A 144,179-nucleotide genomic window follows, 5' to 3' on the forward strand; every position below is an offset into this window, starting at 1 on the left:
TATTTGGATGCAGTACCTCTGGGTCCCCTTGCAACAAGAGCAGTTCATCTTTTGGATCCGTTGGATTTTGTGTTGTCTGTAAGAGTGCACATATCCCATATGCTGATGGTGAGTGCAGTCATCTTGGCAGAAGTTTTTGTTCATTGTTTTTTTGCTTGTTTGTTTTGATTTTTAAAAAATTTAACCAAAGAAGGTTTTTATTAGGAGTAAGAGAAAAAAAGTTTTGTTTGTTTAGTTTTTGATTACTGGGGAATCCTTGTCTGCCATGGTAAATAGGAGTTGGGGAAGCAGACAATTTTTAGGATTCCTTTTCTAGCTTTTTCTTTGTGCCAAGGGAAGAACAATTCCTTGGACACCCAGGGGGATGCCAAATCCCACTGCTGCTTCCAGTGAGAAAATAACGTTATGTTCTGGGCTGCCTGTGTGCAGGGCTATGGCTACAGCTCCCAGGGCATTTGCACCCGCTGCTCTGTCGCTTGTCTGTCACAGCAGGACTTTGATATAAGTAGAAATGGTCACATGGTATGGGGGATAATTTTTGATTTGAAGGTAAATTGAATTAAGTGAGGTATGAAGTCATCAGTCTCAGTCTCTCTTCCAGAGTTCTCACTGTCCAGTGCGGGGCTGAGTCAGGACAGCTGGTGACGACTCCGGATGCAGTGGATGACCTTGGGGGTCTAAGCAAGCTCTAACAGTGTCTGCTTCAGCCGCCTTTGTGGCTGCTGTCACTTGCCCATTCCACCAGGAGAAGTCTTAGAGCAGGTACCACATCTGATTCACTGATGGGTCCAAGGTCCTTTGGACAACCTCATCCTGGTTTAGCTTCTCTGACAAAATGGTTTGCTGGAGTGATTCCGCTGCCTGTGCTATAACTTTCTGGAGCCTCAGATGAAAATTAGGCAGATCAGGCAGTTGTAAAACAGCTCTGAAAAGGGTTTGGCGGTTCTCACAGAGTATTAATCCTCTCTGAATATACCCACACTGCAAATCACTAATAATTAAAGAAATATATATTAAAATAACTCTGAGGACCTACCTCTTTTAGCAAAAAGAAAAGGAAAATGGCCATTGTCAGAGAGGCTGTGGGAAGTCAGGCACAATAATGCATTGCTGATGGAACTGTAAATTTGTCGGATCATTCTGGAAGACAATTTGGAACCATATTTCACTAAATTGTGAATATCCTGCAATTAACCAAAGCCTCTACTAGGTCTTTATCCCAAAGAGATTAAAGAATATCCACGTATACAAGATATTTGTAGCAGAATCTTTTGCTTTAATAAAGAATTAGAAACAAAGGGGCTGCTTATTAATTGAAGAATGACTGAATAAATCATAATATGTTCATTCAACCGAATATTATTGTGCTGTTATAGGACATGAAATGATAAGAAGAATAAATTTAGAAAAACCTGGGAAAACTTGCATAAATGGATGCCAAATGAAGTGAGTGGACCCAGATGCATTTATATAATGACCACACCATTTTGAAAGAGAAAATAACTTGGAAAGACTTCCGAGCTCTGATGCATGTGATGACCAATCAAGCCTTTAAAAGACTGAGGATAAAGGGTGTCTTCTCTTGATAAAGAGATGATATACCGTAGGTACAAAATAAGACATACTTTTTGGAAAGGAGTATGACAATATAAATTTATTTTGTCAATCTCAGTGCAATTTTAAGTAGAACAAAAATAGTAAATGGTAATGATTAGGAATATGGGAGAACCAGGATATTAATGTGAACTGGAGTGAACTGGTCCAACCATTCAGGAAAGAACTGAAGAACAGAGCAGTGGGTCAGGTCACCAAGAGAGGTCACAGTGTATGTGGTGGTGGCGGGTCGAAGGGGCTATGCAGGACTCAGCCAAACCTGAGGGAAAGAACACAGGGTCTAGTTGGGCTTGTTCTGATCTCCCAGAAGTCAATTGGAGCAGAGATCAAGGTTGGCGAATTGTATGGGAAGAGGCTGAGGTGCTTTGAGATCTAGCCTTCCACAAAACCACAATCAGAGAAGTGGAAAGAGGGACTAGGGACTGGGGTAGGAATGAATTTTGATGTCTGTGTCCTGCCCTTGGGGCTGCTAATGTATCCTTCCTGCTAGTTACATGGAGGGGGGTGAGAGAAAGATGCTGAATGAGCTCAAGGTCAATAAGCATCAGTTCCTGATTTTTTTTTTTTTTTTTTTTTTTGGATTCTGGGTGTCCTAGATCCCAGCTTCTTAAACTGTGGGTCATAAGCCCATATGGGATCATGTAACTGAATATTGGCGCATTTAATCTGGCACCTGATCCTTCAAATTATGAGTAGGATCTTATAAGTAAGGCCTTGGCGGGACTGACCCCTTCACTGGGAAGAAGGTATCCCTCAGGCATTCTTGGCGCCGACTTTGGGGTCTACCCAGCTGGGATGATGTGGAGACCAAACCGAGAAAAAGTCGCCAAGAAGGCTCCTGCCCTTAAGGAGATCGCATTCTGGGAGGCAGAGAATTGGAGAAGGGCCACATGGGAGCGTGGCAGGGTAACCAGGAAAGCCTTTTGCAAAAGGTGGAGCTTTAACTGAAGCCGCAAAGCTTCCATAGCGACTCCCCCTTAGCAGGAGTGGGAATTCAAGTCAAGACCCGGTCCCTGCTATTGATGGGAAAGACTCTCACAAAGAATGAATGGCCGGCACATCTGTCCCCAGCTAAGGCGCAGACCAGACCCAAACGGGAAAAGTTAAAATATGCTGGAAAGGACACATGGAGGCACGCTCTCATTCAGCCAGAAGAGGGCACCATCTCACCAAAGAGAAAAGTTCCTACATTTCCTGAAAAATTCCTTCTCTCCAGAAAAGGCAGCTGGAAATCCAGCGCCCTGATCCTCTGGCCCCCTGATCCTCTGGCCCCCCTGATCCTCTGGCCCCCTGATCCTCTGGCTCCCTGATCCTCTGGCTCCCTGATCCTCTGGCCCCCTGATCCTCTGGCTCCCTGATCCTCTGGTTCCCTGATCCTCTGGCTCCCTCTCTGTGTCTGCGCGTCAGACCCTCTCTGTACGCCCCTCTCTCTCCATGGGTCAGCCTGAAAAGGATCTGGAACCCAGAGGGAGTCACCCACCATCCCCTCTGCCCATTAGTCTTAGGCAGAAGCTGCGGACGAACCCCTTCCATCAGGAGCGAGCCTAGGAACAGCAGGGCTGGTTTGGGATTTAAAGAGTCACTGAATGCGGAGCAAAGGGGATTCCTGGGAGTCCTAGAGCCAGATTTTCAGGTTGCATTAGGAGGCAGCAGCTGCAAGGAAGTGCAAGGAAGGGGGCAAGACAGGCCCACCGAGGTATAACGTGGAACTATAATAAGCCAGAGAGACTCATCCAGTGGTGTGAAGGGCAGCTTACAACGGCTCTGACAGATTTTCTGTGGGAGTGTTTACACCTCAGGTGTAAGAAAGTAATGGATTAAAAGTTAATAACGCAGATCCAATGTAAAAGTATGTTTTGTATTCCTTGTTCTTCAGAGACCCAGCTGTTAGTCACTGCCTTTTTCTCTCTAGGTTTTTTTTCCTAGCTGATTTTTAAAATTCTTAAACCAGGGAAGAAGAGTAGGAGGAGGACAGGTGCTGGGTCCTGGCTTCAGCCTGACTGAAATTTCCCCTGGGTCAGGAAGGACTGGAGACCGAATGGCATCCCGGGCCTTTGAGTAGGTTTCTGTTGGAATTGTAAACTGTATTGTGTGTCTCGAGCCACCGACCACACCAGTGATCCCTGCCATTTAGTTAAGGTAGAGGTGCCTGGAAAGTCCAGGGTGAATTCAGGGTCTAGCCAAACTTGGAGGAGGATGGCTTAGGAAGAGACAAGCAGAGGACCAGGCAAGGACTGCCCGTAATGGTAACAAGGGAAGCAAGATCCATCGGTTTGTATTTCCTAAAACTGTCTCCAAGGTTGGGCCATTTCACAGGAGATTGGTTCATTTCAGTGTTCCATCCCCAGGGGCTCGGCATCCCGAAAACGACCTGGGGGTGCTCTGAAGACATCTGAATCCATCTGAGTGTCGAGAAGTACGGCTGCAAGGTGGAGGGCACGAGGAGGTCTCAGGATTGAAGTGACTTCAAGGACAGGTGGGTGTCCTGGCATCACTCTGGACAAAAGCCAGCCACGGGCTCCCCAAGCTGCAGCCTATGATGCTTCGACCTGGTGCTTCTTCTCTACACTCCATTTCTCTACCAGCTGCTGAGAGACAATGTCGCCTTTGCCCATCAAGGAACTAGGCATGATGATGACCTGTACCTTCCATGGGTGAGCGGCCAGGGTATGACTGCCGGGAAGTGGGCCTCCTCAGTTAAAGCCCCTGTTTGGGAGTCTCTAGTTACACCTTTATCTGAAGGCCTCATGCAAGGAACAAAGGCAAAATTCAAAAGACAAAACAGGAAACAAGTTTGCAACTAGAATAACACCTTTATTTTTCAGTTTAATTTTAACAAAGACTCATCACACAGAGTAGTCAAACTCGGGCTGAGAAAGGAGAGACACAATCAAAACAAGACAAGGTTCCATAACCAGACTGGTTGTCTGCTCCTGACCTAGGAAAGAATTAAATGGAGGAGTTTCCCAAAGTGGCCAAACTGAGAAGTGACAACTTGATCAAATCCATTTCAGGGAATATGGCAGATGAGTCAATGAACTGATTGCCCACCCCACCCCCCAAATAATAATAATAATAATGACAGAAGCAAGGATAGGTAGGTTACTTCATTAGGAAGCAATCCTAACAACAGATAAGACTGGCTAACTATGGAGAAGAGAAGGGGGAATACCCAGTGTAAGGGTAAAGGCCGACTTGATTTTGAAACCAGATAATGCTGACTAAAAACAAAAAAAGTTACTGATGTTGACAGAATGATATCTTACTGAATTAAAAAAAAAAAAGACTTTAAGCAACTAGCACAAAACAATGAAACAAGTGACTAGTTTTAATTCCCTTTCGGAGTCCTCTCTCCTCTGGGGTCACTTTCCTTCCCCAGATACCCCCATGAACCGACCCAATGTCCTTCACCGTCCTGGCTGCCCTCTCTGAATGCTCTCCAAGCTGACCAACATCCTCTCTTACGCAGTACCAACTAGAACTGGACACGTGCCTCAGAAGAGACCTGACAGGTCTCAAACTTCCCTGATCCAGGGAGTGAAGCCTTTCCTCCCAGCACTGACTCCCACTGAGTTCACAGACCACTGAGGACCAAACAACTTTACATTTATCCTGCTGAAATTCCCCTTGTTAAGCCCAGCCCGAGTCTCTAACCCATCAGAGTCTGCTTGCTATCTCCCAGATCATCTAGCTCATTGTCTCAGCTTCTTCCTGAGAAGAGTTAAAGATACTTTGCTAAAAACCTAGGTAAATTATGTCCTCAGTATTACCTCCACTTACTAACAACCTGCCAAAAAAAGGGAAATGAGATTAGCCTGGCCCCTCTGTTGCCTCTTTATAATCACTGCTTCTCTTCTTAGATCACCAAAGACCTTTCATTAATGATCTACCTAGGATTTTCCTAGGAGTCACAATCAAATTCACTGGCCTAAGGGTGCAGATTGATCTCTTCCCTTCTGAAAACCAGGGCATTTGCCCTTCCCTAATCTTGTGCTACTGTTTCTATCTTCCATGACTGTTCAATGTTAGGGAGTCAGCAATCTGACCTGCCAAGATGAGACCCACAGATATAGGTCATCTGGGCCAGGAGGCCTGAATTACTCAAAGGCAACTAGGTGCTCCCTACTATATCTTCTTACTCATCTCAGGTACCAATGGAGAAGTCATTTCTGTCATTTCCAAAGCAAAGTTCATTCTCTTTAGATGAGACAATATAAAATGAGAACAGAGCAGCCATGATGTCCGTTGTCATATCACAAACATATCCATGCTTTTATCCTCCTTTGACTCCTAATATAATTAAAAGAATCTTTTTTGGTTGTTCTTGATTTCTATGATCATCCACAGCTCATTCAGAATTTTTAGCATTCCTGCAAATATATTTTGCAGTAGACCTAGGTTTTTGTTAATTCTCATACTGGATAATGTTACAATATTCTTTACATCTGTCTTTAAAAAAAATAAATCAACAAGTCTTTCATTTTTTTCCTCATTGAAATGTTTTTCCTTTGTATCTTTAGAAATTTGTTCTTGAACATGTCCCATCCTTTTGAAGTTGACTGCTGCTACAATTTAGTTTCCAGGACCCTATTTTCCCTTTTCCAATCTCCAGTCAAAATCTAGGATACATGTCAGACTAGACTAAATTAAGATTTCCTACAGTCTACCACAAACTCTAGGAGTGTTCATTTCCTTCTAGAAGGAGATCATTTCTACTCCAGAAACCAGTTTTTCTCTTTTAGTGAGAATAAGACCCAACATACAATAATTTATAGAGAATAAATGAAGGAAACATTTATAAGCTTCGGAGGGATTAAATCACTTTCTAAAGACCACAAACCTAGTCAATGTTATAACCAATAATTCAGGCTCTGGTCTCTTATTCCAAACCCACAGTCCACTGTAAGATAGCATACTGCTTTGTTGTCATGATCATGTTGGACTTTGAAATATGGGACACCTGAATTGCCAGAGTGGGGGCAGAATCACTCACCCACTGTGTCTCAATATGACAAGGAGGAGAAATGTTATACCCACAGAGAACAAGGGCCTGGTCCTTCTGCCCAGCCCAACTGATCAGACTGGCCCAATGCTCCATACCATATTTCTGGACTAGGACCTGGAAGAGAATGGGAGAGCCATCAATAAGCAGTTATACATCTACCACCTACCAGGCGCTGTTCTAGGCAGGAATATAGATAAATACAAAGCATGAAACAAAACCCACTCTTAAAAGGTCACATTCGAATGAGACAAGTACACAAATATATACAGAACAAATATAAAGAGAATACATATAAATAAATACAAAATGGAATGTTATGTCACATGTGAAGTACAGAGAGGCTAATTTGTCTGGATTGCAGGTAATGGGAGGAAAAACAAGGCTGGATAGACAGGTTGGGGCCAGGTTGTAAAAAGTTTTTAAAATTAGATTTATTTTATACAAGGCAAAAGGAAATCACTGGAATTTGAGAAAAATAGATTGGCATTTAAAGAAAATAATTTTGTTGACTGTGTGGAGGATGGAGTACAGTGTGGAGAGACTTCAGGTAGCAAGACTGGTAAGGACATCACTGTAATAATCTAGACAAGAGGTGACAAGAGCTTGAGCTAAATTACTGGTAGCTGTGAGAGAAGGCATGATGTCAATGATTTGTAGCAGTTGGCCCAAATTCAACTCATCGGGACAAAGGGAAAGCTTGAAACTTTTAGTGAACCTCAGTTTCCCACAAACCGTCACCCAGACACCTGAGAACATACTCTAATTTCTTTGTCCATCGACTAGAATGATGCTAATAGCACTGCCTGGAGACAGGTCCTTGCTCCTTATATTCCCCCCCCATATCGTTTTTTGGTTAACAAATGTGATTTGGAGGAATAGAGGGAAGAGTTGGAGATACAGCTTCATTAGTAGTTAGATTGAAAGGAAGTAGATTAGCTAGATTAAATAGACTAGCTAGACTAGCTGATCCTTAACCCCTTCCCCCACATTGATGACCTCAATGGGCTGCCTGGGAGACAGCCAGGTATTTTCAGTAATGTTGAGTGAACACTTTTGGGGCCGAATTGGACACATGCTGACAAACTGGGTACAGACCACTGTCCACTGTGTGAAAGGGCCTTGGTTGCCTAATCCAATGATATTCACATCATTTGGGCATTTACTCCCAAGTGGAGCTTTCTACTCCAGCCCAGGATTTACCAGTGTCCACTGGTATATATTTATGATGGAACACATAATCCTGCTTCTATGGATTGTGATGTTGAAAGGTTACTTAAGTGACATATGTAGTTAGGGTTCCCACAGCGGGATTTTCTGAGAGGATCCAAGTTGATAACTGAGTATATCAGTGCTAACTCACAGAATCAGGGTAAAAAATCAGGGTAAACCCTGATCAAAACAAAGAAGATTCTGTTACTTTAACAATGGGACCATCCAGCAGGTCAAAGTACTGACCCAGGACTCTAGAAGAAATTATACCTGAAAGAAGGCATGTTTGTATAGCATTGATCCCTGTCCCACCCAGGGCTCACCCTGGGAATGTGATACTTCGGTTTCTCTGGGTCTCATGTAGGTGAATTCAGATCTCTTATCAGTCTCATGTGGCATGAAACACAAAAACAAATTTCTTACACAAAGAACACATGCAGGAACTGCACCTGAATCTTCTCTGTCAAGTCTCACCTTTCCCAGAAATTTGGAGATTGTTTCAAGCATATCAAAAGTGAGACTGAGATGTGCACATGCAGGAAAGGAACTTGGGGTTGCTGTAGAGTCAACTGACAGCCACTCATCACCAGCCAGTCTCACCTTTGCTTACTGGAAACCTCACTTTCCCTTGCAGCAGGAGGAAGAACCAAAATACCTCTTTTTATTCTCCAAGTCCCATCCATCTTTTAAGTATTAGAGGTCGTTAAATCACGCGATCTTCAAGTTATGTCGCAGCTTTAACTTTGTATGACTGTTTTAGGCTCCTAGCCAGGACAGCAAAGTACATGTAAAGTGGACCATCTGAGCCACAAAATAATTAATTGATACATAAGACAAACATGAAGACAGGTACCTTACCATTAGGCATCCTCCTGCTCTAGACAGGAAACTCATCTTATGTTATTTCTCTCTCATGTTTTATTTCTTTGTTCTAAGCTACCCAGGTTTCTCCTTTTTGCTAATATTTTCGTGGCTTTTCTAAAATTGTGGTCTGGAACTCTTGTGGTATATGTGCAATCTAGGTGTTAGGTAATGCCGATTTAAAATGAGTATTCCAGCAGAAAGGGACATGAAAGTTATTTTTTAAATATAGTCACTTTTCTGTCTCAAATCTCCAGATATTGTACTTTGGACAAAATAGAACATTCTAACTCTTGAGGTGATAAGATTACTTACTTAATCTTATTTAAAAGACATAGTTAATTGGCATTAATTACCTGACAAATAAAATTTGAGCTAATGAAAACCTAAAGTTTGGCCCATGTTCATTATGTTCATAGGGCTTTTCTTGAGTGTGCAGTTTCTGAATTATTAGCTTTCACTGTGTTTTATGATGATTATTTATCAAATTTATTGTATTTATGGGGATTCTCACTGGTTAAAAAACAAAACAAAAAAACCTGTGTCCCTCTACCATGGTCTGCCTAGTGGAAAACTTTCCCACATTAATTATATTTAAAAGGTTTCTCTTTAGTATGAATTTTTTTATGTGCATTGTAAGTCTGCTTCTGCCTGAAGGCCCTTCCACATTCATTACATTTGAAGGGTTTCTCTCCAGTGTGAATTCTCTCATGTTCAATGAGATAGTCCCTCTGAGTAAAAGCTTTTCCACATTCATTGCATTTATAGGGCTTCTCTCCTGTATGAGTTCTCAGATGTTTACTGTAGGACGTATTGTAACTGAAAGCCTTCCCACATATGTTACATTTATAGGGCTTCTCTCCAGTGTGGACTCTCTGATGAATAATAAAGGATCCTCTTAAATTGAAGTGTTTCCCACATTCATTACAATTATAGTGTCTCTCCTGAGTATGAGTTTTCTGATGTACACGAAAATAGCCCTTATTTCTGAAGGTTTTACCACAGTCAGTACACGTATACCGTTTTTCTCCATGTTTTTCCTGATGAGCACTAAGACCTCCACTATCTCTGAAAGCTTTTCCACATTCATTACATACAAAAGGTTTCTCTCCAGTATGAATTCTTTTATGTACACTCAGGTGACCCCCGTTTCTGAAAGTTTTCCCACATTCACGACACTCAAATGGTTTCTCTCCGGTATGAATCATCTTGTGCATTTTGAGACTTCCTTTTTGGCTAAAAGTTTTCCCACACTCAATACATTTATGGAGTTTCTCTCCCGTATGAATTCTCTGATGGTAAATAAAGGATGCTTTGTCAGTGAATTCTTTCCCACAGTCATTACATTTATAGGGTATTTCTCCGGTGTGAATTCTCTTATGTTTCATAAGGTATGTCCCACGACTGAAGGCCTTCCCACATTCGTTACATGAATATGGTTTCTCTCCCGTATGAATTCTTTCATGTTGAATGAGGACATAATTGTTGCTAAAGGCCTTCCCACATTCATTACATTTATACGGTTTCTCTCCAGTGTGAATTCGCTGATGTTCACTAAGGTTTCTCAGCTGTCTAAAGAGTTTTCCACATTCATTACATTCAAAGGGTTTCTCTTTACTGTGAGTTCGTTTATGTTCACTAAGATGTCTAGACTGACCAAAGGTTTTCCCACATTCATTGCATTCATAGGGTTTCTCTCCAGTATGAATCCTCTGATGTTGATTAAGGTGACCTTTCTGGCTAAAAACTTTCCCACACTGACTACATTTATAGGGCTTCTCTCCAGTATGGATTCTCTGGTGTTTAATGAGGTATGAATCAATGCTGAAAGCTTTCCCACAGTCGTTACACTTATAGGGTTTCTCTCCGGTATGGATTCTTTGGTGCTGAGTAAGATGTGCTTTACGCCTGTAGGCTTTTCCGCATTCGGGACATTCAAAGGGTTTTTCTCCAGTATGGATTCTCTGATGTGCAATGAGACATGATCTGCTCCCAAAGGCTTTCCCACAGTGACTACATTTAAGGTGTTTTTCTCCAGGATGCATTTTCCGAAACTGAAAGAGGTCTGAATGATAATTGAGAGGCTTCTTGGATTTAAACTTACAAAGTTTCTTTCCTAAGGCAATTTTATTATGCTTAATAACATCTGAGGACTGTATGAGGATCTTGCCAATGGTATCAGACTGACTCTGCTGTTCTCCTATAGTAACATTCTGTTTAGGAACAAGAATTGACCCTACCTTGAAGCTTCTGGCAGAATTATTATATTCAGTAACATTCAACTTATTAGAAATTATTCTGTGATTGAATGAAACTTGTGGGGACCATCTCTCCTGATTCTGTCTTTCCAAAGTGACCCCAGAATCCCAATTGTTTGGTAACCTGGAATCCCAGATGGCACTCTTTGAACATCTCTCCTTGGATGATCCTCCCATAGAAATGCCCTCCTTCGAAGCTGTCTCTTTTTTTTCAAATCTGGTTTTCCAAATAACAGAATCTGAAATAAACAAGTGAGAGTTAATATCTCTCTATTTTTTGGTGCGGGAAGAAGAAAGGAAATTGTTTCACAGTTAAGTTCTAGGCTATTGGCTTAATCAAGAACACCAGCTCTGGAATCAGATGACCTACATTCAAATCCCATTAGCTATGATGCTTCTTCCCTATGGAACCTTGAGCAAGCTTTCTCAGGCCTTCATTTTCTTTTAGCTATAAATGAGAAAGCTGGACTACATGGTTTCTGAGGCTTATTCTGATTCTGAGTCTATGATCAGCTGGTTAAAGGGTAAAATGGACACTGTCAAGAAGCCAGGTGGTGCAGTGCTAGAACACGGGGCTTGGAGTCAGGAAGATCCAAGTTCAAATTTGGCTTCGCACACTTACAAGATGGGTGACCTTGAACAAGTCACTAAACCTTAGTTTCCTTATCCATAAAATCGCAATAAATAACAGCACTTCCCTCCTAGGATCTAATGAGATACTGTAAAGTATTTTTAAGTATAGTGCATGTTTTGTACCTCCCTTCTTCATTCTTAACAAGAGTGAGCTTTCTTGCAAAGTACCTCGCTGCCTGAGATTAAATGTTTATTTTGCAGGTTAAAGGAAAAATTTAACTCATTTATTTTATCTCATCTATCTTAAGAGTGATATCATCTGGCAATGTCTAATTGCTAAAATAGGACCTGAAATCAGACACAAGCAAACCTTAAGAACACATTATTATTATTATTATTATTGCTGAGGCAATTGGCCAGAGTCACAAAGCTAGGAAGTGTTAAGTGTCTGAGATAAAATTTGAACTCAGGTCCTCCTGACTTCAGGGCTGGTACTCTATCCACTGTGCCACCTAGCTGCCCCAAGAACACATTATTATTGAATTGATGACCTGTGAACATTTAGAAAAGCTGCTGGTCCTTAAACCCTGCATAGAATTCACTAAGAGAATATCATGAAAGTAACTTCATTTCTTTCAGTAATGATATTTTTGGATTTCTGGATGAGGAGATATATAGATATCAGCAAACCATATGAAAAAGTCTCTGAATATATCTTTGTAGAATATAAATCTACTAGCAGGACTGTCGAGTGTGAATAACGCTGGGTATGAATAATCCTCTTTCTTATATAATTTCACATTTTCCAAAATAGTCCCACAAGCATGTTCCACCAACAGTGAATTTTTTCATCTTTGCCAACCTGACACACATAAAATGACACCTTCAGTCGTTAGTGTTTAGTTCTTCTCTTTATTTGCTATTCTAAAGTTCCGTCTTTGAAAATTTCTCTAGCATGTCCTTTGATCATTACATTACTAGAAAATGGCTCTTAATCTCAGATTTGACATTAGATCTGTTAGGCTTTTAATATGAAAATTTAATGCAAACATCTCGCCTTCATATTTATTTATCTTTTCTAATGTAGTTGAATTGCATTCATTTATGTAAAAGTTTACTTTTATATAAACTTAATCATCTACTCTGTCTTTGCAATTTACTCAGTATCATGTCTAGTTAAGGATTTAAGCCCTATCTGTAACGATGAAAGTGACAAACTTCCATTCTTCTGTGTTTTTTTTAAAGATAGGATTTTAGTGTTTATATTGTGTATGAAACCGAAAATTACTGTGGCATAAATCCATTTTAGTTTTCCAAATTTTCCTAGAAGAAATGTCTAATTGTTAAGGGGTTAATTGTGGAAGCTACAGCCAAATGACACACTGGTTTTATGCATGGCCCCTCTATCAAAAACATTTATCAATTTAAAAAAGCTTCCTCCATGACCAAGCTGAAGAAATATTATTTGGACAATAGGTGGGCAGCTAAGTATGTCTGTCCTGTTACAGACAGGCTGAATTGTATAATTCTCAAAGGCCAGCAAATAAGTCATTCATCCTGCTTGCCTCAGTTCCCTCATCTATAAATTGGGCAGGAGAAGGAAATGGCAGACCCTCCAGTATCTCTGCCAAGAAGACCCCAAATGAGGTCACACACAATTAGACCCAACTGAAAGAGTGAACAGCAAGCTGCAGTGTCTTACATGGTTCTCAGCACACAGCATTTCTTTAATACTTCCTGACTGAGCAGGAGAAAACAAAGCTGGAGGGGTAAGGAGGGGAGGAAGGCTGAGCCCCAGAGTCCAGAGGGGTGACTTGGAGCTGTGCTCTTTGGCTCTCTACTTTTGCCTTTAATCTTCAACATTTTGTATCGACAAATTAGCACCCGGGTCAATTTTGTATTCTAAAATTATTTTATTTTAAAAATTCTATTGCTAAATTTTATTTTGACATGTGGAAATTCCACTATTTACTGATCCTTAGAACTCATCATCCATACATCTGAATACTGTAATCAGAAGCCTTGTGCAGAAGGTAAGAAGGTAGATCTGGCCTATACCTTCCTCTGTAGCTCCAGGGCCCAGGAGGGCGAGAAGCAGGGAGGAGGGATCCAGGAAATGCTGATGCTCCATCTGGCCAGGAAAGCCAGGACATCAGCAAGGAAGGCCTGAGCCCCAGGTGACATGGAGGCTTTGGACCTCATGCTGAAGGAGAGAGGTGAGGAAGATGGAAAGTCGGGGCTGGGAGCTGCCCAGGGGAGCAGACCCCTGCAGGACTATGGCCTGGCAGGTCAGCAGTCCCTTTCAACTCTGACTTCCTCTGTGCCTTCCTTCCTTTCCCAGACCCCATCATGTACACGGTCTCTAGGGGTCATGGAGGGAAGCAAAGCCAGGGTGGCAGGCAGATGGGGAGCCCAGGAATGGGTCCACAGCTTCAAAGTCCAAATGAGGGCCCAGAGTGGGCTGAGGGTGTGTGCAGACATGTCTGTGGCTGGATTCTGGGGTGATGGTGAGGGAGGCTGAGAGAACGAGGGCACAGACTGCCGAGAAGGCATCTGCACAAGGACGGGAAGACCACAAGCCTGGCCCTGAGCCCTTGAGACAAGGATAGGAGTGGGGCCCACACCTGCAGGGCTGTGCCCCTGACGACCAGCAGAAGGGGCTGAGGGTGGTAGCGGAGAGCCAGTCTTGTGGGTCAGGTCAGGTCCAAGAGCTGCAGCCCCCCCATAGAGTGAATGTTGGGGCACCCTGTGGTCATGACAGGGCCTGTTTCCTTTAGGTAAGGAGGCATAAAATCTGAGCACGGCAAAAGTGAAGAGATGGCTGAGTTGGAGTGCACGGGGATGCTCCAAAGCACACAGGGGCAAGGAGTGAGAGTGGTGTGGAAACACTTCAATGGGTAAGTAGTGGGTAAATGGTACAAAAGTTCCAGAAAGGAAAATGCTGCTTTGTTCGTGTCGATGCCATTTGGAAAGGATATCGAGGGGCTGTCAAACATCCAGGGGAGGAACCAGAATGAAAAAGGGCCCGAAGATCACGCAGTGTAAAAGAGAGAGAAAGCTGAGTCGAGAAGATTCCAGGGGCCGTGACAACTGTTACCATGAGGAAGAGACTCATTTCATTTGGCCACAGAGAAAGCTGGCAAGGTTGCAAATAAGCTAATTCAGGTTCAGGGGAGGAGGGGGGTCCCCAACACATGGAGCTGCCTCAGAGATGAATGGGCAACCTTGGAATGCCAGGCCAACTCTCCCTGGGGCTTCTCCAACCAAATGCTGGTTAAGTAATGACCAAATATGTCACAGAGGGAAGCTTCCTTTCAATGGAAATCGCAGATCCTTGAGGTGCTGAGGGAAGTGGGAGCCTAAGAGTGAGTGTGAGTGTTGGGGGCAAAGGAGGCGAAAGGTAAACCTGGAACTGTAAAAAGGGCAAGAAAAACTTCTGTTTGTTCACAATACTGGCCAGCCCAGGCGGCAAATGAGGATGGAAGGAACGGACACATGACGGAGGAGGCCATGTTCGCTTCTTCTGGGTAGGAAAGCTTTCATTTAGGGTGCTGAGCTCTAGTGGGCATCTAGGTGGGACTTGTGTATGGATATGGTGCCAGACAAAGGAAGACTTGGATTATCCAGCCTCAGACACTCCTCACTTTTGTGATCTTGGACAAGTCATTCATCCTGCTTGCCTCAGTTCTCTCATCTGTAAATTGGGCAGGAGAAGGAAATGGCAGATCCTCCAGTATCTCTGCCAAGAAGACCCCAAATAAGATCACACAGAATTAGACCCGACTGAAAGAGTAAACAGCAAGCTCCAGTGTCAGCACACAGCATTTCTTTAATACTTCCTGAGTGAAGAGGAGGAAACAAAGCTGGAGGGATGAGAAAGGGAGGAAGGCTGAGCCCCAGAATCCAGAGGGGTGAGCCTCCGACAAAAGGAAGAGAAGGGCGACGGGGCTGTCCAAGCTCAGGAAGGCCTCGAGGAAGTCCCTCAGACAACGGACCTCAACAGACCAGCCTCCACCACCTCTCCAAGCCTGGGCCTCCGAGGAAGGTTCCCCACCCACCGTTCAGGGGAATCCCAATCTGACTGAGCCCCTCAGCTCTCGTTGGCCAGGACTTCCCTCACTCACCTTGACAAAGGCCTCGCAGGGCTTCTCTCTCGGCTATCCATGGCGCTTCTCCTCTCTCCAACTGGGAGATCACATGAGGCTTGGGGGCTGGCAGACCTCCTGGCAGGGAGAGCAAGGGTAAAGTGTTAAGACAGGAATCACCCACCCCAGATTCCTTACAGCCCCTTTCTCTCTGACACACAAAAAGGGCCAGAAGGACGCCCTATCCCAGCACTTAGATTTTTTTCCACGAGAAATTTTTATGTGACCCTGAGTAAAAAGGCACAGAAAATAGGCACACAGATCAAACATTTCCTGATAATCTATCATAATTTTGTGACCCCTCACATTCAGGTATGAGACCCTACATGGGGCTGTGAGCCACAGTTTTAAGAAGCTGGGCTCCATTGTGCTGCTCCCAGGAAATATGGAACTAAGATCACAGAGTCCATGAGACCAGAGATTCGGAGCTGGAAGGGCCTGCAGGGGCCAGCTGGTCTTACCCCTTTATTTCACAGATGAGGAAAATGAGCTGATGTGGAATCAAAGAAAATCAGTGGGTTTTGATTCTACCTAGAGGAAGTAAATCTCTGGTGCCTTCAGAGGTCTGCAATGGGATTTCAGGGGACTACCTGAAGTAGAAGGACTACCACAAAGCGGATTTCCAGTTACATAAATCAAAGACTTTTTCCTTGGGGCTAGGAAGGAGCCACACTGAGCTCCTCCCATCCAGAGGGACAGAGACAGGCAGCACACACCATGGCCATCATGCTGCTCCTGGAGTGTAAGCTCTTCAAAGGCAGGATATTGCTCCTCCCTGGGGCTGTCCCCCCAGCATCACATGTCAGAGGTGCTTAATCCATGCTGGGGAGTCACTGCTCAGATACTCCTAAAGCATGGGGCCAAAGGAAGGGCACCTAGTGTCTGCCTCTATTTCTAATGCTGGGCACATGGAAGCCCCTTTATAAAGGCTTGTTGATCTGCAGACTCTGGAACTGAGATTCCCTTCTCAGTAAAATGGGGATTATGGCAGTACTGACTTCACAAGTTTGGGATGGGATCAAATGAGGGAACACGTAGTTCAGCCATGGTTCCCATCCCCACCACCATTCAGGTCTGCCCCTACACACTAAGGCAAGACCCACAGCACTTCAGCCAGGTCACAGCCTTCACAAGTAAGAACCCCCGGCCGGCCCAACGGACAGACACACCAGCTCACGGGGCCAAGGTATCCTTACCAAGGGAGACAAAGTTCTGATAGTTCTCCAGCATCACGTCTCTGTACAGGTCCTTCTGGGCCGGCTCCAGGTGCCCCCACTCCTCCTGGGTGAAGTCCACGGCCACATCCTGGAACGTCATCAGTTCCTGAAAGAGCAAACGTTTGTGCTTCCTCAGGAACCATCCATCGTGTGACCCACAAGGGCGACAGGAAACCAGCTGGTTCTAGGAGCTGTCTGTGTCCCACCTCAAATGCTTCTAGGGGCCTCACCTGGTACAAAATTCGACTGTCACAGAGTCCGCACTAAGAGCAGCAACCACGGCATAAAAACTCCTTTGTAAACAGACGTACTGCCTTAAGCAAAGTCCAAACTCATATATTTTAGGCAGAATAAAGAGGATGGCCACAAAGACAGTTAATAAGATGATATATACTATAAGGTGCCACTGGCTCTAATTAACATCATCTTGTTCTCTGTTCCTAAAACTACTTCTGTTATTATAGGTATCCAGAAAACAAATTTATTGTGTTTGTTACAGATGGATGTAGGGGGCCCAGATGGGAGGGAACTCTGGGTGAGGTATAAGACCCTTCAGCCCAGAGAGAACGTGCTGACAGTGCCTGGTTCAGCTCCCCATCTTCCCTAAGGGCTCTCGGCCTTTCTGAGGAGTCAGGGGGCAGTGATAACCTGTGTTGTGATAGAGGCAGAGTGATAGCAGGTGGCAGAGTCATCTGCACACAATAGCAAGTTGTTTATGGGGCCCCACAAACGCAGTATATAATTTATGCAAATGCAGTGCATGTAAGGGTATTATATAAGGATATTAGGGTCTATAAGACTGAGAGAATTTGGAATAAACAGACTCCATGTCTGACCATCCACATGAGTCTCGCCTCATCACTCTTCCTCTAAGACCTAGGACTCGGGCTGGTACCAAGATCCTCCAGACACAACAGATGGAGGAGAAAAAAGTCCAGCCATGAAAAATGGGTGAATCAGGAGAGTGGTGAACGTGAATAAGTTTTCATGGGGACTACATGTTACCGGGCCTTAAGAACAGGGGAAATTTCAAGAGCCAAAAATGAGAGCAGGAAGGGTATTAGAGAACTGGAAAATAGGAAAGGTTAAGCCAGGTAGGAAGCAGGGGAATACTATGGGGAAATGGCACAGGGTCTAGTTTGCAAATGAGAAAAGTGATAAGGTTGGAAGATTAGAGAATACCAGCTTCTGGTCTGAATGATCAAGCAAAGGAAGAGTGGAGAGAAAGCTGAAGTAGGGTATGGAGCATGGGGTTGGGGTGGGGGCATGGGCAGCTCTGGCAGCGCCATGATGGATGGGCTGCCTGGGAAGAAAAGGAGACAGGCTGCCCCTCAATCTCCAGCCTCCACTGAGTCTTGACTCCTCTTCCATTTGATATTCCGACGAGAACCTGAAGATAAGCATCATATCTGCCCTTCGTCTTGTCTCCTGAGGGATACATGTCTCTCTAGTCACTTGAGCCAATCACAGGCTGATCTGAGGCAGGGCGCTGAGGTCTTTCCCTCTCCTGTGAAGATCCCCGTGGAATCCTCTCTGGGCTCCTTACACCCATCTGAGAGTAACGTCCTGGTGAGAGATGCCATTCTGCCATTTCTTGGGTCCCTTCTGTCCACTAGCCCTAGAAGGGTTCCTGCCCACAGTACAGACCGGGATGGCTTAAATCATGGTGTCATTGCCTTATTGTATTCTAGAGCATGCTTCTCATACTCCACTCTGGGTGAGCTCCCTGTTCCATCTTCAAGTGCCTGGGCCAGATCAGCATTTAATAAGCCACGATGAGGTGCCAGGCCATGAGCAAAAATGAGATCATATTTGCAGAGCACTCTGTTAAGCTTCCAGTGCTACTCAAATGTCAATGGTGGTCACCAGCAGGGTTTGTGCTCCGAGAAGAGCCCACGGCAGGGCCATGCTCCCTTCTGAGCACCCAGAAAGCTTCCCGAGGAGGCTCCTTTGGAGCATCTGAGATACAGCAGCCAGCCCACATCTGAGCAAGAGAGGTGAGATGGGGTCCCTCTGGCAGCAGAGGACGGGAGGAGAGAGGAGGAAAAACCTGACAAATGTATCTGTCCAAAAGCCTAAAGAGCTGCCTCAGAAAGTGAAGTTCTGAGGGGGAAGCAGGGGCCGGAAGGCTGCTTGTCAGGTCTGAAACAAGGGGATTCCTCTTGGAGTTGGGAAGGGTTAAATCGGCTCAAATGTCTCTTCCAAATGAAATCTCAACAACTAAGCTAATGTTTAAAGACCATAAATATGAGATTCTTAGCCTTGTGCCATAGGAAAAGTCTTAAGGGACATTAATTTCTGGGTGATTAATCCTTTTTATTGATTATGGCTTGCAGACAATTAATAAAATAATGGTCATTTGTCTCTCAACACTTATATACCCTTGGAAGGACGGATGTTCCTGACAGGTGGTAATCAACTCTGATGGGTTCACGATGAATGAGAAAATGAATATTATAATAAGAGATGAGCTTATTCAAATGAGGGGCTGGGGAAGCGATTGGTAATGTCACTCACGAAGAGAGACTCACATCAATGAACCCAGTCAATGAACAAGGAACAATGGTGAGGTAAGAACTCCACCTAGGTAAGATGGTCCAGGTGGGGCAGGGTGAAAAATGGCCCTGAGAGGCTGGACACTGAGGAAATAGGAAGGGAAAAACCTGGATCTCCACCCCTCAAATAGTTATCAATATGAGAGAGAAACAGTCATTTCTCTCAGCCCATTCTCTGGCCATCTGCCATCACAGGTAGGCTAAGAACCAGTTTATTTTCGTCTTGTTACATCGGTGGCAGCTAAAGCCTGTACGTCCAGGAGGCCAGCCCCTTCTCCGTGCTGAGCCAGGCTGGGCCTGGGAAAGTAGCCCCCATCTGTTGCAGGGCCTAACCCCAAAGAGCCTAGACTGATTGGAGAATTTAAAAATCCACTCCATGCTATAAACAGGTCTCAGAGAAGGACTGGGCACTGTTCTAGGTGCCAGGGATACAAATGCCAGGAGACAATCCTTGTAAGAAGCTTATGGTCAAGTGGGGGAGACAATGAGTAAATAGAGAGACAACAGCCTCTGTCCTCAAGGAGCCTGCTGGGCTAATGGGGAGACAAGAGGCAAACGATCACTGAAGAGCCAAGGACACAGATTGGGGACGTCCTCATGGGCAGGAGGAGGACCAATGGGGACCTGTGGTCAGAAGTGGGCTGTCCCTGAGGCTGGGAGGAAGCCAGGAGGCGGAGAGGAGCACGGACATGCCTGGAGGTCTGGTGTGGGGAGCAGCAGGAGGCCACCATCGCTGGATCAGATATTGGAGGAGAGGGGCAGGCATAGGAAGAGGGAAAGGTTAATGAGCCGGCCAGAGAATCTCTTATCCGATCCTGGGGACTAACCCATAGGCAGGGAAGGGTCAAGCCCTAGTTTTAGGACAGCTAAGTGGAGGACGGATGGAGTGAGGAGCGACCTGGAGCAAGATGACCCTGCCATGGTCCGGCAGGGAGGTGACGAGGGGTCAGGAAGTGTCAGAGGGAAGAAGAGGTTGCGTCTCAGAGATAGTACAAAGGAGGACTTAGGAGGACTCGATGGGAGGCGAGGGAGGATCCCGGAATGACGCTGAGGAGTTGAGCCCGGGGCCCGGCCTGTAACAGGGAAGCCTGGAGTGGTTTTGGGAGAAAAACACCATGAGCTGGTTTTGGCCACGCCAAGTTTAAGAGGCCTCTGGGACATACAGACAAGGTATAAGCTTTGTCTGAGCCTGGAGGCCAGAGATATTCTGGCTGATCCAGGAGGAAAACTCCCAGTGAAGGAGAACGGAAGAAGAGGGCCCCCCACTGTGTGACTGAGAGCCAGCAAGGGAGATGGGGGAGTGGAGCAGCAGGAAGGACTCGGGGAGAAGGGGGATCACCAGCAAGGAAGAGACCCCTGGGAGCTCTGCAGGGAGAAGGCGGAGGCTCTTAGCCAACCTGCGGAGAGACAGGAACCGAGGAAGAGGGAAGGCAGGGGAGGCCCCTGCTGTCGGCGGCCACCTCCTGTTGCTGAGCCACAAACGTGGGGGGGTGTCAGCTAGCAGGGCGACAGAGGAACCAAGACGGGGACTCCTAGGGAGAAGGCGAGGGCCAATAGAGAGAGAGGGCTGACGGAGATCTGGTGGCGATGATGGGATGGGAGGGGATCTTGTCCTGTGGAGGGGCTGTCTTGACAAATACAAGGACGTCTGGGAGGGAGGGCACTAGAGGCACAGGGGGAATCACATAGAAGATGGTGCCTCTCAGAGGAAGAGGACTCTGATCTCTTCAGTAGAGTCTGGGGAAGGAGGAAAGAATAGCAGATTATGCTGAGGGATTCTGAGACAAAGAATACAAAGGGGGTGAGGGAGGGGAGTGTGTGTGGGGGGAATGAAAGCTTCCCTCCTCCATCATCAAAGGGTCTCAGAGATAAGATAACAGATAGTCATCAACTAAAGGAAGGGCAGGAGTAAGGCAGGGATTCACTTCTTCCCAGGTGCAGCGTTGGCCAGGTTGAGGAACATAAACATGTCATGTTCCCCATCAGAACAGCAGGGGGCAAATTCCTTCCATTGAGTCCAATGGCTCCTGATTAGGAATAGAGGAAGTGGTGCTGGAAGAGGACGGGGAGAAGGAGGAGAAAGAGGAGGGTAATCCAGGGCTGAGGTTTGGTAGGAGAAGAAAGATGAGAGGGTAAGAGATTGCCGAGGAGAGAAGAGTGTGGAGGCGAGAGGCTTAGCTATGGGCTGGGGCTACTATTAAATAGGCTAGAACAGCCATGCAGAGAATTAAATGGGGGAATCAAGGCTCACATCACTTTAAAGTGCACAAAATCCTCTCTCAAAAAACAGATCACAAGAGTGGTCAGAGAGATGCTGCTGGTAAATGGAAAATGGCAGAAAATATGGAGGTTGTTTTATCAGCTCCAAGGCAAGAATCTAGAGATAAACAATCTGCCCAGCAAACAGCCTGATTCTTCCCCTCCCTGAACCCGTCATGATGTCTACTGTCTATACCCCAGAGACAGGCAATGGGACACTTGGACCCTGTTGGGTTTGGGGACACAGGGGACCTCTGGCACATCCCAGCAATGAGACCACTCTCGGTATAAATGGGGCTCTACACAGACAGAAAATCCTCATTGGCACCCAGGTCACACATCCTTGACATACTGTCCCTTCCATGGGGACATTTAATCATTTCTAGTCTTGGGGAATCTGACTTTCCATTTGGAATAAGTATCTAACAATTACTTTTTTCTGGTATGTGTCTTTCTTTCCTAACAAGATAAAGGAGGTGGTTTGTTTCACAGCATTTGGCTCCTGCAGCACACAGTTGGTTCAAAGAAAAAATGAACATTTCCCAGGAGAGAGAAGGGCACTAAGTAAAGGGGAACATTTCTGACACACTGAAGCCTAATGGAAAAAATCCAGGGCAAAGAATACAATGCCCTCAGTTCTTAATACAGTCTCTAAAATAGGTGATTCTGAATGAAACACCTACCTTCCCTGGACCTTACCGTTACACTGAATAAGAGAATTGGGCTCTATGACCCCTTCTGGCCCTAATATCCACAAACTCTAGGAAGTCCATGTTGCCAGAGTCCTTAAAGGGAGACTGTTCCAGGGTTTGGTTGGTCATCCGTGGACGAGACTTGACAAGGAAAGGAGAAACAAGTAGCATGTCAGGAGAGAGAAGAAACTGTAACTCACCAGGGACCTGGCCGTCAGGAGCCCAGAAGTCATTCCCTCCTCCTCCACTTTCCTTTCTTGGGAGAAGGCAAAATGTGGAGAAACCAGCACTGAAGGAAAAGAAAGAATTCATGAAGGAGGCCAATCCTCACCTGGTAGAGTCAAAGTCGTCAGGGTGAACCTTCTAACACTCTGGCCAAGATGGGAGACATCCAGCATCCCTAGAGAGTAAGAGACCAAAAGGCAGCCTAGGATCAGGGACCATGTTCTCAGGGCTCCGAACCTGCCCCTTTGATCATGTAATAGGATCATGTAAATGGTAATAGGGATCATGAGACAGAACTATGAAAGCAGAACTGGAACATGTCGGTGCAACGAAAGTGCTTCACCCTAAATTCTGTGTGATGCTGAGTGTACAAATCAATCTCTTTGTGTCTCAACTGCCTACTGATGGAACAAAATTTTTGGTGCCTTCATCAGCTACCATGATGTGTGAAAAAATGAGTCTGCTGAATTCTTTGCAAAAAAACTGTTTTGTGTGGACCCCAGAATAGGAAGGTCAGCTGAGGGAAAAGAGCCTGCTGAGGCCACTGCTGGTCAGACAGGACATAAGGAAAGCTCCAGCCAATGTGGGCAGGAGACTGGACTAGGTCACAACTAGATCAAATGATAATGGTCTCAGCTCTGAGGTATTCCCGCACAGGCTGAAAATAAACAAAAATGACAAAAGTTGGAAAGGATCCATGTAGAAAGCTCAGAAAGACAGACAAACTAATACATTGCAGAGGTGAGGGGCAATCATGAATCACTCCAACATTTCTGGAAAGCAATAGTCCATAAATTTCATCCAGAAATCCTATTGTTGAGCACATGCCCCAAGGAGGTCAGAGACAGAGGCAGTTTCATGTACATTAGAATACTCGTAGCAGCATCTTCTGAGGTAGCAAAGAACTGGAAACAAAGTAGATGTTCATTGCCTGGAGAATGGCTGAACAAATTATACTACAAAAATGTGATGGAATATTAGTGTTGTAAGAAAAAAATGAACATGAAAAATCTGAAGAAACATGAAGAGACTTTATGATGGAAGTCAAGAAAGAATCGAGAAAACAAAATACACAATGACTACATAAAGGACAGGAGTTTTGACCTTAGAACATTTGACAAACAACAGCATGTAAGTCTGGTCTTGGCTTGGCTACCTGGGAGAGGGAAAAGGTAATGTTACATGAAAAACATGAAGTAGGAAGAAAATGGGAATAAGATAACTGAGGTGAAAGGCACAGTTAATAATGGAGGTTTGGGAACAGAGAAACACAGAAATGTAATGTTGGGGTAGTTGTAAATTGTTACAACCATTAGCAGAGCAATTTGGAGTTATGCAAATAAAGTGATAAAAAGGTCCATATCACAGAGATTCCACTGCTGGGTATATAGCCCAAGGAAGCCTTGTATACACTGAAATATTCCTCACAGCACTTTTTATGGTAATCAAGAATCGAAAAACAAAGCAGAAAACCCACGGACTGGGCAAAATTCAACCAACGGCAGGACATGAAAGTAACTGAACATGTCTAGGTTGTCAGAAATGATGACTTCAATGAATTCAGATAAAGCTGGACAGATGTACATGGAGATACAGACACAATGAGATAGAGACATAAGAACCTCCACAATGGAAATGTAATGTTGACATAAAATGTTCAATTTTGGGCCCAAAGCAGAGTTGGGAGGGATACCTCCCCTGCAGCTCTACAGAAGCTGGAGACTTTTGAGTGTAGAATGTTGCATCCATTGGCAGAGTGGTTTTGACATGTTGGCTAATATTGCCAAATTATTTTTTCTCTTTTTTTCTTAAAAAACAAAACAAAACAAAAAAAACTCATCATGGATGGCTTTCTGGGAGAAGAAAGAAAAATGAACAAAGAGATAAATCTTGGCAATTTGAAAACAAAGAAAATTCATAAAAAAAATCTAATGCAAGAAATCTCCTTATGTGGTTAATAGAATGTGGAAACATCTGGTTTTAAATAAAAAAAAAAAGCCTTATTAACAGAGCTGCAGTGAAACATTACAGAAAAAAAGGCAAAAATCTGGGAGGAAGGAAAGCCAGGAAGACCTGTACTCACACTGCATCTCTTACTAGCTGAATGAAACTGGGAATGCCACAAACTGTCAGCCTCCATTTCCTCATCTGATAAATAGGGATATATTTGCTTCATTATATGAAATATGCTTCATTACACTGTTGTGAGGATTAAGTGAGATAAATATTTGTAAAATGCTTTTCAATCTTGAAGTGTAGACCAATGCTGGCCTGGATTCTAGTCCTAGCTTTGGCCACAGGTGCTACACAGATCACTGGGATTCTTTTTGCAAAGAGAAAATGATGAGGATACAACCATGGCCGTCCTTGTATAATGGTTCTCATAAGGACAAAATGAGATAAATGACATGAATGTATTTTGATAGGAGAAAATTAGCTGCAAAGTTCAGGAGGGCAGAAATGAGGCAGGGTAGAGCTTATGGGAGAGGCTAAATGTGGGCTTCTCCACTTCTCAAAGCAGAAACAGCAAATCAGACTCATCTTCTGCTCAAACCAGCTTAGAAAGTAGATTCTGCACACAGTAGATTAGGAGGCAAAAGAGGAAAGAAGGAGAAAGGAGAGAGAGAGAGAGAGAGAGAGAGAGAGAGAGAGAGAGAGAGATGGGGGAAAGATCAAAGGGAAGAAGAGACAGACAGACGACTACTCCTTATTTCACTTGTTTATTGGAGCAGAGTGGGCCCACTCTGAGCCCATGACTTGGTCCTTCTTGTAGAGTGTAGAAGATTTTTTGGGAGTATAGCTTTCTATGCCTGAGAGCTATGAGAAACAAACTTGAGGAGGCCAAATACACTTGAACTTTCCCACAGAGAATAAATCCAAGCACAGAGGAGAAAACGTGGGGGTAAGTCACAGATCAGATCAGCCAGAAGATCTAAGAGCAGAGCTGGTGGAAGAGAGCCTAAGGGAAAATCCGATTACATTGTATATGGAAAGGGCTAAGACTAGAAAAAGAAAAAGAATAACCCAGATAAGAAGAAATCGTATACCAATCTGAAACTAATCAATGTGGAGAGGCACATGAACTCACAGACCTGGCAAAAAGGCTTGAGAGATAATAATGATGGGAGATTTCAATTATCTAGATACCTGTTGAGGATCTCTGCTAAAAGCAGAATGGTTAATAATTTGGTAACTGATGATTTTATCCTTTGAAAGGTGAAAAAATAAGTAAGATTCATTTCTGGTCATGACTTTCACAAATGTAAAGAAATGTGTTGCTTAAGTGGAAATGATGGAAATCTTGGAGGAAAATTACCAGTTAATCTTAGAATTTGTGAAACAGGAAAGGCAGGATTTCACAGACTAAAATTCTGCAGAGGAAGTCAAGCTAGGAAGAATGAGGGATAGGAAAGAATAAAGTCCTGAAAATACAAAGGGAGAAAATTCTGATGGAGAAGAAAAGGGGAAGTTGGCTAAAAAGGCCAATGTGGATGTAGGAGACAGAAGAACAATAAGAACTAACAAATGATAGTTACATAAATGAATAATATTTGAAGTACAAAAATTCAGGGCAAAGTGAAGTTATTGAGGTTCACAAAGGATTTTGCCAAGGAGCGTTTTAGATGTAGTGGGGGTAAAAGGCACATCATAGCAGTCTGATGTCACTTTGGAAGGTTTCCAGTGGAGTAGCTCAGACTTCTGTACTTAACATTGATAATGTCAAATGTTGGAGTATGAAATTTAATAGGAATAAAGTCTTACTCGGGTTCAAAGAAATCAACTTCTAAAAAAATGGCAAGGCATGGTGAGACAGAAAGCGATTTGTCTCAAATTTAACAGGGGACCTTGTGCCCTATAAAGCCACCACTGAAATATGGCCACATCACTATCAAGGCGGGATGAGATCTCATACTTCACTGGGAGAGACGGGACTTCCCGAGAAAGGAGGGGAGAGCCAGCCCTGCTGTCCTCGGATTCTATCGGAAGAGAACCACAAGGATGAGCATCAGGGGACAGACTTGGGGATGCTAAGCTTGCACAAAAAAGAGGCAGGATTCCTGCCTGGCCAAAGAAAGGAGAAGGAGGCCGCCTTCCCCTGTAAGGGACATTTTCAGGTGGAGGATGATGTCAATCACTAGTCAGAGGCGTATGGAAGGGCTGCACTGGGAACTAGAGGTGGTCTCAGAGCTCTCTTCCATCTTGGAGAGTCTGTGATGTCAGAATATTTCTATTCGGACAAGGTCACTCATTTGATAGCTAGAGGCAGCAAGGCATGAAGTAGCTCGGAGGCCACAAAGCGAAGAGGACGCTGGTCTTGGGAGCCTGGAAGCCCTGAGTTTGAATCCTGCGGGGGGTCACTTACTAGCTGTGGGATCCGGGCAAGTTCCTCCAACTTGCCTCTCTCGGAGAATTGTTGTGACTCAGTGACTCAGCACTTTACAAAGCTTCAAGCACTCTATAAACACTTGCTAATGGCATTTTAAAAGCTTCTCCTGACAGAGCCAGATGCATCATGGGCTATTTGGAGGCATGCCGGGAGAAGAACCTAATTACGGAAATGGTCAGGACAGTTGTGTGAAGTAGCCGCCGAGCTTCCTCAAGCGTGGCTTACAGCCCACGCCACCACTGCGAGGGCAGTTTTAAACCCTCGGGCTCCGGGGTAGCCACCCTCGCGGGGTGGGGGGGTGGGGGGTGGGGGGGGGCTGTGGGGACGGACTTCCGGGAGGTTTAACCAGAGGCTGGGGGATGGGGAGAGGGGGGATGGCCGCAGGGACGGACTGACCCAGGAGGTCCCGTGGTAACCAGAGGCTGGGGCCTCCGCCTGCTCATTCACTCAGTGCCCTCAGAGAAGGGTCCCAAAGCCCGCGCTTCCCAGGGAGCCTGGGGCGGCACCACACTTGAAATCCGCCGGGTTGGCAAGGCGGCTGTCCCGGGGGGGGGGGGGGGGGGGGCTCCAATCGGACCCACGCGGGAGGCGGCCTCGCTTGCCACACCGTCCAGCCGTTGGCACGCGCAGTCCGCTAAACCTCCTTGTGAGTCACACGCGTGGCAGCTCACGCGGCCACGGCCGGACTCGCATCCCTCCCGGGAGGTGCTGCCCACACTATCATAAGCATCGCTTGTGTTTTGTTTTTGCGACCACAGGAAAGGGCCCCCCACACTGGCCAGCTCGAGCTTCCGCCTCCTACAGTCACGTGCAATCTCCGCACGGTCACGTGCAGCTTCCCTCAGGGTCACGTGACCCCTTCCCCCGCCCCGCCCCCGTCTCTTGGGGCTCACCGCTCTCCTCGTGCCTCAGGCTCGGCTTCTTTGCAATCCCGGGCCACGCCCGCTCCTCCGCACCTGCCCCAACCCCCACGAAACCTGAGCTGTCTCCGGACACGCCCGACTTCAAAGAGTCCGACGCCGGCCGCCAGGGCCGCGCACGCACGCGGGCACGCACTCACGCAGTGGCAAGCGGGCACGCGCACACAGCTGGAGCGGAGGAGCGGGAGTCGCGTCCCTGCCTTCCGGTCTCCTCCCCTTTTCTTACTCGCATTCACTTTCGCCACAAGCTCGGCCTCACTTCCGGGATCACGAGCTCCAGCCCCCCCCCCCCCCCCCCCCCCGGCCCTTTGCTGTGGGAAGATCAGCCACAAACGGCTTCGCTCGACGCGGGGTCGTAAACCCGGCGTGTCCTCCCAAATGCATCCTGGGAAACGTAGTCTGAATTCCCCAATGTTAATTTTCTCCGTCAGTTTCTTAAATCTAGAAATCACTAAAACAAGCTCTGATTTGTAGGGTGGGCCCATTTGCAAGGTGTTAATGCTTACGCTGGACATTTAACAATCAGCCTAGCAGGAGCCTGGGTCCCCTCCCAGCGCGGCCTGTCGGCCAAACTGCAGTCCTAGACGGCCCCTCCTCCCTTCCCAGGAGCCTCCTGCGGAGAGGAGCTGCACGAAGTCCTCGGAGGGTTGCGGCCGGGGCCACCACGTGTTCTTTCTACTCCAGTCCCCGAAAATGACCCTTCTCACTAAGGCCGATCCTCCTGCTTGTCGCCTTCATCCCCGCCCCTCCCAGTTTCTCCAGTAGATTCTCCTCTGCACCATCTCTCACCAGCTGCTCTTTCGCTTCGGTTCAGTAAACGTTTATGAAGCAGGTGGCAGACCCTGTGCTGGCTACGTGCTAAGTGCTGGGAAGACATTAAGAGGCACCAAGATACTGTCAGCGGGCAAATCACAGCATCCACAGACTTGGGAAAAACGGACTCCCGAGAAAACCTTGTTTATTGCAGGAGAATCCCAAAGGACTCCCAGTCCTTAACAGAAGTTTACATTTTTATAACAGCGCAACAAAGGGAGGAGGGAAACCAAGAAGGGAGAGGGACTGGTGCAGCAAAGACTGGGAAAAAACCGAGAGCACTCCCCGATGGGAGGAGTGAGGTGATGGCAAAAGTCTCCCGCTTTTCCTTGGGAAATTGCTAGACTCCCGGGAAAAGGATACACTGTATCCCACCCTGCTACTTTATCTCTAGCAGGTAGCCACCGGACTTTGAGGTGGGCAAAATAATAACATAGTAACTTATATCACGGAATAATAATAATAAAATGTTGAAATGGTACCGGTGAGGTCTTTTGATGTCTGTAAATTGGATTTAAGTGAGGCAGATTTGCACAAAGTCATCAACGTCCTTCTCTCCTCCAGAATATTCAAAGTCCAGGGGGCGAAACAAAAGTCAAAATGACTGGCAAGGGTTTGAAATGCGGGGGATGACCTTGGAGTCTTTGCTGTCTGGCTGAACTGGGAGATCTTTACATAGCCTGCTTCTGGGCCTAAAATAAAACTATTTTATTTATCCATAATAGGAGTTTAATAAGTTTTTGTTAATTGATTAATCCTTTGGAATTAGAGAAGAAAACTAGGGGCAATGAGTAAAGTTACGAAGAGGGAAGTTCAGGATGATATCAGGAAGAACTCACTAACAATAGAGCTATACAAATGTGGAAAGAACTGCCTCAAGAGGGAAAGTGGTGGTTGTCTAAAGGGGCAGGATAGTCGACTATTCCTCCAGTCTGATACTGTTGGGATTCTTTTCATGTGTAGATTGAACTTGATGGCTACCATCTTTCTAATCCACACATTCTGTGATCGGGGCTGATGGAGAAAAGGTCATTGCCCACAGGAGAGGTGGGAGCATAGAGATGATCAGGAAAAACTTCCTAGAAGAAGCGGTATTTTAGGAATATTTAAAACCATGGGGCAAAAAGAAAAGGGAAGGGCATTCCAGGTATGGGCAATGTAGTGAATAGAAAATGCAGGATGTGTTCAAAGGGTGAGAGCTTGGGGATGGGGAGCAGCTAGAATTCAAGGGTCCTCAAACTACGGCCCGCGAGCCAGATGCAGCAGCTATGGACATTTATCCCCCTTACCCAGGGTTATGAAGTTTCTTTATTTAAAGGCCCACAAAACAAAGTTTTTGTTTTGACTATAGTCCGGCCCTCCAACAGTCTGAGGGACAGTGAACTGGGCCCCTATTTTAAAAGTTTGAGGACCCCTGCAAATTGTATGATCTGAAACCTGACACTAATATAACCTCACTTAATGTAATTAGGATTATGAATTTATGAAAAAATATATATTTGGCTTATAGTAGATTGAGGGGATTGTCAGGAAGTGATTAATAGTAGAAATTCAGCAAATCACAATGATTCCGTCTTGTGATTTAATCCTGAAACTAGCTTAGTGCCTATTCAATGATGGGTCTAATCTAATGTCTGTCTTTCTAGAAAATCATATTCAATTGCGAGAATTAGTAGAAAACCTTACTGCATTGGAACCTAGCTCTGTGTGGCTAGAAAATGGTGCTATTTAGAGATCTTTAACGAAGGACCTATGTAATGCTGACCAGAAACTCAGATCCAAAGATTGATGCAAGGTTTTTCTGACAACTGTGTCTCTCCTGTAACCCATATGCCTTATCTGAAAATTAGTTTCATATTAATCAATCACTCACTATTTCTAAGGGCCTCTGCCAGGTCCCTTTGGCTACTCTTATAGGTGTCAAACCTGTAGGTTTATACTCTGGATCATCTGAAGTAAGTGGATGGACTCCTGAGTGGATGACAGAACCCTCTGGTGACCTCAAGGTTTGTCTAGTATGGACCCAGAAGCCTCTGATACCCAGATAAAACAACTGACCTAAGATTCCAGATGAGAGCTGAGTGCCCAGTCTAGTTTTTTTCCTCTTTCTTTTTATGTGCTTAATCACCAAGGCCCTGATTCAAGAATGTGTTGGCATTTTTTCCTTCTATATATTTTGGCCTCTTCTCTTTTGTGTCTGTAACAAACAGTGGCTAGACCAGACCTATTATTGTATTTATTTATGCTATATACCCTGTTGTGAGTTTAGCAATGATACCTGGGGCAGATTACTACCAGGTACCTTTAAGGAATTGATCTCCTGGGTTAGAAATGTACCAACCTAAGCCCACAAACTTGACATCTTTTTCTGGCCCAACTGGCCTCTCATGGCATTTTAAAAAAAATTTAATAGCCTTTTATTTACAGGTTATACGCATGGGTAACTTTACAGCATTAACAATTGCCAAACCTCTTGTTCCAATTTTTCACCTCTTACTCCCCCACCCCCTCCCCCAGATGGCAGGATGACCAGTAGATGTTAAATATATTAAAATATAAATTAGATACACAATAAGCATACATGACCAAACCGTTATTTTGCTGTACAAAAAGAATCAGACTCTGAAATATTGTACAATTAGCCTATGAAGGAAATAAAAAATGCAGGTGGGCATGAATATAGGGATTGGGAATTCAATGTAATGGTTTTTAGTCATCTCCCAGAGTTCTTTTTCTGGGCATAGCTGGTTCAGTTCATTACTGCTCCATTGGAAATGATTTGGTTGATCTCGTTGCTGAGGATGGCCAGGTCCATCAGAACTGGTCATCATATAGTATTGTTGTTGAAGTATATAATGATCTCTTGGCCCTGCTCATTTCACTCAGCATCAGTTCGTGTAAGTCTCTCCAGGCTCTCATGGCATTTTGGCTCATGACTGCCTTTCCTTTAGCGGCCAGAAGGGAAAGGGTTACCTTGGCCAAAGGGGGAAATACCAGAATACTTTTAGGAGACATACTGTTTCCCAGAGCTATGCCCCAGCAAGCAAACTGTGCCCCGAGCTTGGCATATCAACAGTCCTTTGCAAGGTGAACTCAGTCACAGCAAAATTCTAAACTTATTTCACACCAGCACTAGGTAGTCCCTGAGCTCAGACAAATACCTGCAGGAACTGTTTCAGTCATGAAACTTTACTCTGAACTAAGTTTGTCTTACAGTTTCTATTACTCCTCATTTATCAGAGCTACAGCTTAGTCATTGGTATAATTATTGAGATTTTCCCATTGTCTAGTTTCCTTCCTTGCTTGCAAGCTGTTACCCTCACTGTGGGAAATAAACTTCTGTCTTGGTCTCTGCACAATTGTTTTTGTTCGCTCTGACTAGTTGCCTTTGGCTTCTGCAGGCCAAGAGGTTCCAATTGACAATAGCTTTGATTAGTTCATCTGAAAATTATTTTTATAACTTTAAGCCAGCTCCCTATATATTTGAGAAATGAGGCCTTTACTAGAGAAACTTGCTGTAAATTCTTTTCCAATTACCATTAGTAATTGTGTTTTTCTTTATTTATTTCCTCCTGTTTACTCTACTCTCTCTCCTTTCACCCTGTCTATCCTTAAAAATGTTTTGCTCCTGACTATTGTCTTTTCTAATCCCTCCCTTCCCAACCTTGTCTTACTCCCTTCCCCTCTTACTTTTCTGTAGGGTAATATAGATTTCTATACTCCAGTTGTGTATGTTATTCCCTCTTTGAGTCAATTCTAATGAGAGCAAGGTTCAAGTGTTCCTTCCCACCTCCCCTACCACTACAAAAGCTCTTTCATACTTTTATGTAAGATAATTTACTTTTTCTTCCTTTCCCTCTCTTACAGTGCTCTTTCTCAGGCCTTCCTTTTATTTTTATTTTCTTTTAAATAGCCTATAGATGTTTAGATAGCATATTCAACTCATACCTCTGAACTCTGTCCGTATAAGTTCCTTCTAACTGCCTTATTAACAAAGTTTTTATGAGTTATAAGTATCATCTTCCCATGTAGGAATGTAAACACTTTAACCTTATGGATTCCTTTATGATTTTTCTTTCTTGTTTTATCTTTTTATGCTTCTCTTGAGTTTTGTGTTTGAAAGTCAAATTTTCTACTCAGCTCTGGTATTTTTTTTATCAGAGCTGCTTGACAGTCCTTTATTTCAATGAATCTACATTTTTTTACCCTTGAAGGATTATACTTAATTTTGCCAGGAAGGTATTTCTTGGTTGTAATCCTAGTTCCTTTGACTTCCAGAAGATCACAATCCAAGCTCTCTGCTTCCTTAATGTAGAAGCATACTTTATCAAGCGGTTGACTCTTTTTTCATTATTTTCTTGAATCATGGTAATTTACTTTCCCAATTTTCCCTCTACTCTTATTTGATTTTGAAAATCCTTTTTGAGCTTTTCCATGATCCGAGACCAATTCATATTTTTCCTTGAGACTTTGGATGTATCAGTTTTAACTTTTGATCTTCTAAATTTGTATTTTGATCATCTGTCACCATGGTAACTTTCTATGATCAGTACCTTTTTTTTGGTGGTTGTTGTTTATTTATTTTTCCAGTCTCTTTGAGTGAGATCTGGGACATCTTTTTCTTACTGTTATTGAGAGAAGTCCTTCACCCTTATTGTCTAGTATATGGATATATATCTATATAGATATAGATATGTATGTATGTGTATGTGTCTTATTTATCTGCATACTTATATATGATGTACGTGTATGTATGTACTTTCTCTGTTTTGCTGTGGACTTGGATAAATGGTTTTCTTTGCTACTTTCTATGTGCATATCAATTGTGAAACTGAATTTTTATGGGAAGGGAGTCAAGCCTTGAATATAAAGCTTGGAGTCATATTTCCCTCCATTAATGAAATAGCAATCAAATCTTTGGCTTGATTAAAAACCACATCTCCTGGATATATAAGAAATCAACATGTTTCTTGCTTGGTATGTCCATTCTTTGAGAAGAGCAGGGTGGATAAGCTTCTGATCTAAATGTTCTGCTTCCTCCTCCCTCACTCCACCTCTCTTAAAATGATGGAGAAAGACTTCATGTAGAAGGTGCTGCTTTAGCAGAAATCTGAAGGAAACAAAAGCTCTGAGAGGCGATGGTGAGGAGGGGTGCACTCCAGACATCAAGGACAACCAAACGCAAAGGCAAGAGGTGGGAGATGTAACACAATAGGGGCTTGATGAATACTTGTTGAATGAAGCTAACTGCCTGAGTAGGAGAGGTGAGGAAGAGAGAAAGTTAAGGAGGACTCTCAGATTGGCACTCCAAGAGACTCTTTGACTCTTTTCTTTACTTCATTTCACATTTCAAATTTCTCAACAAATTCAACCTTGTCCATCCTTCTCTGTGATTGTAATTCTCCTATTAATATCTGTAGCCTCTATCAATTGCTACTCCCATCATGTAGTTCAGGACTTCATGACCATCTTCTGGAGGCTATTACAATCTCTTTATTCTTTCCCTCTCTTTTTTAGTCCATTAGTCATGGCATTATCAGATCATAATGATCTTTATGCAGGAATGCAAAATTAGATTTGGAAGAGACTAAATGTCGTGTGGTTCAACTTCTCCATTTTTACAAGTGAGGAAATTGAGACCCGGGAATTTTAAGTGGATTTGCCCAAGGGAATCGTGGCCGTAGCTGGGATTCAAGTTTGAACTTTATGACTCCAAGTTCAGAGCTCTTTGTTGCAGCATGCTGCCTCCCAACTCTTTTTCAAAAAAAAAAAAAAAAAAAATATAGTGGCTTCTTTTTGCTCACTGAGTAAAGTTTAAACCCCCCCCCTTTTTTTTTTTAATTTAAAGTCTCTCATTTTTGTTTTTCTTCCCCGGTTATTTCTACCTTCTGAATCCAATTCTCCCTGTGCAACAAGAAAACTGTTTGGATCTGCACACATACATTGTATCTAGGATATACTAGGACATACTCAACATATATAGGACTGCTTGCCATCTAGGGGAGGGGGTGGAGGGTGGGAGGGAAAAATCGGAACAGAAGTGAGTGCAAGGGATAATGTTGTAAAAAAAAAATTACCCTGGCATGGATTCTGTCAATAAAAAGTTACTATAATAAAAAAAAAAAATTTAAAGTCTCTTTGCCCTCCTCTTCAAGCTTTTTTTTTTTTTTTAATATAATATTTTTTTTCATCTTCCTTTCCACTAAGATAACGGGTCCTTCCTTGTTGATTCCCTTTGGCTTGGCCTCCTTAAGCTCTTTGTTGGCTTTGTATGCATTCTTTAATGTCCATTTTAAAAGCTAATTTCCGCTAATGCCCCAAATCTGCAATTACTTCTTTCCCTTTCAGACCTGACAAAGCACTCTCCTCCTCCTCCCCGTGTCCCTCCTTCTCTTTCTCCTCACCCCCTTCTCCTCCCCATTTCCCTTCTCCTCTCCCTCCTTCTCCTCTTCCTCCCCCCTCCCCCTTGCAATTGGGGTTAAGTGACTTGCCCAGGGTCACACAACTAGGAAGTATTAAGTGTCTAAGGCAGGATTTGAACTGAGGTCCTCCTGACTTCGGGCGGCGTGTTATACAAAGCACTTTTCTGGTGCCCCTCGAATTCACTAATTACATATCTAATAGGGCCGAATCTCCCAACTAGGTTCTAAGCTACATGAGGGGTACAGAGACCGTTCCCATTTTCCTCACTCTCTAGTACAGGACCCTCCACACGATGGAAACTTAACAAATATTTCAGGAATTAAATTAAACCTCCCTCCCGAATATATTCCTGGTTTCCCCAGTTCTTCTTAATACACATTTAATTGGACCATGTACTTTTCTCGGGACTACATTTCCCAGAATTCTTTGGGGCGTATTCTCTAATACGCCTCCATTTCCCCAAATCCCTGCAGAGCAAGTGACCGGCCCAGGGATCCCCTAAACTAGTGCTGAGGGAGCCCCTGAACGTCGTCCTGAGCGTTGTCCCGAGGACCGGGCTCAGGTGCGCAGGCGCAGCCCCCCACGGCTGGCAGGAGCAGAATGGAGGGGGGAAGGTGCATTGTTCCTGTGACAGCTGAGAGGGTTGTGTTGGCGTGGGTGTGTCACGCGCGTGTGAGAGTGGGCGGGGCTGGGAACTGCGCCCAGGTAATGCGGTTATGCGCCCCCGGCCCCTGCTCAGTGCCCCGACCTCTGCCAGGAGAAACCGAACCTAACAGAGCCACAGATCTCTGGGAAACTGGAAATGACTGAAAATATTTAACTTGGTGTGGAGAGGCAGCTGGGAACGGCTGGAGCTGGCCTTGGTACCAGAAAGGTCTGGGCCAGCCCATCTCTGAGGCTCCCTACCTGTGTGATCTTGGACAAGTCACTTCCATTGTCTAAGATTGACGTGATTCTTAACCCGTCTTCTCGGGACTATTTCAGAATAACTGGTTTTCTTGGTAACCCTATGCATTCGGTGCATAGAAACCTGGTCGTGAGGAGACCGTAAGAGGCTGTCAGGGGGCCCGGGCTAGAGGTAGGGTCTCCCTCCTCCCCGGGTCTCTGGCCAATGATCTTGCGTTTGTGGGCTGCCTTAACCTCCCAGTGCCCTGCGCGGTCTCTCAGGACTAGAAGCTGGATGTTGTAGCTACTGACATGAGGGAAATCACTGATTCGGATCGACCTCCCTCCTCCCTTCATAAAGGGAAGCAGCTGAAGGATGGAGACCTTGAGTATCATACCCAGAATCGCCTGCGACAGTGTGGGAGATTCTGTGAATGATCCTCTGAGCAGAGCTCCCTCCGTCCCTGGGAAGCTGCCCCACGACTGTGATCTAAGGAGATCTGGCGAGGCTGTCTCTGGGCTCTGGGGCCAGCTAGCGTGAGGGATCGTTTCCTGGAGGCTCTGGGAGCTGCCCTCTACAACTGGCATATGACCTCTGTCCTTCCCTCCCCCCCCAACTCTGGTTCTTCAGGATTTTGTCCTTCCCCCGATGAGAAGAGTGAAGGAGGAAGTAGAAGGAGGGACTTCTGGGCACCTGATGGTCAAGTCCCAGGTGAGTTAGGCTTTCCTGCCTCTTCTGAAACACCACCTTATTTCTCAGACCTCTTTCCCTCGTCCTTGGCTGGTGCCTTGCGTCTAAGTCCAATCCAAGGTCCTGCCACTTGATTATTCTCTGCCAAACAATTAGGCGATGGGTAGATTTAGGAGGGGATTAGAGCTGGAACGGGTTTAGAAATCACATCGCCTCTCCTCACCATTTCACACACAGGGAAAACTGAGGTTCAGAGATGCGTTATACCTACTCAAACTCTCCCATTGTATCCTAGTCCAGTGAATGCTGCCCGAAAGCCTCTTGCGTGCTGCAGAAGTCTCCTCTTTGAGTATTCATTTGTCTTCTTTTTGGGGTGTGTGTGTATGTTTTCCTTTAAAAAGAAATCTGTTGTTATTAGATCACATTTATTGATTTGTTTTTTGGTGCTGCAGTCGATAGAGCATTCATTGCACCTGGCATCCAGAATACCCAAGTTCAAATACAGCCTTAATCACTGACTAATTGTAAATGGGCAAGTCATTTAATCTTTGTCTGCCTCAGTTTCCTCAATTCTAAGATGGGGATAATAATAGCCCTCCCCTCACAGGGCTGTTGTGAAGATTCAGTGAGAAAATGTGTATATACAGTGGTTTGTAAACCTGAAAGCACAAAATAAATGCTAGAGATTGTTATTGGTAATGCACTAATAATAATGAATGTATTTCTCTCCCTTCCTATACCCAGTGATTTTCCCCTTTCCCCTTGGCAAATCTCATCAATGTGTCAGACACTGGCAGTAATATCTATCACTAAGCACTTGAGAAATATGATCCTATTTGATCCTCACAACAATCAAAATTTTGACTTCCTAATTCTCCCCTCTCTTTCCCAGCCTCCTTGAGAAGATAAGCAATTCGATGTAGATTATACATGTACAATTGTGGGAAACATTTCCATGAACCATACCGTTAACTTCTTAAGCTATTTTTTTTTTGTTGTTGTCTCTCTTTTGTTTTAATTTTACTGTTAGGATTTTCTCCTAATTCCAGGATTAGGTAGATTTTTTTCCCTTTCAATATCACGCCCTGCTAAGTTTCCCCCGAGTTTGTATATTTGTATATTTTCTTTTTTTGGAGAAAAAAATTCTTTTATATCTTTTTTTATATTATTATATCTTTTATATATTATCTTCCTTAATAGAATGTATGTTGACATTGAGTTCAGGGACTGCCTTCTGCTTGTGTTTCTGTTCTCAGTGCTTAGCATTGTGTCTGGCACATAATAAGTTTAGATTTGGGGTACCCAAATGAAATTAGGGTTTCTGGTGGTCAGGGAGTTAAATGAGATCTACTGGCAGCTTTGGGATACAGAGAGTCAAATAGAGCTCCCCTGCAATTCCTCAGATTTCAGCACAAGGTTAGGGAGTTTTGGGGACTCCCTTTCTGGCGGCGCAGAGTCCCCTGTAAAGGAATTTACAGACCCAAAAACCTAGATTGATAAAAGAGGTTTATTATGGGGGGTTGGAAGTAAGGTTAAAGTCTGGTTAAAGTCTAGTTAAGGAAATAGGTGAAGATAAAGAGAGGAGGGCACCAGAAACAGTATTTCAGTGGGCAGAGGCCCTTGGGATGCCAGGCATGGCATAGCTAGTGTGTTTGGAACCTCTGCAAAGAGAAGGTTTTAGTTTGGGTCTTTTATAATGAGAGATTTAGATAAAGGGGCCCATGGATGGAGTCCCAAGTTGGCTCAGATCTGATGGGGACTGAGTCAAGCCCAGATCTCCTATTGGAATTCAAAGGGATGCTTTTGACCAGGATGTGTGAATCAAAGGTCTTAGCTTCCTGAATTGATAATGCATCAGCTAGGAGGGATTGGGAATCAGAAAGGAATAAATCAATTTGAAAGGACTAGTTTCTTAAAGGGACCACAACCGCTTCAATAAGTGCTTAATAAATGCTTGTTGACTGCTTGATTGGGGGGAAGAGTAGGGGAAAATGAAGTCTTCTAGAGGGTATGGAAAAGGTAAAGAAAAGGAAGTGGAGAAATAGGTTACTAAGATATAGTGGAAGTGATGGAAATACAGGGATAGGAAATTAGGGAATGAGGGATTTATTAGACTAAGGGGAGTTTGGAAGTGCCAGAAATATTCAAAGATACTAAAATGTATAAGTCTGCCTGTTTCCTCCCAGCGCCCCTAACTTTAGGTATGATCATTTCGGTTAGCTTTTTGTTACTTTTGTCAGCTGGTGTAAGGCAGTTCCTTGTGTGCTCATTTTTTATTTCTTTAGTAATTGGTGATGTTGGACATTTTTTCAAAGTATTTTGTAGCTAGTGGATAGGGTAGTGGACCTGGAGCCAGGAAGACCAGAGTCCAAATGCAGCCTCACACACTCTCTAGTCGGTGACCCTGTGCATGTCATTTAATTTGTCTAGCTGAGCTTTCTCAATTATAAAATGAAGAAATCAAGGGCTATTGTGAGTCTCAAGTGAGATAGTGTTTGTAACCCTTAAAGCATTATGTAAATGCTAGTTATGATCATTTTTGCTATGAGGCATATTTCCTAATTTGTGAACTAACTACCCTTTCTCCATTTGAGATTAGATTTATATAATTGTAATTATATTGTATATTGTAAATATACAATTATATTGTATGTTGTAATTATATTGTAATCACTTATATCAATTGCCTAGAAATTCTATAAATGAAGCTTGTAAGATTTATACATAGGAGGAATCATGGGAGTAGCTAATTGGGGGTCCTCAAACTACAGCCTGCGGCCAGATGCAGCAGCTGAGGACGTTTAAACCCCTCACCCAGGGCTATGAAGTTTCTTTATTTAAAGGCCCACAAAACGAAGTTTTTGTTTTTACTATAGTCCGGCCCTCCAACAGTCTGAGGGACAGTGAACTGGCCCCCTGTTTAAAAAGTTTGAGGACCCCTGCAGTAAATAGTGCAGTGAATAGAATACCAGCCCTGGAGTCAGGAGGATCTGAGTTCAAATCCACCCTCAGACACATAATACTAGCTGTGTGACCCCGGGCAAATCTTATAACCCCAATTGCCTCAAAAAACAAAACAACAAAAGGTGAAAGAATCAGGTTTTTTATTCCATTCATTTTATTTTTAAATTTTTCTCACATTTCATCAGGCAGATATTATATAATTGAGTCTATTTACTTTGTACCCCTAAATTATTTTATTTACTTGTATTAACATTTATTGATGTGCTTTGTTTTGACACATATATTGCTTCCAAATAAACAATTCCTCTGAATCCATAATACTCTCTGATTAAAAAAAAAAACTTCAGAAAAATAGTTTCATGTAACTGATAGTATAGATAACTTTGGAGTCTTTTTGAGTCCCATTTCTTAATGGAAAGGATATATATTTCAGACTCAGGATCAAAAACTGTATTTGGGTTTGACTTGAATTCACTTGTTTTTAGTATTTTCTATTGTAATAAGTATGTAAAAATAATATCTCTTTTAAACTTCACAACAACCCTGTAAGGTAAGTGTATTATATTTCCCACTTTACAAATGGGGAAACTGAGTCAGATAGAGTTTTTTTGTTTGTTTGTTTTTTAAGTTCATTGCTCAGGGATACTTAGTTAATATCTGAGATAGGATTCAAACTCATGTTTTCTTGACTCTGAGGCACAATATTCTATTTACTGTGACATTTAGCTATCTGATTAAACAAGCAAACAAACCAAATCCCCAATATATTTCTTTTGACTGTTGAGCCTCTTGACAATATCAAGGGTTTTGATGAGGAGAAATGACCAAGAATCCACTCATGGCCATCTGGATTTTGCTGGAAGACCTCTGGTGAGGGGGACCTCACTACCTCCAGAGAAAGCTTGCTTGCCTTTTGGATCACTCTTCGAGGACTAGAGAGCTTTTCTCGCCTCAAATCTAAATGGACCTCTTTGCAAGTTGGGCCCATTACTCCTTGATCTGCCCTTCTGATTCAAGCAGAATAAGTCTCCATCAAATGGTCTTTTGAGATCTCCTTTGAGTCTTTTCTTCTCTGGATACAGAGATTCAGTTCCCATTTGTCCCTTCAGCATCCTTGTGGCCTGTCCCACTTTGGCCTTTTTAATAATGATGATAGTGATAATAATTATAGCAGCTAACATTTCTATAATGCTTCCTTTTGTGCCAGGCACTATGCTAAGTGCTTTTACAAGTAATATTCTTTGATCCTCACAACCCAGGGAGGTTGGTTGCTATTGTTATCCCAATTTTATTGGTGAGGAAACTGAGGCAAACAGAATTTGAGGGATTTGCTCAGGGTGATATAGCTAGTAAGTGTCTAAGTGTCCCCTTCTTCTGGAAGAAAGGGAGATGGGGCCCCGTGTTCACCTAGTATAGAGGGAGGAGTGTAGAGGTGAGATAAAGCTCACATAAAATCTGTGATTTACACAATGCCTCATATACAGTAAGTACTTAATACATGCTGTTTGATTATTCCCCAAATGTTGTGGTCAGTAATGGAGAGCGATTTATCTAATTAGAAAATAGCATCAGTCAGTCAACATTTATTAAGCTCTGATTATATACTAAGTGCTGGAGATGCAAAGGGAAGTAAGAACGTTGCTCCTTCTTTTCTAGGCTGAGTCCGAATTGGGTTAATTCTTGGTAGAATATAATACAGAATGCGATGCCGTATATAGAAATGAAATGAAACGTTGGAGGTTATCTGGCTGTTCACAAAAGGAGAAGGATGTTTCAGCATCGAGAACATCCCTGTGTGATATGGCGGCTAAGTTGCACATAGCGGTCTTCCAGCCGAGCATCAGGGCTGCTGCTGGGAGATGAAATCCCAAGGGAAGAGCCATGAGTTGAGTCTTGGGAGAAGCCAGAAAGGTAGAGATGAGGAGGGAGTGCACTCCAGGTGTGAGGTACATCCAGTGCAAAGGCCTGGAGAGGAGAGATGAGATATAGCGAGGAATTCAAGTAGAGCTGGATTGGAGAGTGTGAGGAAAGGAGAAGGCTAGAAAGGTGGGAAGGGACTGAGTTATGACACGCTTTAAATGCCCACCATTTAATCCTGAAGGTAAGTAGGGGTCACTGGAGGCTGAGTAAGACAATGTGGGTGACATGGTTAAATCTGTACGAAAATGTATTGGAACTCAATTCTTGGCCACCCCAGACCCAGTGTGCCATCCACTGCATCACCCAAAAGTTTGCTCTTTCAGGAGCTGATGACGTTCCAGGATGTGGCCGTGGACTTCACCCAGGAGGAGTGGGGGCGCCTGGAGCCGGCCCAGAAGGACCTATACAGAGACGCGATGCTGGAGAACTACCGGAACTTTGTTTCCCTTGGTAAGGATGCCTTGGCCCTGGAAGCTGCCATCTGACCACAGGAGGGTCAGCAAGGCAGTTCTGAAGCATTTATGAGGCATCTACTAAGTGCTGGGGGAGGGAAACAGAAATAAAACTCTGTGTTCAAGGAGTCTTAGTTAGTGGTGGGGGATATGACATGTGTGAAGATAAGAAAATATAACAAAAATAATAAAAATTAGAGAGAATCGGGCACTGAAATGGGAGAGATCTGATGAGGCTGCTGGGCGTCAGTTAAATCTGAGCCATGCTTTTCAGGAAGTTTGAGGCTCTGAGAGGTGGAGGGGTGAAGAGAGAGTATCTTGAGACAAGGGAGACGTGAAAGGAGGTGCAATGGTATGTCCAGGCAGAACTAGCCCGCTTTGCTGGGCATGGAAAATCCTTGAAGAGGGGAGTATCATGAAATAAATCTGGAAAAAAGTCTCGCGGGAGCCATATTGAGTAGGGCTGGCTTTAAAGGCTGAGCTGGGAATTTTGTTAGAGTAGAGGCAATAAGATTTTTGTAAAACTGAGTCATATTCTACGTGTCTGAGGGGAGACAAGAAGGTGCTTCTGAACATCTCTGAGAAAGGGAGCGCTGTATCAGACATGTGCTTCTGGTATCTCAGCTTGATAGCTCTGCGTCTTTCTAATTATATGACTATGGTCAAATCATCTCACTTCTCTGGCACCTCAGGTGTCTTATCTAACATAAAAATGGTGGATTAGCTTGTCTCCAAGGTCATTTTCAGTTCCTGGTTCACTCATTCTGAACTTGATCTTTATTTTATTTTTAGGAATATTTAGGAACTAGTATTATACATAATAAATATATATTATGTCTATATATAATAAAATATTTAAAAACTACAAGTCAAGTCAAGAAGCATTTATTAAGTGCCCGCTGTGTACTAGGCAGTGTGCTGATACTGTGGATAGAGAGAAGGACAAAAACAGTTCCCGCTCTTAAGGAGCTCACAGCTTGATGAGGAAGACCATATGCCAGCAACTGTATGAACAAGGTTTGTTCAGAAAGAAGGCCCTAAGAATAAGGAGGATGGGGAAGGCTCCCCTTTCAGTTGTTTTTAAAAATAATTATCTGTAAATATTTATTTTAAAGCACAGAGACCTTATCATTGTCATTATTATGATGATGATCTTCAGTTTCAAATTCTCTAGTCCTCTTATCCTCTCCCTTACCCAGGGAGAAGGCAAATTAAACTAAAGGGGTGTGTGTGTGTGTGTGTGTGTGTGTGTGTGTGTGTGTGTGTGTGTGTGTGTGATGCACATTTCTGGATTTGACTGAGACTTGAAGGATGCATGGAAACCAGAGGCAGACATGGGGGCGGGGAGGTAGGTGGGGAGAGACAGAGACAGACAGACAGAGACACAGAGAGGCAGAGAGACAGAGACACACACACACAGAGAAAGAGACAGAGAGACAGTGAGAGACAGAGAAAGAGAGACTAAGAGACAGAGAGAGAAAGATGGATGGTCACAAAAAGACAGAGAAAAGACAGAGTGAGTCATGGGTGAGGACCTGCTGGGAGGCAACATAGTAATTGTAATTTTCAGGACCTGCTGTTAGTGGATCAGTGATTCTGCATTTTTATGGAATCTCTCCCAAAATGTATGGAACCTCTATAGGATGTCTGGAATACTTCCGTCTGCTTTGATTTTTTTTTGGTACAGGAATATTTTAAAAATGGACAAGTCCCTTTATTTCTTAGTGCCAGGGATCCTGGACAGAGGCTCCATTTCCATTTTGCCTTTTTATTTCCAGAGCCTGGTATAGTAGCTGGCACATACAAGGTAGACACTTAAGGAATGATGGTTGGATTGAATTTCTAAGTGAGACATTCTCCGCCAAAGCCTCAGTACCTGCTTCATGCATTTTGTGCATCAGCCAGATTTAGCCTCCTGGATGTTCCCCATGCACAATCACTCGTGTTCCATCTCCATGCCTTTGTACTGTCTGTCCCCAGTGCCTGGAACGCCCTTTCCCCTCACCTCTGTCTATTAGAATCTCTTGATTATTCCCTTCAAATCCTTTTTCTGGTCATCACCAGCTACTAGTTTCTCTTCCTCTAAATTATCTTGTATTATATAAATCCAATGTTATCTCCTCCTATAGAAAGTAAGCTCCCTGATGGCCGGAATTGTCAGTACAGTGCCTCACTCACAATGGATTTTGAATGGGGGCTGTCAGTTGATCAATTGATCATTCAAATATGGATCCTAGAGACATGAAAGGGTCATATTCCCTTAGCTGAGGTGGGACCGAAATTTTAGTTTTTCCTGTGATTCATTCCCCGTCCTTCCTGAGAACCCAATATAGGGTGTTCTTCAGAAGCCCTTTGTTACCACTTGCTGGGGCTTTTTAGCTTGCTGCCTTTGCCCCAAGTGAAAGAATATGATTTAATTCGAATCATTAAATATTTGTTAAGCAATGTTTAAGTTTAATGTTTAAGCAATTTGTTAAGCAACTCCGTGCTGGGCCCCTTGCTAAGCACTGGGGATACAAAAAGAGGCAACAGAGAGTCCCGGTCCTCCAGGAGCTCGTAGTTTCATAGTGTAGACAATGTGCAAACAAATATATGTGAATGCAAACGATTACAGGAAAAACAGGAAATAATTAAGAGAGGCACTGGAATGGCGCTCTGTCTTCAGTAGTCCCTGTTTCTTTCTCATGAGCAGGGCTTCCCGTTTCCAAACCAGATGTGGTTTCCCAGTTGGAGAGAAGGGAAGTCCTGTGGTTCCCAGACAGAGACATCCCAAGATGCCCTTTTCTAGGTAAGTGATGGAAGACTGGAAGAAGGGAGTCCTGGAAAGCAGCATATTCTTCAGTCAATCATGCTTCAGCCAAGGATGTTCCTGCTCTCTCTCCTAGTAGTTTCCTCCAGTTTCAGAGAAAAGTCACTCCTTTTCTCCCTGACTTTAGTCCTATCACCTGAACAGATTTACAAGTCAGAGTTGGAAGGGGCAATCAGAAGCCATTTGATCCAACTCACCCTGGAGCAAGAACTCCCTCTACATTACCCCTCAGAAGTGGCTTCTTCTTCCCTCTTTTCTATCTTTATCTTTTCTATGCCATGGATGCCTTTGGCTTTCCCATGATCCCATGGATCAGCCTCTCAGGATATCAGAAAACACATGATTACAGAGGACACCAATTACATGGAAAGCCAGTTCTCAAACTTTCTATTTTTTCAAAACCAAGCTTACCAACTTCACCGTGTATACAATATAAACTTCTTTTTGGCTTTTAAAGTCCTTCAGCATCTGGCTTCAACCTCAATTTCTATCCCCATTATTCATTACTTTCCCTTCGGACCACTGGGGTCTCCCTTCTTCACTCCTGAAGCTCGATCACTTTCCTTTACACCTTTGCCTTGTCCCCCTCCCTAACATGTAATACACTTTCTACTCCCCTCTAACTCACAGAATCCCTTTTCCTTCAGGTATCTATTCAGATCCGTTCTGTAGACTGATCCTTTTGGTAAGTATGGAGAAGTAGATGGGAGAAGGTAGAGATTTGAGACTGGGAGCGCCATTTGGAGGTTTTTGCAGTAATCCAGGTGAAAAGGAATGGGGGTGTTCTACATCAGGCAGAGAAAAAGGGACATAGAGGAGAGATACCATGAAGGTGGATAAGACTTGGCAACTGATTGAATGTGATCATAAGGGAGAGTAAAAAATTAGGGATAATTTCAAGGTTAACTGATGTTTTGAACCTGGGCAATTGATTATGTCTTGGAAAGAGATCAGGAAGTTCAGAAGAGGGTTAGATTTAATAGGGGAAACAACATATTCCAAAGAGAAATCCTTACCTCCCCCTAAATTCCCACCTCTCACCCTTTTCTGGTACTTCCAGTACTTCCCCATCTCTGTCCAGGGTGCCACCATTGTTCCAGTCTCCCAGTTCGCAATTTCAGCATTATCCCTGACTTCTCACTCTTTTATCCATGTATCTGATAAATTGTCAAGTTTTTTCCATCTGTTCCCTTCTCACATGACTAGCACCCCCAGCTCAGGGCCTTACTCCTGACTTCTTGTCTAGATTATTTCAATCACGCCATAGTTGATTTTCATTTCTGCGCTCTCTCCCCATTCCCCACGGATTTTCCTTAAGATTTGTCTGACTGTCACTTCCCCTCTCCATCAGTCCTAATGACTATCACTTCTCAAATAAAAGATAGACTCTTCTTAGAGGTCTTGTAAAGCCCTTTACAATCTGGCCCCAGCCTGCCTTTCCAAACTCTTATCTTCCGCCCTTTCTCACACTCTCTACTGTTTAACCAAAATGGCCTTTTCCTGTTCCTCCCACATGGCACTCCATTTCCTATCAAGAGATAATATTTGTAAAGCATTAACACAGAGCCTGATACACAGCAGGTGCTTAATAAGTGCTTGTTTCCTTTCCTTCTGTGCCCTTTCACTGGCCATCCAGCATATCTTATTCCTTTTTTTTTTTTAAATTTATTTAATAGCCTTTTATTTACAGGATATATACATGGGTAACTTTACAGCATTAACAATTGCCAAACCTCTTGTTCCAATTTTTCACCTCTTACCCCCCCCCCACCCCCTCTCCTAGATGGCAGGATGACCAGTAGATGTTATATATATTAAAATATAAATTAGATACACAATAAGTATACATGACCAAAACGTTATTTTGCTGTACAAAAAGAATCAGACTCTGAAATATTGTACAATTAGCTTGTGAAGGAAATCAAAAATGCAGGTGGGCATAAATATAGGGATTGGGAATTCAATGTAATGGTTTTTAGTCATCTCCCAGAGTTCTTTTTCTGGGCGTAGCTAGTTCAGTTCATTACTGCTCCATTAGAAATGATTTGGTTGATCTCGTTGCTGAGGATGGCCTGATCCATCAGAACTGGTCATCATCTAGTATTGTTGTTGAAGTATATAATGATCTCCTGGTCCTGCTCATTTCACTCAGCATCAGTTCGTGTAAGTCTCTCCAGGCCTTTCTGAAATCATCCTGTTGGTCATTTCTTACAGAACAGTAATATTCCATAATTTTCATATACCACAATTTATTCAGCCATTCTCCAACTGATGGACATCCATTCAGTTTCCAGTTTCTAGCCACTACAAAAAGGGCTGCCACAAACATTCGTGCACATACAGGTCCCTTTCCCTTCTTTATAATCTCTTTGGGATATAATCCCAGTAGTAACACTGCTGGATCAAAGGGTATGCACAGTTTGATAACTTTTTGAGCATAGTTCCAAACTACTCTCCAAAATGGTTGGATTCGTTCACAACTCCACCCACAATGCATCAATGTCCCAGTTTTCCCGCATCCCCTCCAACAATCATCATTATTTTTTCCTGTCATCTTAGCCAATCTGACAGGTGTGTAGTGGTATCTTAGAGTTGTCTTAATTTGCATTTCTCTGATTAATAATGACTTGGAGCATCTTTTCATATGACTAGAAATAGTTTCAATTTCTTCATCTGAGAATTGTCTGTTCATATCCTTTGACCATTTTTCAATTGGAGAATGGCTTGATTTTTTATAAATTAGAGTTAATTCTCTATATATTTTGGAAATGAGGCCTTTATCAGAACCTTTGACTGTAAAAATATTTTCCCAGTTTATTGCTTCCCTTCTAATCTTGTCTGCATTAGTTTTGTTTGTACAAAAACTTTTCAGTTTGGTATAATCGAAATTTTCTATTTTGTGATCAGTAATGATCTCTAGTTCTGCTTTGGTCATAAAGACCTTCCCCTTCCACAGGTCTGAGAGGTAAACTATCCTATGTTCCTCTAATTTATTAATAATTTCATTCTTTATGCCTAGGTCATGAACCCATTTTGACCTTATCTTGGTGTACGGCGTTAAGTATGGATCAATGCCTAGTTTCTGCCATATTAGTTTCCAATTTTCCCAGCAATTTTTATCAAACAGTAAGTTCTTATCCCAAAAGCTGGGATCTTTGGGTTTGTCAAAGACTAGGTTGCTATATTTGTTGACTGTTTTATCCCTTGAACCTAATCTATTCCACTGATCAACTAATCTATTCCTTAGCCAATACCAAATAGTTTTGGTAACTGCTGCTCTATAATATAATTTTAGATCTGGTACAGCTAAGCCACCATCATTTGATTTTTTTTTCATTAATTCCCTTGATTCTTGACCTTTTGTTTTTCCATATGAACTTTGTTGTTATTTTTTCTAGGTCATTAAAATAGTTTTTTGGGAGTCTGATTGGTATAGCGCTAAATAAATAGATTAGTTTAGGTAATAATGTCATCTTTATTATATTTGCTCGCTCTATCCAAGAGCATTTAATATTTTTCCAATTGGTTAGATCAGCATATCTTATTCCAAAGAACTCCTTACTTTCTTCATGTCTCAGTTGAAGTATTACCTTGCAGTTAAGCCTTTCTAACTAAAAGTTGCCATATCCCTTTTAAAATATAGTGTCTAGAATTGAATGAGGTGCCTCAATGGATAGAGCTCTGGGACTGAAGGGAAGAAGGCCTGAGTTCAGATATGGCTTCAGACACTTATTAGGTGTGTGACTGGCAAATCGCTTAACCCTGTTTGCCTCAGTTTCCTCATCTACAAAAATGAGCTGGAAAAGAAAATGGCCAACCACTTTAGTATTTTTGCCAAAGAAACCCTCAATGGAGTCATGAAGAGTTAGACGTGACTAAAATTATGACAGCAACAGGAACTGAGCTAACTCTAAATGTGGGCCTAGTAGAACAGACTAGAGTAAGACAAGGATTTCTATGACCTTGACAGTAATGGATGTTAAAAGGCTTCTCTAGGGGCAGCTGGGTGGTACAGTGGATAGAGCACCAGCCCTGAAGTCAGGAGGAGGGTTCAAATCTGGCCTCAGACACTTAACACTTCCTGGCTGTGTGACCCTGGGCAAGTCACTTAACTCTGATTGCCTCAGGGAAAAAAAAAAGCTTTTTTATTCATGGAACCCAAGATGGTGTTCACTTTTATAGTGGCTATAAGAAACTGATTTGTAGTGAGTTCATGACAACCAGAATTTTCAGGCCTTTTGAATGACTCCTGACAAACTATTTGTGGAAATGAGTTTTCAACCACAATGCAGGGCTTTACCTTTATCTTAAAATTTCATATCAAGTTAAGTCAGCAAACATTTATTCAGCACTTACTATGTGCCGGGCACTGTGCCCAGTGTCGGAGATATAAAAAAACCCAAAATAGTCCCTGCATTTAGGAATCTCATAGTCTAATGTGGAAGACAACGTATAGTTAACTATGTACATTAACGTATTAAAGAATATTAATTGGGGATAGTCAATAGAGGGAAGGCAGTACAATTAGGAAGAGCTGAGAAAGGCTTTTTCCCAAATGTGAGACTTCAGCTGAGACTGGAAGGAAGTCACAGAAACTAAGAGATGAAGATGAGAAAGAAGTTTCAGGTTTGGAGGACAGCAAGTAAAAATGCTTAAAAGTATAGAGATAGAGTATCTTACTCAAGGATCAATGAAGATTCAAGTATCACTGGATCACAAAGTACACTCATTGTTTCAGCCTGTTGAGTTTTAAAAAATTAAAATTAATTATTTATTAATATGTCAATATAAATTATATTGTTTATATCAAATTATTAATTAAAATTAATTAACATTAAATTTTTAAAAAATAATTTAAAAATTGTTTCTGATTCAGCTATCTAGTATGTTAACTATTTCCTATGTATTTGTTTCTACCAGCTATTTACAATTTCATCTAATGTCTTGATAAAAACATAGACCACGAGAGAACCAACTATGATATCTAAGACATGCTACTAGAGCACTCCCTATGGGTTGAGGACATCTCTTTATTTGTTATTCTTCCTGGATAGTAATTCAGCCTGTTGTCCATGTAGGCTTCTTGTAGGAGGTAGTGCTTGAGTGGTGCTTGCAGGAAGAAGAAGATTTTGAGGTACAGGTGAGAGAGGAGAGCATTCTGGTCCAAAACCAAAGGCATTAAAAAAGGAGATTGAGTGCCATCTTTGAAGAAGAGCTACGATACTTTTATCCACACCACATTTTATTATCTTGACCACAAAGATTTCTTGAAAGACTTTGTTAGATGGTCTGCCAAATTCTAGATATCGGTTGCCTTTGGCATCCCTTCATCTCTTAGTTCAGAAATAAAGATCAGCTGTGCCATTGTGTATTGAATCCATGATTTTTCTTCTTCTAAAGCCTCATAAAACATCTCTTTTACAATAATTTCCTGAATTTTGTCATAGATAGCTTCAAACTTGCTGATCTGTAGTTTTTATAACTTGTTTCCTATTTCTCCACTATGCAAATATTTTATAAAAGATTGCCTATGGTGGTTCTCCAATGAAAGAATAAATTCTTTCCATATTCTATCTTTTCAAAAGTGACCTTTTTATGTATGTTTTAAAAATTAATCAAAAACATTTATCATATAATAAATATGGGCTGAATATTATTCCAGATTCTGAGATTACAAAGACAAAAGCCCTTGAAGAACTTACATTTTGATGGAGACAGCATTCACATAAACTGACATATCCTATACAAAAAAGGCACAAGGTACAAACAAAACCAATGTAGCCCATGTTAAAAGAAAAGCAGAAATCTGGGAAAAATTTTTGAGGTAATTTTCTCTGATAAAGGCCTCATTTCTCAAATATATAAAGAACTGACTCAAATTTAAAAGACTATAGGTCATTCCTTAATTGATCAATGATCAAAGGATATGAATAGGCAATATTCAGACAAGGAAATCAAAGTTATCTGTAGTCATATGAAAAAAGATCAATCACTACTGAAAAGAGAAATGCAAAGTAAAATAATTAGGATATACCATCTCATACCCATTAGATTAGCTGATATGACAGAAAAAGAAAATGACAAATGTTGGAAGGGATATGGAAAAATTGAGACACTAATTCTCTGTTGCTAGAGTTATGAACTGATTCAATCATTGTATAGAGCAATTTGGAACTATGTCCATAAAACTATATAAGTGGACATACTTTTTGATCCAGCAGTATTGATGCTAGGTCTTTTTCCAAAGAGCTACAAAAAGGAAAAGGATACACACACATACACACACACACACACACACACACACACATACATATTTATAGTTCTTTTGTGGTGACACAAATTGAAAATTGAAAGGATGCCCATCAACTAGGGAGTAGCTGTTCAAGTTGTGGTGTATAATTTTGATGGAATCCTACTATGCTATAGAAAATGATGAATAGGACGCTCTCAGAACACCTAGAAAAGCTTATATCAATTGATGCAAAGGGAAGTGAGAAGAACCAAGTGAACATTGTATACAATAATAGCAATGTGATGATCAACTGTGAATGACTTAGCTATTCTCAGCAATACAGTGGTCCGAGACAATTCCAGAGGTCTTGGGTGGAAAAATGCTATCCATCTCCAAAGAACGAACTGATGGAATCTGATTGCAGATCAAAGCATACTATTTTTCATTCTATTTTTTCATGTTTGTTTCAGTATGTGTTTTCTTTCACAACATGACTGACATGGAAACATGTTTTGTATGACTTTGCATATATAAGCCATATTAGATTATATGCCTCTTCAATGAAGGGAAAAGGAAGGAAAGGAGAAAGAGAATTTGGAAGTCAAACTTTTAAAAAGTGAATGTTAAAAATAATTTTTGCCTGTAATTGGAAAAAATAAGATATTTAGTTGAAAAAAAGGCTTAAGATAATATTAGTGAGGAAGGCATTAGCTGAGAGCACCCAGAAAGAGCTCATACAGAAGTTGACGCTTGAGCAAACAATATTCTCTTTTGAAAATGGAACTTATAAAATAACTTCTTTTTTTTCTGAGTATGAAGATCAGTGAATTTTAACATTTTTTCCTTCTTTCAGCTTCCTTTACTCAGAAGACAAGATATAAAACCAAGAAGTCAATTTCAAAGGAAGGAAATTCTATGAGAGAGTCGTCCAAGAAGAGATTCACAAAAGATGGTCTCTGGCATACAAAGTTTGAAGAAACTTTGTGATATAGGGTTAGCCAAACAGAAAGGCAGTACAGAGAGACAGTATTGGGAGAGACAGTATTGGCAATCAACAGTCACTCATAGAAAACCTTTTAATGAGTTGAATGTTCATGACTTTGGAAGGAAGTTCAATCTTGTGTCAGGTCTTCCACAGCAGACAGTTCCAATGAGAAAAAGTTTCCATAAATCTACAGGTGAAAAAAGTTTTGAGCATTTTTCAGGACTAAGTAAGTATAGTAAACATTCCTTAGGAAAAGCACTTTCTAAGTATATAGTAAGTGCAGAAAGCCCTTCAGTTATCATTCAGACCTCATTCAATACCATAGAATACATTTTGGAGAGAAACGCTGTAAATGTAATGAATGTGGGGAAACCTTTAGCAACAACTCATGCTTAACTGTACATCAAAGAATTCATACTGGAGAGAAACCTTATAAGTGTAATAAATGTGGAAAAGCTTTTAGCCAGAAAGGGAACCTTAATACACATAGGATAATTCGTACTGGACTGAAACTTTTTAAGTGTAATCAGTGTCAGAAAGCCTTTGGCAATAAGTCATCCCTTATTGTTCATCAAAGGATTCATACTGGTGAGAAGCCCTTTGAATGTAATGTATGTGGAAAAGCTTTTAGCCAGCGAGGATATCTTAAGCAACATGTTCGAGTCCACACTGGAGAGAAGCCCTTTGAATGTAATGAATGTAGAAAAGCTTTCAGCAATAATTACCACCTGACTCGACACCAAAGCATCCATACTCGAGAGAAGCCTTGCGTATGTAATGAATGTGGCAATGCCTTCAGCCAGCAAGAGTACCTTAAGAAACATAAGAGAATCCACACTGGGGAGAAGCCCTTTGAATGTAACAAATGTGGTAAAGCCTTCTGTGACAATCACCAACTAACTCGACACCAAAGCATTCATATTCAAGAGCGGCCTTATATGTGTAAGAAATGTGGACAAGCTTTCAGAAACCGTTCCCCTTAGCTCACCTTAGCTCATCAGAGAAATCATGCTCAAGGGAAACCCTATAAATGTAATGAATGTGGCAAAGACTTCAGGCACAGCTCATCTCTTGTACAACACCAGAGGATTCACACTGGAGAGAAACCATTTCAGTGTAATGAGTGTGAGAAAGCTTTCAGCCAGAGGGGAGATCTTAATAAACACAGGAAAATCCATACAGGAGAGAAACCTTTTCAGTGTCACGAATGTGGGAAAGCTTTTAGTCAGATCAAGTATCTGACTGAACATCAGGAAATTCATTCCCAAGAGAAACCCTGTAAATGTAATGACTGCAGAAAAGCCTTCAGCAACAATTACTGCCTTAATCAACATCAAAGAATTCATACTGGAGAGAAATCTTATATATGTAATGAATGTGGGAAGGCTTTCATTCAGAGAGGAGACCTGACTAAACATCAGAGAATTCATACTGGAGAGAAACCTTTTCAGTGTAGTGAATGTGGGAATGTTTTCAACCGCAATGGAAACTTTAAGCAACATCAGAGAATTCATACTGGAGAGAAACCTTTTGAATGTGATGAATGTGGAAAGACCTTCAGGCAGAGGCAAAACTTAACTACACACAAAAAAAACTCATACTGGTGAAAAACTTAGTGAGATATAATTATCTGGGGAAAGTTCTTAGCTTAGAGGAACATCCAAAGAATATCAGAGAATTCATGCCAGAAATTTCTAGAAATGTAATGAATTTGAAAGCCTTCAACATGTGCTCATTCTTAGTAAGTAGGAAAGAATTAATATTGAAGCAAGACTATAAGTATAACTGACCATGAAAAAATTTGTGGATGGGAATTCATGTTCCATCAGAGACTTGATCCTAGAATCAGAGATATAATAATACAGAAGAAACTACATAAAGACTTGTAAATTGTGAAATTCTAGAGTCAAGATCTCAAATTTTTTATTAAACTGTACAATTGTTTTGGTATTTTTAAGAGAGAAAAATAACTATATTTGTCTTTATATCTCCTTTCTCTTGATGTACATATTAGTTTCTGTTTGGTGATAATGGGGTGGCAAGAGTTTAGGATCTGAAGTAGCACCTAAATCACAAGATCTCAAAATTGATTTATTAAACATTTAGGCATTTGATATGAATATCATTTATTTTAATGACTTTTCAGAGCCAAGGAATAAAAAGATAGACAGTAGTGAGTTAAAATGACTTTCTTGCCTATGGCTGGGTAATTCTCCATTTGGAGATTACTTAAGTATCTCTTGAGATGTAAATTAATTACCTCTGGATAGGGTAGTTCCAGGTTATGTTTGTTAATTGTATTGTCTTGGGATAGAATCATAGCATCAACTAATTTATCTGAGCTAGTGAAAATCACTTAGCTAACTTCAATCTCAGAGTTCAAAGGGACCTTAGTCACTAATTGTCTAAGTCATATTTAGACATGAGTTTTCATATATCACACTATCACACAATAAAAATATTTTTAGAAATAATTTTATTTTTACTTTTTTAATTTCTAAGTTATCCCTCTCCTCTTTCCACTAACTAGTGAGAAGGCAAGAAAACCAAAATCTTTTATAAATATGAATATTATACAAAATAAAAATTTACATTAGCTGTGTTTTTAAAAAATCCCAAAACCAGAAAAAGAAAAAAAAAAGCTTCAATCTGCACTCTTAGTGCATCAGTTCACTATCTGGATTTGGAGATCATGTTTTATCATGAATCTTGGAATTTTGGTGGGTCATTGTGTACAGCATAGATTTTTTTAAAATAACTTTTTATTGACAGAACCCATGCCAGGGTAATTTTTTTACAACATTATCTCCTGCACTCACTTCTGTTCTGATTTTTCCCTCCCTCCCTCCACCCCTTCCCCCAGATGGCAAGCAGTCCTATACATGTTAAATAGGTTACAGTAGATCTTGGATACAATATATGTGTGCAGAACCGAACAGTTCTCTTGTTGCATAGGGAGAATTGGATTCGGAAGGTAAAAATAACCCGGGAAGAAAAACAAAAATGCAAGCAGTTTACATTCATTTCCTAGTGTTCTTTCTTTGGGTGTAGCTGCTTCTGTCCATTCTTAACCAACTGAAACAGATCTAGATCTTCTCTTTGTCGAAGAAATCCACTTCCATCAGAATACATCCTCATACGGTATCGTTGTTGAGGTATATAGTGATTTCCTGGTTCTGCTCATTTCACTCAGCATCAGTTCATGTACAGCATAGATTTTTAAAAAAGTTTTTATTAAGTGATCATCCAGCTTTTGCTTGTATATATCCTGTAAGTATAAACCTATTAGTTCCTGAGGCAATGACTCCCATTTTTTAATAGTTCTAATTGTTAGAAAGTTTTCCTTTTTTTCAAGTCTAAATTTCCCTCTTGGCAATTTCCATGCAGTATTCCTAATTCTGCCCTCAATGTCCAAGAAGTCTTTCCTCTTCTGAATACCAGGCCTTTGAATACTTGAAGAGTCTTGATCTCACTAAATCTTTTTCTTCTTACTAATCATTCACAGTTCCTTTAGGAGATCTTCACATGATATGATCTTAAAACCCTTCACGGTCTTGGATGCCTTTTCTGGACACTCTCCAATTGATCAACCTCTTTGTTTAAATGTGGCACCCAGAACTGAACTTAAAACTCTAGGTATGGTTTGATCAGGGTAGAATATAATGGAATCATCACCTCTGTAGACTTCCATTCTAGAAGTATCTTTACATTTGTTTAGTTCCTGCTTTCATAGTCAATGAGTTTTTAAAAGATGGGTGTACAACAGGATGATTTCAGAAAGGCCTGGAGAGACTTACACGAACTGATGCTGAGTGAAATGAGCAGGACCAGGAGATCATTATATACTTCAACAACAATACTAGATGACGACCAGTTCTGATGGACCTGGCCATCCTCAGCAAGGAGATCAACCAAATCATTTCCAATGGAGCAGTAATGAACTGAACCAGCTATGCCCAGAAAAAGAACTCTGGGAGATGACTAAAAACCATTACATTGAATTCCCAATCCCTATATTTATGCCCACCTGCATTTTTTATTTCCTTCACAAGCTAATTGTACAATATTTCAAAGTCCGATTCTTTTTGTACAGCAAAATAACGGTTTGGTCATGTATACTTATTGTGTATCTAATTTATATTTTAATATATTTAACATCTACTGGTCATCCTGCCATCTGGGGGAGGGGGTGGGGGGTAAGAGGTGAAAAATTGGAACAAGAGGTTTGGCAATTGTTAATGCTGTAAAGTTACCCATGCATATATCCTGTAAATAAAAGGCTATTAAATTAAAAGAAAAAAAGATGTGTGTAGTTGGTAGTATAATAAATGTACACAGCTTTTATTTTCTAGATTAAAAACTGGAAGAGGAACTATTTTACTGAACATTAAGAAATTCATTCTAACTCTATAAACATAATCAATAGAGGAGAAACCAGACTTAGGGGTCTTCATTAGTCATTAGAGAATTCTTCAAGAAAATCCCTAAAGATGTAATGATTGAAGAGAAACCTTTGTCAACACACCCTCAATTTAGTTTTTTTTCCCTTTAAATTTCATTTTTCAAATATCAAACATTTCTCTCTCTCTCTCTCTCTCTCTCTCTCTCTCTCTCTCTCTCTCTCCCTTTCTCCCTCTCCCTCGCTTTCCCTCTCCCTTTTTCCCTCTTACTTCCTCCTTTCGTGGGAAAGCAAAAGAAAAATAAAATCCTTGTGATAAATAAGCATAACAGAGCAAGCAAATTCCCCCATTGTCCAGCTCCACAACTATGTCTCATCTTGCATATTAAATCATCATCTCTCATTTCTAATTATCAGTCCTTTGGAATCATGAATGAGCAATAGGTGGATCAAAACTTTCAGTTCCAGATTCCTTCTATTCATTGAAAAGGCAAGAAAAGCAAAACTCATTAAAATGTGTATAATAATGCAAAACAAATTACCACATTTTTAGTCATATCATTTATTCATATCCAAAAAAAAGAAGAAAAATATGCTTCAATCGTCAAGCTGAGGCCATTATTTCTCCATCTGGAAGTACATAGAATTTTTCTTTTTTTTTCTTAAGAAAATAACTTTTAGAAAAAATTACAACAAAATTCATATGGAAAAACAAAAGGTCAAGAATTTCAAGGGAATTAATGAAAAAAAAATCAAATGATGGTGGCTTAGCTGTACCAGATCTAAAACTATATTATAGAGCAGCAGTTACCAAAACTATTTGGTATTGGCTAAGGAATAGATTAGTTGATCAGTGGAATAGATTAGGTTCAAGGGATAAAACAGTCAACAAATATAGCAACCTAGTCTTTGACAAACCCAAAGATCCCAGCTTTTGGGATAAGAACTTACTGTTTGATAAAAATTGCTGGGAAAATTGGAAACTAATATGGCAGAAACTAGGCATTGATCCATACTTAACGCCGTACACCAAGATAAGGTCAAAATGGGTTCATGACCTAGGCATAAAGAATGAAATTATTAATAAATTAGAGGAACATAGGATAGTTTACCTCTCAGACCTGTGGAAGGGGAAGGTCTTTATGACCAAAGCAGAACTAGAGATCATTACTGATCACAAAATAGAAAATTTCGATTATACCAAACTGAAAAGTTTTTGTACAAACAAAACTAATGCAGACAAGATTAGAAGGGAAGCAATAAACTGGGAAAATATTTTTACAGTCAAAGGTTCTGATAAAGGCCTCATTTCCAAAATATATAGAGAATTAACTCTAATTTATAAAAAATCAAGCCATTCTCCAATTGAAAAATGGTCAAAGGATATGAACAGACAATTCTCAGATGAAGAAATTGAAACTATTTCTAGTCATATGAAAAGATGCTCCAAGTCATTATTAATCAGAGAAATGCAAATTAAGACAACTCTAAGATACCACTACACACCTGTCAGATTGGCTAAGATGACAGGAAAAAATAATGATGATTGTTGGAGGGGATGTGGGAAAACTGGGACATTGATTCATTGTTGGTGGAGTTGTGAACGAATCCAACCATTTTGGAGAGTAGTTTGGAACTATGCTCAAAAAGTTATCAAACTGTGCATACCCTTTGATCCAGCAGTGTTACTACTGGGATTATATCCCAAAGAGATTATAAAGAAGGGAAAGGGACCTGTATGTGCACGAATGTTTGTGGCAGCCCTTTTTGTAGTGGCTAGAAACTGGAAACTGAATGGATATCCATCAGTTGGAGAATGGCTGAATAAATTGTGGTATATGAATATTATGGAATATTACTGTTCTGTAAGAAATGACCAACAGGATGATTTCAAAAAGGCCTGGAGAGACTTACACGAACTGATCCTGAATGAAATGAGTAGGACCAGGAGATCATTATATACTTCAACAACAATACTAGATGATGACCAGTTCTGATGGATCAGGCCATCCTCAGCAACGAGATCAACCAAATCATTTCTAATGGAGCAGTAATGAACTGAACTAGCTATGCCCAGAAAAAGAACTCTGGGAGATGACTAAAAACCATTACATTGAATTCCCAATCCCTATATTTATGCACACCTGCATTTTTGATTTCCTTCACAAGCTAATTGTACAATAATTCAGAGTCTGATTCTTTTTGTACAGCAAAATAATGTTTTGGTCATGTATACTTATTGTGTATCTAAGTTATATTTTAATATATTTAACATCTACTGGTCATCCTGCCATTTAGGGGAGGGGGTAGGGGGTAAGAGGTGAAAAATTGGAACAAGAGGTTTGGCAATTGTTAATGCTGTAAAGTTACCCATGCATATAACCTGTAAATAAAAGGCTATTAAATAAATAAATAAATTAAAAAAAAAGAAAGAAAAAAAGAAAATAACTTTTTATTTTATTTTATTTTTTATTTACAAAACATATGCATTGGTAATTTTTCAACCTTGACCGTGGCAAAACCTTCTGTTCCAACTTTTCCCCTCCTTCCTCCCACCCCCTCCCCTAGATAGCAGGTAGTCCAATACATGTTAAATAAGTTAAAATATATATTAAATCCAATATATGTATACATATTTAGGCAGTTATCATGCTGCACAAGAAAAATTGGATCGAGAAAGAAAGGAAAAAACCTGAGAAGGAAAACAAAATGCAAGCAAACAGTGACAGAGTGGAAATGCTATGTTATGGCCCACACTCACTTCCCATAGTTCTCTCTCTGAGTGTAGCTGATTCTCTTCCTTACTGAACAATTGGAACTGGTTTGAATCATCTCATTGTTGAAGAGGCCCACATCTATCAGAGTTGATCATCGTATAATCTTGTTGTTGCTGTGTATAATGATCTCCTGGTTCTACTCATTTCACTCAGCATCAGTTCATATAAGTCTCTCCAGGCCTTTCTGAAATCATCCTGAGGATTGTTTCTTCCAAAACAATAGTATTTCATAGCATTCATAGACCACAATTTATTCAGCCATTCTCCAACTGATGGGCATCCACTCAGTTTCCAGTTTCTGGCCACTACAAAGAGGGCTGCCACAAACATTTTGGCACATACAGGCCCCTTTCCCTTCTTTAAGATATCTTTGGGATATAAGTCCAGTAGTAACACTGCTGGATCAAAGGGTATGCATAGTTTGATAACTTTTTGAGCATAGTTCCAGATTGCTCTCCAGAATGGTTGGATTTGTTCACAACTCCACCAACAATGTATCAATGTCCCAGTTTTCCCACATCCCCTCCAATATTTGTCATTATCTTCTCCTACCATTTTAACCAATCTGACAGGTGTGTAGTGGCATCTCAAAGTTATTTTAATTTGCATTTCTCTGATCAATAATGATTTGGAGCATATTTTCTTTTTTTTTTCTTTCCTTCTTTCTTTCTTTTTTTTTTTTTTATTTAATAGCCTTTTATTTACAGGTTATATGTATGGGTAACTTTACAGCATTAACAATTGCCAAACCTCTTGTTCCAATTTTTCACCTCTTACCCCCCCCCTCCCCTAGATGGCAGGATGACCAGTAGATGTTAAATACAATAAGTATACATGACCAAACCGTTATTTTGTTGTACAAAAAGAATCAGACTTTGAAATATTGTACAATTAGCTTGTGAAGGAAATCAAAGATGCAGGTGTGCATAAATATAGGGATTGGGAATTCAATGTAATGGTTTTTAGTCATCTCCCAGAGTTCTTTCTCTGGGCGTAGCTGGTTCAGTTCATTACTGCTCCATTGGAAATGATTTGGTTGATCTGGTTGTGGAGCATATTTTCAAATGACTAGAAATAGTTTCAATTTCTTCATCTGAAAATTGTCTGTTCATATCTTTTGACCATTTATCAATTGGAGAATGGCTTGATTTCTTATAAATTTGAGTTAATTCTCTATATATTTTGGAAATGAGGCCTAAAATGTTTTCCCAGTTTACTGCTTCCCTTCTAATCTTGTATGCATTAGTTTTGTTTGTATAAAAACTTTTTAACTTGATATAATCACAATTATCTATTTTGTGATCAGTAATGATCTCTAGTTCTTTTTTGGTCACAAATTCCTTCCTCTTCCACAAATCTGAGAGGTAAATTATCCTATGTTCTTCTAATTTATTCATAATTTCATTCTTTATGTTTAAATCATGAACCCATTTTGACCTTATCTTGGTATATAGTGTTAAGTGTGGGTCATTGCCTAGTTTCTGTCATACTAGTTTCCAATTTTCCCAGCAATTTTTGTCAAACAGTGAATTTTTATCCCAAAAGCTGGGGTCTTTGGGTTTGTCAAACACTAGATTGCTATAGTTATTGCCTATTTTGTCCTGTGAACCTAACCTTTTCCACTGACCAACTAGTCTATTTCTTAGCCAGTACCAAATGGTTTTGGTGACTGCTGTTTTATAATATAGTTTTAGATCAGGTACAGCTAGGCCACCTTCATTTGATTTTTTTTTTTCAGTAGTTCCCTTGCAATTCTTGACCTTTTGTTCTTCCATATGAATTTTGTCGTTATTTTTTCTAGGTCAGTAAAATAGTTTCTTAGGAGTTTGGTATAGCACTAAATAAATAGATTAGTTTAGGTAGTATTGTCATCTTTATTATATTTGCTCAGCCTATCGAAGAACACTTAGTATGAATGTCCATAACTTAGTGTCCTCATCTTTTTCATTTTCTGCTTCTCTGCCAGCTGTTCCTTCCACTGTCAGAGCTGTCAGCAAGAGAATCAAGGTCTTTGCTGGATGATGGCTATCACTCTGTGGTCGCTTCTTTTGGGTCCTCTTTTCCTAATACAGGTCCATGTCTTGTACTTTTTTTTTTTTTTTTTTTGCTCAGGCCCTTGTACCACACAGAAGTTCCTCTCTGGGACTCAAATAAGTTCCTTCTCCTTCAGTCCTTCTGCATCTGGGAGTATACAAGCAAAACCTTGACCTCATGTTAGCAATCTATGTGGCCCATTCCATTGCTCAGTTTTGGAATCCTTCCACATGACTCTTCCTAAAAAGTCCCAACAAGAATAGACTGTTTCGTGTTTAGCAAAGAAACTTTCCACTTGCAGAGGGGCCTTGATGATTAAGTGTCAAAAAATTAAGAATATATATAACTTTGGTCAGCGTCATACACAGCTTATCTCCATATCCCCTTTCTTTTTGTTTTTGCAGCAATGTCTTAATGTAACAGTTTTTTTCACTTCACAATTGCCTGCCCCTGTGGATTATATGGCAGATCAAGCTTATGTTCAATATCATAATACAGACAAACTGTTTAAATTTAGATGATGTATAAGCAGGACTATTATGTTTTTTAAAGAATGAGGTACACATATAAACAAAAATAGAAAGCATGTGTTCAATAACATGAGTTGCAGACTCTCCTGTCTGGAGACTAGCCACTATAAAAGAAGAAAAAGTGTCTATGAGGACATGTATAAAGAATAAATGTCCAAAAGATGGATAATGAGTGAAATCCATTTCTCATAATTGCAAGGAATGAAGATCTCTTGGATAGTGGATTACTGATTTGGTGATCTATCAAACAATCATAACTGAATGCAAAACTACAAACAATATTCTATATTAAGTTTATATTATATTAAGTTATAATCTTAAGAAATTTCATTTTAAATAGCAAGTTTCACTAATGAAAGGGTCAAGTGGATTTAGCTCTCAAGGATAACACATTTTAAATAAGTATTGACTAATTTTACATTGGTAACAGTAAGAGATTCATAACTGCTTATCTTGATATCTGAGTAGATGGTTTTAAGTTCAACATTACACAAATAATTGTACTTTAAGATATTCAATAATCAATAACCAAAGACTCAAGTTTTAGAAATATATTAAAAATTCCAAATTGTATATTGTCCTAAAAACATGTTCAGTGATTAGCCACATTCAAAGGGACAAAGACATAGACTACTATTCTCAGAATCACTTTAAATAATGGGAACAGACACACACATAGTACACGTATTGTCTGAAAGAATGTTGAGGGATTCTGTAACATCTTTAAGAAGGAGGATTATTACTAAGATTTCAGAAGCCTTTTGTGCTGAACTGTAATGAATTTGTATGATATTATATTTCTTATCTTTATTATTTTTATGAATATCCATTCATATTTTTCACAAAAGGTGAGTTATTTTATAGAGGGTTTATGATTATCTATCTTAACACACTCTAAATAGAAAAAAACCTTGCCACTCTTCATTCTGAAATATTAAAGAAATTATTTGAGATAATGTATATGGTTGATGTATGATTAACAAGGAAGGGCTGGTGAATTGGAGATGTTTAATTCATTCATTAGACATGCTGCCATTGTGGCATATGGCATAAGAATGACAGGAAATTGGTGAGAAGAATCCATTCAAGTATTCTCTGTGATTGATATAGGGCTGCAGTAGGGGGTATAAGAGTAGCATATGTTACTCCTTGTACCTTTCCATTAGGAAGGATTCTTATTAATTAGGCTTCGGATAATTTTTTTCTATAGTTCATGTTTTGTCTCTGAAGATGGAGTTCTAGGAGAGTGATGGCTCTCATAAAGTGGAGAATAAAAGGGAAAGTTGATGTATGAGTATCTGTAGCATGGCTCAAAGTCAATTAATATCACCTAATGTTTCTGGAAATCATTAAGATTTTGTAATGAATCTGTATTTGAATCAAGTTTCTGAGGTCAGATTATTTGAGAATCCATCAGATGGCCAAGATATAAAAAAGAGGCTTATCTTTGAATTTTTTCTACAAGTAATTACCAAGCCTCATGAATGTAGGGCTTGCTTTATATCATGATAAGAAACTGAAAATGTTTATATCTTTACTACTATATAAAATATCATCTGTATAATGAATTATTTTTCAATCTGGATATTTCAGTCTCAGTGATGAAATAGCATGGCTAACAAAATTTTTGGCACATTATAGGACTATTTTTCATACTCTGATGTAACACCTTCCATTGAAATCTTTGTGTAAGTGTCTCTACATTTATACTAGAAATAGTAAAGGCAAATTTAGGTTTATCCTTCTTGGAAGAAGAATAGTAAAGAAGCAGTCTTTTAAATCAATAACTACCAGGGGCCATTCAACAGGTGCCATAGTAGGGGATGAAAGGCCAGGCTGAAGGGGATCCATAGTGATCATAATATCATTTATTGTCTGAAGGACAGGTAACATTCACCATTTCCCTGATTATTTCTTTATTACAAATACTGGAGAATTCCAAGGATTAGTAGAAAATTCCTTATGTCCTAATTTGGGCTGCTCAGAGACTAGCTGATGTAGAGCAGTTAGCTTCTCCTTTTGATAGAAAACATTGTTCTACCCACACCAGAATGTGACAAAGATTGTTCATAATGACTTTTAAAAAGGATGCAATACATGACTACAAGGGCTAAATATGCATAATTTCTTCTGTTCAAGAATGTTTCTGCCCAATAGATTTATAGGAATTTTTTTTTCTAAAACATAAGGTTGAAAATAATTATTATTCCCTTCAGGATCTTTCCTATTTCAATATTTTAGCATTTTGTTTTCAATGCTACTGTGTCTATCTCTCTCTCTCTTGTTTAACATGCACAATAATTACCAAGAGTCCTTTTAATTCACAAGCAAAAGTGGAAATACCTAATCTTCTAAATAACATTTACTGAATTAGCAAGACTTATATAACAACAGATTTTAAAACACATTTTCCACCTTTTGTTGATTTTTCTGTTTATATTCCAATAACATATCAGGGTACTAGATAACAAGCCAAATCTGGGTTCTACAATCCCAGAAGGAACCCATCATTAAATCAATTTATGTTGAACCAATCTATCATAACCAATTAAATTTCCATTTTTAACACACATATCAATTGTTAAGGTTATCTAAAAATTCAACCAGTATTTGAATTTGTGAAATTCCCTAAAATCTACCTAGATATTCCATTCAAGTCTCTTCTCTTTAGTAAACCAGGAAAGAGTTAAGTACCAATTCTTGCTTCGTTTGGATTTTTACCTTGAGATTCTTCCTGGCATAATTCCACAAGCCTGAGTTCTGATAACAAAGTTCCAGGCTCCTTCCTTGCAGGAGTTTTTAAAGTGGTAGTATACTGCTTTTTCATTTTTCTATAAATTCCCAAACCTTCTAATCCCTTTCAGTCTATGCTCTTTTGATTACTATATGCTTAAACTTTCTCACTATTTCACTATATTAAATATATTTTTTCTTTTTCTCTCCCCCCTCTCATGCAAAGCTGCTCCAGAGATGGAGAGAAAGTGAAAACGATTTTCTCTCCTTGTGCTATCCTAATCTTAAGGAGCCCAAAATTAGATCCCAAATTACCTTTACCAAGATCAAAGACCAATACACTCTGAGCCACTCTGAAAGAATTATTACTCTGAATGAATTTCAATTCCAGCAATTCAGTCTGATATTTTTCCAAGCCTGAAACACGGAGGCTGAAGCAGACATTCACACCCAGACACAGATACTAGAAATAGTAAAGGCAAATTTACTATTTTCCTATTTTCAGCCTATTTTCAGCTTTTACATACAGATTTAAGGCTGATATATTCATTTAATACTGGGTGCTTCCTCCCAATTTTCTTCCTTTATATTATGTTGTTTCATTACCAATATACCAATATGAGAAAGAGGAAAAGGGGGGATGTTTCCATTTTACTACCCCAAGGTCTCTTTGGATTCCTCTCTCCCTCAAGGGAAAGTCTCAAATCCAGAGCCAAACACAAAAGCCACCAGAAGTTCTGATGTGGCACCTGCTTTCAAGTTTGGGTTTGGGGGCCCCCAAGAAAGGAGCTGAAAATCCCAGATGAGTCCCATCTGTTTTCTTATTATTTCCCATTTTTCCAAATCAAAAGTTCCCTGAGGTGGGAAGCATTTTTTTAAAAATACATATCAAAAATTCCTTTAATTGATCAGTAGTTATAAGCAATCCTCTTTTACAATCTTTTTTTTTTAAAGCATTTTAAGATATACCTGTTTCTGTCTTTCTCCTGATTGAGATGGTCCCATTTTGCTAAACTAAACAAAATAAAACTAAAATTAGCCTAAAACTTTAAATGAGACGTCAGCTCCTCTTCTAATACCTGCTGTACCTCTTGATTTCTATGCTTTCTTGTTACCCTTCTTACCTTTTGTTGCTTCAGAATCTTGAATGATTAGGAGTACTTCTCTGTTTCTATGTTTATGTCCATGTTTATGTCCTGGTTTGGGTGCCACTTGAGACCAGCTCCAGGGCCTCGTTGAGGAGAAAGTATGATGCTGGACAAGAAAGAGCTTCGTCAGTGAAGCCCATTTCTTGATCTGAGAGCCATATACTCTTTAAACTAAGGTAGTAATAGTGTCAGATGTTTCTAAGTTAATTAATTTACATTCTAGCTAGACATTAACATTAAGCAAAAAGTAACAGTATCAAGCCATTAATAGCAATTAAATTATATTTAAAATAAATTAAAATTATCTACTTTGTGATGTATGGTTCCTGATACACGTATTCCTTGCCAAGGCCATCTTATGTTTATATTAGACATGCCTTCCTGTGGCCTACAAGTCCACATAGAAGACTCCCTGATTGATTGCATCCTTGTACTCTGGCACTTCTTGGGACCAAGGTCAGCTTGTCTCATTCTCCCCCTTGGTCACAAAGGAGTCGTGAGCCTGCTGCAAACCAATCCACACCTGCACAGAACGTTAGAAGGAGCTTTTTAGGAGATCTGTTTGTTGCTTACCCTTTACAATTATGTTCAGCCATTCCCCAATCGATGGTCAACCATTCCCCAATCTTAGTTTCTATTGTTTTATTACTCCAAAAAAAAAGAGTTTATAAATAATTATGTAACATATAGAATCTTTTCTACTTTCTTTGCTCTTCTTGGGATATAGGGGAGTGACATAGCACAGCCTTAAATAATTATAAGATGTAATTCATATCATTCTCTGCTCCCCTCCCTCAGATGCTTTCCCTCCAAAGACTTGCCCTATAGCAATTTCTACAACTGATGTCTACACCTGTTCTACTATGAGTCAATTCTCTATTTTATCATCAGCCTGGAGCTGCTGAGAGTGATTCCCCAGCCTCTTCGTCCTCTCCTCTCCTTAGGGAACTGAAGGGTGAGGAGTCCTATTTCCAGTTCTTATCCCCAACGCACTCTTTTTTTCTTCCTTCCTTCCTTCCTTCCTTCCTTCCTTCCTTCCTTCCTTCCTTCCTTCCTTCCTTCCTTCCTTCCTTCCTTCCTTCCTTCCTTCCTTCCTTCCTTCCTTTTTTTCGCTGAGGCAAATGGAGTTAAACGACTTGCCTAGGGTCACACAGCCAGGAGTATTAAGTGTCTGAGACAGGATTTGAACTTAGGTCCTCCTGATGTCAGGGCTGGTACTCTACCTGCCACTTAGCTGCCCCCCCACCCCAACTCTTTCTTAATGCACTACAATGATGTTCCAATCCTCCATTAGCATATTCCATATGCAGAGAATCTTTTGACCATGCATTCTCCCTGCCTTCTTAGCACAAGGCAAACAAACAAACAAAAACAAGCAGTGACCATGAGAGTACCAGGTATCTATGGACCAAGATGCCCTTGTCCAGTGCTTGAGAGGGGCCGGATGCTATCACTCTTTATCATCATAAGGCTGCTAAGTGCAGTACCCTCAGCCAAATGGAACTGTTTCCTTGTCTTTGGCTAGCAAACTCCGGTATCTTCCCCTCCCTAGCCTGATAATTTAGGCATCTGCTGCCTAGACAAAAATCCTCGCAGCCTGCTGCTGTTTCCTGCTTTTTCATTCTTATCCATCTCAGCCCAAGAATTTAGGCTCATTATACTCTTCCTTTCCCTTTGGTTCTCTTGAACTCTTTTATTATTAACAGACTTCCCTTTCTTATTACATATTCTTTCTTGTTACGTATTCTTTCCCTCATACTGCATTCACTGAAATCGTACTCATTTAGAAGACAATACATTCCTGGCCAGCTTTTCTACAATTGGTTTTATCTTTCATGATTCTGATGTGGAGCCAGGAAGTGAAGGCACAGGGATAAACATAATCTTTCCTCCACTTTTACCATTATCACTTAACAATTTCTTCCACTCTGAAGTTGATCTCCTTTATATCATCATATTCAGTCTCCTATCATTCTCTCATCTCAGGCTTTTTTAATTGTTATATTTTGCTGGAGGACCAATGAGCTTTATGTTTTCCTCTGCATCCTGTCTTCCATCCAAATGGACCCAAAACAAGACCCGAGGAGACCAAAAACAAGCCCTGGATAGGATCTAAATCTTCATTTCAACCATCTAGTTTGCCTGGAACATCACTGAGGTCAGCCTGACTTTTCCAGTAAACTTTTTGATTTAGATAGCTTTTTTTATAGTCACATAAAGCTAAATTCAAACAATACTAATGAATATTCTAGGATTTTTGTCCTTTGGGAATAGCATCCTGCAGGTTTCTGATGTTCTTAGGATATCTCTAGACAAAGGACCAGCAGACTTCTGAGTCCTTTACCTATTTTTCTTTCCTTTTTTTTTTAAAAAAAACAATTAATTTTATTGCTATGAACATTCATTTTTATAAGATTTTGAATTCCAGTTTTTTTTCTCTGTCCCTTCTTCCCCCTCTCCCAGAAGACAAGCAATCTGATATATTTATCCACACTTCTGTAAGCTTCTTTGGAGGAAGAGTCTTTTAGGTTTCTGGGTATGTTTTCTTCCCCATAGTCTTGAGCTGGATAAAGAAGCTGACTCTTGTTTCTCTTTGTTCTCATGGTCACACATATGACTGCTCTACCTCCATGACTCAGGTCATTACTTGCTATCATTCTGCTTCACTTTTTACCTGAAAGTTTGGGCATTGTTCCAGACTAGTCATGGGATGCTTGGGAGTCGAGTAAGACGAGAAAAAGGACTGGAGACAAAGTCAATCTCCCTCCTCCAATTTGCAAAGGAATAGTTGCTTCAAAGGGCATAATAATAAACATAAAAATGCACTCCTCCAAAATGTGGGAAGGATAATAGTTCTCTAAGCATGTATTGTATCAGTCTCTGAAAAGGGGAAGGGAATAAGGGCTTTGCTAAATTCCTATAGAGCCCAGGTTTTTCTGTGGTTTGTGACCAGAGATGGGGTCTCATAACTAAATGTAGGGGTTGTGAAATTAGGATTATCAGTAAATGTTTTGCACAACTATTTTATATGCTTATATACTCAGAGTCATGAAAAAATTTTCAGGGAAAAAGGGGTTGCAAGTGAAAAAAAGTTGAAGCCCTGTTATGGAGCATTCTGTCCCAGTTTCAAGGACAAAACCCCCTGGTGTGGGAGGAGAGTTGCCATGGTTTTTTCTAGCCTGGCTGCCCTACTAGGCTGGCTGGCTGCAGCATCCTTCCAGATATCCTGGCTCCAAGGTTGCCATGGCTACAACTCTCGATGTAGTGGGAATCACCATGGCACCTGAAACGGAGAACAAAGGTCTGTTTTGGGGGGGTTAGCGTAAATAATGGGAGATCAGGGGGAGGATGTCTTTTCCTTCTCACTGGTTTAGTTCATGGGATCTTTATTCTCTGGACCCAGCAAGAAGGTGCATGCAGATGAAAATGACAGAAAGACAGATGAAGACATCTTAATTGGCCAAGTCTCCTTAAAAATCCAAAAGGGTCCCCTGAAGGGCTGGGGAAACAGCTAGTGCTGCTGTCTTTTCAAAGCAAAGGCCTTAGAAGTCATGCTTTACTGAAACAGCTTGTCCTGTAATGTCATTACTCCTATGTTGCCTTCTTCCTATTTAACTACACTGTGCAGAACACAGATTTAATATCACATCATAGTATAATTTACTATAAGTTTCCAATCTTTTGTGTATCTATAAATTTGATGAAGAGACCCATGTTTTTTGGCCTGGTTTCTAGCAGACATCCCTAGCTGCCTGTCCTAGACTGGAAAATTTAGAAAATAACATCAGTCTGATAGAACTCTTCCTCTATCCCTTCAATCCTAGCTCCTCCAATCTCCATATGCCCACTGTTAATGAGGGCTCCCCTCTCATTACTCCTTATGCTTTGGAAAAGGAAAAGCCAATTTACTTCTTGACCCCCAACAATTCTTTTTTTTTCCCCCGGATTCCCTTGGGCTGCTGGTAATTCCCTGTCCATGGTGTTTTGTTTGTTTGTATGCATTTTGAATACAGTTCAAAAGAGGTACAATTGATAAAAAGCACTTAGCCCAAGGCTGGCACACAACGGGCACTAGACAAGTTAGTTCCATCTTATTCTCACTTAGACATGTTCCCATTGTTTTCTCCATGGAATACTGGCAAACTTCTTGGGGACTGGGATAGTTTTCTTTTATCTTTGTGTAGCCAGAGCCAGCAGTGTGTCTGTCACGACAAATGCTTGTTGGTTAATAGTTCTAACCCACGTCTTTCTTCTGAGAACAACTGTTACACTCCTGCCCCATCTTATTTTGGCATTAATAGAGCAGGAAAATGATTAGTACAGAGCCCAGGGGTCTCCTAGCCTTGGGACCCCAGAGAGGCGGAAGGATTTCTGAAAGAGCTGCAGTGATAGCTTCTTTGTCTCTCTCCCACCACTTAGTCAAATCGACAAGCATTTATCAATCCTCCTCTGTGCCTGGCATTGTGCTAAGTGCTGGGGACACGGGGACAGGTGCCAGGAGCTCAGTCCAATGGAGGCTAAAACTCACAACTGTGTAAACAAGATATCGGCAGCATCCACGGGAGGTGATGGTGAGCAAAACGCTTTCCGTAAATTATGTAGTTCTTAATGTTGCCAAGGTTACCGTGCCCTTGAATCTGACATCCAGTCACTTTTGAAGTCAGGTGGTTTTACTACCATCTATTCCATGTCTTTTTAGAATAGCATGAACTATGTAGTGAGTGATTTGCTAAGATCTCGAGAGCTCCCTCACCAGTGTTCCCCAAATCCATTTTGCTCCTTTTGTCAGCAAAAAGGAAAGTGAATTCTGACAACCTATTTCTTTGATTTTAATTTTTGATGTATTTTATTTTTCCATCACTTTTATTTCCGAACTTCTCTGCCCCCTCTTTCCATTACACTGTAATTCTTGTGTATATTATTTTCCTAATTCTGGATTAGCTCATATAAAGCTTGTCATGTTTTGTAGAATTCTTCATGGCCATAATTTTTAATGGTCCAGGGGGAATTATATTAAGTTATATTATCCCTACAACTAATGTTCCTTCTATCTTGCATTAAGATGCCCAAGATTATTTTCAGATCACTATTATCAGCAGGTAATCTCATAGCAAAGTAGAATTCTAGCTTCAAGAGGCTAGATAAAATATTCAGGGCAGGCACAGGCACAGGCACAGGGCAGAATGGGAGGTAGAGCTCTTACTTTGGCTGAAATAGATTTCCTTCAATTAAATCTTTGTTCCCCTATAGATGACTTTTCTTGAGGTCATTGGACCCCAATTCTGAAATAAAAATTCAGGTATTCTACTCTTTTAAAAACTGTTATTTCCTGTTTTTAGGAAAGATTTATGTTCTTGAAGGTATAAGTTGGAAAGTGTCTTTTTAGGATACTCTTTGGGGCATAATGGGGAAGTGTCTATTTTATCATTTTAACAATAATGAAAAAAATCATTACATTGGGTTACCACTTTAGCTATTTCTTTATCAATGAGCCCCAACTTTGTTCTCTGAGATTAAATTGATTGATCTTATTTATAATTCATTAATATTGTCTTGGAACTGCCTATATTGTGGTTCCTTGTCTCTGAATTTAGGGCAGAAATTCAGCTGACCTGTCATAGCTTACCTTTAAAAATCTGGTTCTCCTCTTAATCACTTTTATTTTTGACATAGGGAATTCTACCTTTGGGGGACTAGGAAGTCTGGTCCAGTATCTTTATGCCATCAACCTACCCTTTAAAGGATGTGTAATTCACTGAACAAGGAAGTCTGGATCACTATCTCTGCAGGTAGATTCAAACCATTTCTTAATTATGTTGTTCCCCATGCTTCAGCTATGTAACCAGTCATAATGTCTTATCAAACCTATATCACCTACTTTTTTTTTTTCAGAGTTAACCTTATAAAAATGAATTATCTTCATTTTGGGATTATCTTTAGCAGAAATTGAGGCAATCCATTTCCCCCCTTATTAATAGGTTTATGCCCTGTTAATAAACTGTTATCTTGCTCAGAGATAACACACTTCAATCTTTGCCGAAATTTTCCTGTTACATTTCAACGATTTGCAAAAGATGCTGCTGCATTTATTTTAATTATGGGGGAACCTTTATTTCTGTCTTTAAAAATTCGGGGTGTATGTTTAAAATGGAACAAGATCAGTCATACATATAGAGAGGTTGACCTTGGCAAGGAGAAGGGCCACATCATGTGATATGGTGAAAAGTGGTAGAATATGCGGCATGTCAGTTGAGATGAGGATATTCAGGCGTTCTTGGCAACTGTCTTCATTTTTTTTTTCAGTGAAATATGGAGCAAGATTCTCAACTTAAAAGGTTGACCAACATGAATACTTATTGTGTATCTAATTTATATTTTAATATATTTAACATCTACTGGTCATCCTGCCATCTAGGGGGGGGGGGGGGGGGGGGGTAAGAGGTGAAAAATTGGAACAAGAGTTTTGGCAATTGTCAGTGCTGTAAAGTTACCCATACATATAACCTGTAAATAAAAGGCTATTAAATTAAAAAAAAAAAGTTGACCAAGAGGTCAAGATTGGGAAGAAATTAAGAGTATAGCCAATACAAGGGGAATATCTGGGAAGGCAATTGAGAACCTAAGGGTTTAAAGGTTGTGGTGAGGTTGAAAATCAGGATGAAGCAGAGGGAAAGATAAAATAATAAAGACTGTGATCAGCTAAGGGAATTTTAGAATCAATGCATATAAAAATAAAACACTTGTGAGTAATGGCAAAATCAGGGCTATGATTATATGTAGTTAAGGTAGGGTGGGTTATGAGAAATGAATAGAGTAGTTGGGAAGTTAGGGTACTTGAGGGAATATCTATCTCCATCTGTCAATCGATCTATTTAGTGAAGTCTTGTAGTATGAGGACAGGAGTTGAGGAAATCCACTCGGGTACTGAATTCTCTGAAGAAAGGAGAGTGTCCTGGAGGTTGGCAGTCACAGGTACCAGAATCTTAGTAAGTGGCAAAAATTTAGTGAACCTCAAAGGTGGAAAAGTTACTGAGTGATGAAAGCAGAGAACCTAGAAATGGCAACAGGGGGCAAGAACTATTCTTTTTTTCTATGACTTTCTATTTTTTTTTTAATTAAAGCTTTTTATTTTCAAAACATATACATGGATAATTCTTCAACATTAACTCTTGCAAAACCTTGTGTTCCAATTTTTCTCCTCCTTCTTCCATTCCCTCCCCTAGATGGCTAGTTAAATCCCATATATGCATAGACATTTATACAATTAGAGCAAGAACTATTCTAATTATCCATCATGGACCAGTAAGGTGTTGAGGGAGATTTGGGAGAGGAAGATAGCATGTATGCATGAATGTGCATGAAAGTGCAACCAGAGCTGGAAAGGGTGGTTGGGGAAGCTGTGTGAACAGAAGGAAGCCAGATTTTAGTGAACACAAGGTGACGAAAGGCCCAGAAAAGGAACACTTAAAAGCAAATTTTAGTTTTTTAGTTTAGTTAGAGTAGTTTTAGAATGCATTGTTGAGCGGGATGGGCAATATTGAGTTGAGAGGGATATAAATAAGAGAGCAGGAAATAGTAGATTGGAAATAAAGTTTGAATAAGGATGGCTTGGGGGTTGAGTTAATGGGATGGGGAGGATATGATGAATGAGAATTGGTTTTGTGAATTCAGAAAGATGATCACTTTCAGGGGTTTGACCTTAGGGTGGAAATTTCTCATTTCTTTAGGCAGCAGTATATAGCTGATAGGTTGTGGTGGGGAAGTATTTTCTAGAAAGAGCGTACCAGTGGACCACCCTGTTATTTTGCTTACTACTTTCCTAACATTCCACATAATTCCATTCCCTGGCCGTCATTTATATATGTTGTCTTCCCCACCCCCCCTAGCATTTTGTTTATATCTTTTTCATATCCCAACCTATTCTTGATGAAATTCCATTATCTTTATGATGTTCATCATCCCCTTTTCTCTAGATGTTTAGCATTTTTGGTTCAAACTTGTTATTTCCCTGGTGAGAGAATTGCCAGCAAGGAAACCCCCTTGACCAATGCAAATAAGCAATTTATTGTCTCAGAGTTTTGGCAAACCAAACCAATCTAAATTTATCTCCTACTGTGTCTCAGTCACTGGGTCAAGCACTGTGCCTGTCCTGAAGGAACTTATAACGTAATGGGTGGGGGAGTAACACGAGTAATTTGGAAAGGAGAGAATGAGGAGGGAGACCAGGCAGGGCAGCAGTCAGAGTGGAGTGAGCCCCCAGATCCAGCTCTTGTCTCTATAAAGAAAATCATTGGAAGGGTTTGGTTCTCCATCTTCCAGAGAGGAGAAGAGGCTGAGGGAAGTGAAGGCTGGAGTTTGCAGCAAGGTACTAAGATCAGAGATGATGAGAGCTTACCCTGGGAGGGGTGTCCAGTTCCATGGGCAGCAGATGCAGAATGGACTTGGTCATGATCACTCAGCCAGGAACATGTCAGAAGGGGAGCTCAAGGTCGGGCTGGCTCTCTATCCATTATTAGCCTCTCAGAGGCTCACTAATCCCCTTTTGAATTCTTTTCTAAAATTTTCTTGGGAATTGAAGTCAAACCCTTATTGTTTGCTGACTCTATTCTCTGTGACACACAGCTGCTATTCCTCATGCTTTTCCCCTACCAAGTGACAATGACAATCAGTACTCTAGAATGTAGAGCACCTGGGCTAGGTAGGTGGCTTGCAACTCATTAAAGGAAGGTCTTGCCTTTTCATTATAATAATCGCAGCCCTTATAACTCATTTTTTTTTCTCTTTTCTTGCAGATCATGCTCTTTGGCAGAAAAGTCATAAAATGAATATTTGGCAGATCTTTATTCTTTGTTGTCATTTTATTCCACACAAGCAGTGGGCTTAGAGCTTCAGTGCCTCTTTTTCCAATAAAGCTTAAAAAGCCAATTCTTCTTTTCTGTCTTTAAGGTTCTTAAGTTTAGCTTAACCAGTTTAGCTCATTCTTGGTTTTAATTTTTCTTTCAGCCTTTATTATACTTCTTGTATTCATCTGTTATTTGACCTTGTATCAATCTCTCTTAAAAAAAAAACCAAACCCAAAGTTGGTTCCTTTGTTCTGCATCTATATCAATCTCTTCAAAGAATTGACCTTTTTTCTCATTAGAACTGTCTTCCTGGGCCTCCTAAGAATCTCCTCGTTGAGTTTCTTTTGGTTTCTACCTATCCAAATGAAAGTTAGGGCTAGTAACAAAAGCTCAAAGTTATATTCTGTTTTAAGGTTTACAAGGCACTTTACAAATCTCATTTGATCCTGCTATTTTAGGGCTTTTGGTATCAATCCATTTTGCAGATGAGAAAACTAAGGCCGAGGAGGATAGTGGCTTGGCCTAGATAGAAGTCTCTGACACTGAGTGTAAGTTTGAGTCTCTCTGATTCCAGATCTAGCGCACTGGACCACCTGGCTGCCTTTCTCTGAACCCAGGTGAAATCTGGGTCCCACAGTCCAGAGGATTACAGTAGTACATACTGGGCTTTCTTTGACTTCTCACAAACTCTAGGAAGTTACTTTGTCTTGGAACTGCCATCACGCCCATCCTAATAAACAACTGTTCCATTAGTGAGAACCAGAACCTCTTCCCTGCCTTCTTTGGCTTCCACTCCACTATTCTTCTTCCTGCCTCTCCTCCCTTCTATGGCACTACTATGCCCCCTACTCCCAGCCCATTTTGATAGATGACTGGTCAATGATGGAGCCACGATTTAAATTCTGGACCATGTTTTTTTTTTTTTTTCAAACAAAATGCATCTAAAAACAGGAGAACAAATAAACTACTCACAACAAATCTGAAGCAAATTGTACAATGAACAGATTTTTAAAGAAATCTGCTAAAACAAGGTTTAACAAGTAAAAACAGAAAAGCATAGCATCTCATCTGATACAAAACATGGTACACATCACCCACTGTATAATCATGCGGCTTAGGTTCATATTGTTGATTGTCCATAGTGGTAACAACTCCATATTTCAACATACTCAAATATCCTAAATAAAACTATTTTGAGCACAGTGCTTCTTGACTACTATGTTAAAAAATAAATAAAGGTATAATTCAGATGTTCCTTCATTTGACTGACTCTGTCTAAGTATGGATGTACAGAAGAGCTTTAATAGAGACAGAGAAAGCCAAAGGCAACACTTACTTTATCAGTTTTCCAAAATAAGATATTGGGACAACAACAGTAACAAGAGATCACAAAGTCTTATTTACTACATATGCACATAATTTTGAATTTAGGTGGAGGGGTGACTTTTTATAGATAACTCACAGAAAAAACACAATTCTATACAAGAAACTGAACACATTTTCTACAATGTCTTAATTTTGCAGCCATTGTCTGTAGAAATTCTTCATGGTTTACTTGACCAACGTGATCCAGATTGATTCCCTTACCCTTTCATCACACTATTAACTACTTTCCCAGATTTGGTATCACAAGGTAAAGTTTTACTGTACCAGTCAGACTTTTTTCTTCATCAAACATTTGAATGTTTCCCTAATTTTTTTTCCATTTTTTTCCTTCCATCATTATCAGAAATTCTACAGAACCAATGGTAAACAAAGAATATATATTAGGAACTCAGTTTAATACACAAAGTTTCTTCTTTTTTGCTACGAAATATTTTACTTAAATTTATAAGAAAATATAAAAACATAAACCAGTTGTAATTATATCAACATCCACCTCATTAATCATATCCTATAATACAGCTGCTGTGAATTCTGCCCAAGTGATCCCCTTATACCCAATCATCCATGTCAATTTCTACAACTTGCTCTTGTGACTGTTGAGCTAGAAGCATCAATTATTCAGATTCTGTGGTAATCATTTCCTAACCGGTTGTCCTAATTCTTGCCTATCTCCTCTCCAAATAATCTTCTGTCTTGCTGCACAAATCATGAACAGAGTATACCTATCTTCTACTCAAATGCATTCAGTGAATGCTCACTATTTGCTGAATCACTGATTCTGACATTTGAGATCACTTACAATCGAATTCCAACCTGCTTTATCCAATCTAATTTTATCTTGCCTCCGTTTTTGCATCCCACAATCCCACCAAACTGAATTAAATTCCAGGATTTTTTTGTATTTTTGTACCTGCATAACTGGGACCCCCACCATTCTCAACCATGGAATGAAATTTCTCCTTGTTCCCCTCTATGTCCACCTGTTTAAGTACTCCTTTCCTTCAAGGCTCAATTCAGACAAAAGCTTCTCTATGAAGCTTAATAATAGTTAGCGTTTATATGTTAGACAGTTTGCAAAGCACTTTACAAGTATAATCTCATTTGATCCTCACAATAACCCTGTGAGGTAGGCCCTATTATGATCCCCATTTTACAGTTGAGGAAACTGAGGCAGACAAGTTGGGTGACTTGTCCACTTAGTATTTAAGGAAAGATTTGAATTTAGGTTGTCCTGACTTCAGCCTCAGCACCTTATCCACTGCCCTACCTACTTGTCCCTGTAGAAAGTCATCTCTGATTCTCTCTCTTAATCCAGTGAAAATGGATTCCAAGCTCTTTTAGCATTTTGCCTCTCATTTGTATAAGCAATTTGTCCTTTTAATCACAGTTACACCTGTTATTTTCCTAGCAGTCTCTCTGAATCCAGGACCTATGTCATATATTTCTCTTTGTATCATTAGCCCCTAAAATAATGCCTTGACTCTTGTAGGCCCTTAATAAATATACGGTGAATTTAATTATTTGTTGGACCATATTAAAGTTGTTTCACTACTTCCAAATGAATACTGCAATGATAGAGAAAGGAGAATATAGACAATGATTAGCTGACTAACATGGCATCAGGCAATGGAGTTTGACTTTTGGTATGATGATGGCAGGAAGGATGGATGGAGTGCACCTAGCAAGAACTAATACCAGGATCATAGAGAACGTATTTTGGGGGAAATCTTCATTTGCTACCAAGGAATCTGGTCAAAAAATGGAGAAAGGGAGAGGGTAAGCAAAGTCCCTACAAACAATTTTTAAACTAGAAACTATAAAAAAGCAATAGCTAAGTGTGATGAAGTAAATGAAAAAACAAAATAGTAGTAGTAGAGATGTTCAGTAATGCTAAAAAGCAAATATTTGGGCAAAGATGAAGAAATGACAGAGCTATCTAGAGGAAGGCAACAAGTATGGTGAATGGCATTAATTTTATGCTATTGAGAATCCACTGAAGTAATTAGAGATGTCAAGGTAGCTAAAGTTAAAAGGCTAGACTTTACGACAAGAAGACCTGGGTTCAAATCTTGCCTCTGACACATATTAGTTTTTATCACCAAGGACAAGTCACTTACCCCTCTCCAAGGACCCAAGCCACCCTAGGACTGTAATCCATAGCTCATTTGCTAATGCGCACTGGTAGAAAGAATTTTCAGTTCAGGAGTTTTCCACACTAATGAAATCAGAGGTCAGGACAACTATTAGTGGTTAAGCCATCAGCTAAATTGATAGAAACACAGAAACACACATACAGATATAGACAGATAGATATAAACACAGTCTCTATATCTGTATAGAGACCCAGACAGAAATGGAGATAGAGACAGAGATATAGAGAGACTGAGACAGAGAAGCAAAGGCAGACAGAGAGATCAAATAGCCACAATGAAACTAGTCAATGTAAATTCATAATGAATGGACAAAATATTAACAGAAACTGTTACACACAATGAAGATGCCAGAAAGACTAAAAATTTAAAGAAAATGAATCATCTCCAAAAATATAAATTAATCTTATTGCCCCCCCTCCAAATAATAGAGGTGCCAGATAACCCACTCTCATATACTGAAGTTAAATGAGCCAGAAATGAGCTATGAAACAAAAACTCCTGGTCTGAATGGATAACAAGTGAATTCTAAAAAAAATATTTAAAGAGTTAATTTTAAAACTTTTCTGAATAATAAAGAAGGCACTCTAACAATCTCATTTTATTAGACAAAAATGATCCTGCTACCCAAACCAAGAAGGGATAAAGCAGAGAAAACAAAACACCTAAATATATTGATGTGAAATGTTTAAATAACATTGAACAGACACTGCAATTATATATCCCCAAACTACTCATTATATTCTAGTTGGATTTATATCAGGGACACAATGAAGCATTAGGAAACCATCATATCTATAGAATGTTTTTAGCATGAATTTTCGGATATATAATAAGTCATCTTATCTATTTGAAGGCCTTCGCATATTTATCACACCCATCTTTTGTATGAATGTTTAAGTTCACAGATGATTTATAGCATTCAAGTTGTTGCTACTGCTTTCCTTCACTGCAGTTATAGATTTCTTTTCACTAAGGTGAGATTTTTTGATTAAGGTTTGAGTTATTATTGAATGCTTAAAATCACATTTACTGTATTCATATGGTTTCTCTTTAGTGTGAATAATTTGATAATAAAATTATATTTCATGTGCTTTCATTTACAGATTCTCTTTGATATAAATTATTTTATACTTTTTAGGATTTTAGCTATTGATGTAGGATTTCCCATATTCAATATACTCAGTTTCTTTCTAATAACATTTCTCTGATGACATGGGATATCCTACACCAAACGTTCTCCCACATTCATTACATTCATAAGGTTTTTATATCGTATGAGTCTTCTGATGATAAAAAAAGGATGTCCTACGACTGAAGGTTTTTCCACATTCATTACATTCAAAGGGTTTTGCTCCAGTATGAATTCTCTGATGTTCGCTAAGTCTTTCTTTCCGTGTAAAGGCTTTCCCACATTCATTACATTCATAGGGTATCACTCCAGTATGAATTCTCTGATGTTCACTAAGTCTTTCCTTCCGTGTAAAGGCCTTCCCACACTGCTTGCATTCAAATGGTTTTTCTCCAGTATGAATTTTCATGTGTTCATTAAGCTGTCCACTTTGGGTGAAGGCTTTGCCACACTGACTACACTCAAAGGGTTTCTCTCCAGTGTGAATTTTCTGATGTTCACCAAGTCGTCCCTTATGTGTGAAGGCCTTCCCACAATGACTACATTTGAAAGGTTTTAAGCCAGAATGAATTCTCATATGTTCAGTAAGCTGTCCACTTTGCGTGAAGGATTTTCCACACTCTGCACATTTGTGAGGTTTCTCGCCAGTATGGATCTTCAGATGCTCAGTAAGTCGTGCCTTCACTATGAAACCTTTCCCACACTGAACACACTCATAGGGTCTCTCTCCAGTATGGATTTTCAGATGCTCATTAAGGCGTCCTTTCAGCGTGAAGGCTTTTCCACAGTGATCACATTCGTAGGGTTTTACTCCAGTATGGATTTTCTGATGCCCATTAAGTAGTGCCTTCTTTATAAAAGCTTTCCCACACTGATTACATTTATAAGGTTTCTCTCCTGTATGAACTTTTAGATGGTCAATAAGGTGTGACTTTTGGATGAAACCTTTCCCACATTCACTACATTTGTGGGGTTTATCTGCTGAATGAATTTTCTTATGATCAGTAAGTCGCCCTTTTCCTGAGAAAGCTTTTCCACATTCATGACACTTGTAAGGTTTTTCTCCCGTATGGATTTTTTGATGTTCACGAAGCTGTCCCCTCTGTCTGAAGGCTTTTCCACACTGTTTACATTCATAGGGCTTCTCTCCAGTGTGAACATTCTGATGTTCCAGCAGCGTGCCCTTCTGTATGAAGGCCTTCCCACATTCATTACACTCATAGGGCTTGTCTCCTGTATGAACTTTCTGGTGTTCATTAAGCCGTCCTCTCCCGGTAAAGGCTTTGCCACATTCATGACATTTATAAGGCTTCTTTCCTGTATGAACTTTCTGATGTTCATTAAGTCTTCCCTTTGCCGTGAAGGTCCTCCCACATTCATCACACTCAAAGGGTTTCTCTCCCTTATGGATTTTCTTATGTTCAGAAAGTCCTGTGCTTCGTGTGAAGGTTTTTCCACATTCATTACATCGGTTGCGTTTGTCTTTAATATAGCTTCTCTGGAGTTCAGTCTGGGGTTTCCTGGGCACGTTGTCATCCTTCCCACATTTGTTATCTTTACCAAGTTTTTCTTCATTACGCCTTTCATGGTTTTGAGTAGAATCTGTGTGGTTACTCAAAGTTTGCTTATCATTATTATACTTGTTAATATTCTTCCCAAAGGAGATTTTGCTATGTTTAATTAGTTCTGAAAGCTGTTTGAAGAAGCTTTCTCTAGATATATCACATTTATGGACACTTTTCCTCACTGGAACTGTATTGGACTGTCGTGAAGTAGATACTGACACCGGGGTGCATTTTTTCTCCGATGTATTGTTGCTATGGGCCTTTGGCTCATTGAAATTGTTGTCGTGATCAAGCACTTCCTTCTTGATTTGTTTTTCCAGCTTTTCCTTCTTTATCTCTGGCTTGCTATTATTGCCTCCAGAAATTTTTCTAAGCTTTGAATCCGGTGAATCATGAACTTTTCTAAGCTTTGAATCCGGTGAATCATGAACTTTTCTAAGCTTTGAATCCGGTGAATCATAAACTTTTCTAAGTTTTGGATCCGGTGAATCATGAACTTTTCTAAGCTTTGGATCCGGTGAATCATGAACTTTTCTAAGCTTTGGATCCGGTGAATCATGAACTTTTCTAAGCTTTGGATCCGGTGAATCATGAACTTTTCTAATCTTTGAATCCGGTGAATCATGAACTTTTCTAAGCTTTGAATCTGGTGAATCATGAACTTTTCTATGCTTTGAATCCTGCGAATCATAAACTTTTCTAAGCTTTGAATCCTGTGAATCATAAACTTTTCTATGCTTTGAATCCTGCGAATCACAAACTTTTCTAAGCTTTGAATCCGGTGAATCATAAACTTTTTTAAGCTTTGAATCCTGTGAATCATAAACTTTTTTAAGCTTTGAATCCTGTGAATCACAAACTTTTCTATGCTTTGAATCCTGTGAATCACAAACTTTTCTATGCTTTGAATCCTGTGAATCATAAACTTTTCTATGCTTTGAATCCTGTGAATCATAAACTTTTCTAAGCTTTGAATCCTGTGGATCACAAACTTTTCTAAGCTTTGAATCCTGTGAATCACAAACTTTTCTATGCTTTGAATCCTGTGAATCATAAGCTTTTCTAATTTTTGAATCCTGTGAATCATCAACTTTTCTAAGTTTTGAATCCTGTGAATCATCAAGTTTTCTAAGCTTTGAATCCTTTGAATTATAAACTTTTCTAAGCTTTGAATCCTGTGAATCATCAACTTTTCTAAGCTTTGAATCCTGTGAATCATCTTTTGCAAATTTTATCTTAGAGGACACTCTCACACAGATATCCTGCTTTGGAGTTGACACCTTGGTCCCATGGTCAGTCTTATGATGAAAGGAATCTGAAAAAAAAATCCCCCCCCAAACATGATTATTTATTGTTTGCTATAGAAGGAGAAAGGGAAATGCTTTACAGTATGTTATACAATCTGTCTCTTTTATCAATGATAATGATGCACAATCTCGATGTTGCTTATATTAAAAGGACTTCTTAAAAGAGAATGAGACAGTAGAGGAAGAGATTAAAAATAAGTAAAAGAATAGGGATAACCAGATTGCCTGGCAGCAGCAAGGACCCAGTTGAGACTGCATAATATAAATCTGTAGGGCCTTGCCCAGTGTAAAATGTAAAGCTGTCTGGAAAGAGAGTGGATTTCCTTTCCCTGGAGTATCTGAGCCAATGATGGATGACTTAGAAAACTCCACAGTACCTTTCTAACCCAAATTCTGAGATGAGAATTGAGGAATCAAGGAAAGAAAGGAAAAAGGGCAGTGAGATGGTGTAGTAGCCAGAGCCAGGGCAGGAGTCAGGGATACCTGAGTTTGAATCCAGCCTCAGACATTAGCTATGACACCCTGGGCAAGTCACTTAACCTAGTTTTCTTCAATTTCCTCATCTATAAAAAGAATTGTAGAAGGAAATGGCCAACTACTCCAATAGCTTTGCCAAGAAAACTTCAAATGGGGTCACAAAGGGTCAGATATGACTGAACAAAAAGGAAAAAAGACAAGGAAAATGAATGAAACAAATCATTCTATAGCACCTACTATGTGCCAGGAACTGTGCTAAGTGTTTTTTATAAATATCATCTCATTTAATTCTCACAACCCTGGGAGGTACGTGCTATTACTACCCCCATTTTACAGTTGAGGACACTGAGGCAAAATGGCTCAATGACTTGGCTAGGGTAATCTGGCTTGTGAGTGTCTGAGGCTGGATTTGAATTCAGGTTTTCTAACTCCAGGCCCAGAGCTGCGGAACGATTGCTGAAATCTCTATGAGGGCCCTCATGCTAGACTGTCTTGGATTTTCTCCAGCACTCTTGTAGTCTTTGAAGAGCACTAAATGACTGATTATCTCCATATGCTGGCACCTGGCTGGACTGCTGCCTACAAGAACTTGTATTTGTCAAGTCCTCTCCTTCCCATTTTGTTATTTGTTTTCAAGATTCCTTTTAAAAAAAACATTTTGAGTTCCTTCCTTCTTACAGTCCCTCACCAATCCAATGAGAAGCCAACAGTGTAATATATATTTCCATAGTAGCTATGTCACAAAAAAGCAAGAGAAATAAAGAAAATGAGAATATTATACTTATTTGCAGTGAGAATTAATCAGTTCTCTCTCTGAAGGTGGATGGCATCCACCATGAGTCCTTTAGAATTATCTTGGACCATTGTACTAGTAGTTAAGCTTTCCACAGTTGGTTATCATTTCAATGTTGCTATTATTGTGCACAATGTTCTCCTGCTTCCACTCATTTCCCCCTGCTTCAGCTCATATAAGTTTCCCCAGGTTTTTCTGAAACCATCCACTCGGTTATTTCTTGTGCTATTCCATTAAACCACAGCTTGCTCAGCCATTCCCCCAGTGAGGGGCAGTCCCTCAACTTCCAGTTCTTTGCCACCACTAAAAGAACTGCTCTGAATGTTGTACATGTAGATCCTGTCTCTTCCTCTCTGATTTCTGGGTACAGACCCAGGAGTGGTCCTGCTGGGGCAGGGTGTGCACAGTGCTTGCCCAGCCGTGGCTCGCTCACTCACCCACCTTTTGGGTTGTGGTCTGTTGGTGTCCATGGTACTTCCCCTTGCTCTAGCCGGGTGATCACATCTGGTTTAAAGGACTGAAGTCCTGTTTGTAGAGAAAAAAAATGGAAAGGTAACGGAGAAAGACAGCCATCTCAGCCTGCAAACTTGCCTGATTTAAAATGACAGCATGCTAGGAAGACCAAGGGGTGACATAAAGGACCTGGCCTGGAGAATACTCCAGTTCATATTCCCAGGAAGTATCACGGGGAAAGAAGGGGATGGGCCGCAGACCTGATTGGGTTGAAAGAAAAGGAGTTCATTTTAACTCACTTCTTCTTGGTGGGGAGGAAGGGTTCTGTTAATGTTTTGAGGGAGCTGCCCTGAAACTTCAAGGGAGATATTTTGAGCTGAAGGTATAGCCCCAGCACAGCAAAGATGCTGGTTTTCCACTGGGCAAGGCAGAGATGTTTCTCCTATGAACAGGGGTCAGACACCTTGGGTTTGGGCTCTGAAGCACGCAGACACCTTCCTCCATTATTGACTCATCCTGAACTTCAAGCCAAGACTCAGACCTTTCCCTCTTCCCTCAGCCCCAACCGGAGCCCTTAGAAAGTGAGAAGATAAAGACTTTCATCCCAACAGGCAAATAGAATGAGGCCCTTACCCAGGGAGACCAGGTTCTTATAATTCTCCAGCATCACATCTCTGTACAGTTCCTTTTGAGCAGGTTTCAGCTGCTTCCACTCAGACCGGGAGAAGTCCACAGACACATCTTTGAAGGTCACCAATCCCTGAAACATCCACATATTCCCGATGGCTTTGGAGCCATTCCCTAACGGGCGCCATAAAGGCGGCCCAAGTTGGCGGGAGGGAGAAGTTCTCCCACCGAGGAGGGTTTCTGAGTTATCAATGTCAAGTGGCCGCTGAAAATCTAAGGATAAGGGGCCCCAGTTCAACAAGTACATCCAGAGCTGTTTTACCAAGTAAGTTCAACCTGACAATTTCCCCAAAACACGGCCAAGGAGCCACGTGCTCTCCCGAAACCTCCCAAGGAGAGTTAATATCGACAAGTTACTATTTATAATAAAAGCAAGATTAACAACAATATTCAATTCCAAATATTGACTGTCCAACAGCTTTAATTAAAATGACAGTCATTATTCTTGCCAAAGGTGTTATAAAGCTCGAATGAGATAATGTATATGAATCCTTAGGGTAAACCTTAAGGGTGCTAGATAACTTCCAATTACCATCATTATTATCATTATCATACAGTCAGCAGGCCTTACTCCCTTCTACTGCATTCATTGAGCTTAAACAGGGTTTATGGAGCAAAATGGGAGTACAGTGGGCAAAATTTAACAACCAGGTAAATCATTTAGTTCTCCAAGGGAAAAAATTTTCAATTTAATCTGCATTATTAATACTTTTTCAAGTCTAACCAATCAACCAAACAAAAATCACATCCCGACTTGTGGTGAGTACAGATTTCTGAGGCTCATGCTGAAAATGTAACAATCTGTGGCAAACTTGTTAAGCCTTGTGCCAGTCTTGTTTGGGGCATAGTTACTCCAAAGCAGATAAGGCCCTAAACAAGTTGTGAAAGAAAGTAATAATTCTGGAGTGGCAGAGTCCCACACTGATCTTTCAGTCATTCACTAGGGGGTGCTCCCAGCACAGAGGAAAGGAGAATGGAAACTCTAATGCCAGCCAGCATGGAGAGCAGGGAGAACACAACAGCAATGGGCATGGCACCCTGTGCGCCTCCTGGTAGTCTGGAGCATCAGAGAAGATCAAGTCTTCTTTTGCACAATGGGAAGTGGGTCTCAAAGGACAAAGAAGGGACACCAATAAGGCGGAGGGAACCCTCACACAGGTAGGAGATGGCCTGTGGCCAATGGGCAGAACCTCGGAGAGTTCTCCAAGAGGACATCCGGGGCTCTCCAGACCCCCGCCATAAGAAGCTGCTCCTCTGCCAAAGGGGAGCAGCCAACAAGCCTTTTACCTGCTTTCAGCATAACTCCATCCTTCAAAAGGGGAGGGACCATGAGGAAGGCAACTGCTCTCAGGGCTGTGGTTCTCCCCAGCAGCCCACCCAGCAAACAGCTACGAAGCCCCTGAGAGGCCGGTCACTGAGGATACCCAACAAACTGAGGCAACTCCTGCCCTCCCGGCACTGACCTCCTAGAAGGGCCATGAGAATCGACCGTATTCCCTGATAAGTAAATATTAGAGAGATAATCAACCCAGAATTACAGGCTTAGAAGACGTTCAATGCTCTATCTCGCTCTGTTTACCAGAACAAGCCAAGTTCCCTGGGAGAAAACAAGGGAGCTTGGAGTTCTGGATGGAACTTGCTCAGACCCGGAGCCAAGATAAAGGAATGTGAGAAGGACGTTCTCTCAGCGATACCATAGAATTCATTAGAAAATGAACCCCACTTACCTGAAATTTGGCCAAATGGACTGCAATGGATGCTCTCTTCTTATGACTTCTTCTCTTATGATCTTCCTTCATGGTCTGGTCTTGAGAAGGTGGAACTGGCAACAGAGAAAGGAATCATGAGGGAACAATCCTTTACCGCATCCAGCGGACTCCCCAGGTTATAGATCTTTACCCACCAGCTAGCTCTGATTCCCCTAGAGAATCTCTAAGGAATAGAAATTGGACCTGAGATTTCACTGGCATTGGGAGCTCTATATCTACCAGTATCTTCTTTTCCTCTTAGTCTTATTTATTTGTTACATTTTGAGTTCTGAGCTGTCTCCCTCCCTCCCAATTTTTCATTAGAGATGGTAAACACTTGACACTGGTGTGTATCTATCTATCTATATGTATGTATATATGAGGAACCATAACAGTATATACTTCCATCATCAGTACTTTCTCAGGAAATAGAGAACATCTTCCTTCCTAAGTCCCTCATAGTGGATTCGGATATTCCCATCTCTCAGAATACCTTAGTCACTGACAGTTACTCTTCAAACAGTAAGGCTATTGCAGTATCCAGTGTTTTCTTGGTTTTGCTCGTTTTGCTCTGCATTACTTCATATAAGTCTTTCCATGGTTTTCGAAAACCAACCTGCTCATCATTTGTTACAGTCCAGTAGTATGTCATCACAACCACACACCATGACTTTTTCAACCATTCCCCAATTAATGGGCATCCCCCAATTTCAATCACTCTAGTCATTTACTATAGCTAATCTATTCCATTGATCTACCATTCTATTTCTTAACCACTAGTAGATAGTTTTGAGAATTATCAACTTACAAAACACCATTCTCAACAAGTGAAAAGCCAAGTGATATCAGGACAAGATAGCAGAAAACTTTTGGAGACAAGGATTCTAAGAACAGGCCTGATAATAGTACTATGCTCCTTCCTCTCCTCCTGGGAACAGATAGCATGTTTTTATGTGGAGCAGAGTTGGGAGAAAAGTAGTCTGGGATGGGATATATAGAAACACTATCAAAGGCACTCAACATTCACATTCATTGAATTAGAGAGATTATCCATCTCCTACTGTATATACACAGAGTAGAAGCAATAGGGTGGTTCTGGGATAATAATGGCATTTTATTGAAATATTCCCCTGAGACTCTCCTGATTGTGGGCTGGATTTAAGGGAGACCCTCCAGAATTGAAGGGAGACTCAGGCTGTGGAAATGGAGCTCATGTATCCATCAGAAAGTCCAGAAAAGACCAGGCTGCTGCCATAAGCTGATATTAGAACTCTAACATGACAAAATATAGCTGATGACATATTCTACACATCTTCCCCTCTCCTCAACCACGTGTGATCCATTAACAACTTTCCTTTTGCAGAAAAGATCAAGGATAGAAAGAAAGGACACACACATATTCAAAAAATATTTAAAGCAGATATTTTGTAGTGGCAAGGAACTAAAAACTGAGGGAGTCCCCATCAATTTGGGTATGGTTGAATGCGTTATGGCATATAAATGTCATGGGATAGCATTTGCACTGTAAGAAATGAGCGAGAGAGTGACTGCAGAGAAACCTACAAAGACACGTGTGAGCTGTCCAGAGGGCAGGAAGCAGAAACATCTCTACACCATGAGGACCACAAGATAAAGACAAACAGTTGTGAAAGATCTGGGAACATGGATCAAGGTAATGACCACCCATGACTCTGAAGGCGGTTTGGGCCTTCCATGTAGTATCATAAGTTCTTGATATCTACATTTTTATTACGGGCACAGATGAAAACACAAATGGCCAAATGATTATGTCCAATTTCTAAAACTCAAGATCTTCAAAAATAAAGATAGTTAACATGTATTAGCACTTATTGGTGTGCAAAACACTTTTCACACATCACCTCATTTGATTTTTAACAACTCTAGGAGGGAGGTATCTTAAGGATTAAGTTTTGGGATGGAAACTGAGGGTAGAGAAATTACATGTCTTGCCCAAGGTCATGTAGCCAACTGTCAAAAGCAGAATTTGAATCTAGATCTCTTCTGATTTAAATCCAGCAAATCTGTCACTGTATTGTCTTGTTTTTCATAACATTAGAGTAATGGACTGACTATTCTAAAATGCAATTTAATAAGGATGATCAACCTTCATTAAATACTGCATGTGAAGGCAATCTGGTGGTTTTAAGAAGTGATTTAGTTATCATTATTATTATAATTGTTATTTATAATATTGATTTAATACATTAAGGTTTGCAAAACACTTTACAATATTATCTCATCTTAACTTCACAATAGTAATTAGTGGCTGTCATTATTCCCATTTTACATATGGCAAAACTGAGACAGGTTAAGTGACTTCATAAGTCTCTGAGGATGGATTTGAACTCAGTACTCTAGCTTTTTAGTAGGCAGTTAGTTCAATAGGAACAGACAATAAGCTCCTCACAGGAAGGCCCTGAAGGGAGTCATCTGCCCGGCTTCATTGTGGTCCCGCTTTTCAGGAAGACCACGGGTCAGTCCCAAGAGCATGACCACGCTGGGGAAGGAAAGGAGACCTCAATGAGATGTACTTGCTCCTCCTGAGCAGCCTCCCACCTTGTGCAGATGGAGGGGGACCTTCTACTTCTCACCTTTCTCCGTGTGTGTCTTTGCCCTCTTTGCGCCCTTACTGGACATCTTCCCCCAGCACCCACTTTCCTCCGCTGGGAGAATCTGAGACCACTCCCACGGAGGGACTCCTCCTCAGCTCTGAGGATTGTCTCACAACAAGGGCTGCAGGTCTTCTCCCCGAATTTTCTCTATACTTTCCTGCAGAACTGGAACCTGGGGGCCAAAGCCAAATCATGATTCAGTAACCATCCATCAAGCCATGTACAAAAACATTTCTTGTCCTCAGTGGGCTGACATTCTGCCACATCAACATAATTATTTAAATTAATTCATTTACTCAATGCCATACCAATTAAACTACTGAAGGTTTACTTTACAAAGTGAAAAAAAAAAACTATTAAAAAGTTCATCTTGATGAAGAATCTCAAGAACATGACTGACAACTGAAGAACAAATTAAACACCAAAACAACGTACTGAAAATCAAAGGAGAGATGAACAAAATTAGTAAAAACAACAACACACAAACCCATTGAAATCATGAATAAAACTAATGGGTGTGTTCTAAAAAAAAACTAATGAAATAGATAAACCATTTAATTGGATTAAAAAAGAAAGAAAACCAAATTACACTTTCAAAAATGAAGAGTGAATGCATCACCAACAAAGAAGAACAGCAATTAACTGGAGGCTATTTTGCCCAATTACATGCTGATAAAACTGACAATCTAAGGAAAATCAATGAATATTTACAAAAATATAAATTTCTCCAATTAACAGAAAAGGAAATAGAATATTTAAACAAACCTAACTTGGAAAAAAGAAATTGAACAAGTCATAAATGAGCTTTCTAAGGAAAAATCCCTGGGATCAAATGAATCCAATTACAACATTATGAATCCATGAACAACCAAACTTTTAAGGAACAATTAATTTCAATACTACATGAACTATGTCAAAAAAATAGGAAAGAAGTCCTAACAAATTCCTTTTATAATATAAATACAAGTGATACTTAAACTAGGGAGAGAAAAAACAAAAAGAAAACTAGAGACCAATTTCCTTAATGAATATTGATGGGTTTAAATTAAAGATTTAAATTAAATAGTAGCAAAGAGAGTATAGCAATGTGTAACAAAGATCATACACGTAACCAGTTGAAATTTATATGAAGAATGGAGGCTTGATTTGGCATTAGAAAAACTATAAGCAAAATTGATTATTTCAATAAGAAAACCAACAAATCATATGATCCTATCAGTAAATGCAGAAAAACTTTTAACAAAATACAAGTTTCATTTCAATTAAAAACACTAGAAAACACAAAAATGAATGAAGCTTTTCTTAAAATTATAAGTAGTATTCTCCAGAGCAACTGTTATTTGTAATTGGAATAAATTAGAAGCCTTCCCTATAAGATCAGAGGTGAAGCAAACATACTCACTAGCATCATTTTTCAGTATTATACCAGAAATGCTAGCTATAGCAATAAAACAAAGAGAAATTGAAGGAATAAGAATAGGCAACAAAGAAGTAATACTATGGTTCTTTGCAGATAATAAGATGGTCTACTTTGAGAACCTTAAAGAATCATCTAAAAATTAGTTGAAACAATTAACAACATTAACAAAATTGTAAGGTACAAAATAACAGCACATGAATCATCAGCATTTCCATATTTTACCAATGAAATCCAGCAGGAAGAAATAAAAAGAGAAATTCCATTAAGATAACTGCATACAGTATAAAATATTTAGGAGACTGCCTTCTGACTCATACACAGGAAATATATGAACACAATTACAATACACTTTTCACACAAATACATATCTAAAAAATTTGGAAAAATAATAATGGTGAGGTGAGCTAATTTAATAAAAAATGATGATTCTATCTAAATTAATTTGTTTATTAAGCATAATGCCACTCAAATTACCAAAGAATTATTTTGTAGAGCTAGAAAAAAAAAAAACAGGATCTGAGAAGATATTTGGAGTAGGTTGGTAAATTTCAAGCTCTCCTGATTCTCCTCCCCCCCCCCAAAAAAAAAAATAAAACAAATTTGTGCCTCAGGGCCAACACAGACTGGTGAGAAATCAAGAAGACTTGAACTGCACAGGGTCCTCCAGGACAAGCCATCAAGGGCTAACTAAAGAAAGCCCTTAGGCTGTGAATTAAGTGAATGAAATGAAGTGCAAACAGTGCTGGGCTAGTAGCAAAGAAACAGCAAATGGGGAGCCCTAGGGCTAGCCAGGTGTGGCTGGAGCCCCAGCAGGAAACACAAAAACTTTCACTTCCTAGACAGTTTGTGGAATGGGGGTCTGAGTCTGGGAAGACAGAGGGAACCTCCACTGATTGGGAACACCATGGATACATACTCTCGGAACAGGAAAGACCGGGGTTCATCTTCAGAGGAAGACACTGAAATAAAAAAAAATTTCTACCCCCAAAAGTAATGTGAAATGACTCACTGCTCAGAAAAATTTGTAGAAGAACTGAAAAAAGAATTCGGAAACCAAATGAGAGACATTCAGGAAAAATTAAACTAAACTAAGTAAATAAAAACCATCCAAGAAAACCTAGATTATTTTTAAAAAGCTAACCAACTAGAAAAGCAGATACAGTCTTTGAAAATTAGAATTGGGCAAGGGGAAGCCAGTGAAGTTATGAGAGACTAAGAAATAACAAAACAGATGATAAAGAATGAAAAAAAAAACCAGAATGTCAAATATCTTATTTAAAATGTCTTATTTAGATAGATCTAGAGAACAGATCAAGAAGAGAAAATATAAAAATAATTGGATTGCTTGAAAGTTGTGACCAAAAAAAAAAAAAAAAAGGACACTGACAAAATAATGCAAGAAATAATACAAGAAAATTTTCCTGGAGTGGAAATGAGGGGAAAATAGAAATAGAAAAAATCCACCAATTACTACCTCAACAAGAGGAAAACACATAGGAATATTATTGCCAAATTTTGAAATCCCCAGGTCAAAGAGAAAAATTTGCAAGAAACAAGGCAAAAAAGAAAACAAACAATTCAAATACACTGGAACTCCAATTAGAATTATACAGGATTTATCAGCAGCCACAATGAAAGACTGCAGAATCCTGGAATCATATCTACTGACAATCAAAAGAACTAAGCTTGCAGCCAAAAATATCATATCCAGAAAAATTATCTATGATAATGGACTAGAGAAAATGGGCATTTAATGAATTTGCAGATTTTCAGGACTTTCTGTCAACCAAACCCGAACTTAATAGAAAATTAACATATAAGAGCCAATATCAAAGATGAATTTCAAGGAACTCAACATCGACAAATGGTTTATGGGTTTGTTTTTTTTTCATTTGTATAGCATAGTTTAAAATTGACATCAACAATAGGCAGCAAGAGTTAAGGTAAAAATAGTAATTGTCATATAAATGAGGTACAGAGGAAGAAAAGACACAGAGGCATTAAAGGGAGAAGGAGGGCTCCTAGTTCTGAAAACCTACTCACAGGGGAATAAGTAACACTACATATATATTATGAAGGGTATAGCACCCTCCAGAATCTATAAAGAAATAAGGGGGGAAGGATGGGCAGAGAGGGAAGCAAAGGATGGGGGAAGAAGACAAGGGAGGATCCACGGGTGGGGGAAGTTAAGTAATAACTAGACAAGTTAGGAGCAGAATTAAAGCAGTCAGCGGAAATAGGAAAGATGTGTATATGTGTATGTATGTGCATGTATATATCTACATATGTATACATAAATACATCCTTTCTTAACTATCGCCTGCTTGGGGATGGGGATTTTGGGGAATAACAATAACAATAAAGTCAAAAAGGTATACAACAGAGAACAGTTTACAAGGAGGTAAAGAAAAATGGACACTCGTGAATATAATTTCTTCTACTAATATATATATATATACTTTCTTGAACTAGTATTTGCTATTACATATTTTGAATCCTCCCTAATGTTATGCTGGGTACCAGACAGTGTTCTCTATTGTTTTGTTTCATTTTGTTTTGTATTCCTTTTGTTTTTTTTTCTTATTCTGTTTCTCTAAATTTGAAATATCTCAAAAGAAAAATATAATAAAACTTCATCTGGAAGAAAAAAAAGACAAAAATATGAAGGGAATCACTGAAAAAAAAAGTTAAAGAAGGTAGCCTAGCAATCAGATTTCAAATGACATTTCTAAGCAATAATGATCAGAACAATATAATACTGGATAAGAAGCAGAGTTGTTGATCAGTGGAATATATTAAGTACATAAAGACGATTGTATCTATTGTTCTAATGGGGGGGCAAGAATTCATGATTTTATAAAAACTGTAAGGCACTCTGGTGGAAGTCAGGCATAGACAAACATCACAACCCACCACAATAAAGTCAAAATTATCACATGATTTAGATATAAAAGGTGATATAATAATTAAATCAGGAAGAACAGAAAAATTAGCTACTAGATCTATGGATAATGGAAGAGTTTATAACCAAACAAGAGAAGAGAAGATCTACTTGTCCTCTTTATAGAGGAAGTTAAATGAATTAATTTTGATTCTATGAAATTAAAAATATTCTCACACAAGCAAAACTAATGCAGCCAAAAGTAGAAGGCAAACAGAAAACTGGGAAATAAAATTTATAGCAAGTTTATCTGATAAAGGCCTCATTCTTCAAATATATATAAAACTGATTCAAATTTATAAAAATAACAGTCATTTTCAATTGATAAATGGACAAAGGATATGAACAAGAGAAAATCAAAGCTATCAACAGTCATACTAAAAATGCTCAAAATCACTGACTAGAGAAATGCACATTAAAACAATTCTGAGGTACCAGCTCATACCTATCAGACTGCTAAAATGACAGCAAAGGAAAATGACAAATGCTGAGGGAGATGTGTAAAAATAGGGACAGTAATGTACTCTTGGTGGAGTTGTGACCTGCTTCAACCATTCTAGAGAGCACTTTGAAAGCCGTGCTCGAAAGGCAATACAACTGAACATACCTTTTAATCCAGCAATATCATTATTAGGCTTATAACCCTCAGAAATCAAAGAAAAAGGAAAAGGACTTATCTATGCAAAAATACTTATCACAGCTCTTTGTGTGATGGGAAAGAATTTGAAATTGAGAGGATGTCTACCAGTTAGGGAATGGTTGAACATTATTGTGCTGAAATACTATTATTTGAAATGAGAAGGGATGGTTTTAGAAAACCTGGCAAGACTTACATGAACTGAGGCAAGTGTGAAGGGAGTAGAACTAGGAAAGCATGGTATATACAGTAATAACAATCTTACAACGAGTATCAACTGTTAAACTCGGCTACTCTTCTCAACACAATGATCCAAGACCATTCCAACCAAGTCTGGGTGACAAATACTATGCACATTCAGAGAGAGAATGAGCACAGTGCAGATTGAAGCATATTTTTTTCCTTGCCTTTTTTGTTTTTAAACATGGCTAATATGAAAAGGGGTTTTACCTGACTTCACCTGTATCACATCGCTCACATCTCAGTGAGTGGAAGAGAGATTGGAAGGAGGGAGAGAATTTGGAACTCAAAAATCTACAAAATAAATATGAAAAAACAAACAACAACATAATGGACTATTTACTGTCCTGTAAAAAGCAATGGATATGGTGAATATAGAGAAATATGGAAAGCTCTACATGGACTGATGAAGTAATTAGATTCAAGATAATATTCACAGTGATTACCAGAATGTCTGTGGAAGAATCTGTACCTCAAAATGAAGAATGAAGGTTGAAGACTTTCAAAGAACAAATATGATCCTCAGGGAAAGGATAAGAGAAGGTACCTCCCTTGACTTCTCTGCAGTGGTCTAATCAAGCCCTAAGTGCTCCACAATACCTGTTTTACCTGCCTGCATGGCTGTTGGAACAAATTGTTCTCATCCGCCCATTTCACCAAGGGAAGTCTTCTCCCCTTCCTCCCCCCCCCCCCCCACCAGGCAACTGGAGTTAAGTGACTTCCTTAGGGTCATACAGCTAGGAATTGTTAAGTGTCTAAGGTCACATTTGGACTCAGGTCCTCCTGACTTCAGGGCTGGTGCTCTATTCATTGTGCCATCTAGCCGCCCTTAGAAGAAGTCTTTATATACTTGGGGTATACACCCTTCTATCTCACCACAGACCCCTTAGTTACCCTCAGGTATAGCCCTTCTGCTGAAATGGTTTACAGGGGTATGGCCCCTGTGCATGCATGCTACAGCTTCTTGGAAACACAAGTGAGAGTCAGGTGGATCAGGTGGACAACCAAAGTGGAAAGCAGCCCTCTCTAGGACTCAGTGGCCTTCATACCAGAGGGACTAGTGTACAGCACTAGTCCTGAAGTCAGGAGGACCTGAGTTCAAATACGACCTCAAACACCTAACAAGTCACTTAATCCCAAATGCCTCACAAAAAAACAAAACCAAAAAATTCAAGGACAACCCCAGATACCTAACAAACAAGTCACTTAATCCCAATGCCTCACAAAAAAAAACAAAAAAAAAAAAACCCAAAAAATTCAAGTACAACTCCAGATACTAACAAGTCACTTAACCCCACATGTCTTGCAAAAAACCAAAAAAATTGCACACACATAAAAACATATATACACATATGTATGTATATATGTTTATATATGTATATGCATATAATATATGCTTTGGGGGATGTTTTTAAGTTCAGAATAAAGAAATACATTGCTTTTAGACAACTAAAGATCATCTTGATGGATTGTAAATTCTAAGTCCGTGGTTATGTGACAGCCCCAAAAGGCAGTGCTGCCTTGGGGTGCATGCATGTAGGGGGGCACCCATTCCAGAAATAAGCCGGCGATGAGTCTCTGTGTACTCTGTTCTCCTCAGACCTCCTCTGGAGCAGTGTTTTAGGTCTAGCTACCATGGTTGGAACGGACAAAATTAGTTCACACTTGGATTATTTCCGCAGCTGCTGAGGCGTCTGCCTGCTCTTTCCATCTATCCTCCTTTGAGCCTCTAAGGTGATCTTCCTGAAGTGTAGGTCTGACTCCATCACCGCTCTGGTCAATAGAGACTCCCTACTACCTCTGGGACCAAATAGAAATTTTTCTGTTGGGCGTCCAAAGCTCTGCATGACCTGTCCCTCTCCTGCCCTTCCAGTCTCTCTGTCTAGTGCGTCTGGCTGTTCCCTGAGCAAGACCCTCCATCTCGGCTCCCGGCATTTTGACTGGCTGTCTCTCCAGCTTGGGACACTCCTCCTCCTCCTCCTCCTCCACTCTGACTGGCTTCCGTTGGTCCTGACTAAAAATCCCATCCTCTACGGGAAGCCTTCCCCAAGCTCCTTAACTCCAGTGCCTTCCTTCCGATCCTTAGCGCTTATTTATCCCGCACATCCCTCAATAGGCGCATCCGTCTCTCCAGTGAGCATGTGAGCTCCTTGGGGTTGGGGTTTTTACCTTTCTTTGTGCTCAGCTCAGTTCTCAGCACAGTAAATACTTGCTGCAAAACGCTTATCGACTGAAAAAAGACAAACGCAATCTTAGGCGTCTACGTAAAAACGACAAAATTTAGCTTAGCTTGGTGCCAACGACATGAACGGAGAGAAATAGAAGCAGGAGGCGATAGCCAGGAAAGAGACCGGATATAAACGGAACCCAGGAAAGATCCTGGAAATAGCTGGGGAGAGAGGCTGGATCCGAGATTTCATCGGCGCAGGGCGAGGAATCTCCCTCTATTTGACCGTTTACTCTAGGTATAACTAGCGCAACCAGAGGGTTTGGGTTAAGTGACTTGCTTAGGGTGATACGCATGTTCCCGGCATTCTAGCCACTTCGGGAGAACAGAAACGTTAGCCAGAGAGCACTCCCTCCCTGGTCTGAGAGATGAGGTAATGGACCCGGCGATGACCAGACCTGCCACTCATCGCACGCCACTGGTGGGGACCAATGAAGAGACAAGACGGATCGGAGGCGCCGCGCCGCCGAGGGTAGCTTCGGATTCATGAAGTACTACCCACCTGCCCCTCCCATCGCCTTACCCATCAGACGCCCCTTCCCTCTCCGAGAACACCCGCCCTCCCCGGGCACACCCGCCTTCTCCGCATCCCCCTGTTAGGCGCCATCATGCTTACAGTCACCAACGACACAAGAGTCAGCCGCAGGGAGAGGGTTCGCTATGCACGAGGGGTCAGCCGCCCCCCCCTCCCGGGGGACTCTTCAGCCCTCTCCGGGCCCCTCTTGGCAGGCGATCACATACCCACCCACCTCCCCTGGCACACTCCCCCCCCCTGCTCTCCTTGTCTCATGCAGACAAGTCGGGGTTCACGGCAATCCTGCCATTGGTTGAACCCCCAAGCTCTCCCGCAACATGGGTTACTCATCAGTCCTTCTTGCTCATAAATCGTCCCTCACCTGTTGCCCTTGGTTACGTAGCTGCTCTCCCTCCCACTACTCCCCCCCCCCGAAAATCAGCCCCCACTTGTTGCCCTTGGTTACAAGCTTCCATCCCCGGTTGCCCTTGGTTACATACCCTCTCTCCCCCTCCTTATTGCACACCAGCCTTCACCTGTTGCCCTTGGTTACACAGCTTTTCTCCCCCGCTTCTGGCGAACCAGTCTCTTCTGTTGCCCTTGGTTACGACCCCGCTGCCCACAGTTAGGTCAGTCAGACCTCTCTCGGCGTGGAACACGCCCTCCCCTGTTGCCCTGGGTTACGCCCCCTGCGGCTCTCCTGACCCCCACCCAGGACATATCAGCTCTCCCAGCTGACCGCTCCCCCTCCCCCCATCGCGCACCAGTCCATCCCACACGTTCTCGCCCCTCTCTCCCGGTCCTTGGCCTTGCCCCCCCCTCCCCCCCCCCCCCCCCCCCCCCGCTTTACCTCTGGCTGGCTTCTTCCCCCAGCACTGCCCCTCCCCCCACATCCCCCTCCACGCCATACCTGGGCATACCCTTGACCAAGCAGCGAAGGAGCCCGAGCTCCACGCCCGCCCGCCTTCCGCGTCTCTGGGATCGGGGGCTGCGGTGCTGAGCGCGCAGACTCACTTTCTCTCCTCCCTCCTCCCCCGTGGGGACAAAGCGGCCAGAGCAAAGCTAGGGGAGAGTAACTGCTTCCCCCCGCGCCTGCGCTCTGCGGACCCTCTCCAACCCTCACCCCACCCCCACCGCTGGGCTCCAGGAAAGGGGCGGGGCTGTGCCAAGTGGATGACGTCACCAGCCCCCCCTCCCTCACCTCGCTCCTGTATGTAGCCCGTGCAGAGATTGAGCAAGTATTGAGCACCTGTTGGGAGCGCATTGCAGAGGTTCTCCAGGAGAGAAGAAGCAAAGGAGAAATGAGGGGCCCGGCAGAGGCTCCCGGTCTAATGGGGCTCCCGTGACACACTGCACAGCCGCCGCAGGATCTTCCCTCCCTTCCCACCCCCACCAGGCCTCAGTTTCCCTCCGCTGCCAAACAAGGGGGGTGCCCCTCAAGGGTCTCCAGAACCCCTGTCAGCTTCCATTCAATGATTACGGATCCTTCCTAATGCTGGGAACTAAAGAAATGGACTCAGGTTTATGAGGGAAGGAACCTGAAAAAAAGAAGCTTGTATTAGGCGCCAGCTGTATGCCAAGCCCGGTGCTTGGCTCTGCCCCAGAAAGCTTCCAGGCTAGCCGAGGAGGACAATATAGGGGTAGATAGGTACAAGGGTGAGGCTTTGGTGTGTCAATCATGGAATCGCCTCCCATCCCCCCACCTCCCAGCACCAAATTTAAGAAGCCCGAATTTCCCCACCGCTTTAAGGCTTGCAAATAGTCCTTATTTGATCCTCACAACAATCCTGGGATTGTTTTTGTGCTATTGTTAGCCCTCTTTTACAGATGAGAAAACTGAGGCAAACTAAGGTTATGTGACTTGCTCAGGGTAATTCACCTAAGTGAAACATGCGTCTGAAATCAGGTTTGAACTCATGTCTCCCTGATACCAGGTGCAGTCTAATGTCCCTTGCACCACTGAACCACCACCTAGCCCTGATACTTGCGTTACGGACTAAGCAAAAGACTCATGTCTTTTATTTATTTTATTATTTTTATTTTATTTATTTACAGAAGCCCATTCCACCCTTTGTGTTTCCTATTGCAAAGGGAGGGGGCTTATATAATCCCCTGATGGAAGAAGTGAGGGCCCTGCCCAACAAAGGCAGGATGGTGTGCGGGCATGAGGGGGTGCAAAATGTTATTGAGGTTGAAAGAGCAAGATTTGGGCAACTGAAGGGATAGATGGGGGAGGGGAAAAAGGAGGAGGAGGATGTTTAGGGATTCTGCGAATGTCCAGATCTTTCACGGAGTTGTGTCTCCCAGAGTGGGGTGACACGTATGGATTCTGGTGATGTTCTTATTCCACACTAAGTCCCTTCTCCAAGAGAAGCGCTAGCTACAATTCTCTCCCAGATTTTTAGTGGGGGGAGGCTTGAGGAGCTCATGGTGTCTTGTCTCTGTACCTCCACCAGTGTGTTCCCCTCTGTGACAGTAGTTGATATGTCAGAGTCAGAGAGACTTTAGCTTTTGCTGTGTTCATTACATTTATAAGATTTCTTTCCATTAAGAATTCTTTCATGTGAAATAAGGGAAGAACATGGCTTCCCATATTTCTTGTACTTATATGGTTTCTGTCTAGTGTGAATTCTCTGATAGTCTCCAAGCACTGACTTCCAAGTGGAACCCTCCCCATGTTCCTAAGATTTATCTTCATTTTGAATTCTTTCATGAATCATAAGAGGGAAAAGATAGGTGAAGGCCCTCCAATATTCATTATATTTATGGGACTCTTCTCTGTGAAATACTTCTGCCATTTCTTACATTCAAAGTCTCCTAACTCTGAATTCTTTCAAGGATAACATGGGAGGAAAAGTAGGTAAAGACCCTCCTATATTCCTTCCACTGTTATGTTTTCTCTCTAATGTGAGTTCTCTGGAGTGGAGTGAGGGCTGAGCTCCGCGTGGAACTCTTCCCCTATTTTTTTTTATAACTTTTTATTGACAGAACCCATGCCAGGGTAATTTTTACATTATCCCTTGCACTCACTTCTGTTCCGATTTTTCTCTCCCATCCTCCACTCCCTCCCCTAGATGGCAACTATGTATGTTGAATATGTCGTAGTATATCCTAGATACAATATAAGTATACATGTCCAAACCGTTATTTTGCTGTACAAAAAGAATCGGACTCTGACATAGTGTACAATTAGCCTGTGAAGGAAATCCAAAATGCAGGTGGGCAAAAATATAGGGATTGGGAATTCTATGTAGTGGTTCATAGTCATCTCCCAGAGTTCTTTCCCTGGGTGTAGCTGGTTCAGTTCATTACTTCTCCATTGGAACTGATTTGGTTCATCTCATTGTTGAAGAGAGCCATGTCCACCAGAATTGATCTTCATCTAGTATTGTTGTTGAAGTAAATAATCTCCTGGTTCTGCTCATTTCACTTAGCATCAGTTCATGTAAGTCTCTCCAGGCCTCTCTGGACTCATCCTGCTGGTCATTTCTTACCAAACAATAATATTCCATAACATTCATATACCACAATTTACCCAACCATTCTCCAATTGATGGGCATCCATTCATTTTCCAGTTTCTGGCCACTACAAACAGGGCTGCCACAGACATTTTGGCACATACAGGTCCCTTTCCCTTCTTTAGTATCTTCTTGGGATATAAGCCCAGTAGAAACACTGCTGGGTCAAAGGGGATGCACAGTTTGATAACTTTTTGGGCATAATTCCAGATTGCATTCCTGAATGGTTGGATTCATTCTTCCCCTATTTTGTACATTATGAATATTTTCATGTGAGAGAGACACTGGGTGAAGCCTTCTTATGTATCTTACATTGATAGGGTATATGATTAATTTAGGTTTGGAATTCACATTTCAACAGGCATGTATCTTAAAGAAGGTGGGTACAAGTTTATTACTTCTCAAAACCTTGATTTAAATAAGGGAAGAGGAAACTCAAAGCATAAAAGTAATACACAATTAAACACAATAGCCACTATAACAAACAACATACAATGTACATCATCACCACTGTAAGGAATCACCAATATCTGAATTCCTTGACTGGGTGGACTCATGGCCACAGCTATTCAGTCTCAAATGGAAGCCAATGCTAGGCAAGCTGTACAAAACCACCTGTCCTGAATCCTCAAAGTCCTTTTCCACTAAGGGGTTTTTATAGGCTAAGAACAAAGAAGGCACTACGATAAGTACTCTCATTTAATATGTGATTCTTGGGATGTGGCAGTCTCTCAGGTACAGGATGCTCCATCTTAAGAGGCCCACCAAGGAGACTATTTATTTATTTATTTATTTAGGAGGACTATGTTTACTTGAGGAACTGAGCAGGTTTTTGGGTTAAACACAGGCCTGCAATAAAGAAGTTACTGATTAATACATAAGAAAGGATGGCCTTCTAACTTCTTTGTGCTTTCCTGGTAGTGCATCAGATAACTGCAAGCACGTTCTTATTTTCTCAGCAAAAAGTTACACAAAAGACATGACTGAGACATTTCAGATTCCTTGCTCACTAGGATTCCTTGCACAGTGTTTCTGTTATGAATTCTTTTATGTGAAATAAGTGAGGAAAAGTGGGTAAAAGCCCTTACATACTCCTTACACTGATAAGATTTCTCTCCAGTGTAAATTCTCTGGTATGTTAAGCAAGGGCTATGCTCCAAGGTTTCCCACACTGCATCCAAGGTCATGTCTGGCTGTCCTCATTAATATCTGGTCACTGAACCTAAGACAGTTTTGAGAGAGAAAGTGAGACTGGTGATTTTGCTCAGCCCTCCTTCACTTAAATTCAATTAATTTCTTCACAAATCATAGTATACATAGCACAAAGGAAAAAAAAAACCACATCTAATGTCCTATGTAAAACCCTTCCTACACTATATTCTCTCCAGTATTACATTATTACATTTTATATATTATATCCAGTATTACATTTGCCTCCAGTATAAATACTTTCATGTGAAATAAGGGATGAAAAATAGGTAAAAGCTGCCTTATGTTCCTTAAACTTTTTTACATTCATGGGTTTTCTCTCTAATATGAATTCTTTCATGTGAAGTAAGGGATGAACACTGGGCGAAGGCCTTCCCAAATCTTAAGTTCATAGAATTTTTCATCATTTTGAGTGAAATAAGAATATTGGGCAAAAGCCTTCCCACATTTTTTACATTTATATAATTTCCCTCTAGAATGAATATTAGGAATTCCAATATGGTATCTATGCCTACTAAAGATCTTTTTTTCAAATTCTTCATAGTCACAAGATTTCTCTTCTGTCCATAATATTTTCTGTAAGGGATATGGGAAACTGTAAAGATTTCTATATTATTATTTGGTGCTCTTATGTGCCTGAAGATGCTTTGAATGAAACTTCTCCCAAGACAATGACTTTCCTTTTTTTTTTTTTTTTTTTTTTTTTTTAAATTTAATAGCCTTTTATTTACAGGATATATACATGGGTAACTTTACAGCATTAACAATTGCCAAACCTCTTGTTCCAATTTTTCACCTCTTACCCCCCCCCACCCCCTCCCCTAGATGGCAGGATGACCAGTAGATGTTAAATATATTAAAATATAAATTAGATACACAATAAGTATACCTGACCAAAACGTTATTTTGCTGTAGAAAAAGAATCAGACTCTGAAATATTGTACAATTAGCTTATGAAGGAAATAAAAAATGCAGGTGTGCATAAATATAGGGATTGGGAATTCAATGTAATGGTTTTTAGTTATCTCCCAGAGTTCTTTTTCTGGGCATAGCTAGCTCAGTTCATTACTGCTCCATTAGAAATGATTTGGTTGATCTTGTTGCTGAGGAGGGCCTGATCCATCAGAACTGGTCATCATATAGTATTGTTGTTGAGGTATATAATGATCTTCTGGTCCTGCTCATTTCACTCAGCATCAGTTCATGTAAGTCTCTCCAGGCCTTTCTGAAATTATCCTGTTGGTCATTTCTTACAGAACAGTAATATTCCATAATTTTCATATACCACAATTTATTCAACCATTCTCCAACTGATGGACATCCATTCAGTTTCCAGTTTTTAGCCACTACAAAAAGGGCTGCCACAAACATTCGTGCACATACAGGTCCCTTTCCCTTCTTTATAATCTCTTTGGGATATAATCCCAGTAGTAACACTGCTGGATCAAAGGGTATGCACAGTTTGATAAGACAATGACTTTCCTAATGAAAGAGGGCTGTCTTAAGGATGATGGTCAATTGTTTGTTTGGAAATCCTTTCCTTGAATCTTCCTCTGTAAGCTTTCCAATATGTTTTTATAACTCCATCTTTTGGACCAGATATGTCCCAAATGTGTGCCTTTGGAACACAACTCCATGAAGTCTCTCACTCATGTCTCAGGTGATTTTCTTCCTTCTTGCTTAGGAGATGAATCTTGTTTCTCAAGTCTAGTAGTATCCCAGTCTGAAAGAAAGGGAGAAAGAAAGTCATTTGATTACAATTGTTTAGGAATTTTCTAAATATTCCTAATTCCTAATTCCTAAGAATTGTGCTAACTCTTAATAGAATCATGAATTTCCTTTAGTCCATACATAATTGACAGCCAAGAATCCTAATTTCGTTTTAGGTTGCACTGTAAGGGAGAGTGTTTAGGATCAAGCCCATTATATATTGTCCTAGTCAGATGGTCTTTGTAGTATGACATGCAGTTCTGGGGATGGTATTTTAGGAAGGACTTCACAGCTTTCAGAGAGCTGTGAAGAAAGGGGGTGCAGCTGGGAGGTTAAAGACTTTAAGTTCAATAGTTGAAGAAGCTTATGTAGTTAACCTAGAGAAAACTTCAAAGGGAAGAAAAGAGGAGACTTTGTGTTCAGAAGAGTTAGCTAATGGAAAAGGGATTATATGGGTCCTGTCACCCACCAGATGAAACAGGAGCAAGATATGGAACTTTAAAAGAGGCACAGTTAGGATTTGGGTAAAGACAAATGACTTACTATTCAGATCTGTGCCAGAGTGGAATGGGCTGCCTTGGGATGTCCTGTCACCTCTCAATGGAAGTCCTACTTTGAAGAATGGCCACTTTTCCAAGTATAATATGGAGAGCAATCTTGTTCAGGTAGGAGTTGACCAAAATGGTCTCTAAGGTTCCTGTTAAGTCTGAAATCCCGTGAACTCATAGCCATTCCAGAATCTTAAAACTGGAAGTAAACTTGGCTATCATACTGTGGGAGCCTTACTTTTTACATATCAGGAACCCGAGACCCAGCAGTCCCAAAGTGATTTTGTAGTTGAGCTGAGACTACAGCCCTGGTCTCCTGATTCAAATTCCCATGTCAAAGAAGGTGCAGAGTAAAGAACTGCTATAACTCAAAAGAAATGTGAGATGCACAATTAACGCACTCCAAATGTTCATAGAGACCATTTTGGGTCTGCCTTGTGGTAGAGCATTCCCATCTTGTTTTGGTCTAATTAGCCACGGTCAAACACACTCTACCTTGACTCTGACATAGCAATGCCATTTTGATCTTCCAAGTGTGAAGGACAACCAACACCCATCAATTCAAACTTCCAGAACCTTTCCCACAATGCCATATGCCTGGATATCTCCTGATCTCTGTGATAAAAGCAGTTTGTGATGGACAATACATTTTTTGATGTGTGTCTAGATCTGTGAGTTCATCTGCACAGGGTATTCCTGGGAAGGAAATCTCTACATTACATATACAGCACTTGCTACTTCTGAGGATGTAGATAATAGACCTAAAAATAAGAAGTGACCCCATTGTTCGGGAGTGAATTGAAAGGGGAAGTAGGAGGAGGGATGAGAAGGAGTGAGTGGCAGTGCCAAGTTGGAAAGGGGAACAAATAGATTGCAGAGATCACACTTAAAAGAATGGCTTAAGAATACATTGCTGAGGACAGAAGTCCTGTCACACACATATTATAATGCAATTTTGGGCCACTAGGACTTGAGATAGTAAGGTACCATAGATATTATTTTCTTTTAAAAAAAACTATTTTTAATACACATTGCTTAATGAATTGTGTTGGAAGAGAAAGATCAGAGTAAAAGTAAAAAAAAAAAAACCATGGGAGAGAAAAAAAGAAGTGAACATAGCTTGTGTTGTTTTACATTCAGTCTCCTTAGATCTTTTTCTGGATTCAGATGGCATTTTTTGTCCAAAGTCTATTGGGATTGCTTTGGAAATATTTTCTTCACAGAATCACAAGCAATTTGAGAATCTCAGAAGCCACTTGGTTCAACTCCTTCCTTTTATACATGAAGAGAGTAAGTGCAAGATGTGACTTGGGTCATGCTATGCTTTGAATCAGTGATGGACCAGAGACTATGATCATTGGATTCTCTGAAATAGAATGAGATCTTAGAGCTCATTTAGATACTTTGGACAAATGGGGAAAAGGACATCGAAAGAGCCTGTGATCAGTTGTTCAAGGGCAAAGAAAGAAATGTATGAGGAATTTGAGAAACAGGTCAAAAGGGCAATACGGAGATATGGTAACCATGGGGAACTTCCATTCTCTGGATATCTACTGAAGCAGATCAGGTAAAATCAGAACAACTAATAATTTTATGACTTCCTTTCATGATAATTTCATCCCTCAACAACCAACATTTGTTGTTCCCTTAACATAATTCTCACCAATAAAAAACTGGTTGTTGGGGTAGAGGTGATGGAAATCTTGAGGGGAAATCGGCATTCCTTCCAAAGTACTTCTGATAAAGTAGTAGAGGAATGTTGGAGTCCAGCTCAGTAATGATAAAAGTGTGAATCAAAGGCCAGGCTGAGAGAATTTGTTATTAACTCTTCAAATTTATTGATTAGAGAGATAAGTATATATATGCACATATAAATAAATACACTCTTGGATATTCCCTGTATCCTTTCTAACAAGTTCAATCAATTGAAATGCAAATGACTAAGACTGGATTTTGACTCCAACAAAAATGTAAATAGTTGTGATACATTAGAGTAAAATTATACCAATGTCCTCAAGTACTATTTCCCCAAATACTTTTAGCCTCCATTGTGGGCTGCTTTTCTATCCTAAGTTCAAAGGTATGACTTTGATCCATTACAAAGCTGAGTTTGCATTTTGCTTCAGTCAACAGGTTTCTTATCAATCTATTAATAAGTATGTCTCTACTATTATATATAGAAAAGGGAAGTTGGTGAGCCAAGTTACTTTAAGTATCAAAATCTGAAATGGATCCTTACCTCCTGACCCTCTATGGAGGAAAGCTCAGATTATGGAAAAATGGATTTTATATGTTTAAAATTATATATCCAGTTTATTAGTCTTCTGCTTTAAATTTTGTTAATATGTTTTGGGGAATGTAATATTTCCTTGAGAATCATTTCAGTTATATCCCAGAAATTTTGATATATTTTCTTCACTGGTATTTTTTTTCCTTTTAATTCATTGCTTTTATTGTTTATAGTTCATTGCTTTTTTTCTTATAGCTTTTTATTTACAAGTTATATGCATAGGTAACTTTATAGCATTGACAATCACCAAATCTTTTGTTACAATTTTCCCCCTCCTTCCCCCCATCCCCTCATGTATTGACCAATACATGTTAAATATGTTAAAGTATAAATTAAATACAATATAAAGTCACATGTCCTAACAGTTATTTTGCTGTACAAAAAGAATCGGACTTTGAAATAGTATACAATTAGCCTGTGAAGGAAATCAAAAATGCAGGCAGGCAAAAATATAGGAATTGGGAATTCTATGTAATGGTTCATAGTCATCTCCCAGAGTTCTTTTCACTGGGTATAGCTGGTTCAATTCATTACTGCTCTATTGGAACTGATTTTGTTCATCTCATTGCTGAGGATGGCCAGGTCCATCAGAATTGATCATCATGTAGTATTCTTGTTGAAGTATATAATGATCTCCTGGTCCTGCTCATTTCACTCAGCATCAGTTCATGTAAGTCTCTCCAGGCCTTTCTGAAATTATCCTACTGGTAATTTCTTACTGAACATAATATTCTTATACCACAATTTATTCAGCCATTCTCCAATTGATGGGCATCCACTCCGTTTCCAGTTTCTGGCCACTACAAAGAGACCTGCCACAAATATTTGTGCACATATAGGTGGTCCCTTTCCCTTCTTTAAGATTTCTTTGGGATATAAACCCAGTAGAGACACTGCTGGGTCAAAGGCTATGCACAGTTGGATAACTTTTTGAGCATAGTTCCAAATTGCTCTCCAGAATGGCTGGATGTATTCACAATTCTACCAACAATGTATCAGTGTCCCAGTTTTCCCACATCCCCTCCAACATTCCGCATTATCTTCCCCTGTCATTCTAGCCAATCTGACAGGCATGTAGTGGTAGGTTTCCTTTGCTTCATCGTGGGATGTAGTTTACCTCTTTTTATCTCCCCTTTTCCCTTTTTCTGACACGATCCCCTTTCCATTTCTACTTCCCTTTTTTATGTTATATCAATAAAATCAAATTATACATGTGGTTTTTATGTGTATGTGTGTATATAGATACATATAAGGACATATAAAAAATAATACACATACATACTTATTTGTGTCTAATGGTAGCTATTCCTCAGAGGAGAGGGGGAGGAAAAAGGAGAAAAAAAAGAAAAGAAGGCAGGCTCTGAATGCTGAGATGGCTCTCTCCATTTGTTGTTCTTGTGATGCTCTTTGGCATTTTCTTGTAAAAGCTACTGGAATGGTTTGCCATTTCCTGCTCAAGCTCATTTTACAGAGGAGGAAGCTAAGAAAGAGTTAAGTGACTTGCCCAGGGTTACACAACTAGTAAGTGTCTGAGGCCAGATTTGAACTTGGGAGATGAGTTTTCCTGACTCCAGGACTTCTACTGTACTGCCTCACTGCCCTTTCTTTCTCTTTAGCTTTTTCATTTTTCTTCTTTCAAACAAGGTATCAATTTTTTTAAAACCAGATGTGACCTCTTACTAATTAGGGAAATATTATGGATTCTAGCAGGCCATGTCCCAAAAAATGAGTGAGACAGTGAGTGAAATGAATTAATAAATAAGTTAGTCATGGAAATCTGAGCAGACACAAGTTATTGCAAGCAAAAGCTTGGAACAAAATGTGCTTCCCATCCAGCAAATTAAAAAATCAGGTATTGCCTTCATATTAGATGAAGCAAAATTACAAATTCACAACTGTGATTAACAACAAAATTGCATTATACTTAAAGTAACAAAAGACAATGAACTACTATCAATATAAAACATATCCTCTAAAAGGCAAAGCATTGATTGGAATTCATAAAGGAAAATTAAATTGAATTTCAAAAAAATGATCACAATAACCCAAAAACATTGGAAATAAATCCATAAGTACTTAAATCTTTTGTATATAACACAGTAAAAAGAACAATTAATTCAGGAAGTTGCAGGAGAGACACAAACCTAAATAGAGAACTCACAATGAAATCTTAAATAATAAAAATAGCTGTGAAAAAAATACCAGTGGAAGGATAGGGACGGAGCCAAAATGGCTGAGAAGGCACATGTGACTTTCTAAGCTCCTCTCATGCCCTCACAACCAACTATTAAATTTAGCCTCAAAAATAGCACTTGACTGGTAAAACCCATGAAGTTTAGAAGCATAACAACTTACCAGTCACCAGGAAGATCGCCAGGAAAGGTTTGTCCTGAGGGGCCAGGAACAGACCAGTGCAGGCAGAGAGAGACTAGCCTCGGGAGCAGACTAGGGGTGGGGGTGACCTCTGCAGCTCTCCCATAGGCTAACTGTTCTGCCTTAATTGAAACTAAGGCTGCTTCCAGAAGCTACCCAAGAAATCTGCTCCCAGGGAACGATTATATTTTTGAGAGAGAAGAACACTACAGCTGACATATAATGTAGATTTCTCTTACAGTTGAATTTTTTAAAACTTTAACTTTGAGATTATTACTACTAGTTTTTTTCTCTAACAAATTCTAGTTCTGATCATTGTTATTGTGTTTGTGTAAATCTCTTGTTTCTTATCCTTACTTACTCTTCTTAATTTCTATTTGGTAGCTTGATTTCTTAACCTCCCACTACCCCAAGTATTCTTCCCTTGGAGCTCATCATTTCTTATAGCACAATAATATTCCATCACAATCATATGCCACAACTTGTTCAACCATTCTCCAATTGATTATTGCCTTATAATTCAGTTTAAGATCTAGTATTTGCTAAGCCTCTTTATGTTTTTTCATTATTTCTTTAATCTTCTAGATTTTGTTTTTCCAAATGAATTCTGTTATTTTTTCTAATTCACAAAATTATAATTACTATTGTGAATTTTCCACCATCTTACTTTTATTCACTATTTTCCTTCCTAGTTACTCTTTTCACCCTATCTCTCTTTACCTAATCTTTTTTTCCCTATGCTCTTATTCCTTATTCTAGCTGTCCTTCTAAAAATCCCTCCCTCACCTTATCCCTTAGTTCTCTAGAAGATCAGGAGACTTCTAAAACTCTTCAGATTTATATGTTGTTTCCTCTTCAACCCAGATGAAAGTTAGGTTCCAATATTATTACCTCCACAGACTTCCTCTATATTAGTTTTTTCTTTAATAACTTGTTTTCTTGAAATCATTTCCCTTTTAACCTTTTCCTACCCAATTTTGTTTTGTAGAATCACCTCATCATAAACAATTCAGCCCCAATTTTTCTTTCAAACTACCTTAGTAATAACAGTTTCAAAAATACCATTACTACTAATAATAATTAATATTAGTAACATTTTAATATATCATAAGTAAACGATTTGACATTAATCATTGCTTTATGATTAGTCTTAAATGATTTCCTTATATTGCTTCTGGATCTTTTATGTTGAATTTCTCATTGACTTCTAATTTTTTTATTATAAATGTATGAAAGTCTTTCAGTCCATCAAATATCTTTTTTTTTCATTCAGATTTATACTCAATTTTGCTAGATAAGTTATTCTTGCATGCAATCATAGCTTCTTTGCTTTTTGAAATTTAATGTTCCAAGAAATATAAAAAAAAATCTACCACCTGAAAGAGATCTTAGGAAGAAAACTTATAGGAATGCCATAGCCAACTAGAGCTCTTTCTTTTTGGTGAGGCAATTGGGGTTAAGTGACTTACCCAAGTTCACACAGCTGGGAAATATTAAGTATCTGAGCTCACATTTGAACTCAGAGTCTCCTGACTCTGGAGCAGATGCTCTATCCATTGTACCATCTAGCTCCCCCTAGTAGTCAAGTTTCAGAATTCCTAGATTAAAAAGTAAATTGGGGCTGAAGCAAAAATAATTCATTTAAAAACACTCCCTCCTGAGTAGGTAAGAGACTTTTCATGTTTCCTTACTCCAGACCTGGTACTTTATCTACTGAATCACCTATCTGTCCCAGGTTCCTCACTAGGAGAGTAATAAAAGTTTAAAACCTGTGGGAGAACTGAGCTCCAAAGCAAGTTCATGTTATGCTGATACATTAGTTGTAAATAAAAAGTATCAAGAGGGATATGTGATAGGCAACTAAAATGATCTAAGAAAAGAGTTACCATTATATGACATTGGTAATAGAATAACCAGCAATTGGGGACAGGAGTGCAATAGAAAGTAAGAAGTGTTCTATTTCTATAGCATCTGGGAGCGCACTGTGGAATCAGGGAGTCGAGTTAAAATCGTAGATTCTTGCCAATGGTGTGATCCTGTGTATGTACATGTACATGTACATGTACAGATATTTGTATGTATACATGGCATATATGTAATGTGTATATATATGTGAATACATCTATCTATAGTTCACGCAACATATGCATATTTATCTATCATATAGAGAGATATTTCTACATCTCTATATATTCAAACATACACACACACACACACACACATACACACACGTACAAACACATCTCCTGAGTTTCAAGCCAAGTTTGGGATATTTTACTTAACTGTGAATCTATGGCTCTGGATGAATCTGCATAATGAGACATGCATAATGTACAAAACTCAAGAGAATATCCATGACAAACTATATAAAGCAAGACTTTTAGAAAATTGGCTTTCCAAATTTATTTTTCTACTCAAGATACATTTTTGGGTTTAATCTGCATTATTAAGATTCTCTCCATCACTTTCTTAAGGCAACCATTAAAACAATAGATCACTCCCTGCTTTGTAGTGTCCTCCAATTTCTGAGGTACAAATACAAATACTGAAAATTTCAAGATCTCTTGAGAGCTAAAACTTGGAGATAGAGTATCCAATAAAAAGACCTATTTGCTACACTCAAATAAATATACAATATTTACATATTGTATTTACATACAAATATACAATACAAATAAATATAAATATACATATCAAATATTTGACTTTTTTTGGTATACACCTTTCTTTTCTTATTGAGGTTAAATGACTTGTTGGGGGATCCTACAGCTCAGTCTATGAGCCAGGTCATCATAGTTTTCAGGCTGGCCTTTTTTTTTTCTTTTTTACATGTAAATGCATTTTTTTGGGGGGGTGAGGCAATTGGGGTTAAGTGACTTGCCTAGGGTCACACAGGTAAGGATCATTAAGTGTCTGAGGCCAGATTTGAACTCAGGTCCTCCAGACTTCAGGGCTGGGGCTGGTACTCCACCCACTACACCATCTAGCTGCCCTCAATTTCATTTAAATTTTTTTCTTATGAATCATGTTGGAAGAGAAAAAATAGAAGAAAAGGGAAAAACCACAAGAGAGAAATAAAATCAGGCTGTCTTTCTGTTCACTTTAGGGCCACAGATTGAGTACAAGAAGCAGCTTGAGAGAGCAACAGTACTAACACTCTCATTTTAGAAAAAGATGAAACTGAAATCCAGGGAAGCAAAATAACTTGCCTAAGATCCCACCTCTACTAAGAATCCAGAGTGAAGATTAAAACCAAGGGGTTTGTGCCGAAGGAGGCAACAAGATGGAGAAGCAGAGAAGACAACCGGAGGTGAGAAAGGATGCTTATGAAAGATACCCTTCGCTTGACTCCCTGATCCCAGAGTTGCCCAATATGGATAATCACAAAGCAGAGTCACAGCTCTGGTCCAAAGGGTGGTAGGAGCTGGTCTGGACTGTCGGCCTCCAGTCGCGCTCTATCTTCCATAGAGACTGGGGACCCTGGCTCCCCAGTAAGAACAGGAGGGATTGAGATCAGGTGCAACTCTAAAGAGCGATGGAGGAGCCCCGGTCTCTTCACCATGTCCGCAGAACCGCAGAGCATGCATGCGCAGTCTCTCACAATCATCCGTGCGTCCTTCCCAGGGCACACCTGCCCCTTTCGGCTGGCTTCCCCCCCCCCCCAACACTGCAAAATGGAGCTGGCCGTGGCTCCCCTCCCGCACCGTGAGCTCGCCTCCTCCCTCTGCCTCCCTCCATTGCACTCTGACACTCTCCATTGCACTCTGACACTCTCCTGCTGCGCTGCATCCCGCCTCCCTCCGCAGCTGGGCCGTCCCTCAATGCGCCGCTCAGGAGCTGCGTCTTATCCAGCTGTGTGTGCCTCTGGGGAACAGGGGCTGCACAAATGGAAAGACGCTGGCCAAGCTCCCTTCTCCTCCATCCTCTTCCCTATCGGGCTGTGGGAGAACTAGGGATGTGCTGGAAACTAGGAGCATGCACCATTCTCTCCCTCAGCCAGAGGTGTGAGCTGGCGTCCTATCCCTCGCCTTTCCATCCCTCGCCTTCCCTCCTCGCCATCCTGTCTTCCAAGTCCAGCCAGGGAAGAGGCCAGGTTAGCCAGCCACACCTCTTCTTCCCCCCTCACATCCTGATGCAGCTCTTCGGTGCTAGTCTACATTTGGCTATAGAAAAGAAAAGGAAGAGCTGGCTCTTGCCTTTCTGTAGTTTCAGTAGAAGCAGGTAGCCCCAGAGAGCCCAGGAGAGCCAGTGCAGCCCTCCTTCTCTTCACAACTCCCACACCTCCTTCCCTGAGAACTGGGCACTCTTGATTTCAAATCCCTGGTCATCTGGCCTCAGTTTGCTTTCTGTCAAAGGAGAGAGTTTCTCATGGAGTCCTCTAGAGCTCCTGCTAGCTTTCACTAGGTGATTGTGGGACTGGTCTTCTGTAGAAAGCTAAAGAAATGGATCCAATGCTATAGAAGAAGCCATTTTAGGGAGCTTTTATTAGGTACTTGGCTGTGAGCCAGGGAAGACAGTATGTTCCACTAATTTGTTCATGATGTGACCATGTCATGATATATCTTTATTTGAAACTTATCTTGGTAGATGCTGTGACATGTTGGTTTGAATCAAATTTAAGCCAGATTTCCCCCCCCCCCCCCGCTCCTTTTTTTTTTTTAACAAGCAAGAAACATTTTTTATTGTACATATATTCAACCCCCCCCCCCAACACAAAATCCACAAATAGGAGCAAGGAGGGAAAGTTTATCTAGTCTCCCCAAGTTAGGCAGGGCACAGCATCTTGCAGAAACATAGCTACTAAGAAACTAAAATACACTATCCAACACTCCCCCATTTGAAAAAGACCCTACAAGATAAAAACCACTTAAAATTATCTCCTAAATAAGAATTTCTTACACAATTAAATTAGTATTTTATAATAAACTGCAGAAAATACAATAAGCTATTCAATAATCTGCTTGCATTTAACAGCAAAGCAATAGATATTTGAATACATACACTACACATTACTCATTGTTAAACCTTTTATACCAGATTTCTGTCCAGTTTTCCAACAGTTTTTATCAAATAGTGAATTATAACCCCAGCGGCTGCGATCATTGCCTTCAGTGAACACTGAAAAAATACAAGATTGTATATCATTTGTGGCAATTACTTGATATTTTACATTCCATAATAAATTGAAAAATGCTTAATCCTGTTTCCTTTGTGGGGTAGGATTCCTTTTCTGGAACTATGTACTTGAGATAAAGTGCATGTACCTTCTCCAACATCTAGGTGATGTAAAAATTGACCTTTCCAATGATTGGTTTAAACAATTCTTCCTAACTTTGCAGAATGCTGCTTAAAAGCAGTGTATAAAAGAATGTTTTTGTTTGTTTATTAAAACCCTATGCTCATAGTAGGGACTTCTATATGTTTCTACTTGACTAAATAAGCTGAATAAAGACGTTTTTGCTTTATCTCTCAACTCCTATTTGACCCCTGAAAGTCAATCTCAAATTTAACTCCATCATAACACTATTCTTACAATGTTTATTTGCTTTATGTATTATATAACTAATCTGTTCTACAAATCAACTTCTTAAAAAAACCCAGTACCATATCATTTTGTTGATTAGTGCTTTGTAGTGTATTTTGAAATTTAGTACAACCTGGGCTTCTTCCTACTTTTTTCATTATTTTCCTTGAGTTCCTTGACTTTGAACCTCCCTTTCCAGCTATACAAGCTTTCTGATGTGCTGGGGCAACTGTACTAGAAAGCAACCCCCCATGGAGAAGGTTAACCTCAAATTTTGTCAAAAGCTTTTTCTGTATCCAGATAATCATGTAATTTCTGTGATTTTGTTATTGATGTGGTAGATTAGATTGATCATTTTCCTATTATTGAACCAGTCCTGAATTCCTGGTATAAATTCTACCTGGTCATAAATTGCACTGATGCTTGTGATATATTGCAGTAATCTCCTTGCTAGTATTTTATTTAAAATTTTTACATCAACATTCACTAGGTAAATTGGCCCACAGTTTTTTTCTCTGTTTTAGTTCTTTTTGGTTTAGGTATCAATACCACATTTGTGTCAGAAACGAATTTGGTAGGGCATCTTCTTTGCCCAATTTTCCAAATAGTTTATATCATATTATAATTGATTTATTATAATTGATTGCTCTTTAAAAGTTTCATAGAATTCACTTGTGAATCCATCTGACCCTGGGGATTTTTTCTTAGAGAGTTCATTAATGTCTTAGTTGGATTTCTTTTTCTAAGATGTTTATTTATTATTTTCTTTCCTCTTCTGTTAATCTGTGTAATTTATATTTTTTTTACAAATATTCTTTGATTTTGCTTAGATTATCAGATTTATTGGCAAATAATTGGACAAAATAACTAAAAGTTTAATTTACTCTTCAATCCAGAAAAAATTTCCATTTTTGATATTGGTAATTTGATTTTCTTTCTTTTTAAAAAAATCAAATGAACCAAGATTTATGTATGCTGTTCCCACCTCCCTCTCTCCCAAACCAGCTCCTACTTCTATTTATTAGCTCAGTACTTACATTTTCAATTTTATTACTCTCAACTTTGGTTTTCAGGATGTCCAATTTGGTGGTTAATTAGAGATTTTTAATTTTTTTTTCTAGTTTTTTTTTTAATTGTGTGCCCAATTCACTGATCTGTTTTTTTCTCTCTTACATGTGACAATTAAGAGATATAAAATTTCCCCTAATTACTTCTTTGGCTACTTCCCATAAATTTTGGCGTGTTGTCTTATTGTTGTCATTCTCTTTGATGAAATTATTGAGTCTTTCTATGATTTGTTCTTTGACCCACCCACATATTTATATTGCCCCTCCTCCCTTGCCCTGGGTTCTCCTGCTTGTGGCACAATAGATTTTAAAATCCAACTAATGGTGTATGTTATTCAATTTTTAAGTCAATTCTAAGACTAAGGCTCAAATGATATCCACCACATTCAATCCCATCTCCCCCTCCACTATAATAGGTCTTCTGCATCTCTTCAAGTGAATTTACCTTATTCTACCCATATCTTCCTTCTGCCACCAGTTTAATTCTCTTTCTCACCCTTTATTATTTTTAAAAATATCATCCCAAAGTAACCATATTCCCTCACTCTCTGTCTATGTATATTTCTCTAACTGCACTAATAGTGATACAGTTGTTAAGAGTTCTCAGTATCCTCTTCCTGTGTAGGGATACAAACAATTTAGCCTTATTGGATCTCTTATGTTTTATTTTTCTTTTTTATCTTTTTATGCTTTTCCTAAATCTTGTATTTGAAAATCAATTTTTTTGTATTGCTCTATTCTTTTCAATAGGAAATCTTGAAAGTCCTCTATTTCATTGAATATCCATTTCCCCCCCACTTTTTTGTTCAATAGCCCATGCCCCCCCCCCCCCCCCAAGGATTATACTCAGTTTTTCTGGGTAGGTATTTCTTGGTTATAATCCTAGCTCTTTTGAATTACAGTATATCATAGAACATGCTCTCCAATTCTTTAATATGAATGATACTAACTCTGGTGCAATCTTGATTATTGTTCCATACTATTTGAATTATTTCTTTCTGGCTGCTTGCAAGATTTTTTCCTTGATCTAAAAGTTCTGAAATTTGGCTATAATGTTCCTGGAAGTTTTCCTTTTGAGAAAATTTCCAGTAGGTGATTGGTAGATTCTTTTAGTGTCTAATTTATCTTCTGGATCTCTAGGATATCAAGACAGTTTTCTTTGATTTCTTGAAATATAATGTCCAGGTCCTCTTTTTTGGTCATGACTTTCAGGTGGTTCAATAATTGTGCTTACCTTTCCTCTATCTATTTTCAAGGTCAATTGTGTTTCCAATGAGATAATTCACATTTTCTTCTATTTTTTTCATTCTTTCGATCTTGTTTGAAAGATTCTTCATGTCTCAAGGAGTCATTAGTTTCTAACTGTCAGGTCTGATTTTTAAGATTGATTATTTTAATAGATTTTTAAATCTCTTTTTTCATTTGTCCAATTCTACTTCCCCCCTCCCCCCCCGAGGCAATTGGGGTTAAGTGACTTGCCCAGGGTCACACAGATAGGAAGTGTTAAGTGTCTGAGACCAGATTTTTAACTCAGGTTCTCCTGACCTCAGGGCTGGTCCTCTATCCACTGTGTCACTTAGCTGCCCCCACCTCAATTCTACTTTTTTAAGGAGTTGTTTTCTTCAGTAAATATTCATACATCTTTTCCCAATTTTTGTGTTTTCTTTATCAAATTGACTATTTTTTCTTTATTCTTTTGCATCACTCATTTCTTTTTCCCATTTCCTTTTACCTCTTTTATTTGATTTTTTAAAATTATTTTTGAGCTCTTCCAAGAGTTCTTTTTCAGCCTGAGAACAATTCACATTTTATTTTGAGATTTTGCATTTTTGTGCTCGTCTGAGTTTGTATTTTGATTTCTCTTGTCACCGTAATGTCTTCCTATGGTCAAGTTATTATTTTTGGAAGGGGCGTTGCTCACTTTTCTCATCTTTTTGTTGGTTCTGCCATTCCAGAATTCATTTTTTTATTATAGCTTTTTATTTACAAGTTAGAAGCATGGGTAATTTTACAGCATTGACAATTGCCAAACCTTTTGTTCCAATTTTTCCCCTCCTTCCCCCTACCCCCTCCCTCAGGTGGCAGGTTGACCAATACATGTTAAATATGTTAAAGTATAAATTAAATACAATATAAGTATACATGCCCAAACAGTTATTTTGCTGTACAAAAAGAATCAAACTTTGAAATAGTGTACAATTAGCCTGTGAAGGAAAACAAAAATGCAGGTGGGTAAAAATAGAGGGATTGGGAATTCTATGTAGTGGTTCATAGTCATCTCCCAGAGTTCTTTCCCTGGGTGTAGCCAGTTCAATTCATTACTGCTCCATTGGAACTCATTTGGTTCATCTCATTGCTGAAGATGGCATATAGTATTATTGTTGAAGTATATAAAGATCTCCTGGTCCTGCTCATGTCACTCAGCATCAGTTCATGTAAGTCTCTCCAGGCCTCTCTGAAATCTTCCTGCTGGTCATTTCTTACAGAACAATAATATTCCATAACATTCATATACCACAATTTATTCAGCCATTCTCCAATTGATGGGCATCCACTCAGTTTCCAGTTTCTGGCCAGAATTCATTTAAAGTACTATTTTATACTTATTTAGAGGTGAATTTGGGAGAGTTCAGGTGATTTCTAGCTTATTCTGCCATCTTGGCTCCTAGAAGTTGACACTAGTACACTGTTGGTAGAACTGTGAACTGGTCCAACTATTTTGGAAAACAATCTGGAATTATTCCCAAAGAGCCATGAAACTGTGTATACCTTTGAACCAGCTGTACCAATTTTAGGTCTATTTCCTAGGGTGATCAGGTTAAAAAAGAGAATCTATATATCTTTTAAAATATTTATAGTAGCTCTCTTTGTGGTGACAGAACTGGAATTTGAGAAAATGTCTACGACTTGAAGAATGGCTAGGCAAATTGTAGTAAATAATCTACTGTGTATAAGAAGTGATAAACTAGTTAATTTTATTTTATTTTTAAACCTTATTTTCCCTCCCAATTAATAATATTTACATGTATTCATCTTTGTAGTCATCCTAAATTTTTCTCTCTCCCTCCTTATCCTTCTCCCACCTCAAAATAACAAGCAATTTGATATAGGTTAGACTCGTACAGTCATGTTGAACATATTTCCATGTTAACCATATTATAAAAGAAGAATCAGGAAAAAAGAAAAAACACAAAAAAGAAAAAACAAAAAAAATTTTTTAAGTGAAAATAACATCTTTCATCACTGTCAGGGAAGACAGGAAGCCAATGTTTTGAATTGAGCGCCTTTGCAGAGAGCAGGTCTCAAGTAATATCTGGACAGACTCTTCTTGTACATGGACTTTATTCAATACTGGCCCTCTACAATCCATATCCAGAGAAAGAACTATGGAGATTGAATGCAGGACAAAGCATGGTATTTTCATATACCTATATATATACATATGCATAAATTTAAAGTATCTTGATGGACAATACATGTAATGGAACAAGACATCACAAATTATGCAATTTATGACTTTGTTAGATAAGTAGTTTGTCACTGCTAATTGCTCCAGTTTATGACTTTGTTAAGTAAGTAGATTATTACTACTAATTGCTGCAATTTACTGTTAATAAGTAGATTATTACTGCTAATTACTATTTAATGTTAACATCAATGTTGGAAATGATATATACCTGTAATCTTGGAATATATACTAAATAATCTGAAAAAGTTTAGTATTATTGCAATATTAGTTTACAAAGTATACAAACCCTGGCTCTCAAATCAATAAATGAACTGGTTGACAGATTCCCATCTGGCTTGTAAAAAATTAATAACCACACTCTCACCATTCACTGAAGCTGGATGCCAACAGTGGATGGCATTTTCCATGACAAGTCTTTTGGAATTCTGTTGGGTCACTATTGCTGAGAAGAGCTAAGTCTATCATAGCTGATCATCATCCATGTTACTGTTGCTGTGTACAATGTGCTCCTGGTTCTGCTCACTTCACTCAACATCGGTTCACCTAAGTCTTTTCAGGTTTTTCTGAAATTTGCCTGCTCATCATTTTTTATAGAATTACCTTCCATTATATTCATATACCACAGATTCTTCAGCCATTCCCTAACTGATGAGCATATCCTCACTTTCCAATTCCTTGCCACTACAAAAAGAGCTGCTATAAATATTTTGTACATAATGGGTCCTTTTCCTTTTTTATGATCTCTTTGGGATATAGACCTAGTAATAGTCTTGCTGGATCAAAGGGTATACATAATTTTATAGTCCTTTGGTTATAATTCTAAATTGCTCTAGTTGGAGCAGTTCACAACTTCACCAGCCGTGCATTAATGTCCCACTTTCCCCACATCTCCTCCAACATTTGTCATTTTCTTTTTCTGTCATATTAGCCAATCTAGTAAGTGTGAGGTGGTACCCAAGAATTGTTTTAAATTGCATTTCTCTAATCAATAATGATTTAGAGCATTTTTTTCATGTGCATAGATAGCTTTAATTTCTTGATCTGAAAATTGCCTCTTCATATCCTTTGATCCTTTGATTATCAATTGGGGGAGCTGGTAGATTTTAGAAAAAACATGGAGAGACTGGCATGAAATAATGAAGAGTGAAAAATTAATGCAGTAATACCAATATTGTTCAAAGAACAACTGTGAATGACAAAATTATTTTGAATATTATGAACACTTAAATCAAGTACAAAGGAAGATGCTATTTGCCTCCAAAGAAAGAACTGATAGAAGTCTGCTTAGTATGGTTTCCCATAGATGGAAAGATAGATATAGATATCAATATATATCAGTATCTCACTGTTTATATATGAGGATATATCTCTCTACCTATATACCTATCTATCAAGTTTGTGTTAATGGTTGCCTTCACCAATGTGGCATGGGGAGGGAGGGAGGGAGACAGTTTGAAATATAAAATGTAACAAAAAATAAAATAAAAATATATATGATATGTTATGATGTTATGAGTAAAAATTACATTAAAGATAATATATTACCACACTTTAAGGATCATAGGACTATTCTTTCTGGCCTAATAGTTGCTAAATCAGCATTTTGTGTTCCCATTAGAAGATAAACTCATGGAAAGGAAGGTCTGGAATGCTTTTTTTTTTAATTGAACTCTTAACAATATGGATTTTATAGAGCAATTTACTGCTCCCTGGAGCCTCTGTTGTAGCAAGGTTAATAAATGTCTTTGCATTTATTTCTTTATTCATTCAAAATTATTCCATTTACACTTGGGAACTCTACTGTTACCTCAGTGTGGGAGCCCTATCTGATGGTTTGAACGTAGTCCATCTATATCTTCCTGTCCTCTGTTTCTTTTGTCTAAATTTGTAAATACCCTTCATACGATGCAATGCCCGGATCTGAACACAGTAGGTATGGTCATAAGGATCCCAGAACAGTGGTTCTGTCAGCTTCATGAGAACACTATGCTTCCATCCATGCAGCCCATGTTATCAACATCAGCTTTTTTGATGACCGCGTCTCACTTTATTTCTGCATCAACAGTTAGGGGACTCCCTGCATCAGACATCTTCAGAAAAAGCTCTTTAATCAATATTGAGAGATGTGGCAAAAAATTCTTATCCAGATGGGAGACTAGATAATTTTTGAGGGCACTTCTCAAGAAATGATTGAGGAAAAGATGGGGCCCTTATAAGGACAGAAAATTTTACCTCAAATAAAAAAGATTAAGGAGTGGGGCAACAAGACTGAAGCCTTTTTCTTTTTCTTTCTTTCTTTCTTTTTTTTTTTTTTTCCGGAAGCCTTTTTCTACAAAAATATATGATGACCTCAGGGTAGAGAAAGCCTAAAACTTTTGCCTTTATTCCATCTCACCAGATGATTTGAGGGAAGGAATCAGTCCAAGGTGAACAGTCAAAAAGGAAATGGTCAATCTCTGGTCATTTCTTTTATATGAAATCCTCAGTTCTGACTATGCAGTCACTTGGAAAAACTTCCCAGATCCAAGTGGTTCAGATTGGAGCCCAGTTAGCTAATGTAGAAGCATGTAAGTCTCTCCCAAGCATTCTATCATAGATCTTCATGATTCCCCCAATTAGTCTTCCCAGGTTTCTTCATCAAAGATACTCTGTGCATATTCTAGATCCTTAAAGGGAGGCAGGAGTCCAAAGCAATTGTGTCTAGCTGTAGCCCTAGGAAAAGCTGCCATGCAGTGACTTTGGAGATGGATAAAGATCTGTTTTTTCCTCACTTTTTTTTTTTTTTCTGAGGCAATTGGGGATAAGTGACTTGCCCGGGGTCACACAGCCAGGAAGTGTTAAGTGTCTAAGGTCACATTTGAACTCAGGTCCTCTGTCTTCATGGCTGGTGCTTTCTCCATGGCACCACTTAGCTGCCCCTCTCTCCTCACTCTTAATGGAAGTTAACATACTCTCCCATGGAGAATCTCGGCACAAGAGCTTGTGACAGCCAGAAGCTATCTCCTGTTAACTTCCTTACTGTCTTATTCCATTGCTGTTCTCGTGGCCTAGGGGATGATAAAGAGACCAGGGAGGGTTGCCATCTCATAGAAAAATGCCAAGCTCTTTCAGCATTAAACTGCTACCCAGCTTGAAACAACCAGTTTGTTATCTCTAAGGCAGCCAGATTCACATATGGACCAAAGCAGGCTTCTTCTGTGTTTGTCTCTGTGTCTGCTTTTGGGGGAAGGCAGACTCCCTGTTGCTCTGATTCAGGAGAATTCTCCATAACTAGCCAAGCCTATCCTCCAATTGTTAGTGCCCATTTTAATGCCATACTAAGCCCTATCCCTCTCCACTCCTGGATCTCTGAACTCTAATTCCACCCACAGTGTTATTCTTGGAGGGGGTTTTGGAGTGAATTATTGTGGGGCTTCACTGTGATTTCCCAATCTTAAGATCCCTCTTTTTTTGACAACTTTACAAGTATTTTCTCTAATTAGAAGGAAATTTGATGAGGACAGAGACCATCTTTTCTTGTGCATTTGTATCCTCAGCATTTAGCACAATGATCTTGGAAGGGCTGAATAAGAAGAGGCCTGGATTCATTCTTAAGAGAAGGGGCCTTGGGAAGGCTGGCTACCAAGGCTAGAGGAAATAGGGTTTTTATTATGTGCTTTAAGACCTTCCATAGGATCAAGGTGTCCTCCAGGGACAGTGAACAGCAAGGAAAAGTAAGCTGTCTTTGCAGTGGGGAAGAAAGGCCTCTTAGGATCCAGGACTTGCAAATTTGGAATGAAGACAGGGAAAAGGGCCAAGGGATTCTTAAGTGGAGGAGAGTGTAGATTTGGGGAGTGCACACTAGGGTTCCTCCCAGCAGGAAGGGCAAGGCGGATGACTGGGGGGACATGAGGGAAGGTGAGGTTGTGGAGGGCACTGGGCACAGGAGGTTTGGAAGGAGTGGGGCAGGGGGAGTTCCTGTAGGTCAGGAGATTGTGAGCAGAGGCAGGGAGGTCTGACTTTCAGAGCAGGGAGGAGGGGGGACTTGGCAGCATTAGGGGGACCCGGGTAGAGTGGAGACAGAACTCCTGGGACTGGGGTGACAGTGGCCATTTCTCGAATTCTAGGAGCCTGAGGGCAAAGCGTGGGGCTGAGGGAAAGCCGAGCCCTGAGGTTGGATCCCCGAGACCAGGGTGAGGCGCCAGGGGGTGTCCACCTGGCAGCGAGGGCTTGGATTTGGGGTCCCCCACGTTAGTATTAAGAGAATAGGACTGGAGGAAAGCGCGACGTCCAGAACCTCAAGGGCGGGACCGCTAGAGTGGGGCTCATTAGGGGCGCCGAGGCAGGGGAGGATCTCCCCCAGTTTCCCCCCCTCCTCCCCCGCAGCGTGACCAACTAGTGAGGCCCCGCCTTTGCAAGCGCAGCCCTGGCCACCTCCTGGAAGAATCCTTTGTGGCTCGCAGTGGGATCGCGTCTCGGCTGGCCCAGCCCGGGGCCCAGCCAAGATCGAGCCTATATCCTGCCTCGCCTCCGTCCCGGCCGTAGCCCCAGGTGCCGCCCGCCTCCCCCAGCCCATCCCTCTCTGCTCGCCAGGTGAGTCCTTCCCCCTCCCTCTGTGGATCCAGATCTCCTGCCTTCGTCCCTGGGGACCGGGACTCTCGCCCATCCGTTCCCTAGGAAACTGATTCAGGCCTCTTTCCATCCAGCTCTCACCTGTTGTTCTGTCTCTCCCCCTTCTGCCCCGCTCCCCACTTCCCGCGGCTGCTCCATCCCCTCTCCCCCGCCCCCTCCTCACCATCCTCCGCCAGCCACTGACACCGCGTCTTGCCACTCCCCCAACTCCCCTAGATGCTTTTGCCCCATCAAGCCCCCTCATGATGGCAGTGCCCGGGGTGTCTTACCCACCGCGCTGCCCATCACAGACCCAGGCCTCGATCTCCCTGACTCAACCTCTTTCACACCCTCCATTTCCATCCAGGGACATTTCCAGAGCCCACTCCACTTTGGATCCTCTCTTGGGCTTGGGTTCTGTCTAGCCGCTCACTGCCCCAGCCCCTTGCGTCTGCTCTCCACCCTCTCTCCCATCCCAATTCCCAGTGGGGATTGTCTCTAAGACCCAGCCTTGCTCTGGCCATTCCCACTTTAACCTTCTTTCTCTCTTCCCTAGATCATCCGGTTTCTAGACCAGACTTTTTAAGATGGGGCCCAGGAACTTGGCTTAAAAATATTTGGATAAATAGATTTAAAACAATTGGATTCATTTGTTGTTGTTTTTGCATTTACAAATATTATTCTGAAAGAGGCCCATCCGCTTCACCAGATTGCCAAAGGGGTCCATGATGTAAAAAAGATGGAAAAATCTTTGGTTTTTTTGGGAGGGGGATTTGGAAGGGAAAATGAAATGCAGATAGAAACCTGATTCAACAAGTATCAGTGACAGTCTGGCTGGTGAGGCTGTGCAGGACACGTTTCCTGCATCTTGATTCTCCAAACAGAGAAAGATGGAGTAGGAAACAATAGCAAACATTTCTGTTCAGATCTTTTACATTTTCAAAAGCTGTGTTGATTAGAGTCTCTCCTTTGAGGGAAAGACTCAGGATTCTCACCCTCTTTGGTTCCTTGTCCAATGTAGGTCCTTGTGGAGAAAGCTAATAATCTGTCAGCAAGAGGAAAGGGAAGATCCCCTTCTCTGCAAATCTCCCTTCTCAGTTTAGCCTTTAGGATGTCCAAGCCTGGCCCAAGAGAGAAGCTTGGAGCCAAGGGAATGGCCCCTGGGACCCAGAAGACTCCATCCCAGGTAAGTGCAATCAGTCCACAGACTTGGCAAATATTAGCAAACGGGTGCATTTCCATAGAGAACAACAGAAGAAAATTGTATATGAATTTGTCAGTGTCTATTTTGAATATTATAGATGTTCATATATATTCAATTCATTTATACATTATTAAATGAATCATCTATTAACATATTAAATGAATCATATATATATATATATATATTCATTTAAACATACACACAGAATGTAATAACACCGTTCCTCATCTCATATGAACTTCCTTCTCTGCTGGTTCCTTTATGCATTTTAACTGTTTTATTGACTGTTCATCATCTCCATTTTCTCCCCAATTGCTCCCTCTTGTGGCAAACAAGAATAATGCAAATTAATTTTATTTGGGGAAAGCCTTGACCAGAGTTCTGAAATGGTTTTCTTTATTTCATAGTCACTGTATAAATGTTCTCCTGGTCCTGCTCACTTCAGCCTGTTTCAATCACACAAATTTTCCTAGAATGTGGTGTTCTTTTTCTTTTCTTTTTTTATAATATATAATTGTTCTCTCTGGAAGCGGGTTTCTTGGGTTGGTTTTCTGGAGGCAGCCTTAGTTTCGGTTCTGAGTAATAATCACCTCAAATGCAGCCAGCTGATAAAATCCAAACGTTTATTTTCTCTCTCTCTCTCCTTGGTTCTAAGAGCTCCCTCTGAATGTCTCCAAATCCAAAGGTTTGTCCTGCAGCCTTTAGCCAGTACAAAGGTGGAAGATGGAATGAATCTGACTCCATCTCCGAGAGTGGGCTTGTGGGCTTCCTCCCAGAGTGCTCTTTGGCCCTAAGAGCTTTTTGTTTATATGAGCCCTCTAAAGGTGTGAACACAAGCATTGTTTCTATCGGTTCCACTTAGTACCTTGTTTCAAGTTCTGGCCCATAACATCTCCTTGTAAGATCAGATCAATCATACTGGACCATGCAAAATTCGATAATTATTGTCTCTATCAACTCTAATGAGTTAACACTTTGTAAGGATTCCAACACTAGAGCTTTCCGAATCCCTCTCATTCCCTCTTTCTTAGGATCCAATGCTATTCCACACCACCCATAAACCAGGTTATATGTTGGCAATGTTGGCAGGAATGTCAGTAGTCAACCTTCTGCCCCAGTGTTTGCCCTTAGAATCCCCTCTTCTCCCTACACCCCACCCTGTCTTAAAGATAAGCAGCCTATTATGCTTTTGATAGCTCTGCTGAATGGGAAGGTTTGTTTTTTTCAAACAAGCCTAATTTCACCTCTTTCCAATTTCCCCCTATTATTCCTTGTTCTGCCAACTAGAGAATTTCCAAATCTTCCTCTCTCTGACTGTACATAAGATCCTCAAAGACAGTTATCATTCACATCTCAATGAGATCTTCTTTTCCCTAGATAAAAATTATAAACATCCTTCTAACCCTAATTCTCTGTGGTCCAACCTCATCATCCACCACCATCTTGGTCATCCTCAGGAGGATGTCCTTTCCTCCTTCTAAAGGGTCTTCTTGAAGTTTATAGAGGCATAAGTATCCAGGGTTTTTTTTTTTTATCCTGGACCTCTCAGAATGAAGTCTCAAAAGACATTAACTTTGGGGGTGATAGCACCACACTCTTGACTCATACTGGGCTTGTAGTCTACTCTGACCTGTTTCAGGGGAGATGCAGTCGAACCACTCTCTATCTTGTACTTGGAAAGGTGAGTGTTTATACCCCATAGTAAGAATTTACATTTATGCAAATTGAACTTGATCTTACCAGAAATGTGTGAGTGGAGAGAAGAAAGAAAGGAAAGGATCAGACCCAATGGATTTTGAGAAGGGAGAAATAACAAGTTTTGACATGTGATTAGGTGTCAGTGAGGTGAGGGAGAGTGAGAAACCCAAGGTAATACTAAGATTCTGAACTCCAGACAATGACAGGAAGGTCCTGGGAAGAAATAGGAATGTTTGAATTTCTATTATCTCATCTGCATGTTGAACAGGTTATTTCTATTTTTGTAATTGGAACCAAATGTTTAGATGATGGTCACTCTGTTTTATAATCTGAAGTAAAGTGATTTTCTCCTTCATTCCTGTTCTTCCCCCATTGTTTATCTTAATATTCTGGCTCTTTTATTCCTTCAAAGGAAATCTATTATTTTACCTAGCCCTGCAAAGCATGCCTTTGATTGATTGGTTGATGTAGCATTAAATCTTTAAGTTAACTTTGGTAATACAGTTATTTTCCTTATTATTATCCCTAATTATCTCTCCAGCAATTTAAATTAGTCTTTATGTCTTTAAGGAACACTTTGTAGTTGATCGTATTATTGTTTGTCAGACCTAGAAGACAACATTATTCCACACAGAATACTAAGAGGATATGCCTGGAATATTAATGATCACAGGACAAAAAATTGAGAAATGCCTCAGAAGTTTATAGAGGCCTAGGTATCTGGTTTTGTATCCGGGACTTCTCAGAATGAAGCTTCAAAAGACATTAGTAGTTTTGGGGATGATAGCACCACACTCTTGACTCATACTGGGCTCGTAGTCTACTCTGATCTGTTTCAGAGGAAATGCAGTCGAACCACTCTCTATCTTGTACTTGGGAAGGTGAGTGTTTATTCCCCATAGTAAGATGGGGTAGGAGATGAATTTTTAATTGGATAAAGGACAGAAACATTTGCAAAAGATGAAATAGATTATTTTGATTGCATGATATGGAATGTTTTGGTACAAACAAAATCAAGACCTCTAGGAAAAGAAGTCCTTTGGGAAAATTTTTTTGGTAGAAAATTTCTCAGACAAAGCCTTGAAATTCAAAATGTTAGTTGTTGGGTCCTACACTCACAGCAACAGAATAGCTCTAAAGGCAATCCTTGGTATCTCATTGTCAGAGTTTATTGTAAACAACAACTTTATGAAAGAAAATTCCAAATACAGAAAGAAATGCAAATCAACCCTAAAATTTTATCCCCTCAAATTGACAAGAATGACAGAGGTTAGACCTACTCTATATTGGATAATTTGTGGAAAGACAAGTCTGCTAATTTTCCAATGGACTCAATATAACCATTCCATTGGCCATTTGGAATTATGTAGATCAAGTGGCTAAAGTGTCTGTCCCCTTTTGATTTAGAGATTAGGCTTCATATATATCAAAATATTTACAGCTGGAATTTTAATAGTAGCAAATAATAGGAAATAGAGCAGATGCTCATTGATTTGGGAATAAGTAAGCAAATTTTGGTACATGAATATAATGTCTGTGTCACAAAAAAACAGTGAATTTGAGGATTATAGAGAAACATGGAAAGAGTTGTATGAACTGATACAAAACGAAGCAAGCAGATTCTGGTACACACTATATACAGTTACTACAACAGTGACAAGGATAACTAGTGGCTATACAATAAAACCAGTAATTAAATAATAAAAAATCTTTTTATTTTAGTTAAAAAAACAAAGGACTGCTCTGTGGCATATATGGGAGAATCTATGCAATATGACACAAAAGATAACAATAAAATTTTATTCTAAAAAAGTCTCCATCTTTATCTTGTAAAATAAGAATCAATGCTGTCTCAAAAAAGAAACAATATGAGACTTTTTTCTTTGCCATTTCTTCATTAATCACAGGGAATCTTCTTTGCAAGATACTTTGTTCTTGCCAAGTCATAAATTTTCCGACTCCACACGTATTTGACAATAAGACCTTTCTCAACTCTCTTCTAACTGCTGACACAGACTGTTTTTCTCATTATTAAATTACCTTCACCAATCATGGTTTCACAGGCGGCTCTGTCACAGTCACTTTTGACTATGTCACAGTCACCTGCCTTCTGCCTTCTCTAAATGGATCCTTATATGGAACTATATAATTGCCAAAGTTTAACCCTCCAAATCCTTTGGTGTTTCAGAAATGTGTGACATTCAAGGATGTTGCTGTGTTCTTCAGCCGGGAGGAGTGGTGCTCCCTGAACCCTTCACAGCGGGAGCTGTACAAGGAGGTCATGCTGGAGATCTCTCAGAACCTACTCTCTCTGGGTAAGAATGATTTAACCTCTGACCCTGCCAGTGCGTAACCATCAGATCCTTCTAATGAAAGGGACTACCTTTGCTCCCTCCCCAGCTATTTGTTGCAATGTGTCAACATTTATGCATGATTGAAAATGAAAAATTGTTTGTCCCTTCCTGTTGAAGAGAGAGAAACTGTTCTCACCATTTCCTGTCCTTGTCTCATCTAATATGAAAATTGCAGTTTCTTTTGTTGCTCTTCAGATTGTCTCCTCCTAATTCTAGGAAGTTTTAGATCAAATTTGGAATCAGAATTATATACTCTCAGTCTGATGATATGTGACTTCAGTGTCTCAATCCCACTTGGATTATAATTTCCTCAAAAATATCCCTGGGAACTGGTCAATGAGTTTTTCTTTGTGGGTTTCTGGTGCAGGGAACTCAGTAGGTCTTGCTATAGTCCTTTCCCTTGTGGGAAGTGTCCCATCCTTAGGGCATTCATTTTGATATCTAACCTCAATTTTCAAATCAGGCTGCTAGTGTTATTCTTAGGGGCTGATTAGAGCAACTCTAGCTTTATTCTTTCTTACTATTTTACTTTAATTCCAATAAGAATGCCAGAAATTATGGAGATTTCCTCTGCTTCCCAGAGGGAGATGGACAAAAAACCAATTTTGTGATTCCCAATTGGCTCCATGACTTTTCCTGTTTCTCTCCTAAAGCTCCCAGCATCATCTTATACACTATTCCCATAGATCCTTGGGGACCACCATCTGATACCTCCTAGCATATCCCCCCTTCCCTTAAAAGGAGTGAATTTAGAGGTTTCTGTGTCCCTTTGTTATTTACCACGATCAGGTCTTCCAGTTCCCAAAACAGATTGGATCTCAAAGTTGGACCAAGGAGAAGCACCATGGCTGCCGGAACATGAAGACTCTGGGAACTCCGGCCTAGGTGAGTAAAATTAGGAGGTTTCATGGCATTTACTTCAAGAAGTCACCATATGCAAATATTGGGCTGCATTCTCCCCTGAGATTTCCTATTGGGAGTCCTTTTATGGCCCCCTGTATCAGCATAACTCATTTTTTCCCTTCTGTGTCTTGTCTGATCTTTGCCTGCATTCTCAGAGAAAGAGTGAGTTGTGCGAGGCACTTGGGTGGGCTCTGTTCAACCCATTGAAGGAGGTCACCCACTTGATGTGAGGACAGAGCTACTGAAGTGTCAGTGGTAAAATAACGAATAAATGAATAAGTGAATGAAGGAAAATGTATTAAGCAATTAAGCAAACAGTAATGGCTAGGGAAACAAAGAGAAACAGAGGGAAGGAAGGCAAGGGAGGATGAAGAAGACAAAGTAACACTAATGTCAATCACTATACTATCTGCCAAAGGAATTAAACAGATATATTTCTGGGTTTTTTACTTGTTCTTTACTTGCTTCAGATGGAAAGAATAGACCTAAAACCCAGAAGTCTACTCCAAAGCCGAATAGTTCCTGTGACTTTAATTTGAGAAAAATCAAGGGTAGTGAAAATAACTCAGAGAAGAAGCAAGGCGACTTGAAGAGTCATTCCAAAAAATTAAATATTATCATCAGGAAAACTCTTCGAGAAAAAAAAGATGATGATGATAAGTCGGAGAGTAATTGTAATCCACAGTCGACCAATGAGGGTAATCAACTTGAGGGGAAGCCAGATCTTACTAAAGATCAGAAAAATCCAAGTGTCAAAAAGCCTTACAAATGTAACGAATGTGGGAAGACTTTCAGTCGAATCTCATACTTTAATGGACACAAGAGGATTCATAATCCAGATAGATTTTACATTTGTAATCATTGTGGGAAAAAGTTCTCAAGACCCTACAAACTTGCCGTACATCAAAGGGTACATACTGGAGAGAAGCCTTATAAGTGTGATGAATGTGGGAAGTCCTTCTCCCAGACTTCATCCCTTACTCTGCATCAGAAGATTCATAGTGGGGAGAAGCCTCATAAATGTAACGAATGTGGGAATACCTTCAGCCAGCGCTCAACACTCACTGCACATCAGAAAAGACATACCGGAGAGAAGCCCTATGAGTGTGGTCAGTGTGGGAAGGCTTTCAGCCGGAGCTCGAGTCTTAGTGTCCATAAGAGGAGCCACACGGGGGAGAAGCCCTATGAATGTACCGAGTGTGGAAAGGCCTTCAGCCAAACCTCATCCCTTATTGTGCACAAGAAGATTCATACTGGAGAGAAGCCCTATAAATGCAACGTATGTCAGATGGCCTTCAGGGAAAGCTCAGCCCTTCATGTACACAAGAGGTTACATACTGGCGAGAAGCCCTATCAGTGTAATTACTGTGGAAAAGCCTTCAGTCAATCCTGCAGCCTTGCTGTACATAAGAGAATACACACCGGAGAAAAGCCTTATAAATGTAATGAGTGTGGGAAGGCCTTCTGTGAGAGCTCATCTCTTAGTACACATCGGAAAATTCACACCGGAGAAAAACCCTACAAATGCAAGGAATGCGGGAAGTCTTATTGCCAAAGCTCGACGCTCAGTGCTCATCAGAAGATTCACACCGGGGAGAAATCTCACAAATGTCATCAATGTACAAAAACTTTCGTAAAGCCCTCCCAACTTGCAGCTCATCAGAGAATTCATACTGGAGAGAGACCCTATAAATGTGACCAGTGTGGCAAGACCTTCGGCCACACTAAAACCCTTCATGCCCACCAGAAGATTCATGTTGAGGAAAAACTTTATAAATGTGATCAGTGTGAAAAGTCCTTCCAGTGCAGTTCATACCTCGCTGTGCACAAGAAGATTCATACTGGGGAGAAACCTCATCAGTGCAACGAGTGTGGAAAAACTTTCAGACAAAACATATCTCTTATAGTACATCAGCGGATTCATACTGGAGAGAAACCCTATAAATGTAATCAATGTGAAAAGTCCTTTCACGGCAGCTCGTACCTGGCTATCCATAAGAAGATTCATACTGGAGAGAGACCTCACCCGTGTGATCAGTGTGGAAAGGCTTTCAGAACCAACTTGAACCTCATTGTGCACCAGAGGATTCATACTGGAGAGAAACCATATCAGTGTAATGAATGTGGGAAGTTCTTCACCCAGAGCTCCAACCTTGCCGTACATCAGAGAAGTCACACTGGAACCAAACCTTCTGAATCTAATTAATGTATGAATCAAGGACTTGATGACACAGAAAATTCATGTGAATGTAATTTTTTTTCTCCTCTTCTATCAGTGAAGAAAGGAGGAAAAAGCAGATGGGACTTTATATTTCCTGTAATTTTATGTAAAGATATATAGGAAGGGACAAAGGGAGAGAGCATAAGATGATCTGTACTTTTAACAGGACAAAGGAGGGTTGAACACATACACACACACACAACTTTGTTCTAGGAATAAATCAGACTCAAATCAATAAGCAGGGATGAAGAGTAGAGTTAATGTGGAGAATAATCAAAAGCACAATGAATGTTCACTTGAGGGAAGTGAACACTGAAGGGGATATTAAAAGTTAAAAAAGAAATCAAAGAAATGATATAAAGAGGGCCCCATTATTTGGATAATGAGTAGGTAAGGCAGTGGAGACAGTGTGGAGTCTGGAGCTGGAAAGATCTGAGTTTAAAAATGGCCTTAGATACTTAATAGCTAGATTACTCAGAGCAAATCACTGAATTACTTACTGTCTGCCTCTATTTCCTCATATGTAAAATGGAATTAATAATAACATCTCTTTTTTCAGGGTCATTATGAAGATCAAATGAGTTAATATTTTTATTTTTATTTATTATAATAACTTTTTATTGACAGAACCTATGCCAAGGTAATTTTTTTACACCATTATCCCTTGCACTCACTTCTGTTCCGATTTTTCCCCTCTCTCCCTCCATCCCCTCCCCTAGATGGCAAGCAATCCTTTATATGTTAAATATGTCGCAGTATATCCTAGATGCAATATATGTGTGCAGAACCATACAGTTCTCTTGTTGCACAGGGAGAATTGGATTCAGAAGGTAAAAATAACCCAGGAAGAAAAACAAAAACGCAAGCAGTTTACACTCATTTCCCAGTGTTCCTTCTCTGGGTATAGCTGCTTTGGGGTATAAGCCCAGTAGTAACACTGCTGGGTCAAAGGGTATGCGCAGTTTGATAACTTTTTGAGCATAATTCCAAATTGCTCTCCAGAATGGTTGGATTCGGTCACAACTCCACCAACAATGTATCAGTGTTCCAGTTTTCCCGCATCCTCTCCAACATTCAAAATGAGTTAATATTTGAAGTGATTTCTAGATCTTAAAATTGTTTATAAATGCTAGCTCTTAAGAATATTTGGTGGGATAATATTGTATCATAAAAATTGATGACAGGGACAAGTTCAGAGAAACTTGGGAAAACTTGTATAAACTAAGGCAGAGTAGTGAGCAATACTAGGAAAACAATTTATGCAACAGCAGTATTATAAAGAAAAATTACTGAAAACTTTCAGAACCTGCAGTGTACAATGACTTCCCAAGATTCCAGAGGACTAATAATGAAGCAGGTGACCCATCTCCTTACGGAAAGGAGAGGGCAGAATGAGACATACATTTCTGGGCCCAGCCAGAGTGAGAATTTGTTTTGTTTGTCTTTGAATCTTGTTACAAGGGTTTCCTTTTTCTTTTTTTCCGATGTGGAGAGAGGGAAGGGAGATAAAACCAACACAAATTAATAGTCCTCATTCATATAACACTTTACAAAGAGCCTAACAAGTATTATCTCATTTGATCTGAATGACAACCCTAAAAGGTAGATGCTGTTATTCTCATGTTACAGATGAGGAAACCGTGTGGCCAGAGTCACATAGTTTCTTAGACTTACTTAGATACTGATGGCCCTGTTCCCCTCTGGATGACTGGTGGATGTTGACTCTTAGAACCTCCCAGAGGTTCCCATATAAGATGGGATTCTTATTTGGTAGTTCAAATGTTAAACCTTATGAAGAACCCTGAGATTAAAGGAGAAATAAATAGTAGTCTATGAATCAGCAAATAAAAGTTCAGTATAGGCAGGAAGGTTAAAGAATTAAGGAAAAGGGCCAGGCCAAAAATTCTTCTTTGGAAACTTTCCAAAAATACAATAATAAAGAAAACAAATGGGAGAAGAGTAGAAAAGGAAAAAAATATGTTGATTTCTAATCAATTGAGGGAAGGAAAGGGAGAAATATGAAGATATAGATAATTAAACAGAAAAAAGGAGGGGGGAAGATGTAAATAATTAAAGAAAGAAAAAAGAATTCTTAAAACTAGAGAAAAGACTACAAAAAAAAGTAGTGGGAAGGGGAAGGAAAGAGCCTGGTGGAATAATATTGCACAAAAGTAAACAAAACTCACCCTATTGACAATGCAATCCAATCTGATGAACGTCTATTAAGTGCCTGTTATTTTTCAGGCACCGTGCTAAGCACTGAGGATACCATTAATAAAAATAAAGACAATCCTTGACCTCAAGAAGCTTAATGTCTAATTGGGAGAGGAAGTGGAACACCAGAGGGCTCACAGAGTAGGGGCATCTGATTCTATAGAACTGAAAATTCCAGCAGGGGGACAGATGTAGAGTGGAGGGAGCTCAGATGTCTATTTTCTGCCCTCTATAAAGGAAGCATGGAAGAAAACAGGTTGGTTCTCCATCCTTCAGTGCTTCAATTGGAGAGTAGAGGAGGTTGTGGGAGGTCGTGTTAGTGAAGGTTTATGTTAGCAGCATGGGGATGAGATTAGATGTGGTGAGTTTAACCTGGAAGGGGCATTTTATTCCAGGTGCAGGTGCAGCGTGGACAAAGACTTAAAAAAAGGAAGGGGAGAAGTTAGCTCAAAATTTAGCTTTACTTCTAAATAGCAAAGATCCCATGAAAGATTGTTGGGTCTGGAGTCAGCAAGATTCATCTTCCTGAGTTCAAATGTGGTTTTTCAGATACTTACCACATGTGTCTCTTGGATAAGAAACTTGATCCTCTTCACTTCAGTTTCCTCATCTGTAAAATGAGCTGAAGAAGGAAATGAATAGCAAACTATTCCAGTATTTTTGCCACAAAAACCACGAAAAGTTGTCCATGACTGATGTTCTCATTCAAGAAGTCTCTACTGGATTAAGTCCTTGTCTCAGCTACCATTGGACTAGATTCCCAAAGATTACTCCCAAAGATCATTCCTTATTCTTCAGAACACTGATGTTTAGCTAGTTTTGGACCTCGGCTCCCATATTCCTAAACTTTTGAGTCTCTCAACATAGGGAGCTCCACTAGAATAGGGGGAAAACAAATGAAAAATCAAGACCAACCTGTGCTGCTCAAGGCCACCAACTCAGAGGGGAGAAGGTCATCAGGTCTTACCCCTCCCAGTATGCTTCTTGATGGATGCAATGGCATAAGGAATAACCAAAGAAGCAAAGGAATGAATGAGGAAAGCGAAACAGGCTGAAGCTGACAGACCTTTATGAATGACTCCACAACCAACCAAGGAGCTTCCTCCCGGACAGGACTCAGCTTATAGAAACAGGTAGATGGCAATGTATGCTTCCTTGTCCCTCCAAAGTCATTCTTTCTATTCCACATCATTGCAACTGAACCAAGTGCCATAGCCTCTCCACATGGATGACCACTGTATCAATCACTCTTCATCTGCACTAGATTATTTCATTTTAAACACACACACACTTTCACACATCAACTCTAGTCTCTCTCCTGAGCTCCAATCTCACAGCTTCAATTTCCACATCTGGAATTAGGAGTCTCATAGACATCTCCAATTCAATGTGTCAAAAACATGACTCATTATCTTTCACCCAAAATATTCTCTCATCACAACTTTTCAATTATTGTCAGGCGAATCACCATCTTCCCAGTCACTCAGGTTCATCACCTTGGTTTCATCCTTGACCCCTCACTCCAAATCATCTTATGTATACAATATGATGTTGTCTTTTAATTTTTACATTCAAATCAGCTCTCACATACTCCCCCTTTCTTTACTTACACAGTCACTATCCTGTTGGGATCCTTATCATTCACACACCAGGTATTATGTACCAGGTACCATATGCTAAGTACTGGGATACAAAAAAAAGGTAAAAGGCTGACCTTAGTCTCAAGAAACTCTCAGTATGACAAGTCAGATAACATACCAAAAAACCATGGACCAAAAAGTTATATGTAGAATAGGTAGAAGATAGTCAACAGAGGGAAGACATTAACATTAAGAGGGATCAACAGTGTTTTTCCTAAGATCCAGCCATGACCATATCACTCCCTTCCTCTCAGGAAGCACTTTGGTGGCTCCCTCTCACCTCCAGGATCAAATACAAAAATCCTTTTGAACTTGGGGTCCCTCCCCACCTTTCTAGTCTTTTTAACACTGATCTCTCCCCACCTATGTAATCTATGATCCAGGGACATTATCCTTATTCTTATTCTCTACCACAAAAACTATGTCATAAATCAATTTCTCATTGGCTATATCCAAGGCCCAGAATTTTTTCTCTTCACCTTTGCCTCTTAGTCTCTGGCTCCTTCAAGACTCTGCTTGGATTTCACCTTCTAGAAGAGGCCTTGACAAGTACCCTGTAACTGCTAGTGCCAGACTGTTGACAATTATATTGACAATTATAACAGTAATTGCCCTGGTTTCCCCCCACAACTTGAAGTCAGTCAAGAAATAGTCAATGGTTTTCCTAAAATTAAGCATTTACTATTGCCAGGTACTGCGCTAAGTGTTGGGGATACACAAAGAAGCAAAAGACAACCCCACCCTTAAAAAGACCATACTAATGGTAGGCATCCAGGAAACAAAAATGTACAAATAAACCATACAGGATAAATAAGAAATAATTTTAAAAGGGAAGCCACTAGAATTAGGAAGGGTTGGGAAAGGCTTTCTAGAGAAGATAAGATTTTAATTAGGACTTGAAGGAAGCCACCGATGCCAGGAGGTGGATATAAAGAGGAAGGATATGGAGGACCAATAGAGTCCTTGTGTTTTGTACGAGAATTATAAAGAGAACAATGCTGCTGGATAGAAAAGTACATGGTGAGGCGTAAAGTGCAAAAAGACTGGAAAAATGGTGGTGGGTCTAGATTAGGGAGGGCTTTGAAGGAAAAAGAGGATTTTATATTTGATCTTGGAGGTGATAAGGAGCCATCTGAGTTGTGTGTGTGTGTGTGTGTGTGTGTGTGTAAGAGAGAGAGACAGACAGACACACACAGAGAGATAAGAGAGAGACACAGAGAGACACAGAAATAGACAGAGAGACAGACACACACAGAGATGAGAGAGAGACACAGAGATAGACAGAGAGACAGACACACACAGAGATGAGAGAGAGAGAGAGAGAGAGAGGAGAGAGAGAGAAGAAGGGAGGGAGGGGGAGAGAGGGAGGGAGGAGAAGGGAAGGAGGGAAAGAAAGAGAGAGGGGATTATATTGTACATTAGGAAGATCACTTTCTTGGCTAACTGGAGGATAGATTGGAGTAGGGAAAGACAGATGAGCATCTTTTCCATGGTGATAGCCTTTGATACAGAGGAGAGAAGACATACTGGAGAGATGTTGTGAAGATGAAATTGATAAGTGGAATGATGAAATTGGAAGCCAGATTGTAAGGAGTTAAAAAGTGAGAGGACAGACATCAACTTCAGAGATTTGTAAAAATATGTAAAATGATACCACTTTTCTTTCTGTTTTTTATAAAATTTGTGAAATTTGTGAAATCAAAGTTATTTTTTCGTAAAAATATGGTATGTGAACATGTAATGACTTCATTATTAATTTAAATGAATTTAATAAATATTTTAAAATTTTCAGTTTTAGTTTTGACTATAGTAAATATCGATAGCTAAGGATCTTCCATAATTTTTAAGAATATAAAAAGGGGGTCCTGCGACCAAAAAGTGTGAGAAATGTTTTTGTGTAACTGCTGTGTTTTTCTTTTTTTGATATGCTCAATAGTTCTTGTAACTGTTCTTTTAATAGGATTGCTAATGAGTTGATGATAATAAAGTTTACCTTGATTTTCCACAAAGCTATTGCTCAAGTGTCTCTTGTCAGTCTTGTAGAGAAAATGGAGAACTATGGATTAGAACAGAATCTAATTCTCTAAAAGTCAAAAGTCATCATTGTACAATTACAAATCAAAAGTAAATGTGGCAAAATTATAAATCAAAAAAATGAATGCTGCAAAATTAAAAGGAATGAGCCTGATTGGAAAGAAGATACGAGAAGACGCTCTCATCCTACTTCTTTGCAGAGAGGAAAGGCTCACACATGCGGTTACTTGCACATATTTTTATTTTTATTTTTTATTAAAGCTTTTTATTTACAAAGCATATGCATGGGTAATTTTTCCAACATTGACCCTTGCATAACCTTTTGTTGCAAATTTTCCCCACCTTCCTCCTATCCCCTTCCCTATCTGGCAGGTAGTCTAATACATGTTAAATATGGTAAAATACATGTTAGATCCAAAATATGTATACATATTTATACAGTTATCTTGTTGTGACTTGCACAAATTTTAAAAGATTTTCTTGATCAATTATGGTGATTTTTTTCTTTTTCTTTTCTTTTTTGTCTTAAAAACACCATTTGGAATGGCTCTCTGGGAGATGGAAGGGAAGGGAGGGATAGTGGAGAAAACCATCAATGAAAACTGATTTTAAAATGGGAAAAAAACCCAGAACAAATATAATGTGAGTAAAAACAAATATGTATATAGAAATAAAGATAGGTTGTTAGGGAGGACACCAGCAGTTGGGAGTGTTAGCAAAATTTTACTGGATCAGTCTCTAACCAGGGAGTGGCTGGAGATGAAACAGAAACAGGGGTACCAGCAAATAATTCGATTAATTTCAGAGTGAGGGATATGGTTTGCAAACTTTTGAATTTTTCCTGAGAAGGAGAGTTCTATACACTGCACAGCCTACCTTCCTTACCATGCACTTTATATGACCCTAAATTTGAAAATTTTAACCCAACTACAATGGAACACAGCATTAAAAATCAAAAGAGGGAGGCAGCAAGATGACATAATGAATTTAGAAGGACTTGAGTTCAAATTCAGCTTTAGACATTTAACACTTACTATCTGTGTTATCCTGGGCAAGTCACTTAACCCCAATTGCCTTGCCAAAAAAAAAAAACCCAAATAAATAAATAAATCAGAAGAGAATGAGATTGAGTACTTTGTATAATTGTAGGAAATAGGAGAATTTCCTATTGGGGAGGAGGAAGGATTTAAAGATGATTAAAAATTTTAAACAAATAAATGTCCATTGTGGCTCTCTTCAACAATGAGAGGATTCAAATCCATTCCCAAGTTGTTCAGTAATGAAGAGAGTCCTGTAAACCCAGAGAGAGGACTGTGGGAATTGAGTATGGTTCATAATATAGCATTTTCATTCTTTTTGTTGTTGTTTGCTTGCATTTTATTTTGCTTTTTTTCTTGTGTGGCATGATAATTGTATGAATATGTATACATATATTGGATTTAACATTTATTTCTACCATGTTTAACATATATTGGACTACTTGTCATCTGGGGGAAAGTGTGGGGAAAGGGAAAGGAATTGAAACACAGGGTTTTACAAGGGCTAATGTTGAAGAATTGTCCATGCATATGTTTTGAAAAATGAAAAGCTTTAATAAAAAAAAAAATAAGTGTCCATGAAGTTTCTTTCAAAAAGTTCAGACCAGAACAGAGGGTTCAGATGAAAACAAAGAGAAACAAAGAACTGTCTTGGGGAAATATTTTATATACATTTTTATATTTATTTTTAAAAATAAGTTTTAGTGCTTTTTTACATCATAATTTTTTCTTTATTCCTTCCTCTTCTTCAAGAATCATCTGATATAACAATTATTTTTAAATACAAAAAAGGAAAAGGGGGGAAATCAGGAAAACTGATAGATTAAAAAAAATCTGAAAATATTATGCAAATTATCTTACCTGCCAACCTTCCATTAATGAACAGCAATAAAAAATAAATTCAATAGACAGAGAAATATTCAGTGCTAATGGCTGGGCCATGCTACTATGATAAAAATGATAATATTAACAAAAGTTAATTTATGGATTTAATCATATCAATTAAACTATCAAAGAGATACTTTAAAGGACTTCACAAAATAGCAAAATTCATTTGCAAAAACAAAGGATCTAAAATATAAAGGAAAATAGTGAAAAAATAGAGATGAAGGGGAAAATAACATGTCTAGACCTCAAATTATACCATAAATCATCAATCTTAAAAATTATTTGGTGGAAAAAAACCAGGAAGAGCCTAGATCTGGAAGAATCAGAAGTAAACAGAACCAGTGTTCAATAAACCTGAAAACACAAATTACTATCTATTTGATTAAAAACTTCTAGAAAACTAGAAAAAAAGGCTGAAACCAAATTAGTATACCATATTCAACAATAGATTCTCAATGGATACGTACTCTTAATATTTACATCATAGCATTAAAAAATTAAAAAGGGAGATCATGGCTTTCACAGTTATAGAGAAGAGATGTATTCTTAATTAAACAAGGAATAGAGGACATTACCAAAGATAAAATAATATATTTCTCTAAAAACCACAAAAAGTTGTATATAATGGATTTGTATTTCTATTTATAATCCTTTTTTTTTAATAAAGAAATTAAAATGCTCACTTGATGGTATTTTGTCAAGGACATAGTAATATACCCACACAAAACCCAACACATTTTATTTTAAGAAACCCAGAAGAGTTGTCAGAAAAATAATTAAAATATTCATAGTTTTTAGTTCACAGTCTAAGTTTAAAAGGTTCAAAATATCAACAGCAGCAATTTTTGTTGTATCTAGAACTTCCGATAAAAAGGTTGTCAATCATTTGGGGAATGATTGACGAGCTATGGTCCATGAATATACTAGAATATTATTGTGTAGCAAAAAATGAACATGAGAATTTTTATTTAATTCTTTATATCTTATAAATTCATGAACATGGTGAATTTTCTGATATCTTTTAAGGTCTTCTCTACAATTAAAAGTATTTTTACTTTACAACGATTTACAAGATTTCAGTCCAGTATGAATTCTCTCATGTACTGTAAGAAAAGACTTCCGAGTAAAGGTCTTCCCACATTCGTGACATTTATAGGGCTTCTCTCCAGTATGAATCCTTTGATGGGCAACAAGATTTGCACTCCAGCTGAAGGATTTCCCACATTCATTACATGAATAGGGATTCTCTCCAGAATGAATCCTGTAATGTGCCATCAGGGATGACTTCTGACTGAAAGCCTTCTCACATTCATTACATTTAAAGGGTTTCTCTCCAGAATGAATCCTATGATGTGCCATAAGTGATGATCTTTGTCTAAAGCTCTTTCCACATTCATTACACGTATAGGGCTTCTCTCCAGAATGAATCCTGTGATGGGCCATAAGGGATGAACTCTGTCTGAAGGCCTTTCCACATTCATTACATGTATAAGGCTTTTCTCCAGTATGAATCATCTGATGCACGGCAAGATGGGAGGACTGTCTGAAGGCCTTTCCACAATGATTACATTTGTAAGGTTTCTCTCTAGTGTGAATCCTCTCATGTACAATAAGCTTTGCTCTTTGAATGAAAGCTTTCCCACATTCGTTACATTTATATGGCTTCTCTCCAGTATGAATTTTCAGATGTTCAGCAAGGTTGCAGGGTTTTTGGAAAACATTTCCACATTGATTACATATGTAAGGTTTCTTTCCGGCGTGAATCCTCTCATGTATGATCAAGTTTGCCCTCCATCTGAAGTCTTTCCCACATTCATTACATTTGTAGGGCTTCTCTCCAGTGTGAATCCTCTGATGCACTGCAAGTTGGGAAGGCTTTCTGAAAACCTTTATACAATGATTGCATTTGTAAGGTTTCTCTCCAGAATGAATGCTCTGAGATGAAATAATGGCTTGGGGAAAGGCCTTCTCAAATTTATTGCATTTACAAGGTTTTTCTGGTCTGTGAATTTTCTGAGTTTTTATAGGATCTCCCCTTTGAAAATAGGAATTCACACACTGATTACAGTCATGTAATTTCTCTCTAATATGAGCTTTCTGACATAAATTAAGAGGCAAGAGATGCATGAAGCCTGTTTCATCTAGAAGGCTTTCTCCAGGAGGACTTTTCAGATGACTAATAGAGTTTGGGATCAAACTGAAAGCTACTTCATGATGATTACTCTGAAAATCTTTCACCCCCACATTCTTCTTCTGATACTGAATCTTTTCTTTAAAACAGTCCCCATATTCACTATATTTGGATTGCCCATTCCCTGAGGTGAATTTCTTACATTGAACTAGGTCTGAATATTGTCTGAAGTTCCTTTGACTTTCATCATACTCATAGTGAATCTTCTCTATGGGGACTCTTGGCTGGACAGAAAGAGTTGACCCTTGAGTAAGATTCCTCTTAAGTTTATTATATTCCACATCTCTCTCTTCACCTGGAGTTTTCCTGAAGATCATTTTTAAATGTCTAGAATGACTCCCCGAATTGTGTTGTCTCTTCTCTAACTTGATATCACAATGCCAGTATTCTTTCAAATTGAAGTCATAGGAAGTGCTCAGTTTTGGAGAAGACTCCTTGGACTGAAGTGTGGTTTCCCCATCTGAAGGAAAAAATTATAGAAAGAGAATCTTTTATTTCTAAGGACAGGAAAAAAAAAAACTGATTTAGACTTAGTGTCACTTCAGTTTCCTCCTTTGTTTCTTGACTATCTTTTGGCATCCTACCCCGAAACTTAACATATCCAGGCTGACCAGAGCGATGATAGCCTTTCCCTTTGGCTTTCTTGTATCCTCTCCCTAGGATACATACAATTCTTCAAAGCTGAATGACTACTCACATGGTTACTTGAGAATGACCAACTCCATTCCTTCCTAGGAGTTGGAGGACTGTTTGGCCTTACTGATATATTTCCTGCTTTCTAAGCCCTTTAGTCCTTACTCTCTGCCCTGACTCTGTGACTACTAGACTATTAAGTACTGTTATCTGACCTACTAATGTCTCAGGTCTTTGCCTGGGCTTTTCCACCCAAACTATCATTGACAATTCCTCTACGTTATTTCCCTCAACTACAGCGTGAGGACCTTCAGACTAGGCAATGGCCAGCTTCTCCATCCCCTAATAAACTTCTTGGCACATAATAAGCACCAGAAATGACATTTAATTCATTCATTCAGTCAGTGAAAAAGAACAATTTTTAAACATGAAAGGTGGGAAGCAATAATGATAAAATACCATTATCTTACATGTGAAAAGCAATTCCTTTCCATAGAATAATACCAATTCCTTTCCCAAGTCAGTGATATGGGAAAGACAGACATTTTTTGTTATATTACATAGCTCAGGAAAGGTGACCATAATGTTTCAGTGATAGCACCAAAATCATTCTGTGTCTCAGGGAAGAGGGAGAACCAGAGCTTCCTTTTTGTGTCATCTTGTTCCTATCACAGCACTGCATGACTTCTTGGCATTTGAGATAAAGTCTTTCTCTAAATCCCCATCACAGATTAGATTTTTTAAAATTATGTATTGGTCAGTGAAGGATAGAATTCATATTTTTGTATCTGTTTATGAATTTTTTTAGTCACTATCAGAATTTACTTCTATAAATAAATTTTACATGTGATTTATATTCCCTTCAACTCTCACTAAGAAATTGCCAGAGATGTATGCAGGCAGTTTCTTGAGAAGCAACCCTTAGGGACAAGCAGCCCAGTAACAGTTTCCTCAGATGGTGCACCCCTGTCTTCTGGAATATTGACGTCCCTGAAAACAGAGTTCTCACCAGGAAATCCCTTAGCATTCTCAAATGGTTTTTAAAGTAAACATGATATTAAAGAACATGCTTCCCCATCAAGTCTGTTGCCGCATACCAAACACATTTCCATGTGATATATATCTGAGATTTTTGTAGGTTGTCTCCCCTATTAGAATGTGGTATTCCATAGATATTCCCATACTTCCCATTGCTCCCCTGTAATCAGAGATTTTTGCTTTTCCACTGTTTTCCCTAGAAACTAGCACAATACTTTTCATAATAGAAAGTGCTTAATAACTGATTTTGTTCATTCATTCAATTAGTTAGTCAACCAGTCTTTTGTTCATACCATACCTTATCCGTGACACTTAGATGGTTTTGTCATCATACGACAAAGGTGTTGTTCCCATGGGCTGAACAGAGTCTACTTTCCCTGGTTATCCTATATAACCCTGGTTTATAAATATCTTTCATAATGGAAATGCCTCACATTGAACACCCTACTACAGGCACGGTCTGGGCTCCTCAAAGTACAAGGGATCTAATAGTTCCCTAGTGTGGTAATTTTGCTTTTGGTAACTATATCCATGATAACTTCTTTTCATGAGCCCAAGTTCATCTCAGCTTTCTTGGCTACCATGTTGACTCCATTTTTCCCCCTACACAAACAGTGGTCTTGACCCAATTCTCCCTGCCTGTAGGTGGTGCAGGTGATTTCTCACACCTAAAGATTACACCATATGTAGCCCAAATTAATTCTATCTAATCAGACTGGGTGCACTGTTCAATTGTTCTTTCATCTGTTCCTGAAGCATTTCCTCAGGGTGCCACAGAGATGATGCAGTCATAAAGGCAACATGCATTATTCTACACCTACATCTCACACTTTTAATATCTTTTGCAAATCCTAGAAGGCAATGAACATCTCCTGTTTCTTGAGTTCATCTTAGGGCTTTGGGCAGTGTCTCAGACCTACTCACAATGGATTATTTGTCCAATCAATGAAAAATCAG

At 40.0% G+C, this 144,179-nt stretch overlaps 5 protein-coding genes across 9 annotated transcripts in view; 2 read left to right on the top strand and 3 right to left on the bottom strand.

Moving 5' to 3' along the window:
* Nucleotides 1-2,959: 2,959 nt before the first annotated feature.
* Nucleotides 2,960-28,199, bottom strand: LOC105749964 (zinc finger protein 883). Of its 4 annotated transcripts, XM_031963930.1 has the most exons (6): nucleotides 27,894-28,186; nucleotides 22,589-22,677; nucleotides 16,862-16,988; nucleotides 15,645-15,743; nucleotides 11,072-11,186; nucleotides 2,960-6,733 (listed from the first exon to the last, which is right to left on the bottom strand). In XM_031963930.1, exons 2-6 carry the CDS (start codon nucleotides 22,619-22,621, stop codon nucleotides 6,727-6,729), a joined length of 381 nt encoding a protein of 126 aa, XP_031819790.1. In that variant the 5' UTR covers nucleotides 22,622-22,677; nucleotides 27,894-28,186; the 3' UTR covers nucleotides 2,960-6,726. The 4 variants fall into 4 exon arrangements, with proteins under 4 accessions (XP_031819790.1, XP_031819788.1, XP_031819787.1 ...); XM_031963928.1 differs by lacking the exon at nucleotides 22,589-22,677 and adding an exon at nucleotides 22,720-22,788 and having other exon boundaries at nucleotides 2,960-11,186; nucleotides 27,894-28,199; XM_031963927.1 differs by having other exon boundaries at nucleotides 2,960-11,186; nucleotides 27,894-28,198.
* Nucleotides 28,200-35,600: 7,401 nt separating this feature from the next.
* On the top strand, nucleotides 35,601-54,638 carry LOC111719955 (zinc finger protein 69 homolog B-like). The gene is made up of 4 exons (XM_031963944.1): nucleotides 35,601-36,753; nucleotides 41,940-42,066; nucleotides 44,761-44,856; nucleotides 51,963-54,638. Exons 1-4 carry the CDS (start codon nucleotides 36,691-36,693, stop codon nucleotides 52,094-52,096), a joined length of 420 nt encoding a protein of 139 aa, XP_031819804.1. The 5' UTR covers nucleotides 35,601-36,690; the 3' UTR covers nucleotides 52,097-54,638.
* Nucleotides 54,639-78,678: 24,040 nt separating this feature from the next.
* On the bottom strand, nucleotides 78,679-97,941 carry LOC100928888 (zinc finger protein 665-like). 2 transcript variants are annotated; one of them, XM_031963920.1, is made up of 6 exons: nucleotides 97,779-97,941; nucleotides 88,869-89,061; nucleotides 86,236-86,330; nucleotides 84,455-84,581; nucleotides 83,810-83,893; nucleotides 78,679-82,106 (listed from the first exon to the last, which is right to left on the bottom strand). In XM_031963920.1, exons 2-6 carry the CDS (start codon nucleotides 88,912-88,914, stop codon nucleotides 79,363-79,365), a joined length of 3,096 nt encoding a protein of 1,031 aa, XP_031819780.1. In that variant the 5' UTR covers nucleotides 88,915-89,061; nucleotides 97,779-97,941; the 3' UTR covers nucleotides 78,679-79,362. The 2 variants fall into 2 exon arrangements, with proteins under 2 accessions (XP_031819780.1, XP_031819781.1); XM_031963921.1 differs by lacking the exons at nucleotides 88,869-89,061; nucleotides 97,779-97,941 and adding an exon at nucleotides 88,685-88,859.
* A 26,337-nt stretch (nucleotides 97,942-124,278) lies between these two features.
* Nucleotides 124,279-132,120, top strand: LOC111719956 (zinc finger protein 2 homolog). Its single transcript, XM_031961723.1, has 6 exons — nucleotides 124,279-124,353; nucleotides 126,816-126,950; nucleotides 128,258-128,384; nucleotides 128,791-128,798; nucleotides 129,110-129,308; nucleotides 129,797-132,120. The coding sequence occupies exons 1-6, from the start codon at nucleotides 124,279-124,281 to the stop codon at nucleotides 131,530-131,532; spliced, it is 2,280 nt and encodes a 759-aa protein (XP_031817583.1). The 3' UTR covers nucleotides 131,533-132,120.
* Nucleotides 132,121-139,275: 7,155 nt separating this feature from the next.
* The window catches only part of LOC100931221 (zinc finger protein 879-like), a 14,521-nt gene continuing 9,617 nt past the window's right edge, over nucleotides 139,276-144,179 (bottom strand). Inside the window, exon 5 of the mRNA XM_031963364.1 lies at nucleotides 139,276-142,011. Coding sequence (XP_031819224.1) covers nucleotides 140,417-142,011 — 1,595 coding nt within the window. The 3' untranslated portion in view covers nucleotides 139,276-140,416. The remainder of the gene's footprint in view (nucleotides 142,012-144,179) is intronic.

This window comes from Sarcophilus harrisii, chromosome 3 (assembly GCF_902635505.1).
Source record: "Sarcophilus harrisii chromosome 3, mSarHar1.11, whole genome shotgun sequence".
Lineage (NCBI taxonomy): Eukaryota > Metazoa > Chordata > Mammalia > Dasyuromorphia > Dasyuridae > Sarcophilus > Sarcophilus harrisii.

Bases quoted from the DNA above. Each gene is read 5' to 3' on its own strand.
- LOC105749964 (XM_031963927.1), bottom strand. From the start codon at position 22,621: ATGACTTCTGGGCTCCTGACGGCCAGGTCCCTG. The intron at 16,989-22,588 runs GTGAGTTACAGT...TTGCTCTTTCAG, and splicing joins TCCTGACGGCCAGGTCCCTG to GAACTGATGACGTTCCAGGA. The intron at 11,187-15,644 runs GTGAGTGAGGGA...TGTTTATTTCAG, and splicing joins CCTGCGAGGCCTTTGTCAAG to ATTCTGTTATTTGGAAAACC.
- LOC111719956 (XM_031961723.1), top strand. From the start codon at position 124,279: ATGTCCAAGCCTGGCCCAAGAGAGAAGCTTGGAGCCAAGGGAATGGCC. The intron at 126,951-128,257 runs GTGAGTGTTTAT...TTGGTGTTTCAG, and splicing joins TCTATCTTGTACTTGGGAAG to AAATGTGTGACATTCAAGGA. The intron at 129,309-129,796 runs GTGAGTAAAATT...TACTTGCTTCAG, and splicing joins CTCTGGGAACTCCGGCCTAG to ATGGAAAGAATAGACCTAAA.
- LOC111719955 (XM_031963944.1), top strand. From the start codon at position 36,691: ATGAGAAGAGTGAAGGAGGAAGTAGAAGGAGGGACTTCTGGGCACCTG. The intron at 36,754-41,939 runs GTGAGTTAGGCT...TTGCTCTTTCAG, and splicing joins ACCTGATGGTCAAGTCCCAG to GAGCTGATGACGTTCCAGGA. The intron at 44,857-51,962 runs GTAAGTGATGGA...TCCTTCTTTCAG, and splicing joins CCCAAGATGCCCTTTTCTAG to CTTCCTTTACTCAGAAGACA.
- LOC100928888 (XM_031963920.1), bottom strand. From the start codon at position 88,914: ATGTCCAGTAAGGGCGCAAAGAGGGCAAAGACACACACGGAGAAAG. The intron at 84,582-86,235 runs GTAAGTGGGGTT...TGGATGTTTCAG, and splicing joins TCCATTTGGCCAAATTTCAG to GGATTGGTGACCTTCAAAGA. The intron at 83,894-84,454 runs GTAAGGGCCTCA...CTCTACAAACAG, and splicing joins TAAGAACCTGGTCTCCCTGG to GACTTCAGTCCTTTAAACCA.